The 144,179-nt window shown below is 38.9% G+C and overlaps 1 protein-coding gene and 1 pseudogene across 6 annotated transcripts; one reads left to right on the plus strand and one right to left on the minus strand.

Annotated features, from left to right (window-relative positions):
* The first annotated feature begins 22,434 nt into the window (after positions 1-22,434).
* On the plus strand, positions 22,435-70,415 carry RESF1 (retroelement silencing factor 1). 6 transcript variants are annotated; one of them, XR_007456623.1, is made up of 7 exons: positions 22,435-22,539; positions 23,836-23,931; positions 25,591-25,781; positions 38,406-43,473; positions 59,903-60,063; positions 68,423-68,533; positions 70,185-70,415. XR_007456623.1 is itself a non-coding variant. In XM_049625252.1 (6 exons), exons 4-6 carry the CDS (start codon positions 38,463-38,465, stop codon positions 47,568-47,570), a joined length of 5,262 nt encoding a protein of 1,753 aa, XP_049481209.1. In that variant the 5' UTR covers positions 22,435-22,539; positions 23,836-23,931; positions 25,591-25,781; positions 38,406-38,462; the 3' UTR covers positions 47,571-48,129. The 6 variants fall into 6 exon arrangements, 5 of the variants coding, with proteins under 5 accessions (XP_049481209.1, XP_049481213.1, XP_049481212.1 ...); XM_049625252.1 differs by lacking the exons at positions 59,903-60,063; positions 68,423-68,533; positions 70,185-70,415 and adding exons at positions 44,847-44,930; positions 47,404-48,129; XM_049625254.1 differs by lacking the exons at positions 22,435-22,539; positions 59,903-60,063; positions 68,423-68,533; positions 70,185-70,415 and adding exons at positions 22,809-22,896; positions 44,847-44,930; positions 47,404-48,129.
* Positions 70,416-82,167: 11,752 nt separating this feature from the next.
* Positions 82,168-85,224, minus strand: LOC125918936 (heterogeneous nuclear ribonucleoprotein A1-like; annotated as a pseudogene).
* Between the last annotated feature and the right edge of the window lie 58,955 nt (positions 85,225-144,179).

The following is a 144,179-nucleotide window of genomic DNA, read 5'->3' on the forward strand; positions in this document are numbered from 1 at the left end:
TCGAACTCACGGACCGCGAGATCGTGACCCGAGCTGAAGTCGGCTGCTTAACCGACTGAGCCACCCAGGTGCTCCCAGACATTGTAATTTAAATGATCACGTTGCAATGTATAGGGTAATCAATAACAAAAAACGAAAACAAAAACCACATCCCCAAAACAAATAGAATATATAACTCCCAAACTAGTAGGAAAAATAATAAAATTAATCCAAAAGAAGACAAAAAAAAGAGTAGGAAGTAAATACAGCCTAAACTAGGATGGTAGATTTTTGTGGGTTCGGCTTTTGGCTTTGTTCTTTAAAGTCCATGGCTGCAGAAAGAATTACTCAAGACTCTATGCAAGTCAAGAGAGATGAGAGGGAGGCCAAGGGAAGTCTCCCTGAATTGCTCTCAAGCTCCTGTATTTATTAAGCATATGTTTAGGTAAACAATATGCAATACATCAGTGTGCTACATGTCAGTAGGAACATATGAAAACATGCAGAAAAATACGTTAAGGCTTTCCCAAGAATTCAAAAGAGCAGTTGTAGAAAACAGAGTAAGATATTCCATGTGATAACATGATCTAAGAAATATATGAGCACTGACGGGACCTAACCCCTAGATATACATACATTAACTATATAAGCGAAGAGTGGTGTTCCCCCTATGTATACATTAACTAGGTAAGTGAAGCCTGGTGTGCTGTTTTCAGCACAGCCAGAAAGCAGTGTTCTGCTTTGCAATGGGTTCCCTATGATCTCCTAACCCAGTGAATGGCTGATTGATTTCCCACAGATTTTTACGTAACTAATTTCATAAAGTAAAGGTAGATGATTTGATGCCTTACTTGTTAAAAGAAGATTGGATTTTAAAAATTCATTTATAGACTGCATGGAAGAATTAAGAAAGGTTTAGGGGCACCTGGGTTACTCAGTTGGTTAAGTGTCTGAGACTTGATTTTGGCTCAGGTCATGATCTTATGGTTCCTTTGTTAAATTGAGCCCCACTTTGGGCTCCATGCTGTCAGTGTAGAGCCTGCTTGGGATTCTCTCTCTCCCTCACAGTCTGCCCCTCCCCTGCTCACACTTGTATGAGATCTCTCTCTTTTTCTCTCTCAAAACAAAACAAAACAACAACAAAAAAAGAAAAGAATATGACTATTCTTGGCTTACTCATCCATGTAACTATATAAATTTGACCATCAAAACATGGTCAAATGACCATGAAAGACATCTTTCATATGTCTATTATCACAGCAAAGATTTGTTCATAAATCATGTTTTTTCTTCATCAACTTTCTTCTTCTCCTTTCTGTCCTTCTCCCCATCCTCCCATTTTTCCTCCTTTATCCTTCTCTCCTCCCTACCCTCCCCGCCCCATCCTCTTCCTCTCCCCTTCTCTTTCCCTTTCTCTTTCTTTCTCTGGAGGAAGATGGGATAAAAATAAGACTCCTGAGTTAGAGTAAAATAAAGATTTTCAAGGCTTTAAATTTATTGTGGGGGTGCATGGCTGGCTCAGTCAGTGGAGCATCTGACTCTTGATCTCGAGGTTGTGAGTTTGAGCCCCATATTGGGTGTAGAAATTACTTTAAAAAATGTGTTTATTTCAGTAAACCCTTACCAACATTAATCTTTTGGGAGAAAAAAGTATAATGTTTTATTTAGAATTTCTGTGATTACCTGTAAGTTTGAACTGGGGGATGGCACTTGGGTTTCCTCCTTTATGAATTACTGTCTCATATCATTTGCACATTTAATGGCATTTTTGCATAGTTATACCTCCCTCCATCAAAGGTGGGGATTACTACTTAATATCTGTAGAGAAATTTATGACTTACTTAAATAGGGGAATATTGTACTTATTCAGGCACAGTATCCTTGAAGAAAGCAAATTGTCTTATGAGGTTCATGGGAAGCACTTGTCTAGTGGTTGTCTTGATTATAGAGGCAAGAGTAAGTTTACATCAGCCCCTAGATATGTGGCTTGTCCTAGTTACAAAGAAGAGAGTGGGTTATTCTGGCAAGCCTTTGTGGGGCCCCAGGGCAAACCACCCCAAAATATGGCACAAGGGCATAATGATTATTTTGAATTATTTGAAAAGCAGCCAGTGCAAGAAAGGCATCTTGACCCCTTTTCTCCCTGAATGCAGGAAATAAATCTCCCATGTGAAGGATACTTCCCCAACCCTTTACCTGAAGACTGAAAGAAGTATCCTTATCAGCAGAGATGGGAATTCAGTGTTGAAGAAGCCTATATAGACAAACCTTGTTACTTCTACTAATTTACTATCTCAGCCCAAATTCTGTTTAGAATTCCTTATTAATTGAAGCTCCCAGTTTTTCTCATCTTATCAATTCCTCAAAAACTGCCTGTCTTGGTCATTTCTTTGTGTCTCAATTTTATCGTTGGACCTCTGTGTGCACCTAATTAAACTTTGTGGGTTTTTCTTTTTAATTCTGTTAATGTCTCTCATGACAATTTAATTCTTAGACCAGCCAGATGAATCTTGAATGATAGAGAAAAAATTTTCCTCCCCAACACCTTGCTGACTAGATGGCTTTCAGGAATATTGGGCTGTCTCTGATTGGTTGGTTTTCATGTTCACAAAAGCAAATTGATTTAAGAGGGTTATCCTGTTTTCATGGCTGTAGAACTGTCAATCTTTCTTCGAGGAGCCTAAAAACTTTCTAATACTCAGTTTTCTATGTAGGGATATTTAGTTTTGTCATGTTGTTTAAATTTTTGTTTTTAGTTTGTCTTTTAATTTGGAGATTCTTCAAATGTAAATATCTATAGTTTCAAATTTCCTTGTCTTCTTTATGCTTCCTGTCTTTTCAGTTTAAAAACTTTCAATGCTCATGGCGTGTGATGGGAGCTTCCATTTTTTTTATCATTAATTCTCATTTTCAAAACAATTCTTTGTACTGATTTATAATAGCTTCCTATCTATATGTCTCGCTTCCTCTAAAATTCCAAGCTTCATAAGGTCAAGATTATATCATGTTTTTCCTCCCACAGCCCATATTATGGCATATGTGAGGTATGTGAGTTGGCAGTGAGAAGCCTGGATTGAAACAGGAATAAAGACTGAGATATAATAGGCTATCTATTGAGGTAAGAATTAGTAAACCAAGGACAAGTTGGATATGGGAAAAGATTTAAGAAGAGGTAAATGAGGATCCAAATTTGATTGAACTTAACTTGTTGACAAAATTAATTCTCTTGGGAAACACAAATTTCTGTCATATTTTTTTGAATAATTCTGCTCTTTTTTTCTCTGTCTTAATTCACTGGATTGGAAATAGTGGAGTCCTCTTGTGGGATCTTAGTAAGGTGAGATGGGGAAGCATAAAGATTTGCCTTGTAAAAAGAGCCCTTAACAACTGAACTTAATAAACCCCGGGGGAGGATTAGAAGACTGAGGACTCAGGTGGCAGCTTTATTTAAATGGCTATTTCTAAACTTAGTGGGCAAAAAGTAACCATTATTAGTGTGCTTACCTAGGGTGGTCCCTAAAGGCACCTACATCCCCAAGCCATACCTAGGCCATCCTATGGGTAATGAAGATCAAGTTTTCCTTTTCCCCAAGGAATCTCAAACATTTTTGTATTTGTTGCATTAAACTAAAAGATAGAATACTTTACATCTGGACTTCCATTATGTGAAATAATGAATTTCCTTATGATGATGAAAGCAAAGAGAGGAAAGGAAAAGAGAAGAAAAGAAAAGAAAGGGAAGGAAGGGATTGAGGGAAGGAAGGAGAGAAGAGGAAGAAGGGAAGGAAGAAAACAGAACAAAAAAGGAGAAAGCAAGTGACTAGACTAGAAATGAAAAGTCGTGCTCAGTGACCTGATAAATGTGAAAGAATAAAGCCTAGAGTCTAGGTTTCCTTGAAAAAAGTGCTTTGCTAATTATAGGCTAATTGTACAATGCTATAGTTTGGGGATGCAAAGAGATCTGGAAGCAATCTAGTACAACTCCTTGACTTTTTAAAGAAAAGGGGTGCTTAGGTGACTCAATCAGTTGAGTGTCTGACTTCAGGTCAGGTCATGATCTCACAGTCTATGAGTTTGAGCCCCACATCTGACTCTGTGCTGAAAGCTCAGAGCCTAGAGCCTGCTTCAGATTCTGTGTCTCCCTCTTTCTTTGCACCTCCCTGGCTTGTGCTCTTTCTCTCTCTCTCTCAAAAAAATAAAATAAAATAAAATAAAATAAATAAATAAATAAGTAAATATTAAAGAAAAAAATCAAATGCTTAAAGGTTAACTTACTTGCTAAAGTTAGTTAGCACCAGAGTTGGAACTATAATTCAGATTTTCTGATTCATAAACTAATGGTATGTATTTTACAAGATGCCTCATTACACACCCCAACCTCTGTCTCATAGGTCAATAGCTAAGAGGTGAGAGAGCAATTTAGACAGCTAAACAAAGAGTTTAGCTTTCTTTTAATGATTCTGGATAAGATGATCTCTCTGGATGAATTCCTGAGGATTTAATTAATATTTCCCAGGAGTACTAAAGTCAAGTTTTCAATTCCTTATGCACCTCATATGATTTAGGTTTGTTAGGCCCTATGAAGAAGATAAATCATTTATGGTGGCTCTGATAAATATATTCTTTGCTTCCTACATCTTGCAAAGTAATGACTGGGTGTGTAAAATAAAGTTTTTAAGAAAAGATGGTTTGGGGTGCCTAGGTGGCTCTATTGGTTAAGTGGCCGACTCTTAGACTCAGGTCACGATCTGACAGTTTGTGAGTTCAAGCCCTGCATCAGGCTCTGCACTGATAGTGCAGAGCCTGCTTGAGATTCTCTCTCCCTCCCCTCTCTTTCTCTTCCCTCTCCTGTTCTCTCTCTCCCTCTCAAAATAAACTTTTTTTTTAAGTTAAAAAACAAAAAAGAAAAGATGGCTTTATCTTGATTAAGTGTAACTTCCTGTTAGCACGCAGTCTTCCTTTGCAGTGGTCAAAAACAAAAACCACACAAGTAAGGAGATTGATTTTATTCAGATCAGAGTATCTCAGCAGGGTAATATTGGCTTAGACTTTCATAGGCAAGGGTAAACCAGCTATAGCTGGGGCGTTTTACAGTCGAGGTTGTTTTATAAGCAGGGGCAGTATCAGCCAGTTATTGTAACAAATGCTTTTGTCTCTAGTTAGCTAGTTTCAAAGAGACAAATACTTCTAATCTTAGCTGAAAATAAGGAGACAAGGAAAGAGAAGTTGGCTAGGTAGAAAGCGGGTTCAGGCAAAGGAGAAGAGTTGTGTATCTGGCCTTGTCACAGCCTTTCCCAGTCAACAATTATTGAACCACTTGTTATTTCTTGATTAAACTAGTAGGTCCCTGAAGTCATCAGATCTTCCATTGCCTTGGTCTAGGCTTGGTAGAAAGCTCTCCGTTATAAAAGTAATTTATAGAAAATATAACAGTTTGTTGTGAATGCTTTCAAACTTTTAGTTGAAAGTTTTTGCAATTAAGGTTGTCCACCAGGAGCTCTCAGAATGGCTATACTTCAGTAAGTAGCCAGAAATAAGAAAAAGATAGAAATAAATTGGACGATAGTGGTGATGGTTGTATAACTTTGTGAATGTAGTTAATGCCACTGAATTATATACTTAAAAATGGTTAAAATGGTACATTTTATGTTATATATATATTTGCCACCATTTTTTAAAGTGTGTAGAAGATGGAGCCCCTGGGTGGCTCAGTCAGTTAAGCGTCTGACTTTGGCTCAGATCATGATCTCACGGTTCATGGGTTTGAGTCCCACATCGGGCTCTGTGCTGACAGCTTAGAGCCTGAAGCCTGCTTCATATTCTGTCTCCCTCTCTCTCTGCCCCACCCCTGCTTGCACTTGGTCACTCTCTCAAAAATAAATAAATGGTAAAAAAAAATTTTTAAATAATAAAGTGTGTAGAATAAGTGAAGAAATTAGAAAACAAATGATGCAGAAATCTTTGTAACAGTAAGAGAAACTAGACTATCTAGAAAGAAAAGTATAAGACTGAATAAAAAGGCGTGAAAGAACACCCGGATAAATGGAGAAACGTTCAGTGTTCCTGGATTGGAGGACTCAATGTAAAAAACAAACAAAACACAAGGAAGTTCTCTAATTTATCTATGCATTCTATGCAATACAAAGGAAATCTTCATAGAATATATATACACATATGCTATACACAGACACACATACACATGTGCAAAATTGATTCTATAGTTATCAATGATCTGGGATGGATTATTCAGTAAGTAGTATTATGACAAGTAACTAGCCAATTCAAAGTGATACTTAAACTCCTACAACCTACATTACACCAAAATTAATTGTACGTGGATCAAAAATGTAAACTTAAAGCCATAATGAAAACAAAGAGAAGATAGATCTCTTCTCCCCAAATATGCTAAAGTCTTGAACAAGCATTACATAAAACAGAAATTACAAATGGCAAGTAGATGGGTAAATGTGCTAATCCCGCAATAATCAGTAAAAGCATAATAAGTTGTGTCTATATCCACAATAAGTTATGTCTATATACCCACCAAAATGACTGGGTTTCAAAAAATTAATAAAATAACATATTGGTGAGAAAGTGAGTAATGGGAACCTTTGTGCCCTGCTGTTGGGAGTATAAACTGGTATAACATGTATGAGAAACAGTTTGAAATTAAACATATCCAACAACTCCAAAATTCCACCTCTATCAATTCCAAAGAATATAATTAATTAAAAAAAAAAAAAAGAACATCTTGTGAGCCTGGATGGCTCAGTTGGTTAAGCATCCAACTTAGGCTCAGGTCATGATCTCATAGTTTGTGGGCTCAAGCCCTGCATCAGGCTCTGTGCTGATAGCTCAGAGCCTGGAGCCTGCTTCACATTCTGTGTCTCCCTCTCTCTGCCCCTCCCCTGCTCATGCTCTGTCTCTCTCTCTCTCTCTCTCAAAAATAAACAAACAACAACAACAACAAAATTAAAGAACGTCTTGAAGAACAGATTGACATAAATATTTTGAATAGAAGAATAAACATATGGGACATGCTCTCCTAGATATCAAAATATAAAATTATTTTTTTCAATTCACCAAATTTTATTTTATTTTAATTTTAATTTTTTTCAACATAATACTTAATTTTATTATTTTTTTAATTTACATCCAAATTAGTTATCATATAGTGCAACAATGATTTCAGGAGTAGATTCCTTAGTGCCCCTTACCCATTTAGCCCATCCCCCCCTCCCACACCCCCTCCAGTAACCCTCAGTTTGTTCTCCATATTTATGAGTCTCTTATGCTTTGTCCCCCTCCCTGTTTTTATATTATTTTTGCTTCCCTTCCCTTATGTTAATCTGTTTTGTCTCTTAAAGTCCTCATATGAGTGAAGTCATATGATTTTTGTCTTTCTCTGACTGACTCATTTCACTTAGCATAATACCCTCCAGTTCCATCCACGTAGTTGCAAATGGCAATATTTCATTCTTTTTGATTGCCGAGTAATACTCCATTGTATATATATACATCTTCTTTATCCATTCATCCACCCATGGGCATTGGGCTCTTTCCATACTTTGTCTATTGTTGATAGTGCTGCTATAAACATGGGGGTGCATGTGTCCCTTCAAAACAGCATCCCTGTATCCCTTGGATAAATACCTAGTAGTACAATTGCTGGGTCGTAGGGTAGTTCTATTTTTAGTTTTTTGAGGAACCTCCATACTGTTTTCCAGAGTGGCTGCACCAGCTTGCATTCCCATCAAAATATAAAGTTTTTAAAATATTGTCATATTAAAGCAGTTATAAACAAATTGGTCACTGAACGGGAAAAATGTTCAGAAATACAGTTAAAAATATATATTTATATTGTGTAGTTACCTTAAGGACATATTTCTACTGTGTAGTTACCTAAAGTTTCATCTCAAGTTAGCGGGGAAATATGAACTATTCAATAAGTGGTGTTTTGTCTGTTCTGATGAAAAAAAGATTCATACATCACATCAAAAATAATAAGTATTTTGAGGGGCACCTGGCAGGCTTACTCGGAAGAGCATGTAACTCTTGATCTCGGGGTTGCAAGTTTGAGCCCCACGTTGGATGTAGAGATTACTTAAATAAATAAAAATTTAAAAATAATAATAATAAATATTTGGGGAGGGGGAGACTTAAAAATCTAAAGATAAACAAAGGTATAAGGTTACAAAAAACTTTTTAGGAGAATACCTTTATAATTTTGAAGCGATAAAGGGTATATGTGTGTGTGTATATACCTTAAATATACATTGTATATGTGACAATTAGTTGTTTGTTTGCTTGTTTTAATACACACTAGAGCATTTACTAAGTCCACTTACCCTGGTGTTACCTGAAAATGGGTTTACCTCTTGATGGGTGTCCAGCCAAAAAGACACAACCAAGCCAAAGAATAGGAAAAGGAAGGGTCTTAACTAGCAGTAAGTAAAGGAGAACACGGGGGATATCTCCCATATGAACAAACCTGGGGAGCTTTTAAGCTAAGGTGCATACATATTCGTGAAAGGGTTTGTGCAATGGAGATTTCAGCATGGAATTGGGGCAAAAGTCATCTTAAGGTGACAGAGTTTAGGTCTTAGTTGATAGAAGTTATGAGCGGCAGCAAGGGTCAGAATCGTCAATTCTGTGGCTCCAGTTGGTCTGGTATTTGAGTGCTCAAAGGGGTTTAAATCCTGCAAAGATAACTCAAGAATGTGCATAAGGTCAATCTTTACTTTTGAACCAGCACTGGGAGTTTTACTACTGATTTATTGTCCCTGATATGATTAGGCTATCTCCTGACCTGATAGCGGCTGTTTGTTCTTACATTCTTTTGTTCTCTTAAAATCATTAACTTCTGAGGTCTATTCTGCTATTTCAACATATCCCAGGAAATTCTGCAAGAAATGTGCTGTGGACCAGCAGTTCTGATCAGGCATAGATCACAAGATGGCAGGCTCAAAAATTGCTTTTCTTATGTCAAGAAAGCTATGTCTCGTCTTTCTTTTTCTGGGGACCCCTCTAACTCTGCCTACACTAATGTGACACTCTTGGGAAATGACACTATATATTTGACAACAATCAACATCGATGAGGGTACAGAAAGACAACTGCTCTATAAGATTAGAAGTTAACATGTAAACCTAATAAATTATTAGATGCTTAGCTCCAAATGTGATAAGCCTTTATTGCTCTGAAAAAGTTAACCACTTTTATTGCTAATTAAGCAATCTTATTTGGCATTTCTTTCTCCTCTGAGCATATAAATAAGACTCTATTCTCAAATCTTCCCAAGCCAACTCTTTTTTTACCTCCTGTTTCCTTCATAATTCAATAAAACCTTTGCATGTACTAACAAATTTATCTAAGAATTTTCCCTGTCGATATAATTGTGTATTCACAGTCAAGGCTCTGGAAGGAATGCACAAAGGAAAATTGGACAGTGATTTTATTTCTGGGGATACAAGTGGGAAATTGAATTTTTACATTTCTGTATTACTTTTATATTTTAAACATCCCAATTAAAAAAAAATGTTAGGGGAGACAGCATTTGACTCTTGATTTCAGCTCAGGTTTTGATCTCATGGTTCTTGAGTTTAAGCCCCATGTTGGGCTCTGCCCTGACAGTGCAGAGCCTGCTTGGGATTCTGTTTCTCTTCCTCTCTCTCTGCCCCTCCTTTGCTCACGTGTGCGTGCTCTCACTCTCTCAAAATAAATAAACTTATAAAATAAAATAAAATAAAATAAAATGTTATTGTGTCTGAGTAAAAGCAAAGAAAACAATGTTTCCATGAACTCTGTGTTCACTAGAAAAATGATTTAGTAAACTATACCTTTTCTTAGAAAAATATTCAATCATTAAATTATGTTTGTGAAGATTATATTTCATTTTATTTTAATTTTTTAAAGATTTTATTGGCAAGTAATCTCTACACCCAACATGGGGCTTATACTCACAATCCTAAGAGTAAGAGTCAGATGCTCTACTGACAGCCCGTCAGGCACCCCAAAGATTATATTTTAATTGCTTAATTTTTTATTGTTGTTTTGGTGGTATTTTTTTTTCTTTCAAAATTTTATTTAAATTCTAGTTAGTTAACATACAGTATAATATTGGTTTCAGGAGTGGAATTCAGTGATTCATCACTCACATACAACACCTAATGCTCATTGTAACAAGTGCCCTCCTTAGTACCCATCACCCATCTAGCCCATGTCCCAACCACCTCCCTCCATCAGCCCTCAGTTTGTTCTCTATCAATAAGAGTCTCTCCTGGCTAATTTCCCTCTCTTTTTTTTCACCCTCCCATATGTTCATTTGTTTTGTTTCTTTTTTTTTGTTTATTTATTTATTTTTGAGGGAGACAGAGAGAGAGAGAGCACGCAAGCAAGAGGGAGAGAGAGAGAGAGAGAGAGAGAGAGGGAGAGAGAGAGAATCCCAAGCACACTCTGCACTGTCAGCACAGAGCCCAATCTGGGACTTGAACTCACGAATCATGAAATCATGACCTGAGCCTAAGTCAGGTGCTTAACCAACTGAGCCATCCAGGTGCCTCCATATGTTTTGTTTCTTAAATCCTACATATGACTGAAATCATATGGTATTTATCTTTCTCTTACTGCCTTATTTCACTTAGCATAATACACTCTAGCTCTATCCACGTTGTTGCAAATGGCAAGATTTCATTCTTTTTGATCACTGAGTAATATTCCATGCGTATATAAACCACATCTCCAAAGATTATATTTTAACATATAAAACTATTAAAAAAATCTATGCATAAAAAAGAAATAATAGAAGAAAAGAATCTATATTAATGATAGTTGTCTTTGGGTAACAAGAAAAAATTTTATTTTTCACTATTTTCTTCATTGCCTAATGAGCATATATTATTTTAATAATGAGGAAAATGGTGATACAAACAAAACACAGCATGTTTCAGCATGCCCTGACTCTTGTCTTTGAGGATGTGTGAGGCAATACTTTGGCCTATTGTGACTTTTACAAAGAGTTGTAGTTTGTATTCCTCCCCACAACTTTGAATTTTACCTCACATAATGGATATTTGATAGTTGACTTTTTTTTTTCAAGGAGTGCAAGTTAACACTTTAATCTGTGATTAGGGGCACTTGGGTGGTTTAGTTGGTTAAACATCCACCTTTGGCTCAGGTCATGATCTCTCGGTTGGTGGGTTTGAGCCCTGCATTGGTCTCTGTGCTGACAGCTCAGAGCCTGGAGCCTGCTTTGGATTCTGTGTCTCCCTTTCTTACTCTGCCCCTCCCTGGCTCATGCTCTGTCTCTCTCTCTCTTAAGAATAAATAAACATTTTTTAAAAATCTGTGATTGAATTAAAATCTTGTAAGTTTTGACTAAGAAGACATCATTTCTGTACTGTATTATTAATCAAAGGGACTACTTCAGATGTTTATCTATTTGGAAAATACTTTTTTAATAGACATAAGGAGAAAAAAAAGCTTTACCCTGTTAGGTTTAATACCTAGGAGTATGCAAATTAAATAACAACAGGAGAAAAGGCACTCGTTTTTTATTTTTTATGTGTGTAGGAGTTCACAGAAGAGAAGTGGAACTCAGAGAATCAGAGCTTATATACTCTTTTAACAAAAGAAAGGGAGTTTGGGCTTCAAAGGACAGTGAGTGGTGGGGAAGTAAAACTAATAGAAGATAAGGGCTATTTTAATAAGGTTTTGTTTAGGCAAACTCATCCTAGTGATGGCTCCTTGGCTAGGATAATATGAATCATTTTTGTCTCCCCGGTGGTGGTGGTGGTGGTTAGGGGTAGAGGTGTGATTCTTAAAGTCCTCAGCACAAAATAATCCCTATGTCAAAGTGGCATATTTTGTGTTGGTGTATTCTGATCCCTTGAACAAATGAAGTCGAAATACCTTTAGGGTAAAAATTCACCATTCTATGTAGAGAATTCATTACTGTACAGAATTGATCCTTTTTGAGGAAGCAGGATGCCACAAAGGTTATAAGCAGAAACTCTTTTTTTTTTTAAGTGTATTTATTTATTTATTTATTTATTTAAAAAATCTCTACACCCAACATGGGGCTCAAACTCATGACCCGGAGATCAAGAGTTGCAGGCTCTTCTGACGGAGCCAGCCAGGTACCTAGAAACTCTTGATTGCCTGGCTTCTCATATTCTAGCAGTGTGCCTTTGGACAAATTATTAATCTCTTTAAGCTCAATTTCTTCACCTGTAAAATAATATTGTGGTAAAGATCAAGCAAGATAAGGCACAGTTACCAAAATGTCTGGCACATAGAAAATCATAAATGCTACAAATATAATTTTATGTTTCTCTTAGAGGATGCTCATTTCGTAAGTGCCCTGAGTCCTTGTAGCAGGCAGAGTTAGATTTGAGAAGCAGAAACAATATCAATAATAGAATAAGAGTTTCATTGTAGGCATTAGAACTTAGATGATTATGGTAGCTGGTTGAGAAGTTGATGCAAAGCTGTTGGATAGAGCCTGATGTCATTCAGGCTGGCAATCAGGGAAGTTGGATGTGAGGTATGGAAGAGAAAGAACTGGAGTCCATATGGAGAGACTAGAAACCACAAGGACAAACCATGATTTGGGGTGACCTGTGGTAGAACCTGGTGTCCTTCCTCACGGAACTACCCATACCCCTGGCCCAAGATTAGGAAAAACTGAAGGAAGGGATATGGTGTGTGCTTGAAGAACTATGAGCTGAGTATTACCGTTCACTAGTAGGTGAGCTAGCACATTAGCAACAACATGTGCTCACTACCACAATACCTGGCACCCTATACTGACTTTTGGCATGAAAAACATGACTGCTGCTTCACTTAGGCCTTCTAAAACATGCTCATATTTCTCCTGTGGCCATCTGTAACTCAAAATCATGCAGGGAAAGAAGTTCTGGGGAAGTTGGTTTGAAGTTAGCTAGGTTGATTTACTACAAAGTCATCATACTCCTGTTTTACGTATAATCCTGCCTACTTCAGTCCAAAACAGAACACTTAGAGGAAAAAACACACCATACCATTCAGATATTTTAAACCTAGCTGTTTTATTTTGAAATCAGGGGATTACTAATAACAAAAATTCACCTTCTCTATTCTATTTGGTGAATTTGTAGTTAAGAAAACAAATATCATTTACTTCAGAACATGTAATTTCAAGTGAATCGTGTATCCCACCATACAGAAATTTGTTAAACAAAGGACTGTCAAACTCTTGTGCACATTTGGCCTCTGGGAGAGGGTTGGGTCCAAAGAAATCTGAATGAGTTGTAACAGCGTGTGGGTACCCTACTTGTTTCCTCCTCAAATAGTGCCCATCTACAAAGGGCTTTAAATATGCATTAAGTAAAGGAGTTTCAAAGAAATGAGAGTGAGGTAGGTGTAATTCCCAAATAAGCCCGTAACAGTTATGAGGTTTGCCTTCCTTTGAATGAGATAGAACATTGGTGGGTTCTAGAGTATCCCTGCAATGGATAAATACAGGGTAGAGGTACAGGGAAGAGGAGATGATTTTTTAGAAAGTCAATCCAGAGGCAGAGAAATGCTAGCTATTTTCATTTAAGAATGAAATCTGAGGGGCGCCTGGGTGGCGCAGTCGGTTGAGCGTCCGACTTCAGCCAGGTCACGATCTCGCGGTCCGTGAGTTCGAGCCCCGCGTCAGGCTCTGGGCTGATGGCTCGGAGCCTGGAGCCTGTTTCCGATTCTGTGTCTCCCTCTCTCTCTGCCCCTCCCCCGTTCATGCTCTGTCTCTCTCTGTCCCAAAAATAAATAAAAAATGTTTTAAAAAAAAAAAAAAAAAAAAAAGAATGAAATCTGAGCAGCATCAGGGACTATGAGGTTATGTGCAGGTAATAATAAGCACTTGCTGTCACTGCACCCAAACAAGGTGGGTGGGCATTTGCAATGGGCTCAAATGAGGGGACATAATCAATGGGCCTCTGATGTCCATCATGCTGTTGTTAAGACCCCTAGAGTTTGTCCTGATTTTTTATATACAAATAGAAAGAAAGGGTTGTGATGATTAGGGAACCCAGGGGTGATGGGTCTACTCAAGGCAAAGACTCAGGTGTGAGGGGCAAAGGCAGGCTGCCCTAAAATGGGTCATTTTGGCATGAACATCACTTCAAGTTAAAAAGCAATCAAAACCTGAAGGATTCAGGAAAAGCTCTTTACCTCCCTCTCAACTGCATAAAAAGAATTTAGATAGGCAACCTGCTCCAGGAAGAGAGGTATTATCACTACATTTTGACAGGAACTAATTATGGTAGACAGGGGGGAACCTAGAAAGCCCTGTTTCAGTAAAGTCCTCTATGTCTCATTATTTCTGAGTGACCTAGCAAACATTTGTTTACTAAACATTTACTCTTTTTGATCTTCCTGTGAATTGCATTCTTTCCCTCTGAAGTCCCAGACCTCTACCCCCTTTTCCTTAGTTCAGAATGACATACACCCTTCATTTTTGCCTGACTATCTTTGGAATTTCCATGTCCATGTGGATTCCCTGTATGTACAAAATTAAATTGATGTTTTCCTTTTAATCTGTCTCATGTTGATTTATTTGATTTTTAGTCTGCCTAGAAGGACACTGATGGGGACAGGAAATCCCTGCTCCCTTGTAAGGGTTAAATTGTAGTGTAGGGCTAACCTGTAGCCTTGAGAAATAACAGCTTTGTTTTGACACTGTAGGTTAAGAGATAACAGCCTTGTCCTATCAATCAAGGGAACAAAAGTTCAAGGAAAATCAACTGGATTGGTGATTGATTGGATTGGGGCAAGGGCATGTTGAGAACTTTGAAAAAGTGGCGCCAGAGGCAGGGTCAAGGAGGTCAACTGGTTGGGCTTAATGGCAGAAGGTCTGAATTGTTTCCACCCCCATCTGGGAACTATTTCTTTGTTCTGTTCCCAAGTGATGATAAGACAACGTGGTCGGTAGTGGTCGGCTATAAAAACTCTGTACCCCGGCTGCTCGAGGCCACACTCTGATCAAGAGTGTTGGTCCCAATCGGTCGGCCTAGCCTCTCCTTGCAATAAACTTTGCTGTGACTGTCACTGGTGCCCGTAGCATTCTGTTTCAGGAGTCGTGTGGATGCAACACCCTGACGCGTGTCAACTAAAGATCATATAAAGGGGCAACGAACACAAAAAGTTAGAAATCCAATGTCTACAAGATCCTATGAGTCCAAGAACTCTTCTAAATTATGCTTTGGTGATTAGCAAGGTCAAGTCATGAAGAACTTCTAGTGTGTGATGGGAAGGAAACTTTCCATTTTGTACAATAATGTCATGACCAGGATTACATTTTCCTGCCCTTACAGTATCATCTATTGGAGAATGCCAGGTGTGAGAAGTCTCCAAATGACCAGTCTCACTTGTAAAAGGATGGCATCTTAGCAGAAGGGGTAAATTGAAGTTTGGCTAATTTTGGGAACGGATAATCAAAGGTAGGTCCTTAATAAAGAGAGGAATAATTTTTGTAGATTGGTAATCATTGTTTGGTCAAGAGGAGTGGAGGAGGGTAAAAAAGAGGAGTAGAGGGCATAATAGGTAGGGGCTATGGTCATGTGCAAGGAGGTATGGGGGGAACACCTGTCGGGGGGACAAGGGCAGTAACAGCTTTGGAAAATTCTCAGACCTTCAGTGTCTTTAACAACATTCAATGTCATGTGGGATACCATCACTGAGAATTAACTGGCCTAACAAAACTGGGCTGAAATTCAGTCTTTAAAAACTAGTTTCCTGTGGTGGTAGAATTGATGGCCCCTTGGCCACAAATGTGAACAGAATAGTTATTTTTCAAAAAAGAATGAGTTGATCAGTTAGTAGCATTTTACATTCAGTCTCAAACTCAAAGCTCTTAGCATCTGAATAGCTGGTCTATTTTCTTTTTTGACTACTGAACCCTATGGCCACCTCCAACCCTTTTGCTCTTTGTTTTCCAAATTGACCTTGAATTTTGTTTTCCAGTTTGTAGTTCAACTCTAAATCTTTTTGACTGTTCAAATAAACACAACAAGGAGATCACTTTACATAAATTGAGAAGTTAATAGCCATTGTTAATGATGGGGAAAGGATAAGTTTCTGGGTGTTAATGCAAATTCTTATAGCCTTAAAAGGAAATAATCTGGCAATACCTGTTATATTAAAATCACATTTTAATCCAACAATCCTCCTCCTGGGAATCCTTCCAATACTTGGGATTGTTCACCAGTGGCAAAAATGGGAGTTTCAGTTGGGTAATGATGCATTTTAACTAATTATTAAAAATGACAGGGGCGCCTGGGTGGCGCAGTCGGTTAAGCGTCCGACTTCAGCCAGGTCACGATCTCGCGGTCCGTGAGTTCGAGCCCCGCGTCAGGCTCTGGGCTGATGGCTCGGAGCCTGGAGCCTGTTTCCGAGTCTGTGTCTCCCTCTCTCTCTGCCCCTCCCCCGTTCATGCTCTGTCTCTCTCTGTCCCAAAAATAAATTAAAAAAAAAAAAAAAAAAAGACTTAGAGCTACTTCCATGACCTGGAGGATTGCTATGGCTTGTTGAATAAAGCAAGAATCAGAGAAATGTGTACTGTGCTATGTAATAAAATGATGACCAAAATGTCTCTAGATGTATATTTATTAATACATGGTTGAATGAGCATGAAGAAAAGTATGAAAGTACACATGCATTAGGGGGAATTGATGGTTTATCCCTAAACCAAAACTACATTTATTATTATTTAGTAAGTCTTGAAATCAGGTTGTGAAAGTCCTTCGATTGTTCTTCAGGATTGTTTTTGCCATTCTTGTTCCTTTCTATTTCCAGGCTCAGGTCTCCAATTATCCTTTCTTGTTAAATCCAAAGGATATTTTCCTATTTACTTTTCTGTGATATTTAACAAACTGAACATTTTTTACTCACCTGAACCAGTCTCTTTCTTTGCCTCTGTAACAACATTCTCCTTGTTTTCCATCTTTCTTTCTGGCTATTCCTTTGGGTCTTTAAGGTTTATCCTCCTCTCTTGCCATTAAACATTAGAGTTTTTTGAGGCTTGGTCCTAACCTCTTTTCTCATTTTACATTTCACATAAGGTAATACTCCTTCATATCCAGAGTTTTGATGAACTTTTAAAAGTCAGAAATTTACTTCTTTATTAGTAACGGTCTAGTTGGTCCAGGCTTCTTTACAGATATTTCTTCTTTACAGAGATTTCAGTATCTATTTTCCTTCCACTTTATTCCTTAAACATTGCCTTGGGTAGGGGTTATAACCTGGAGTCCATTACATACTTCTCTATTACTGCCATCATAAGTTACCATAAACGGAGTTGCTTAAACAACACCTACTTACTATCTCACAGACTTCACTTCCAAGCGCATTCATGTTGTTGGCAGAAATTACTTCCTTTTTATGTTTTCCATGCGGCCCCCTCCATTCAAACCAGCAACAGTGAAGTGAGCCTCTCTTATGCTTTCAATCTGATTTCCACTTCTGCCACATCTCTCTGGTCTCCTGCCCCATCTTCCTCTTCTGATTTTTAAGGGCTCATGTCTGGATCCACCCAGATAATCCAGACTCATTTGCTTATTTTAAGGTCAACTGATTAGTAACCTTAGTTATCTGCAAAATCCCTTTTGTATGTAAGTAACATAACCTTGGAGTAGCATCGGGAGGTGAAGATTATAAAGGCCAAAATCCTAACTACTACATTCATGGATAGGATTAAGTAATACCATGAAATTGGATGGTGAAAGGGTTTGGGACAGCTTGCCCCCTATGTGCCCCTTTGGTATGTGGACTATTTTGAACTGAAGGCAATCAAGACCCTGTGGGTTTAGGAGAAACTTTTGCCCCTCCCTTTACTACATCTAATCTAAATAGGAGGGTCTTTCCAGAATAAGGGTTATTAGCAAAGATAAATTTTACCTGAGTAACCCATCTGTATGGCAGGGCAAACATCTAATTACCAAACATCTGCTCTTTTCTTACTGCCCTGTGAATTACATTCCTTTCCTCTGAAGTCCCAGACCCCTACCTGCTTCTCCTTAGTTCAGAATGACATAAATACTCATTTTGCCTGTCTTTGAAATTTCATGTCTGTGTGGAGTCCTTATGTGTATGTTATTAAATTTGGTTTTCTCTAGTTAATCTGTCTCATGTGAATTTGATTCTTTTTTTTTTTTAAGATTTTATTTTTAAGTAATCTCTACACCCAACATGGGGCTCAAACTCAGAACCACAAGATCAAGAACAGTCGGTTCATGCTCTACCAACTGAACCAGGCTGGCACCCTGTCAGTTTGATTCTTAATCCAGCTAGAAGGACCTTTGAAAAGGATAGGAATAGTTGGTCCCCCATAATGGCAAAACAATTAACTCTATTTTCACTAACATTTTACTGAAATGTACCATATCCTTTGTTGATCTATCAAGAAGAGGCTGTAAATCAACCAAAACATTTATTTAGGATCTTAGGGATTGCAATCAGGAAGACACAAGTGTCCACCAACATCCAAAGTATGCTTTGAATTGGGAATTTGTAAATTATGAGTGGGAAGTGCAGGCTTATAAAGGCAAAAACCACAAGGTAACATAATTTGTTTTGAAAGAATTATAATCAGTACTGGCAGAATTTAAACTGACTATCTAACACATGATTGGCTATTTAGCTAACAAGAACTAGATTATCTCTATTTCAGTCCATAGCAGAAGGATATGTTCCAGGAGATGATCCAGTTGCAACTGACAAGCTGCAATTGACAAAAGTCAAAAGTTCATAGTGTTCTAAGAATTGAAACAGGAGATGCGCATAGGCCTTACTTCTTAAACATCCTTCCAACTCTATTTTGAATGACTATCTTAGCAATGGTTATTTCATTTTGAATCTTCTTTCATACCTTCAATTATGAATGTTGGCAAAAAAAAAAAAAATTCCACAGTAACATAACAGTAGTAACAGTAAATTTGTCACCATTTTCAGGGCACCTGGTATTTTCAGGTATTTTCAGGGCACCTGGATGGCTCAGTTGATTAAGCATCTGACTCTTAATTTTGGTCATGATCTTGGGTTAGTGAGATTGAGCCCTGTGTCATTATCTGTGCTGGCAATGTGAAGCCTGCTTGGAATTCTCTCTCCCTCTCTCTGTACCCCCCCATAAATAAATAAACAAAAAGTTTTTTAAAAATCACAGGTATTTTCATATTATTAGAGTTAATGCAGATGATCTTGAAATATTTAAGTCCATTGGTTAAAAACAAAATCACAGTTGTTAGATCTTATCTGTTAACAAAGAAATACATATAACCATGTTACAATTTGTTTTTAAAAATATTTTGAGAACTTTCAAATTGAATTAATTTCCTTCGTAGTCTTATGTATTTTATTTTAAGCATTCCCAAGCATTATTCTAAGTAGGGGTCTATGGGTTCTACCGAGCTGCTAAAGAGATTTATGGCCCCAAAAAAGAAAACAATTCCTGTCCTCAGAAATTAATCTTCTTTTGTATGGTTGAAACTTGGTTACTGCCTTTTCTACATTCCAACCCAAACAAATAAGAAAGATAGAGAACTTTTGGGCAAAAACATTCCCTTAGGCGGAAGTTGTGTACAACATTTCTGCTCATAAGTCTTTGTGAGAGCTGAAATGTGGAAATACTTAGCTGCAAGGGAGGCTTGGGGAATGTAGTCTTCAGTTACATGTCCCTGTACTCAGCTAAAAACTACTAACAGGAAGGGGAAACAGAATATAGGGGACATTCAAGAAAAGAAAAAGAAAACCAATGACCCAATTTACAACTGAAATGAGTAATAGTCATCTTTAGTATGCCACTATAATTTTGTTTTATTATAGACATGCTAATGATGTCATGTACTTTTCTAAAACTTGTTTTATAAGTTTAGGAGTTAACCATCCTTGAGGCTAAGTATTATGCTCTTGGAAGATTGAGATAGTATCTATAGTAGAATTAAGTTTGAATTTTTGCTTTTGAATGTCGGGAAACATAGTGGGAGGATGTGTAATTTATGATAAGGGACATAGCATAGAACAATCTAATCTTTTGGGGGAATCTTTCCTCAGCCTGGCCAGCTGGGTAACAAGGTTCCTCGTTTGGCACTCGGTGTTACAAGTACCTTAAAAAGAAGGCAATGTAAAGTCGAGCACTGGATTAAACATACTTTCAAGTCCTAGAGATTATGTCTTCTCTTTGCAAGTCTCTTTGCTGATGACCCTTCAGGGCTGCTATAATGATGAATGCCAGTTGTACTTTAGGAGTTGTGGAAAGAAATACTTTTGGGAAATCAGACAAGCTTTACTTATCTCAAGGAGAAAGGAGAAAGTCAGCATAAACACAGACAAGGATACATGGCAGAGAGATCAGCAACTTCATCCCAAATACAGTTGTAGTTTCCTGGGCATTAAATCTTGCTGGGCATTAAGGCTCCCTCAGGCTCTATAGGAGTGGGGTCTGTATCAGACTTTCTGGCAATAAAACTCCCTTTTCCTTGGGTTGATTCCTTATTGCTGATCTGTGCAGCTTAGGCTCTGGAAAATCCCTTTTCTGAGCCAAGTGCACCACTCCACGTTCCAGGAGATGTTCTAAGTTATGTATTAATTTATGGAATGACCTCAATAATCCTGTGAAGTAAGTACAGTTATCTCCTGCTTTTCACTTTTTGAAAGTTCTCCTTATGCCACTTTGCTTTTACAAAAGACCTACATTAGTTACCTGTTTTTGCTAACCCCAAAAAAATCTGAAGAGGATTTTTGCTTTCATGAAAAGAAGGTGAAAAGTGACTATAGCATTCAGCATTTGTTTTGCACGTGCACCCTGAGTAGTGAGAGTGGCACCATTGAGTTCCTTCCTTGGGAACTACACTGAGTGTCTCAGCATCAAGCTGCTATATAGCTTTTAACTATGTCTGTGAGCATCTGTGCTTTATCCCCATTTATTTAACAGATATTAGCAATATGTGTCCTAAGGAAAGCCTAAAAGGAGTTGTTTTTGTAATGCCCGAAGTCGTGGAACCCACAAGAGACCACCAGAGTCGTAAGTCAAAGCCAAGCGGCAAGGGTTGTTTATTGCAGGTTCGAACCTGGACCTCCGCGCACTCGTTGCCGGTGACGCTAAGAGGCCCCGATCAGGGTTGGTACAGCGTTTTTATAGACAGAGACAAATAGCACAGGGGAGGTTTCAAATTATGAGGGGCCTGATTAGTTGGTTTTAAAGTAAGGACATTTGTTGTTCTCTGATTGGGCGTCCTTTGTCTGTCCTTTGGCGGGAAGGCTTTGTCCGTTACTCGTGGCGGGAGGAAAAAGGGGGAAGAGGGAAGGGATGTGTTAAGCAAGCAGGTTTACAGAAGCGAGAAATGCCGGTTAGTTCATGTACAGTCACTTATTCTATTACACACCAGACTACATTTAGGAAGTTTCACAACTTACTCTATTACATAGTGAGTTACATTCAGGAAAGGTTTCACAATGCTCGTAGCAAACAGCAAGCAAAACAGACTTCTCAGCAATTGTATTTCTTATCAAAGATCCATAATAAGCAGAAAAGAGAACTTAGCTTTAAACTAAGGCAGGGCTGTTCTTTTCAGTTTTGGGGGTCTGGGAATATTAAAAAATGTTCCCATATAAAGTAATGGTAATTGCTGCATCACTACACTATTTTGGATTAGCAAAGTTTTCATCGAAATTCTCTACTTTTGGATAGCAGGAGAAACCTGCATTCCTGTTATTCTCCTTTTATAGGTGAGAAAACTGAGCAGAGACAGGTTAAGTGATTTTCCCAAGGTTGTAGATCTAGTGAGTGGGAGTGGCAGAGCCAAGATCCAAATCTTAGGTCAAAGGAATTCCCTGCCCACCCTTTGGCAAAAACTAACCACCTCTGCCCTTTCTTATTCTTAACCACTCAGATGGGACTCCCTTATTTACTTCATATTATAAAAATCCTTGTATAGAAAACATTTATTTATTTATTTATTTATTTATTTGGAGAAGCTTCCTCTGCATTAATGGACGTTCTCCCTATTCCATTGGCTGGGGGGAAAAAACATCTCCTTAGCTTCACTTTGTGTGCTTTCTTTCACATGCTTTATGGAAAGTTTGCCAACCCCATTCTCTACATCATTGGTTCTGAGACCAGCTGCAACAGCCTATCCTGGGAACTTGTTAGAAATCTACATTTTCAGTCCACTTTAGCCCTACTGAATTGGTTTTGCAGGTGGTGCTCTTCAATCCTTTGGACGATTCCGACGCAAGTGAAACGTAAAGTACCACTGATGGAGACGTTTTCTCCATAGGACAAGTAAACCTGCCTTTGCAAATCTCGCCGCCAGGGACTGGAGGGCGGGGCTGGCCACAGCCTTTGTATACGTGTGGCACTAGGACCCGGGCGGCGCAGGGCTCACCGCTGCCGCTCACGGCCGGGGGCGGGGCCTAGCTGTTCGGGGAGCCTGGGCCTCGCTGATCGACCCGCCCCTGAAGGCGGACCGAGTTGACTTAAACTCAGGGGCCCGGGAGGCCCAGAGCGTCCTCCCCGCTTACCCGCGCTGGGCTCGGCGCCCGTCGGTAAGTGTGGGGCCGGGGAGCCCGCTGCCCCTCGCTCTCCTCAGGTCCCAGGCGCGGCGCTGGCCGTCAGGAGCCCAGGCGCCCGCGGGCAGGCGCCGCGCGCGAGGCGGCGGGCGCTTTTGTTCTGAGGCGAGGACGGAGTCTCGGGGTCGCGGGAGCTCGGGCGTCTCCGGGCCTCGGCCCCGCGACTCGCGCGCCCCACCGCGTGCCGGCCCCTTCGCTCGTGGCCCTGCCTGCCGCGCGGGGCCGGCCGGGGCCAGCCGCGGACGCCGAGCCCGAGCCGGAGGGCGGCGCCTCATGGGTGTTTTCTTTAAATTGCCTCACTCCTTGCGGTGGAGGTCGGGGTGGAGAGAGCGAGTACGCATTTTGTTGAACTACGAGGTGGTGGGTGTGAGAGTACCTTATGTTTTTAATTATTTCCTGTCGGTGGCGTGGAAAAAAAAAAAATCTTTGTTTTGCATTTACGGTTTCTCGAGCGTTGCCTTCCTCCCCACCTCCATTATGCTGACCCTCCCGAAACAGAATTGCTCGGCTTGTATCTCCAAGTGGCCCGCGAACGCCTCTGTTCCGCAGATGCTTTCTGTTCCTCAGCAGTAGTTAGTTCCTCGAGGCATTTTTAAATGCACAAATGCATACCGATTTTAGGTGTTTTCGAGGGAGGCGAATGCTCTAAGCAAATGTCCTTAGGATCTTGAGTTCAGCAGCAACCTTTTGAGGAGAATCGTTTCAGTGAAAACAATTTATTTGTAATACTTTAAGGAGCCTACCTTCAAAATAAAGAGAACAGCCCATGATACGATTCAGCTTGGGGTGCAATTGAATAGGTGGGTCGCAGAGCTTGTTTGGGGACTTTTCTGCTTAACGGTGCTTGTAAATTGTATGTTTTAGTCATTGTTAGGATTCACGAATGTTAAGGTTTTAGTTACTTTTCCCCCTGTACAGTCGGATTCTCTTACTGTTCCAGTGAGGAAAGCTGCTAAGATAAAGTAGTTCTGTTTTGGAATGGTAGGGCAGTAGTGATCCTGGAGGACCAACTTGAATTCTAACTTAAACAGTGAATGGTATTTTAGGCCACACCTAGTTTCTATTTGTTACTTTCCACACCTAATGAGAATTCTGTAAACTTAGTATGTTTTTGGTGCAACCTTAAAGGAACACAGTTTGGCACAGCAATGTCCTATCTAGCAAACAGAATAGCATGTGCTTTTATCGTAAAGTAAGTTTCCTATGAATAAAAAAAAAATGCAGTTGATATTAAATTATTACTAATTATAAAATGTTTCTTGCTCTTCCTAGGACCAAAGAAGTATAATAAACACTGTGTGAAGGGGGACTGACATGCTTGGAGGGAAATGGGAACATAGTAGTAAAAGACTAACATTGTACTTAAAAGTAAGTATGTTACCTCCATGTAGCCTGCTCTAATTTATTATGGAATTAAATTGTTAATTAAACGAATGGGCGTTGGTTAAATATTAAACAGTAGGGCACAATGGATTTGATGACAGAGCTTGAGGAGAAATATATGGTTGACATAGCATAGAGAATTTAGTTGTTAGTCTTTGCAAGAAAGAGTAGATTATGGGAGGTGACTGGTTCAGGTTACTCAGGCAGAGGTCTACTTAGGATTGCTCTATTTTTTAGAATTTTTGTAAGTTTATTTTATTTTATTTATTTGTTTTTGAGAGAGAGAAAGAGAGGGAGACTGAGATCCCAAGCAGGCTCCTTGCTGTCAGTGCAGAGCCTGACGTGGGGCTTGATCTCACAAACCATGAGATCATGACCTGAGCCAAAATCAAGAGTTGGAAGCTTAACCGGCTGAGCCACCCAGGTGCCCCAAATTATATGAATTTTAGTCACACAACACACGTGGGACAGCCCCTGTCTGTGAGTGATAAGAGCTCAGTAAATTTTAGTTGTTGTCCTGTTAGAGGAAAGATATTTTATGGCCTCAGACAACATTGTATCTAATAGGAAATTCAGTTTGCTCCTTTAAGGTCTAAGTTTATCAGCTCTACGTTAATCAGTTTTGTGTTGATTAAACCCTTTACTATAGATCCTGTTGTAGGTTATGTTTCTGTAGGGAAGTACTAGACACAACTCTGGTTTTTACCTCTAGGCTTAATTTGAAATCAAGAATATCTCCATTAAATTCTCCTTTTTTAAAAAAAATTTTTTTTGAATGTTTTATTTTTGACAGAGACAGAGCATGAGCCGGGGAGGGGCAGAGAGAGAGGGAGACACAGAATCCGAAGTAGGCTCCAGGCTCTGACCTGTCAGCACAGAGCCCAACGCAGGGCTTGAACTCACAGACCGCGAGATCATGACCTGGGCTGAGTCGGCCGCTCAACCGACTGAGCCACCCAGGCGCCCCTCTGTTAAATTCTTAATTCAGGGCATATTTGCCCCAGAGCCTCGTTTTTCCATATTACTGTGTGATATACAGGACTCCCTTACCATTTAGGTTATCGATGTCTTGTATAAATAGGAACCTAAATGTTTAGGGAATTGATCTTGTTGTTTGAAAAGGTATTTATAAAGGTGAATTTCAAGGGTTTTGTGTGTGTGTAAGCAGGCCTTCTCTACCCTCCTGCCCCATCCCTCCCATTGAAACAGACATGGAAAGCATTCAATTTGAGATAAAGAGACAACGTTTACCAACTCTGTCTCTAGAATGCAAGTTAAAATTTACTTTGTAATAAGTCTTGTAAAGAAAGAACTAACTGGGAACTTTGAGAAATTCTAAATGCTTTGTTGGGAGGCAGCATTGTAGTGTGTATATTCTTGAGATCCTAAGTGTACTTGTAAATTGAAGGGCAGTGTTAGAGGCTGGCCTCTTGAGGTAAATGTCGTGAGACATTTGCTCATAGTTCTAATGACTGCAAAGATTTAATGACAGTCACTAAGATTCTCCTGAGATGTATTAAATTATATGACTTCACTGTAAATTAAATCTTTAATTTATGGTTAAGATTGCAAAGTATTATAAGAAATTATATTGTCTACCCTATGTTTTAAGAAACAAATCATAAGCAAATTATTTTTTTTAAGCCCTAAAAGATAATTTACTGGATCACATCATTAAGAAGTTCAAATAGTTCAACCTTCATGTTTGGCTGGATCCAGTATCTGAATATAAAGAAAGAAAAACTTTAAGACCCTCCATCTTTGAGCTCTGTTCTTCAGCATTGACTCCATTCGCAGGCACACCTTTCTTCCTTGAGTGGCTCTAGCATCTCCAGGTATGTATCCAATCAGCTTGAACTTAAACAGACAGGCCTTTTGTATGGTTGCTCTACCAAAAGTCTATAATTTCATTGGCTTTCTTTGGGTCATGTACCCATGTCGGTGCTATTGACAGGGAAATAACTATGTTTAGTTTTTAAACCACAGTTTAGGGATATAATTCATATGCCGTATTTATAAAATTCAGTTTGTCCATTTACAGTGTACAGTGTTTTTTTTTTTTTTAATTGTGGAGAGAGTGTGCCCTTGTGTGTCTGCGTGAGTGGGGCAGAGGGAGAGAGAGAGAGAATCTTTAGCAGGCTCCACTACTTGCTTGGAGCCAGATGTATGGGGCTTGATCCCAAGACCCTGGTAACTTAACCAATCAGGAGTCAAGACACGTAACCAACTGAGCCACTCAGGCACCCACTACAGTGTACAGTGGTTTTAAGTTATGTTCACGTGGTGTGCAACCATCACTGCAGTCAATTAGAACAGTTTCTTTACTCCCAAAACAATCTCCATGCTCATTAATGGTGTTGATCCTGAAGGTGTTGAATCTGCACAGCAACCAAAAAGGTTTATTTAGACCCTTAGGGATTGCAATCTGAGACACACAGAGTTGACAAAATCCAAAGTAAAGTGCTGCGACAAGTGGGGAGTGCAAGCTTACATAAGCAGAAGGCACAAGGTTACATAACTTGTTTTGGATGAATAATGATTGGTTGATGGGTGCTAGCAGAGTTGAAACTAACTGTAATACGTGTTTCGCTATTTGTAGGCTTTGGCTATTTAGCCAAAGTAGGACGATGCATTCCAGGAGGTGGTCCAGTTGTAACTGACAAAAGTCAGAATTTTGTGATGTTTTGAAAATTAAAACTGGGAAAAAAAAATTAAAACTGGAGACAAGCCTCGACCCTACTTTCGATATTCATCTGACTCTATTTAGAGTGACTCTCTTAGCAATGCTTACTCTGTTTCGGAATCTTCTTTCACAGATCACTCCCCCTTTTCCCCAACCCAAACATTCCCAGGCAACTATTAATCTAGTTTCTGTCTCTAGATGTGTGTGTACATTTCGTACAGATGGATTAATAATATGTGATCTTTTATGACGTCTCTCACCTAGCATTTTGTTTTCAAGGTTTATCCGTGTCCTTCACTGCTTTTTATTGTCAAGTAATAGTCCATTGCATGGATATGCCACATTTTGTTTATCCTTTAATCAGTTAGCAGACATTTGGGTTGTTACCACTTTTTAGCTACTATGAATAATGCCCCTGTGAGCGTTCATGTGCAAGTGTTTGTGTAGACATACATTTTTAATTCCTTTGGGTATGTACCTAGGAATAGAATTGCTCCATCATATAACTACTTGGTCTTTTGAGAAACTGCCAGAGTGTTATTCAGAGTATTTATATATATTTAGATTTAGATTTAGATTCTCAACAGCAAGGCATAAGAGTTCCAGTATGTCCACATCCAGGGCAAACACTTGTCTTTTTGTGGTATGCTACTGTAGACTTTTTTTTTTTTTTTGCTTTTTTAAATGTATATTTATTTTTTAAAGATTTTAAAAATACTCATTTTTGAGAGAGAGCATGAGTTGGGGAGGGGCAGAGAGACAGACAGACAGACACAGAATCCAAAGCAGGCTCCTGGCTCCGAGCTGTCAACGCAGGGCTTGAACCCACGAACCCGGAGATCATGACCTGAGCTGAAGTCAAATGCTCCACCCACTGAGCCATACAGATGCCCCTGCCACACCATATTTTTGATTGCATTCTCCTGATGGTTAATGATGTTAAACATCTTTTCATGTGCATATTGACTATATATCTTTGGAAAAACTTTCAATTTGAGTTGTCTTTGTATCGTTGAGTTGCAAGAGTCCTTTTTTGAATTCTAGTTCCTTATGGTAAATGTGAGGGTTTATTTTTGGATTCTCTTCCACTGATCAGTGTCTATCCTGTGTCAGTGCCACATGGTTTTGTTATAGTTTTGTAGTAAGTCTTGAAGTTGGAAAGTGTAAGTCCTCCAACTTTACTCTTTTCAAAATGAATTTCAGGATCAGGTTCTCGATTTCTAGAAAGAAGACATCTGGGATTTTGGTAAGGGTTGTACTGACTCTATAGATGAATTTGGGTGGTGTTTCTACTTTAACAGTATTAAATCCTTTAATCCATCGAATGTGGGATGTTATCCCTTTTTTTTAGGTCTTTAATTTTCTCTTCTCCCCTCCCCTCCCCTTTTCTTTTCTATCTCTGCATTCAGCGTGGGGCTCGCTCTAACTCGAAACCCTGAGGTCAAGAATTGCATGCTCTTCCACCTGAGCCAGCCAGGTGCCCTTGGTCTTTAATTTCTTACAGCAATGTTTTATAAATTTTTCACTTTTGTTAAACTTATTCAAAGTGTTTGGTTCTTTTTAATGTTACTGTATTGAGATTGATTTCCAGAGTAAGTGTTGTTTAGAAATACATTTGGCTTCTGTATACTGAGCTTGTAGTAGGCAACTGAGCTAAACTAGTTAATTAATTATGTTAGTTTTTTAGTGGATTCCTTAAAAGTTTTCTATATACAAGATCACGTCATCTGCAAGTAGAGATAGTTTTACTTCTTCTTTTCCAATCTGGATGTCTTTTATTTCTTTCTTTTCTTTCTTTTTTCTGAACTGCCATGGCTAGAACCTCTAGTACAATATGGATTAGAAGTAGCAAGAACAGGCATCTCTGTTTTTTCCCTGGTTTCTTAGAGGATAAACATTCAGTCTTTAACTATTATGATGTAAGCTGTGGGTTTTTTGCAGATGCCTTTTATCAAATCAAAGAAGTTCCCTTCTTTTTCTAGTTTGAGTGTTTTTACCATGAAAAAGAGTTGGATTTGAAGATGCATTGAATTTCCATCCTGTTAACGGTCCTTCTTCTGAATCTACTGAGATGATCATGTGGTTTTTGTCCTTTATTGTATTGATATTTTATATAACATTGATTTTTTTAAATCAACCTTGCATTTCAGGGATAAGTCCCACTTTGTTGTGGTATATAATTATTTTTATATGCTGCTGTATTTGGTTTGCTAGTTCTTTTTTGAGGATTTTTGCATCCATATTCATAACAGATTGGTCTGTAGTTGTATTGTGATTTCTTTTCTGGTTTTGCTATGGAGTAATCTTGGCCTCTTAGAATTAACTTGGGAAGTATTCCCTCTTTTGTGTTTTAAAAACGTTTGTAGAATTGGTTTATAATATTGGTTTATAATATTATAATACTGTTTTTGATATGATTGTCCAGAGTGCCATTTGGGCCTAACCATTTCTTTTTGGGTAATCTTCTGGTTACTAATTCAATCTCTTCATAGGCCTAGTTAGATTTTCTGTATCTCGAGTCAGTTTCAGTCAGTGTCTTTTGGAGTTTTTTGGGGTTCTTCACTGAATTCCACTGTATGTGTGTGGGGAGGTTCCCCTCACACCAACAACAAGCAGTTCTCTGGGGACACCAGCTGGGTCTCCTACAATTCTGACACTATATACCTGGGGGGTAGCATCAGATTCTACAGGTTGAGGGCTTAGTCCCACAAGACTGCCTTCATCCATACTTGAGACACCAATCACAAACCCAGGTTATTCCCTGTGCTTCTGACGAACAGGTTACGGATTGGAGGTTTTTATAACTCCCCTCCTTGGACTTGAGATATGAGTCGCAAGTCTAGATTGTTTGTTGCCTGTACTTGTGTCTAACTGGCTGTTGATTGGAGGTTTCCCCAACCCCTTCGTTGGAATCTTAATTTGGTAGAAAGGCCAATGAAACTCGGAGAATCATTTTACTTACTAGGTTACTGGTTTATTGCAAAGGAATTTAAAGAATATGAATCAACAGTCTAGAAGAGCTGATAGAATGAGGTATGTGGGAAGTTGTGTGGAACTTCTGTGCTCCCTCTGGGTATGCCAAAGTCCCCAAATCTTCATGTGTTCACAAACCCAGAAGCCCTCTGAATCCTGTCCTTTTGAGTTTTTATAGAGGCTTTATTACACAGTCATGACTGATTAAAAACATTAGCCATTGATTTAACCTCCAACTCTCCATCCCTCCCTGGAGGTGGGGGAGGGCTAAAAGATCCAACCCCCTTTTCACATGGATGGTTCTCCTGCCCGCCCCCACCTTTTGGTGCAGTCTAAAAGTCACCTCATTAACCTAACAAAAGGCACCTTTTTCACTCAACACTTGGGAAAACCTCAGGATTTTAGGAATTCTGTGTGAGAAATAGGGACAAAGATCAAATATATATTTCTTTGTATAAATTACAATATCACAGGGAGCTTGTTCTTTTCTTTCAGATTATCGAATATATTGGCATGTGGTTGTTCATAGTATTCTTTTTTTGTTTTCAATGAAAGGTTGGTAGTAGTGTCTCTATTTCCTTATTTTAGTAATTTGAGACTTTTTTTTGGTCAGTTTAGGTAAAGGTTTATTAGTTTCGTTGATCTTTTCAAGGACCCAAGTTGTGGTTTTGTTCCTTTTCTCTATATTCTCATGGCTAAAGTTTATGACAGCAAAGGATACAATATAGGACTAACAGAAAAGAGATGCATAGGCAAAGTCTGTGGATGTGAGGTACATGCTTCCAGGTTCTTCCATGAGTACTGAATGGGCGTGCCATCTCTAGCTACAGTCAGCAGGGACAGATCAAGTCAGGAAGCATTTATATACATTAGAAATTCTTAAAAAAATTTTTTTTTTAAATTTACTTTTGAGAGAGTATGAGTGGGGGAGGGGCAGAGAGAGAGAGAGGGAAACACAGAATCGGAAACAGGCTCCAGGCTCTGAGCTGTCAGCACAGAGCTCGACGTAGGGCTTGAACATGAACAGCGAGATCATGACCTGAGCCACCCCAGCGCCCCAGAAATCTTTTTTTTTTTAATGTTTATTTTTGAGCACACTAGTGTGAGTCGAGGAGGGGCAGAGAGAGGGAGACAGGATCCCAAGTTGATATCATAGAGCCTGACATTGGTCTCACTAATCAGGAGACCTGAGCGGAAACCTAGAGTCACATGTAACCAGTCACATTTAACCGACTGAGCCACTCAGGCGCCCTGCCTCTCATACGTTAGAAATTCTTTAGGACCCTGAAGAATATTTATGTAGGTTATATCAAATCTTCTTCTGCATTTAGTTTCTTGCCATGTGTTATTTTAGTTGAAGTAGTTGAGGGTGTTTATTGGAGGTCAGAAATTTATCTCAAGTAGGTCACTTTCATTATGGCCATAAAGATTCACTGCCACAACTTCTGTTGGTTTTTACATTTTCCTTCCACATGACCATGCTACTATACAAGGTGTTGTGGGTAAGGTGGCTTAGAGCATGGAAGTGATGAGTTCACAGTTGAGTGATTGCCATTCCTTCTCACCCACCATAACTTGCAGAGGTCCTCTATGCTAGTTGGAGAAGGAAGACCATAGACCCAGGGGATAAGGGTTGGAGGAGTAGGCAGAAACTAGTAATCTAATTTACCTCAGGCTTGTGGCTGCCTACTACTCTTTGTCAGCATACTGCTGGCCAGTGGAAGATCTTAATCTTAAGGATTCTTAGAAACCCTCAGCAGTTGCTAATTTTTGGGGAATGAATGCTCTTGGGAGTGGTGTCCTTTGGGCCAAGACTTGTGTAATTTATGCTGTTAGTCATGATTTCCATTGGTTTCCTGATTGAGGGAAAGCAGAATTCTCTTGTCTGTATCTTCTAGACTACAGTTATGGTTCTGAATTTAACTGGATCTGTCATCCCCTACCTGACCCTGATAATAAGAAAGTAGATTCTATCCTATAGGTCTCTTCTGGTACTTCAGGTCCCCTTGCATCATTAGTCTTAACCTTTAGTTTTATAAAACCTGGATCTTAATGGAATGCCAACAAAATGCCTGTGTTCTTGCAGTCCTCCAAACAAAACCTGGTACAACCAGAGTAAACACTAGAGTATGGTCTATAATGACGAAGGTAACTAACTGGATGTAACAGTTTTCAGATTTCTCTTCAAGGCAGTTGAGCCTGCTTTTATGGCAACTGTTTGGTTCTGTTCAAAGAGTTTATCCATCTCAAGAGGCACAGAATTGGCTCATTCCTATTGTAATATGGTATTTATCCTCCTAATACACTTTATACTCCAACAGCATATTGCATCTTAGGTAGCTTATACTGGCAAACTACTCCTCTGTATTTGAGGCACTTGTCAGGAATTTCTAGATATTTGAGACCACCACCCTTCTAATGAATCTTGTTTGCTTAAGGTGGTGGGTACCTGGAGGGTTCTAAAATGAGTTGCTAGGCAGAACTCCCAGGAGGGATAACTGACTTTTTCATGTGTGCTCTCTGATATTTAATTCCCATTTTAGGGAATAGTACAACTCTAAAGTTAGTTTGAAATTTGTCTCTGACCTCTGCTCTGAAGACATAAGCGTAAACTTTCTAGCCTGAATGATAGACGCATTGCTCTGAACTTCCTACTGGCCAGTCATGATGGGTATGTGTGATTGCCAGCATCCTACGCTCTGCTTAGATTAATCAGTGAGCAAAATTAGAGCAATTTATTTCCCACTCCCTTGTTCTTCCAAAGAGAAAGCCATGTGACTCTTATTGGTGACCCTTGATGATACCTGGGACGTTACATGGCTCCGTATGGGGAGCTTGTGGCCTGACCTCCACAAACGGCCTGATCATTCTGCCAGGGGTCAGGGTCAAGTCACTCTTTTCCAGTGTTGCCTAAGAAGAAGTACAGTTCGTTAGGGTATTTGAGTGTCCTGTGCTTCTGAATAGAATTTGTAGCAGGACACATGTAGGGTGGAGGGTAGAGATGTAGGGGGCAACTTCTCCATTGTACTCTGATGACCTTTGTCTATTCATGGGCCAAATAGGCAAAGCCTAATCTCTGTCTGACTCCTACCTTGGCAGGACACCCAGTAGGCCCTTCTGGAACAAAAGTTGATAAGAACCCTTGTGAGAAATAGCCACAGGGATGTTTTTTTTTTTTCCTGTTGAGCACAGGACTTTACCACCTCCCTTATCCTTGGATTATATAGTCGCCAGCTATAAAATGGCTGCAGTTTAGAGTTGGCTTTTTGGCAACCTGTGTTCTCAAACACCTTGGGATCACCCTCTGGGAATAGGGACACTGATGTTATTTTTTTCTGTGTGGGTAAGTAATAAATTTGTATGTGAAGTTATATTCTTGTCTCCTTTCTGTCTCTGACAATGTGGACAGCTGTGATAGTGGGATTTCTAGCCTTGCTAGCCTTGCACTATTGCCTGGCTTCATTCATTTGTTGTGACAGTTACCTGTGATCATGTATTTAAAGCATTCAGTGCAGTTCTTAACATATGGTAAACTCTCAAATGTTAGCTGTTATTTATAGAATTGTATTATAAATAATGCAAAATTTAGAATATTCTTGAAAGCCTAATTCAAGGATTGATAGCCTAATTTCTTCTATGACTAAGGATACGAACAGCCAGAGCTAGAATAATAGGTTGAGAAAATCATGATACTTTTCGAATTTCTGAAAAGTGCATTTTACATTGAAGTGTTGGTATTGATGGTTTTGTTGATGTTACAGAAGCATCTATAGCTTTTGCTAACGTAAATCAGTTTTTCAGTGGAAAATAGTGGCTTTCCTCATTTTTACCACATCAGCTGACACTCCAAATAAACTTTGGTTTGTGGAACACATTAGATGTCAAACTTAAGCCATAAGGGAAAGTTTCACTTTAAAATACCAGAATGGGGGGGAGGGGCGCCTGAGTGGCTCAGGTCATCATCTCATGGTCCGTGAGTTCAAGCCCTGCATCAGGCTCTGTGCTGACAGCTCGGAGCCTGGAGCCTGCTTCGGATTCTGTGTCTCCCTCTCTCTCTGCCCCTCCCCTGCTTATGCTCTCTCTCTCTCTCTCTCTCAAGAATAAACAACATTAAAAAATTAAAAAAAATAATAAAATAAATTAATAAAATAAAATACCAGAATGGGGGGGTGCATGGGTGGCCCAATTGGTTAGGTGACCGACTTTGGCTCAGGTCACGATCTTGCGGTTTGTGGGTCAAGCTCCATGTCAGGTTCTGTGCTGAACAGTTGCTCAGAGCCTGGAGCCTGCTTCAGATTCTGTGTTTCCTTCTCTCTCTGCCCCGCCCCTGCTTGTGCTCTGTCTCATTCTTATCTCTCAAAAATGAATAAATGTTAAAAAATTAAAAAAAAAATACCAGAAGGGTTTTATGTTTTTTTCAGGTATAAGAAGAGTATTTAATATATTTTTTAAGAAGTTCTATATTTTTGAAGTATTGAAATCATGTGATGTTTATGGCTGACACGAATCTGAAAGGAGAAGTGGGGACTTTTTCCCATCTGGAAGTTTAAATAGGGACTTCTTTTTAACTTGGTGTTCAGTACTTACAGATTATGTTTATTCATTTAACAAACATTTATTGAAGCCTGCTGGACATTGTCTAGGTTTGCATCTTTTGGGCTGCTCTGAGACAGTCTTTTTTTATGCCTATCATCTTGTCTATTAATAGCATTATCTTTCATTTTAATAATGTTCCAGTTTCTTTGACAAATTAACAGTCACCCTTGTATATAAAACAGTTCTTGATGTGGCTCTGTTTGTCCTGTTCTATTTCTTACAATTTCATCTGACCTGTAGTAGGCAGATCATAATGTTACCAGTCCGTTTTCGTAGAGTTCTGTTCATGGGTGTGTGTGATTGTGTTTAAAATAGATACTAATATTACTATTCTTCCACAAGCTGTGATTTTTAGGTTATTTTTTTACTTTGAAATTTCTGTAATAAGGGTAAACTACAAATAAAGTTGCTGGGTTGAAAATTTTTCTTTTTTTAAGTTTATGTTTTGAAAGTGAGCGAGCAGGGGATGGGGGCAGAGAGAGAGAGAGAGGGAGGGAGAGAGAGAATCCCAAGCAGGCTCTGCACTGTCAGCGTAGAGCCCAATGTGGGGCTTGAACTCACTAACAGTGGGATCATGACCTGAGCTGAAGTCAGATGTTTAATTACAGAGCCACCCAGATGCCCTATTTCTCACAGTTTTAGAGGCTGGAAGTCCAAGATCAGGGTTATGGTTTCTCCTGAGGCCTCTCCCTTCTTGGCTTGTGGTCAGCCTCCTCCTATGTGATGTCACATGGTCTCTCTCCCCCCCACCGTGTGCATATGCACTGTGTGCATTGTTGTCCTGTTGGATTGTGGTCCTATCCTTCTCACCTCATTTAGACTTAATTACCTCCCTTAAAGGCCTGTTTTCAAATATAGTCACACTGGGGATTAGGACCTCAACATTTGAAATTGGTAGGGGGAATAATACAATTTAGTTCATAACAGCATCCCACCCCCAAGTACATACAAGAAGTAAGGGGAATTTATTAGGCATCATTAACTCTAGTAGAAAAGCTAGTTTGTATTATGCTTCGGCCTTTATTTATTTTTTTCTTTTTTAAGTAAACTGCTCTTAACATGGGATTTGAACTCACAGCCCTGAGACCAGGAGTTGCATGCTTTAGCAACTGAGCCAGCCAGGTATCCCTAGTCAGTTGTATTATTAAGGAGCTTTCCTGAGAGAAGGCATGTAAGGAATATACAGATCTCTCTCTTTTGGGGATTCGTTTTTAATTCAAAAGCATACATACCTTCTTCAATCTTGTTTTTCTTTTTAGTGAAAACACTATGACCCAAGACTTGATAGATGTAAAAGATCTGTAGATTGTTTTGGATTTAAAAATTTTTTTTAAATATTTATTTTTGAGAGAGAGAGAGAGAGACAGACAGACAGACAGACAGATCCTGAGCAGGGGAGGGGCACAGAGAGGCAGAGAGACAGCATCCTAAACAGGCTTCAGGCTCTGAGCTGTCAGCACAGAGCCTTACACAGGGCTTGAACTCTCGAACCATGAGAGCATGACCTGAGTGAAGTCGGACGTTTAATCAACTGAGCCACCCAGGTGCCCCTGATTTAGATTGTCTACATAAACTCTGTGAACAGTCAGTTTTATGTTTTCCTTCCCAATTCTTATGCTTTCCAGATCTCTAGTACCATGGCGAAAAGAAGGGGTAATAGTGGCGTTTTCATTTTATTGTCAATATAAATGTTTGAAGCTGATATTTATCAAAATTAAGGAAATTTCTATTGTTGGTTTGATATGATTGTTCTTCTAATAAATGGATATTGAATTTTATCAAGAGCTTTTGTATCTGTTGAAAATTTATCATCTGGGGCACCTGAGTGACTCATTTGGTTGAATGTCCTACTCTTGATTTTGGCTCAGGCCATGATCTCATGGTTTGTGAGTTCAAATCCCGTGTTGGGCTCTGCATTGACATTGTGGAGCCTGCTTGGGATTCTCTCTCTCCCTCTCTACCCCTCCCCTGCTTGTGCTTGCTTGCTTTCTCTGTTAGATAAATAAATTATTGTCCTGTGATTTCTTTGGTTAATTTTCAAATGACAAACTTTTTATTTTTGAAGTAAAGCCAGTTTGATCATGATGGGTTATCCTTTCCATAGGTCACCCCATTTGGTTTGCTGACATTTTGTTTAGGATTTTTTCATTTACATTTCTGAAAGAAATTATTAATTTTCCTTCTTTTCAGCATTTGGAGGACAGCCTCAGTGAATGAGCTCTGAAGTGTTCTCTCTTTATCCTTTTAAAGAAGCTGTATGGGGATTGTTTTCTTTCATGAATGATTGTTGGAATACTCCAGCAAAGCCATATAGGCCTGGCATTTTCTTTGTGAAAAGATACTTAATTATCAATGTAAGTTCTTTAAAGAGATAGGGTATTCTTACTGTGTTAGTCCTGGTTATATGTATTTTTCAAAGAATTTGTCTATTACTCCTAAATTTGAAATGTATTGGAATAAATACTTATTTTAGTGTCTATAGGGTCTAGTGGTAGCCTCTATTCCCAATATTGTGCTTTTAAAGTTTCATGATCGGTATTGTCAGAGGCTTAATGATTTTTATTCTTTTGAAAGAATCAACTTGTGACTAGCTGAATTTCTACATTTTTATTCATTTTATTTCAGTCTGTCATCATTTCTTTCCTTGGGTTAACTTATTAGTCTTGTGATAAATACAAAGATTGTTTCTTGGTTATTTATTCATTCATTTATTTATGAATGAATGCATGAGTGAATGAATGTTTTTAAGTAATCTCTATGCCCAGGGTGGGGCTCAAACTCCCTGAGATTAAGAGTCACAAGCTCTACCGACAGAGCCAACTAGGCACCCCTCCCAGTCTCTTTAACATATTTATTTATGCTCTAAATTAGTGTTATGTGTTACGTGAACATGGGGATAGGAACATGTTATGGACTGAATTGTGTGTCTTCTCTTCTCCCATTTGTATGTTGAAGCCCTAACGCCTAATGTAACTGTATTTGGAGGTGAGACCTTTATAGGTAATTAAGGTTAAATAAGGTCATAAGGGTGGGGCTCTAATCCAATAGGACTGATGTCATAAGTAGAGGAAAGAGGCACCAGAGAGCCTGCGCGCGCTCTCTCTCTCTCTGTCTGTAAGTGTAAAGTGTATTCTTTATTTCTCAATTATTTGGCAATTTTCTATTTACTTTGTTTTCTATAATTTCTAGATTGATTCCGCCATAAATTAATCTGAATAATTGAATACTTTGAAAATTGAGATGTGCTTATGGCTCAGCTAGATGGTCATGTTGGTAAAAATTCCATGTGCACTTGGGAAGAATGTATATTCTGCATTTAGGGTGTAGTATTAATATGTTTAAGTGAAGTTGGTTTTATTTTATTTTAATTGGTCTTTCTTCATTTACTATGGTTGTAGAATTGACCATATTTAGATTTGCCAGTAGCTGTGGGTGAGAGTGTAAGTTATTTTAACCTTTTTGGAGGGCAGTTTGTCATTGTTCGTGAAGATAATTTTAATGTTCTTTGACACATTGATTTCACTTCTAGGAATTTCCAGAAACATTTAGCCAAAAATGTAAAGTATAAATATAAGAATCCTTAGGATAGTTTACAAGTGCAAAAACTTTGTCTGCCAATAAAGGACTGGTTAAATGGTAATATATACTCAGAAAGTGTATGTTCTGCAGGCAATGAGGATAATATATTTGTAGTGAAATAATAAGGTATCCTAGGTATAGTAATGAAAATGAGGCAAAAAGATGAGGTTTCCTTTATGTATTTGTTTTTTACCTATAAAATTTTCTGTAAGAGGAGGTAACAATAGATACCTCTGGGGAATTAGACAATGGGGATAGACAATAAGGGCTATTTGCCATGTGTTTGAAGTTTTTTGTTTGTTTTGTTTCAATGAACATGGGTTACTTAGAATAAAGAGCCTGTTAAGATCAAAGTAATTGCCACTTAAATGGAGCAAGCAAAATACTATATTGTGTAGAATTCCTATAAAACACCCCAGAGATTTTATTGATGCTTGCCATATTTATTGTTACATCCTTCTTTGCTCTTTTCTTTGTATCTCTTCCCCAAATTAAAGATGAAGTTTTGACTGGTCAGAGGTTTCTGGAATTCTAATAGACCATAGCATTGGTGTTAAGGTAAACTAATTTTCTTGAAGTTTTATGCAGACAAAACAAATTTTTAATGAAAGATCTTTATTTCCTACAGATTCCTGACATTCAAAACAACTGACTTTTAACACTCTGCTACTACATCAAATCAACAATGAATTGGAATGCAAAACCAGAGAATGTCACCTTACCACCACATTATCCTAAAAAGCCGTCATCTTTTTTGGAGCAGGCTTTAATAAATACATTTAACACAACATCTCAAAGTTCTTTAAGCTATCCTGGAAGTAACCAAGAAGCATGTATGTTTCTTGGAAATTCAAATCCAGTTTCACAGCCACTGCTAAACATGAGAAATTATATAGCTCCTCAGCAAATCCCTATTTCTGATATACATACTGGGACAGTTGTGGCCTCACAAACGTCAGTAGAAAGAATAACATATGCAAATGTTAAAGGATCCAAACAACTAAATCACAATTTGCAGATGTCTTCAGGAGTTACCCAAAATGTATGGTTGAACTCACCAATGAAGAATTCTGTGCATTCTCATACAGGGGCAACTGTATCTCATCAAACTAGTTTTGGAACTAATACACCTAATGTACATGCACTACAGAATCAATTTGTAACTTCAGATACCTGTTCTGTGCAACTACAAATGATCCCCTCCAATTCTCCAAGAGTTCCTGTAACTTATCAGTGGACCCCAAGACTTAACCCATCTGTATCAGAACGACAGATTGACTGGGCGCAACAGTATACATCCAGTGGACTGACTTATCCAGATTACAGACCTCTTCCAAAGCAATATAGTTACACATCACGAAGCTCTTTGCAAGATCCTTCCCTTCAGAAACAAAACCCTATGCCATCTGCATCATTGCAAATTAAAAATAGTCACCCTCCAGATCCTCCACAGACTTTACAGTCAAAGCAGACTGCAACTGTACATTCCTATCGATACGCAGTTCCTCACACTGACAAAAGGCCTCCTCCTCCTTATGACTGTAGATACGCAAGCCAGCCTTTGCAAAGTACTCAGCATGTTATTAAACAGGCTTCTTTGGAAGTTCCTCAGAGTCAAGAAATGCACTTACCTGAAATGAGGAAAGACTTTTCTAGAAGTTTTCAACAGCATTGGCAAAACCTTAATGAAAATGTCAGCACAGTTGGAAATTCCTGTAACTTGAAAGTAAATAGCAGTGTCATTCAGCCTTTTAATGAACCTGTTAGATCTTCTGTGGATGGTGTTCAGACTCTTGCTCAAAATAATCAAGAGAGGAGAACAGACTCTTGTGATCTAACTTCAAATCAAGTATTGGACACAAGTGTCACAAAAGAAAAGTTAGTGAGGGATATTAAAACATTAGTAGAAATAAAAAAGAAGTTTTCGGAACTTGCAAGGAAAATCAAGATTAATAAAAATCTTTTGATGGCAGCAGGTTGTATTAAAACAACTGATACCTCTTATAGTGAATTAGCTCCAAATTCTGGATTGTCTCTGAAACAAACTGCCCAAATCCGGTCTGGACCACAGGTAACCCTAGTGACTCCAGAGAATAAACCACCAACAGTAATGGAATCTGCAAAAGAAACAAATAGAGCATACAGTACAATGAATTCCAACATTCAGGACCCCAATTGTGGAAATTTTAACCAAGTAAATTCTGTTTTACTAAATTCTGTCTGTTCAGAAAAGTTTCCAATGCCAGACCAGTTACAAGATTTGAAAGTTAGGACTTCTTTAAAGGCATCGACTGTTGAGATTACCCAGGCAACCTTAAATAACACCCAGATTTCATCAGGAAATGTCAATGTTGAGCTAAATGTGCCGACAAATTCTGAAACAACTTACGTTCCTCAGTCTGCGTCCTTTGAGGAATATGTTTCAAAATATCCAAATAAAAATACGCTAATTCTCAGTTTACTTACGTGTAGAGATAAACCTCAGGAGAAGTTGTTTAAAAATGCTTGTGAAACTATTCAGGGTTCTAAACCACATAGTTATGAAGTTAATCCAAGTACCCAAATCACTGGTAGCCAGCTAAATTTGAAAACAGTGGAAGCTCCAAGTACTTGTAACACAAATGCCAAGATTTTAGATAACTCTTTTTGCCTTGAGCATAAATCCTCAACAAGTGGAATGCCTTCTAAAAGTGACAGTCACTTTTCCATGGAATTGCTAGCAACATGTCTTTCTCTGTGGAAAAAGCAACCTTCAGAACCTACCGAAGAAAAACAGTGTAATGAGTCAAGAAAAAATAGAACAGCAGTTGGAGTTTCCAAGCCTGTGGAAACCTGTGATAAGAGTCCATTTTCAGTTGTGGGAAATTCTCAGAATAAGGTGTTAAACAGCTCACAAGAAACAACTTTGTCAATGGTAGTACAGAATTCTGAGTCTTCAGGCACAACCAACACAAAAGGAACAGAACTTCAGGTTGCTGTAGTGTCACCACTAATTCTTTCAGATGTCAAAACCTTGTCTGTCAAAGGAATAACACCTGAAGCTTTATCTGAAACAATGTATCCAGTTATTAAAGAAGGCAGTGTTTGTAGCTTACAGAATCAGTTGGCAGAAAATACAAGTATTACTGCTGCTTTGAAAGCTAATGTTGATGAACCAGTAGCAGGTGCTACGACAGACACCAAGATGTTCTTACCAATTCAGAAGGAAGAGCAAAATGTGTCAACTAATGCAGCAGACACACCTCATGGCAATCAAGGAAAGCATATCAAATCAGAACCAGATACCCATTATACTGTGAGTGAACAGCAAGCTTCATACAAGCCAAGGAAAAGTGATATTGCTAGCGGTGATATGTTACATATTGAGAATATTTGTTCTCTTGTTGAAGGTGATATGTCTTATAATTCCCAAATAGCGGAGATATTCAACTTGCCGCCTTTGAAAAGAGTTGAGCCACAGAAATCTTCTCTCCCTAAGCAACAGGTGATTAGTAGTGGACAACAAAAAGAACATACAGACAATGTCACTGAAAATAAAGACTTTGGTTTACAAAGTGATGATTTTTTAAAGTGCACAGATGCTTCACATAAAATAACTGACCAGGCAGAATCACCTCAACCTCCAGAATCATCTTTGAAGCATGTTAAAGCTAATAGTGGAATTTTAGAGGAAAGTGATTTGGAACATATCACTAAAAAAGAAAGCATGGCTAATGATATGTGTTCATCAGCAGCTATCCAACAGGGCAGTTGCCCTCAGGAAGCTGATGCAGTTTGCAATTACACTGCCCAAGATCCTACAAGAAATGAGATTCTATATGATAAGGCATCCATCTTATACCTACATGATCAGCTGTCAGAACTTTTAAAAGAATTTCCCTATGGCATTGAAGCTGTGAACACACATGAAGGTTCTGTGGCCCAACAAATAACAAACCAAATCCCAAAAGGTCAAACTTGTGATAAAACTGGTTGTGACTCCAAAGACTCAACAGACCAAATACAAATTACAATATTAAACTCAGAGCAAATGAAAGAATTATTTCCTGAACATGAAGATCAACTCTGTGAGGTAGACAAGTTGGGAGAACATCAGAAAGAAGAACCTGTAAACAAAGAAGGGGGCCAGTGTGACCCACAAACAGATACAGATGAAAAGAGTCATGATTCTGTAATGGATTCAGAGAAAGATGATGTCCGTTGCTGTGCACTGGGATGGCTATCTATGGTTTATGAAGGAGTACCCCAGTGCCCGTGCAATTCCATCAAGAAGTCAGCTTCAGAGAAAGAAGGGGAAGATAAATGTTCTCCTTTGAAGATCAACAGTTGTAAACAAGGAGATAAAACTGATAGAAATGCCCCTGTTGAGTGTAATAGTCCTCTAAATAACAATCCAGAGATTCCTTTGACTTGTCCAGATACAAAAAATCATCTTCCTGAAATAGAAGAAAGCAAAAGTATAAATAAGCCCAAAACAAAACATCACAAATCACTGAGGACAGAACAAGAATTATCAGGTCAGTTTTTATCTAAAGGTGATAAAAAACTAGATTCCTTGCAAAGTCACAAAAGGAAAGGAAAACTGAAGTTTCATGAGATAACTTTTCATAGCAGTAATAAAATGACAAAATTTTCTCAAGAGAGCCTGCACCAGAAGCTCATGGCACAAAACTTACGTCCACTAAAACCAAAGGTGGGTTTTTTGACAAATAAAAATAAAGATCTGTGTATGAAGAATGGTTCTTTGGTACAGTCAGTATCCCCAGAGAAAATAAAATTGAAAGCAGGTGGCTTGAGACAAAAAGTTTTGGAAAAAAGGAAGTTAGATGATGGGGGCATACTTGATTCAAAGATAAAGAGGAAGAAATATGATAAACGAGAGCATAATAAAAATATGGGAGATGGTACATTTAAGTTGTGTAATTTTTTGTCACTCGCAAATGAAAGAGCCAGAGTTAAAGAAAAGACAGTATCAAATGCTAAGTCCTCAGGCTCCAAGGATGTTTCATCCAAAATGAGTAGAGTTCTGACACCGAAGGAGTATTTACAAAGGCAGAAGCACAAAGAAGCAATGGGTAGCAACACATCAAAGAAAAGCCATGTGAGAAATGTAACGTGTGATTCTCAGTACATGAAGTCCAGTAAACTTTCCATGCAAGCAGGGAGTTGTGGGAAATCAAATGAGAGACACAATAGTGTACAGGCTTCTAAAGAATCATTAAATACTTCTTTAAGCCATGCTAAAAACCTCAAATTTCACCATTCTGAGGAATCTAAAATGTGTATTTCAAGGAATGTTAAAGGGATAGTTGGTGGAAAGCAACTTGATAAAATGTGGATTGATAAAACCAGATTAGACAAAAATTTGAACAGTACAGACAATGAAGTTGAACTCGGCCAAATGTCTCCCCAATCAAAGGATCAAAGGAAACTATATCTGAACAGAGTTGCATTTAAATGCACAGAACGTGAGAGCATTTGTCTCACAAAATTAGACAGTTCGCCCATGAAGCTTATTAAAGAGAGGAGACCAGAAAATAAACCTCAGAGCTTCTTACCTGTGAAAGATGCCACAGAAAGACCAAACATGCTGGAGTTTAAATTATGTCCAGATGGACTGATTAAGAATACAAATTCTGATGACAACCGGAAGGATCTGCAGCCTTGTCCTAGCAAGGAGCAAGCACCTGTGCAAGGTCTGGTATGATTTTTTTGATGATGTCTACAACATTGTAAGGCATGGTTTTAACTTTATCTTCCCCTTACTGTAAATTGTACTCAATTTGTACTTGATGACAGGTGTATGGAATTGTAAGGTTTGCCAAATACAAAGATTTCGTTTTGCACCAAGAAGCCGATATTATGAAAAATGTTTTTGTGCTAAGTTAGAAGAGTGTTAGTTATACATTATTTCAATCTTTTTAAAAATTTTTTTTTAATGTTTATTTATTTTTGAGACAGAGCATGAACAGGGGAGGGTCAGAGAGAGGGAGACAGAGAATCTGAAACAGGCTCCAGGCTCTGAGCTGTCAGCACAGAGCCCGACGTGGGGCTCGAACTCACGGACCGTGAAATCATGACCTGAGCCGAAGTCGGCCGCTTAACCGACTGAGCCACCCAGGCGCCCCTCAGTCTTTTGTTGATTCTCATTTGTACTTGTGATTTCAAAGCTCTGTGAATTTGAAGCTTTGGTCTAAATATGAGGAAATAATCATTACATATTTGTGAAAACTTTTTATACATATGGAAATGGTTTGATTTATTATTATCTTTGAAGTAGTTGTTAACTGTGTTATCACGAAAGTTAAAGCACTGTCCTGTAGTCTGCTCTTGAAATGGGAGGGCAACGGAAGCAGTCTTGTCCAGTGTTAAGTTACCAAGGCCAGAAGGAAGCATGACTGTCATTTGGCTGAATGATAGAATTCTCAGTGTAGTGCCAGGAGGGAAGGAGAAAATAGAGGACTAATTATTTGGTAGTCAGGAAACATTTAAGTGTTGTGAATATTACTTATAAAACATTGTGTTGAGAAATTCAGATTGGAAAAGTAAAGGATTTGAATGGCAATCTTCTTTTCTCCTGTGTTCTTCAGATGGTATCTGGGCACAGAAAGTTACAATGTAAATATAAGGTACATTTTCTTGGAAGGATATAGGGATGTATGGGAAAAATAGACTATAAAATTTATGTTGTAAAGTATTGGTGATTTCACTTGGCCATATAAATGTATCTGAGGCATGGGTGTAACAAGAACATTGGAAGTAGGTGGGGGCAATGGGAGGGGCTTTCTTTGTCTCTTGTACCCTTAAATACCTTGGAATTTGTTGGTGTTCAGCCTAAGTGGGAAAAACAATTCCATAGTGAAGATAAACTTTAAATGCAACCCATTTTTCATTTATAAGATACTCAGACACTTGAAATGGAAGGATTTTTGAGGCTTCTTTTAGACTTGCAGTATATGTGAATATATTTAATGCCTTCTAAGATTTATTTTATGTTTATATGACTTTCCTTCATTAAAGTACTAAAAGATGAATAGCAATTTCTAGAGATCTGAAAATGAATATTTAGTTTCAGGAATAAAAAGTACAAAAGAAGACTGGTTAAGAGGTGTAACTGAGGAGAAAAGGATGCCAGAAGCCAACCAAAAAATAGGTAAAATCCTCATGTATTTAAATTTTTACTCTACGTATTGGGCACTTGGTCACACAGAAGCTGGATTATAGTTATGAAACTATTGTGAAGTTTGATTTTTATCCATATTTTTTGAATGATTCAGTGTATGGTAGGAAGATAATTTCTGATATTTTCTGTCATACTGTGGAGAGGGGAGCAGTGGTCTGTTTCCTGTTAACAAGAAAATATTTCTCCTCTTGATGAGTTAGGTAACTTTTCTGTACAGGATTATGCATTAAATACTAGGTTTTGCAGATCGTAAGGTTTCCTGAATACTCAACTCCGAGACTATAGTGAGAAAATGGCAGTAGAATAATAAATGAATGAGTATAGGCTATACTTGAGTATAGGCTATACTTCAGTTAAACTTTATTTACCACATTGGGCTAGACGGTTAGCCATACCCCGTTTGCTAGCTCCTAGGTGGGGTGATTAGCAAGTTTAATTCATTTAATTCTCAAAACCAGGTAGATGAGCATGTCCCCATTTTATCAGTGGGAGGTAAGGTCATTAGAAATTCCATGACTAATAACCAAATAGGGACTTGAACTTTGTCCCCTCTTTTCAAAGTTAATTCAGTGTGGAATTTGAGTTATTTTGATGATAAGAGACTGAGTCTCCTAGTTAAAATTTATTTCTCTTTGTATGGGAGGGATTTAGGCTGAGTGCCAACCAGAAAAACCAGAGCTTTCAGTATCTTACTTAGTGGAATGAATGCACTTTGTTTTTAGGGTTTTGCATTGAGAACTAGAAGCTAGGGTTCAGGAGTTTTATCTTAGTTTTGGTTAATTGACTATGAAAAGACAAGTGTTTAGAACTCATTGAAAATGGGTAGAAGCAGAATTTCACCATGAAAAATAAAGAAGCACATTTCTTAAAAGAGAGGAAGTGATGAAGTGGAAAAGAGAGTTTAAAACAAATATACGTAAGCAGGCTTGCAGAAATCGAGTCCTGCACAGTAAAGGTACACATAGGAAAAAACTAAATTGATTTAAAGTCTTAAAGAAGAACTGCACTCTTCGTCAGAACAAGAAAACAGCTGAAACAGGGCAAAATGAATTTTAAAAGTCGTAAGAGTGGAAAGCATACTTTTAAAGTTGGAACACAGGAATTCAAAAGTGAGAAAAATGGAAATGGGCATTGAGATTGGATAAGAAAGGTCCTTGGAAATAGGAGAGATGTTACTCCATAGAGAAGGTAAGAGACATAATTGAAATCTGAATCTGAAAATACTCATAGATGCCTGCGCAAATTGACCAGATATAAGCATGAGCTAAATGAGAGACATAAAGACAGCCACAAATAAGATGAGCAATAAACTGAAGTTGAGTAAACATCAGTGCTGAGAATCGTGATTAAAAAAACACAGACTGGGGCACAAGCTCAAGGAGATCTGCAGCAGGGTCAGGAATAGCCAAGATGCGAAGTGTGAGATGAATCACTATGTTGTACCCGAAACTCACGTAATATTGTATGTCAGCTATACTTCAATTAAAAAATAAAAGCAAATAATACTTACAGTCCAAAAAAAAAAAAGGTCTGGAGATGAAGGAAAAGCGTGAAAGAACAAATACCAAGATGAAGAGGTGGAGAACATGAACCAGCGGGAAATGAGACAAAAAACAAATGCTGCAAACTCCCAAACAGATCAAAGAAACAGTTTAGATAATTATACATCTACATTTGGTAGCAAAGGTTTGAGTGTAGATGGAGCAAGTTGTGAAACTATCAAGTCAAGGTAAGGTACAGAGAAGAGGGAGTAACAGAATCCAGTGAAAAATGACTTAGGAACCCATCTCAGATATCAGTGTCATAGAAGAAAGCTAATGAGGATGTACAAGAATTTGAAACTAAGAGGATAGAATGTGTGAGTTCCTAGGCAAAAAAAAAAAAAAAAAAAAAGGTAAAACAAGACTATTATGCAGAAAGGAATGGCTATAGCAGGAATGAAAACCAAGGGAATTCTATTCTAGACTAGGGGAATTGGCTACTGAGAAGTACAGCCACATCTAGAAATGCAGGAGGTAGGAAAAGCTGGACCCATCAAAAAGGCTAATATAACGCTGAAATGGTCTGACAACAGAAAACTATAGACATGTCTTAGAATACAAGAACTTTTCCATTCACTGGTTGAAACTGGCTGGTTTGTGCTCTTTATATTGCTAGTTTAGATAGCTGTTAAAAAGGTCACATTTATAATAGTGTGCAAATGATAGAACAGGATAGCTGTGGGATGTGAAGATGGGATGAGAGTAGAAGAGAGTCCCCAAAAGAGGCAAGATGTCCTGTGTGTGTAATTTATAATTCTGTAGGTAAAAAGCCATAGTTTGTCCAACTCCTTGTCCTAATTTTATCCCAGAGAAGAGTGCAGGGTTACCCTCTCCATTTTAATTGATTGTATATTGGTCACAAACACTGAATAATAAAGTAAACAAAATTTCTGTTTCCTTAGATGATAATGTTTTGGCTAATGCAAGACTCTCCAAGAGAAGCTTCAGTGCAGATGGATTTGAAACACTACAAAATCCAGCAAAAGATTCAAAAACAATGTTTCAAACCTACAAAAAGATGTATATGGAAAAGAGAAGCAGAAGCCTTGGTAGTAGTCCTTTAAAATAATTTCAAGGCTAATTTTTTTGATGGTTCTGTAATGGGCACCAGGAAGTTTCTGCCAGTTTCTTTTTAGAATATTTTGCTGAAAATGCTCAGAATTGTAAAAAATGTCAAGAGAGTTTGGATACTACATAAGTTTTATACATCTATGAAATCAATTAAGTGGCTTGAGAACCTTGCTTGTGGGTACCAGACATAAGAGATAGATGGTATTTGTCAGCAAAACCATAAGGTATTGAATTTTGACATTACTGAACAAAGTTTACCATTGTTTATTTTGAAATGCTAACTATCGATCCTGAGGGAGGACTGTTGTTCTCAGTTAAGGACTTGTTTATTTTAGCTGGGACTGTAAATATATTTTTATTTCTAAAGCTTATTAGCAAAACTTATTTTTCAAAAATGCTCACTGTGAACGTCAAAGTATATTCTTAAGTATTTTATACCTAATTGTAAACTTTGTCAGAAGTCTTGTTTTGTACTTGTTAAGCTGAACATAATTTTTGGATAATGTTTAAACATTACTTTTCATACTTGAAATAAACATTTATTTTTTAAAAATATATATGTGAAGTCATAATGGATTGTGTTTCGTTTTCTACCCTCACAACAGGACACATTTTAGAAGGGTGTTTTTAAAAGGAGAAATGTTAAATTAAGCTGTCAGAAGTAAATATTTTTAGGTTGCATTCAGAAGAAGAGCAAACATTTTACTGGGGTCAGGAAATTGGAAGAAAGAAGGCAAAATAATGTTTCTGGGTTTTACTTTATGACTCCTAGAAATGTGTTGGTTAGTTTCATAAAATCTCAGTGCCATATATATTATATTTATATATATTTATAAATTGTATATATTATATATGTTATATATAATACATATGGCACTGAGATTTTATGAAAATATAATAAATTATATATTATGTATAAATTATATATAATACATAAAATAACAAATTATATATATATATATATATATATATATATATATATGGTTCATACTTAACCACGTTTCTGGGAGTAGGGAGAAATGGGGAGTTTAAGGGGAGTATAGTTTCAGTTTTGCTATTGTGAATATCCTTAACATCACTGAACTGCACACTTAAAAATCCTTAAGAGGGGCACTTGGGTGGCTCAGTTGATTGAGCATCTGACTTCAGCTCAGGTCATGTTCTCACAGCTTGTGAGGTCGAGCCCCACATTGGGCTCTGTGCTGACAGCCTGGAGCCTGCTTCAGATTCTGTGTCTCCCTCTCTCTCTGCCCCTAACTCACTCATACTCTATCTCTGTCTCTCTGAAAAATAAACATTAAAAAAAATCTTTTTTACTAAAAAAAAAGTCCTTAAGATAGTAACTTTTATGTGTATTTTATTACAAGTTTAAAAACTATGTTCCGAAGACTACAGAAGACTGGGCTTTTCATAAACTACTAAGCAGCTGTGCTCATTTTGACTATTTGATGGTTTCATGTCAATGATAAGATTCAGTTAGAAAAGCAGTGGTTGGGAAAACTGCTGACACCATATTTTTTTTAAGTCTTAATGTCTTTGAAAAAGTAGTGAAAATTGCTAATATAATTAAATCTCAACCCTTGAGTACACGTCTTTTAAATATTCTAAGTGGTGAAATAGCAAGTACAGAAACTGCATTTCAGAACAATCTGAAGCAGAGATTATAAGCAATAATGATACATTGGTCATTGAGGAAAAATGTAACATTTTGACTTGGGAACTAACTCAACCTTAGGATGTCATTTTTACTTGAAGGAATCATTGACATTTTTCTGAAAACTGCCCTCCTCACATTTCCATGAAAATAAAGATATTTATTACCAATGATAAAATGAGCTTTCTAAAAAAATTCAGATTTTGGAAAACTTATATCAGACGGAGTTTGATAGCATCTTACTACTAGACCTCTGGTCAGCTCAGTGAAAATGAGTTTGATCATTTAAAAAAAATTTTTACAGTAGGCTCCATGCCCAAAGGGGGGCTTGAACTCAACCCTGAGATCAAGAGTCACATGCTGAACTGACTCATCCAGCCAGGCACCCCTGAATATAATTTTTGATGTATGTCAATATTTGGAAGATCTGCATAACTTAGTGAACCAATGTTTTCTGATGACCGATGCATGTTGATAAGAGATTATTGAAAATGCCAGGTAGACCAAATGGATTTCGATAGAAGAATGCAAAAAGATACCTATCATGTCAAGCTTCCATGTTGCAACTAACCTTTAGGGAACACTGTCAGCTTTTGGTGCAGTGTCCAAGAAGAATATTATGCGATTATCTGAAAAAGCTGGAAGAAAGCTCTTGTGCACATAAGCCATCTATGTGTGTGAGATGGGATTTCCTAATACACTTAAACCATGGCATGGCTCAACAACAAGCTGAATGCACAAGTAGGTAGGAAATTCAAGGGTCTTCTATCAAGTCAGACATTAAAGAGATTGGCAGAAATGTAAAACAAGGCCAGACTTTTCATAATTTTGTTTGGATATATATTTTCCATAAAAATGCTATTTATGTAACCATGTAATAGGTTTACTTTTAAACAAAAACACTTGTTAAATGTTTGAATTTTTCATGGAATAAATATTGACATATCTCAATTCCTCAGTTTTTTAAGATGGTTTAAAAAATCAGTGATTACAGTGGTGATTAAGGAGCAAGCACAGATGGATATGGTTAGTCTTTTTTTTTAATTTTTTATTTTTTTTTGAGAGAGCATGAGTGGGGTAGGGGCAGAGAGAGAGGGAGACAGAATCCCAAGCAGGTTCCATGCTGTCAGCACAGAGCCTGATGTGCTGCTCGAACCCATGAACCTTAGATCATGACCTGAGCCGAAACCAAAAGTAGGACGCTTAACCACTGAGACACCCAGGCACCCTGAATGTATTCAGGCTTGCATCATTCCCAAAAGCCAACACTAACTTTCAAATATTTCAAAAAACTAGTATAGTGTAAAACAGGGTTGTATATAAGGTTGCATGTAACAATGTTGAATGGCTGCTTTTGTTATTCTTTAATACTTTTCATATTAGGAGTGCCTTTTACAATGTTAAGGCTAGAACCTTATTATAGGTACCAATGAACATTCTATGACCATGAATTTTCAAAGGACAGGAGAGAGTAGCCTGCATAAACCACTAAAATTAGTAAAAAGATAAATTCAGTCTTTTAGGTGTTTGAAGCTCTGAGCAGTGTGTCTAAAATATTCTTTATGCATGATACAGCAAAAGACAAACCCTCAATGAAAGAAAGACCAATGAAATTTCTTCAGGAAGAAGGGAACTGAAAATAGAAGTGAGATGCAAGAGTGAAAGGTCAAAGAAATCAGATATTCATCTAAAGAATGACTACAGAAAGAAAGCATTAATAAAACTGATTTTAAAGGAAAAAACAAAAAATCCATCTGACTGGTAACATTGGGCAGCATGTTACATATACCTTAGTTCCTGGAAATGGAAATTTGCAAGTGTTAAATACCTATAATGTATGAAGCTCTGTGGAAAGTATGGTACTACAACAGAAGCTGCAAAGAGGAGTAAAACAAGTTCTTCTAAGGAATTTCCAATCTGGAAGATGAGAAAAAGCAAGTGTCCAAATGTCAGTTGATATTTATGAGGGGCATAAATGTTAACAAAAGATGAAATACAATTACAGAAATTTTCTTACTTTGGAATGCCTTATATTACCTTACCACAGCCAGGTTAGTACCTTCTCTTGCCTTTATCTAGATGGAAGTGGCCAAAACTACTAGTCTTCCCAATTAATTTTTACCTGAGTTTCTTTTCAAGATAAGGGTCCAGAGAAAGGAGCACAAATAATATGTTGTTATTACAGTAGAAGCATAAATAATGTTGGTTTGTTACTATTTCCAGGTTTAAAGGAGTGCATTCAAGGTTCATTTTCTTCCAACTCTAGATGTTTAAAAATAGAACCCAGAAGTATTCAAAACTCTCCTATATCAAGTTTAGACTACAGAGCAGAGATTATGGAGTATGAATCAGGACTGCAGCGAAACTATAGTTAAATGAAGACTATCACATCAAACAGCCATCAGGACTTCTGAAATAGTCAAGAAAGCAAAGCTTGAGACTGAATGTCAGATTATTTTACATCAAGATTGGGAAGGTGCCCTGAAAAGGGTGTGAATACACCTTGAAGAAAGCTTTGCTGAGGAAGGTTAAGTGATACAAGCTGATAGCATTTCGATAGTCCTAGTAAACCTAGTAATCCTAGTAAACCTGCTGTAGATACAGGTAACCAGAAGGTAATCAATGAGCTTAATTGTTGAAAATGGTAGCCATTAGCCATATGTGTCTGTATTGAGCACTAGAATATAAAATGCACTAGACAGTTTGAACCTATGTTCCAAAGGAAGAGCCAGTGGAACTTGATGGTAGATTGGGTAAGGGAGAACAAGAGGGAGTAATGTTTTTTCTAGATTGTGCCACTGAGTAGGTAGAGAGGCCTGCCTTGCCTGTGTAACTAGGGAGTTGAAGTCTTTAGGCTGACCAGGAATTGATTACGTTAAGCCTGTGTCCAGTTTCCATAGAGCTTTTACTTGGAGGCCAGCCTGCAAGGCAACAGTCTTGAATAAATTAACCCACACCTCTTAGTGGTTGAGTCAACTCAGCATAACTTTTAGAAAGGAATGGACTTGTACTCTGAACACCATTTTCACAGACATGATTATTTTCATAGCTGATATTTCAGGATAAATTTCATGAAACAAATTGAGGTTTAATTTGAAATCTTTGTAGTTTCTCCCAACTTTTGCTTTGCCTAAGTAGAATGGATTTGTCTATGAGATAATTGTTGTTTTTAATAGCAAGAAACAGACCATTGACCTGAATTGAAAGAGTTGGAAGGAGCAGGAAAGGAAATTGAGCATTTTCTTTTCTAAGTCCTTTTCAGTCACTTCCTTCCTGTCTTCTATTATCTGATCTCTCTGTAACTACATGTTGATAATGTTTGAGAGTCTAGGCTGTTGTAATTGTGGGGATTTGATGATCAGAACTGTTCTGTCACTTTGGGAACATTTTAGATGTGTTAAATTCCATTGGTCATTGGGAATTTGCCTGCTCTGATTGCTTTGATTGCATATCCAAAATGTGGCTCCTACGTTGTTATTATTTTCTGGACCCCAAACACTTTTAATTATTTTTAAGACCTCATATCAAATGTAAAACGTATACTTACTCATGACTGAATGGGCTGAGCAAAATATTAACTTCCTATGCATGGGGAGAATTAACTCCGTTCCTTTTGGATGCTTCAAAGAATCTTGTAGGAAACAAAATGTGTGGATAGTTAAGTTTTGTGCTCATACTCAAGTATGCCCTTTAGACCTTTACTCACTGCCTGTCATGAATGATTATTTAGTATGCATAGTAAACCAGGAAGTTATATTGTCCTTGTTATACATATAAGAAAACTGAGTTACAGAGAAATAAGGTCAAACAGCTTTAAAGTAATAAAGGAGCACCTAAGAATTAATGTAGTCATCAAAGAACTTCTAATTTGGTCCAAAACACCAAAGTCGGTGATTACAATACATTCCTTACCAAGGAACGTTTCATTACATGATAGTTACGAACATTTGCCCTTTCTCCATTATTAGAAGTGCTGGATTAATTTGCTTGAATATGTCTGCTATGTAATCCCAATATACTACTCCCACAGACGGCCCTTCAGTTTCCACCTCTGTTTGGCTTTGCACTTATAATTACTAGAGGCCTTGTGCTCCCCCCCCCCCCCCGCTTCACCTTGTGTCAGTGTGACCTTAACTTCCCTTACTCTTCCCTTCATTTGTGATTTAGTACTATATACCAACTTCATAGATTTGGAACATACTATCATGTGTTTATCCTTTTGCAGACTGAAACTCATTGTTAGATTCCTCCATCAGGTACTGACACTATGTAAGGCTTAAAACATTATGTCACAGTTCATAAGTTTCAGAGATCTGGGTGTGCTGGGCTGGGTGCCTCCTTCAGGTCTCTCACAGGCTGAATCATGGTTGTTGGTTGGGACTGTAGTTTCATCTGAAGGCTTGACTGAGGAAGGATCCACTTCCAAACTCATGCATGTGATTGTTGTCAGGGTTCAGGTGTTTCAGGCTTTTAGACTGAGTGCTTCTGTTCCTTGCCAGCATTGGCCTGCAGCTTCCTTCAATTCTTTGCCATACTGGTTTCTCGATAAGGCAGCCTACAACATGGCAGCTGACTTCCTCAAAGCAATAGAACATGAGTGTGAGAAAGAGCAGGCAAGAGGAAAGTCACGGTCTTTTTGTTACTTAATTTCAGAAATGACATCCTGTTGTTTTGTTATATTCATTTTTTAGAAGTGAGTCACAAATTTCCAGCCCACATTCAAGGAAAAGGGGTTTAGAGGTCACTAGGGACCATCCTAGAGGCTCCCTACCACAGTCTTTACTACATTAAGCCCTAAATTCTTTTGTTGTATGGGAATGGAAGCATGACCTTTCTGTTAGATTTAGGTAGCTATGTGTTTATTCCAGGGAAGCCTGGAATGGAAGTCTGGCTTCTTGGCCAAAATAAGAATAGACGATGATGCATATAGTTAAATGGTTACCTAACCTGGTTTTAACTCCCTGGTATATAGTATAAAACCCCTCAGTAAACTCATGCCTCAGCATCCCTGAGATTATAATATCTTGCTCCTATCTTGGTAGTTCATACTGCAAGACAAAGTATGTTCTGTGTGATTAACCAAGGGCCCTGGGAGCTGTGCCCTGAAGCCTCCGATCTCTATCTGCCTGTGCTTTCCTTCCTGTACTGTATCCTTTAATTTTACTAAAGCCTTATGTAAGCATATCCCCTGGAGTCACATCATCCCTTTGAGTGATCCAGTCCCATGTGATCATTGCAGTTAGGCTGGTCTGTCCCCACACTGTGCACTTCAGATATAGCCACTGTGTCTGAATCCCAACAGCATCCAGGTGGCTGTGGAAACTCCCAGCATTAGTCAAATAACCCATGGGGCTATGAAGAACCTCCTCAAATGCCTTTCCCTAAGGTCAGTTTTTCTGTGAGGGGAAGACCTCTTTCTATCCTGCTGCCCATGCCACTGTTCCCTATTGTTTCTTTATATAAAACCAGCTTGCTGAATTTTTATGTTGCTGTAGGAATGCTTATCATGTTATATTACAATTAATCTCAATCCCTAGACAGATTAGGAGCTTGAATGCAGGGACTCTGGCTTAATTTTATTTATATTCACATTGCCTATTGTCTAGCACAATGCTGTGCAATAGCAATGAAATATGGGCCACATATGTAATTTTAAGTTTTCTAGTAGTCCAATTAAAAAGTGTAAAAAAACGTCACTGCATTGACAGTATGGAGCCTGCTTGGGATGCTCTCTCCTCCTCTCTCTCTCTCTGCCCCTCCCCTGTTCTCTCTCTTTCTGTCTCAAAATAAGTAAAAATTTTTAAGGGCAAAAAAATTGGTAAAATTAATTTTAATAATGTGTTTCATCTAACCAATATATTTAAACTATATTATCAACATGTAATATGAAAATTACTGAGATATTTCTTTTCTTTTGATATTGAGATTTTGAATTTTAGTGTTTATTTTATATTTATAGTACATCCTAATCAGATTAGCATTTCAGATTCTCAATAGTCATGTGTAGCCTGTCACCACTGAATGGGACAGTCAGGACATGTTAGCACATAAAAGGTGTTCAAGTATCTCTAGGTACATAAGAGGTACTTATTTTTTTAGAATTTACCAATTGCTATGCCAGCTTATTCCTTGACACTTAGCATATATTATCTCAATACACATACAACCTTGAGACACAGGTATCATTATTCTCAGTGTTAAACAGAAAACTGGTTTTTTTCCACCATTGTATACCCAATTCCTGGCTTATTTTTAAGATATTTATTTTATGAATAAATGAATGACTATTGATGAGTGAACATTTGGGCTTAAATGTTCAAAAGTGAGTGACAGTCTCAAACCCAGCTCTCTGACTTCATCCATGGGCTCTTCACTCTCCTGCTATACTTCCTCTATGGACAGGTGAAAGAACTGATACGTTAATTAATAAGGAGCAAATTAATAAGAACCTGGAACTCTACCCAAAATACAAGAATCCAGCATGTATCACTTATGTGAAGCACTTGTTGAATAACTAAATTATCTGTCAGAAACTGTTTAAAAGTGTGGTTATTAGGAAAAATATGTTAAAAGACACTTGTGTTATGTCAATGACTAATAAAAAATGAATTCTTATTGCAGCCAACCTTATTGTGTATATCATGCCACTAGAAACAGATGAGAATAACTCTTATTTTTATCTATTTTTTAGTTGAAGTATAGTTGACACACAATGTTAAATTAGTTTCAGGTGTACAACATAGTGATTTGACAAGTGCATACATTACGTTACAATCAAAAGTGTAGCTCCCATCTTGTGTATGGTTGTAAGTGTATCACCATACAACTCTATTATAAATACCACTGACTATATTCCCTATGCTGTACCTTTTATCCCCATGACTTATTCATCCCATGACTGGAAAGCCTGTACCTCCCACTCCCCTTCACCCATTTCACCCATTCCCCCCAACCACTGCCCCTCTGGCAACCATTAGTTCTCTATATTTATGAGTCTGTTTGTTCCTTTGTTTTGGTTTTTAGATTCCACATATAAGTGAAATAATACAGTATTTGTCTTTATTTTTCTTATTTCATTTTACTTCATTTATTTCACCTTCTAGGTCCATACATGTCACAAATGGCAAGATCTTATTCTTTTTTATGGCTGAGTAATATTGGGCTCTGTGTGTGTGTGTGTGTGTGTGTGTGTGTGTGTGTGTGTGTGTTTGTGTGTGTATGACATCTTTATTCATTTATTGATGGACACTGCTGCTTCCATATTTTGATTATTGTAAATAATGCTGCAATAACCATAGGAACACATATATCTTTTTAACTTTTTCTTTGGGTAAATAATAATGGAAATGGATCATATGGTAATTCTATTTTTATTTATTTATTTATTTATTTTTAAATTTGTTTATTTCTTAGAGTGCACAAGTGGAGGAAAGGGGGCAGAGGGAGAGAGAGAGAGACAAAGAGACAGAGAGAGAATCTTAGGCTCCATGCCCAACACCGAGCCTTCCATGAGGCTTGATCCCACAACCCTGGGAGCATGACCTAAACCAAAATCAAGAGTCAGACACTCAACCAACTGAGCCACCCAGGTGCCCCTATTTTTAATTTTTTAGGAACCTCCATATTGTCTTCCACAGTGGCTATACCAATTTGCATTTCTGACAATAGTACACAAGGGTTCCCTTTTTTCTATGTCCTCACCAACACTAGTTGTTTCTTGTGTTTTTTATTTTAGCCATTCTAACAAATGTGAGGTGGTATCCTCTGAAGGTTTTCATTTACATTTCCGTGATGATGAGTGATGTTAAGCATCTTTTCATGTGTCTCTTGGCCATCTGTGTGACTTCTTTGGAAAAACGTCTATTCAGGTCCTCTGTCCATTTTTTAATCTAATGTGTATGTGTGTGTGTGTGTGTGTGTGTGTTGAGTTGTATAAGTTCTTTATATATTTTGGATATTAATCCCTTATTGGGTATATCATTTACAAGTGTCATCTCCCATTCAATAGGTTGCCCTTTAGTTTTGTTGATGGTTTCCTTTGCTATGCAAAAGCATTGTATTTTGGTGTAGTCCCAATAGTTTATTTTTGCTTTCATTTCACTTGCCTGAGGAGACATATCTAGAAAAATGTTGCTAAGGCCAGTGTCAGATTACTGCCTATGGTTTTCTTCCAGATGTTTTATGGTGTCAGATTTCACATTTGGATCTTTTATCAATTTTGAGTTTATTTATGTGTATGGTATAAGAGAGTGGCCCAGTTTCATTCTTTTGTAGGTAGCTTCCAGTTTCCCTAGCATCATTTATTGAAGAGACTGTCTTTTCCCAGAGAATAACTCTTTAAATAGCCTTTGAATTAGTATACTTCAATATCCCACAGACCTTCCTTTCATGAGCAAATTCTTGGATATGATTAAATGTGAAGCAGATAGAGAGGGACTGTTCATTCACCTGTGTAGCAGCTACAAACTGGCATAGTCCAGACAGGTCCAAACCAATACTAAATGACTAGCAGAATCTGTGTAGGGATTGCCCTATTTGGTTCTATAGGCTTTTAGGAACCTTGTTTATTGGTTAGTCAGGGAAATATCACCAGCTACCCCTACTCTGGCTTTGTATAGCAGCACTGGCCAATAGTTCTGTATCTACATGGTCTAACTGCAGCTGCTGGCCACCTGTGTCTATTGAGGAACTGAATTTTTAATTTTACTTAATTTTAATGAATTTAAAGTTAAATAGCTACATGTGACTATTTGACCACATGTTTCTTCTTGGATAATACAGTGTTACAGGGTGGGTGGAAGATTTCCACAGATGTATCTCTCTGTCACTGGGATCCCCATAGGCTTGTGGGAGTTATCAGTGGCACCCTGGTAGAGCCTGTCTGAGGCCTTATCTGAGTTCCCCTGTGGGCTGATTCAGCACCTAGTTGCCCTCTTGCCTCCTGACGATAATTCTTTCTACCTCTAGGACATGGACATATAACAATGAGTATATCTACGTGTAGCTTAGACATCTGCCTTTGAACAATTTCCTTTCTTTTATAGAGTAAGATTTGTCATCTTGATATCCTGTAGAACTTTGGTCCATTTCTTTGATGATATTATGCTAACGAGATAGACCTGACAAATAGGAAAAAAAGTAAGCATTCTGTAAGACTTAATAAAACACACACATGCCAGAGGATGGGAAATAAATGTAAAAAAATTCAAGGACTGCCACATTAGTGAGATTTTGGGGGTCTGACTATAGTCTGGCGCACAAGTTGTACCACTCACCACAAAGAGGCACAGTGTTTGATGAACCTCTTTGGGGTCGTGGGTAACATACACCATAAATGGATGTGTTGCCCTAAGTAATTTATAAAGTAATTCACACAACTCCACCTTTATATGAGGCCACAAGCAAGAGAAGGCTCTATACCATGCTCAGGCTATGGTGCAAGCCATCTTCCCCTCTGGCCTAATGGCCCAGGGAGTCCAATGGTACAGGGAGTTTTGGTGCTGTATGAATCCTCTCCAAACCCCGCCCCCCCCCCCGCCTTTATTTTAAAGGGGAATTCTAGCAAAAACCCCTAGCATCATGCCCTCTTTTGTTGACAAGTATTCTCCATTTGGAAAAAGAGTTCCTAGATTGCTACCAGGCCCTGTTCTTAGGACATAAATTGACTATGCTGAACTGTCCATCATGAATGGGGTATTCTCTGATTCACAAAACTATATAATTGGGTTGGTGCAGCAGCATTTCATTGTTACAGGAAACAGTATATACATGGCCAGTCCAAGCAGCTCTTTTTTTTTTTTTAATGCTTTTTTACATTTATTTATTTTTGAGAGACAGAGAGAGACAGAGCACAAGTTTGGGAGACGCAGAGAGAGGAGGAGACATAGAATCCGAAGCAGGCTCCAGGCTCTGAGCTGTCAGCACAGAGCCCGATGTGGGGCTCGAACTCACAAACCATGAGATCATGACCTGAGCCGAAGTCGGACACCCAACCGACTGAGCCCCTCAGGCGCTCCAAGCAGCTCTTAAGGCATAATTAGAATATATAAGCAAGTCACCTCAGCGTTCTGTCATACCTCAGTCCACACATATGGCTGCATGAGGAGTGAATGAAAAGAAAGTAGGGTCCTGGTTTATGAACTGGGTTTGTTTAGTATGCTGACTCCAGCCAGAACTATTTTATAGCCCTACTTAGAAATGATACTAAATGACAGTGATAAAGCCAACCTTGTTATAGCCTGCCACCAGGAACAGATGAGAGTAGTTCTTTTAAATGACTTTTGAGTTACTTATACTGAAATACCCCACGGCCTTTATAAGAGCAGATTCTTGGATGTGATTAAAGTGAAGCAGAGATAAAGTACTGGTTCATTCACCTTTATAGCATCTACAAACTGACTAGTCTAAACAGGCAACAAAAACAACAATAAATAACTATCAGAACAGAATTCCCTATCTGGTTTGATAAACCTATTAAGCAAGTATGAGAGTGACTGACGAGCCATTGCATCTGGTTATCAACTTTGGACTTTGGTGGATAGGTATCCTGATGTATGAATTAACATTGATTCATGGACAGGGGCTAATGGGTTGACTTGCTGGTCAGAAACAGTATATCCAGTACTGTGGGTGTCAGTCAACCTCTTTCACCAGCCACCCTGGTGTTTGCTTACTAGGCCTATCTATAAAGTGAGATGGCAGCAGGGAAGTAGGCTCTGCGTGGACCTCCCCTCACTTCTGCCTCTGCTGGGTACCCGTGTGCTGTGAGTCAAAGCCATGCTGAGTTCCAGACAGAGCACGCCATTCTCCAAGGAACTGATGAGCTACTTGGAGGCAGGTGAGTACATTGGACACTTTTCATCATGGAAGGAGCAGCAGTTTGTTCTCCTGGGCATAGAAACATATTTCAGAAATGAATTAATCTTTTCCTGCCCCAAGCGCTCCACCAGCACTAAACAGAAGACCATACTCATTGCCATTTATGTTCCATACATATCACTTCAGACCAAGGAACTTGTTTATATGGAAGGACATAATAGAATGGAATTACACTCAGGATACACCAACATTATCACAAGCTCCAACAACCCAAAAGCATCTGGCTTGACAAAATGGTAGATTGGCCTGCTAAAAATCCAGTTACTACATTAGCGGAAAGAAAATTACCTTACAGGATTGAGATGCTGTTTTACAGGATGAATAATTGACTTAAATCAGTAGACAGCAACTATACCTTTCCCTCGTAGCTAAATATATGAGCCCAGGAACCAAGGGGTGGAGGTCAGGGATGGTCCTATTCAGTCTTTTCCTTGTCTTTTAAAAATTGAGATGTGGGGCACCTGGGTGCCTCAGTTTGTTAAGTATCCAACTTCTGCTCAGGTCATGATCTCACTTTCGAGCCCTGCATTGGGCTCTCTGCTGTCAGCATGGAGCCTGCTTCAGATCCTCTGTTCCCTTCTGTCTCTGTCTCTCACCTACTTGTGCTCTCTCTCTCAAACATAAATAAATATTTAAATGTAAGTAAATAAAAATTGAGGTGTAATGCACATTTACATAGTGTACAATTAATTAATTATATTTTTGAGAGAGAGAGAGAGAGAGAACAAGCAGGGGAAAGGGTCAGAGGGAGAGAGAGAGAGAATCCCAAGCAGGCTTCATGCCCAGTGCAGAGTCCAACATGGGACTCGATCCCACAAGAGTCACTCAACTGACATTCAACTGACTGAGGCACCCAGGTACGACACCATGAAGTGATTTTCTTTAAAATATATTCACAAAGTTGTGCAACCATCACCACTATCTGATTCCAGAACATTGTCATTATCCTTAAAAGAAAGCCTGTACCCTTAGTGGTGTCCCTCCATTTCCCTTCCTCCAAGCCCTAGGTAATCACTCATCTACTTTCTGCCTCTGGGTTTGCCTATCCTGCATATTTCTTATGAATGAAATGATATATAATATGTGGCCTTTGTAGCTAGCTCCTTTCCTTTGGTATGATGTTTTAAAGGTTCATTCATGTAGAATGTATCAGTACTTTATTCCTTTTTATGGCTAAATGATATTCCATTGTATGGCCTTTCACTTTTATCTGTTTTTTGTTTTTTTTTTTAAGTAAGTTCTATGCTCACGGGGCTTAAACTCACAACTCTGAGATCAAAAGTTGCATTCTCCACCAACTAAGCAATTATTTTTCTGAACTATAGCTCATTGATCTCTTGCATTAGTGGATTTTAAAAGGAGAATTCTTTAAAGGAAAAGTGGAAATTGAGGCTATTTGCTTTAATTTTTTGTTCCAGGATAATCTTGCCCAGGAAAATAAAGACTACATAACTTCACTATTTGCTTTAGGATGTGCTTGCCAGTCAGTGTATCTGGGAAGATCATCTGTAGGAACATTTGCTATTAAGATAACAGCTTGCTCACCTGGAAAAAAGCTTGCTTCTCTGACAACAGTTTACTTATCGAAAATTACTTTAAATCCTCACTTTGCTGTCATAAACTTTGCCAGTTCCAACCAGGTCTCTGTCTAGAAGGATCTTCTTTAAACCACTAAAGTCTAGACCTTCAAAGCCTTAATCCTTAACCCTTCCTTAATCCACCCTCCTCCCCTCCTTCCCAGTCACAATTGAGTCAAGGTGGCACTGTCCTCTCCTGCAGTAAATTTAATAAACTCAACTCTCAACTTTGAGTAGTTTTCTCTGGTGGTCTTATGCAAAGTTGACAAAATTTGACAAAAATGACAATGACTGGGCATTTTTTACAATTTGTAGGTAAACAAAATTCTCTTGTCAAACAGACTCTATGATCTAATCTTAGTTTCATATCTTACTTTCATTTTTTTCTTAGTTCACTTACCTATTTTTTTTTAAGTTTATTTATTTATAATCTCTACACTCAACATGGGGCTTGAACTCACAACCCCGAGATCAGGAGTCTCATACTCTACCAAGCCAGCTAGGTACCCCTAACTGCTCACTTATTTAAACCAGATTAAAATGACAATACTTGTTTTGAGCCAACCAAAATAATAAAGATCTGTGGACGTTGTTAAAATCAGATTTTTATTTTCCCACGTAATTATTAGTAGGCTGTCAATACAGCGTAAATATTTTTAATCAATATTAAGACTTGTATCTTCTAAGTACAGAAGCTACACAGTTACCTCTGATTTTGCATCTACAGTATATCTAGTTCCTTTAGCTTAATGTGGTAATTTATGGGAAATAAAATGTGGTTGTGTTTGTTACACTTTGAATCTTCAGAGTGGTGTTTTAAAATATTTTTTTAATGTTTATTTTTGAGAGAGAGAGTATGTGAGTGGGGGAAGGGAAGAGAGAGAGACAGACAGACAGACAGACAGAATCCAAAGCAGGCTTCAGTTTCCAAGCTGTCAGCACGGAGCCCAATGTGGGGCTCGAACTCACAAACTAGAGATCATGATCTGAGCCAAAGTCAGATGTTTAACCAACTGAGCCACCCAGGCACCCCAATATTGATTTATTTTTGAGGGAGAAAGAATAAGTGAACAGGGGAGGGGCAGAGAAAGAGGGGGACAGAGGATCCAAAGTGGGCTCCACGCTGACATCAGATAGGTTGATGTGGGGCTCAAACTAACAAACCTCGAGATCATGACCTGAGCCAAAGTTGGGTGCTTAACCAACGGAGCCACTCAGGTGCCACAGAGTGATATCTTTAGATAAAATATTAGAGTAAAAATATTATCAGCCCTCTGCATAAGGTCTTCATTGACTTGGCATTGCTCCGAAGGTAATTTCAATGTTCTTCATCCAAGTGAAAGGCACTGCATTGGCTCTTGCTGTAGTGTCAATTTTCAGGTCTCAACACTCCCCATCTCTCTCACTGTTTCCCAACACCCAAGGTTCCCTCCTTTCTTTGAACACCCCCAATTCCTCTGACATTCAAGGCCATCACATTTGCAGTTCTATTTCCTGGAACATTCCCCTTGTCTTCAACATTTCTTTCTGCTCCTCTAGGTCTCATCTTTTAGATGTCAACTTAAATAGCACTTCCTGGGATGCATCCCAAGGCATCCCAGTCTAGATGGGATAGTCTTAGTCATAGTCTTCTTTGCACTCCACCTTTTCCTTCCTAGCGCAAACCTCAGCTGTAAGGATATAACCATTTGCATGCTTATTCCATGTTGTGTCTCCCACTGGGCTCTAAGTTCTCTGAGACACTTTGTTTACTGTACAGCACAGTGCCTTTCTCCTAGGAGTCCCTCCATAGATGCTTGTGGAACAGATGAATCAATTTTTATTTTTATGTTTTTTAGAGAGAGAGCGCAAGCAAGAGAGGGGCAGAAAGAAGAGAGGGAGAGAGAATCTTAAGCAGGCTCCACACTGGGCATGGGAGAGAAACAATAAACTCTCAGAGCTTGATCTCATGACCATGAGATCATGACCCAAGCTGAAATCAAGAGTTGAATGCTTGGGTGCCTGGGTGGCTCAGTTGGTTGAGCATCCGACTTCAGCTCAGGTCATGATCTCATGGTTTGTGGGTTCAAGCCCCGCATCGGGTTCTCTGCTGTCAGCGAGGAGCCCACTTCAGATCCTCTCTCCCCCCCTACCCCCTCTGCCCCTCCCCCACTGGTGTCTTCTCTCTCAAAAATAAATACAATATTAAAAAAAAAAAAAGAGTTGAATGCTCAACTAACTGTGCCACCCAGGCGCCCTGGTGAATCAATTTTTAAAACTCACTTTTCTACATAATTATTCTTTCACTATAGGAAAGTATGCTAAGTAAAATAATTTTTTTTTTTGCTAAGTTGTTTTTTTTTTTTGCTAAATTTTAGGCAAATTACAGTTACAACTTAGCTATGACTATATTAGGTAGAATGACTTGAAGGAGTTCCACTTTTGTGGACCTTACATACAAGATCAAAGTCTGGAAGTCCCGCTGGGTGAGAAGATTGAGTGGCTTCCTGTTTTCTTGGGTTATCACTTTTGGTGACTTGCTCCCCTAACCAATGTCCTCTAGTTCCTGGCTGCCTGCTCATGGTAAGAGTCCAGTACTTCACCAGTTAGAACCTTCATGAAGTAAGGGAGGCTTATCAGTTTGAGCATGCTGGTGCCAAGACTCCCAGAAGTAGGAATAAAACAACCAAGATTTAAGTTTCTGCAGCATCTGGAGATATAAGTTCTCTTCCTTCAGTTTCTTCAACTATTAAAAAAAAAAAAAAAACCAAAACGACAGATTTAACTCCATAAGTTTTAAAGTTTTTTTTTTTTTTATTCCCTGATTCTAAAGAGAGTAAGTCTATAGAGGCAAATTGGGAAAATTCAAAAGAAATTTAAAATGACCTCAAATCCCACTATCTATAGGTGACAATGATCAATTCTTGGGTTATTTCAAATAGCTTGTGTGTAGGGCTACTTCCAGAGCTCTAAGATGCAGTTTTGGGCTCAGTGAACATCCTTATAAGTTTACTTCACTCCAGTCTCAGTGGCTTTTTTGTAGCTCCTTGAATGTTAGAAATACTCTACCCCAGGGCCTTTGTACTTACTGTTCTTTCTGCCTGGAAAAATATCTCCTCAGATAGCTACATGGTACATTCCCCGACCCTCTTTGTATAGGCACTCAGATGTCACTGTGATAGTTAAAATTTATGTCAGTTTGATTAGATCATGGGATGCTCAGATATCTGATTAAACTATTTTTGGGTATGTCTGTGAGGGTGTTTCCAGGAGAGATTAGCATTTGAATTGGGGAACTGAGTAAAGTGGTTTGCCCTTCTCAGTGTAGGTGAGTATTATCTAATCTGTGAAGGGCCTTATTAAAACAAAAAGTAGAAGGAAAGTTGAATTAGCTTTCTGCCTGACTTCATGAGCCGGGACATTGATCTCCTGCCTCTGCTGCTCCTTAGTTCTCAGGTCTTCAGACTTGGACTGGAATCTACCATCATGTGTTGGCTGTCAGGCTATAGAGCTGTACCATTAGCTTTTGTGCATCTCCAGATTGTACACATCAGATCTTGGGACTTCTTGGCCTCCACAATCATATGAGCTAATTAATACCGTATAATAAATCTCTCTCTCATTCTCTCTCTCTTCCTATCCATCCATCCATCCATCCATCCATCCATCCTGCTTCTGTTTCTCTGGAAAACCCTGACTATTACAGTCACTTTTCAGGGACACTTTCCTAGGCCACACTATCCAAAGTACACCCTCATCCTTGGGGCTCATTCATTTTTCCTCCTAGTATCTATCACAGTGTTTTGTTATATGATATGTTTATTAGCTTATTGTTTCTCTCCCTGCTAGAATTTAAATCTCTGCAAACAGGGCTTTGCCTTGTTTCTTGGTGCCTATTTTTATTTCTTTAACAAAAACTTATATACCATTTTCTATATGCTAGGAAATGAGTGCTTTAAAATGCACTACCATGAGTGCTTTAAAAATATGAACTCATTTTGTCCTCATAATAATGTTCTGGGGTAGGTACTTCTCACTATTCTCCTTTTATAGATGGAGAAATGGAAGCACAGATTAGTAAAGTACATAGTCCAAGGTCACACGACTAGTAAGTGGCAGAACTGAGATTTGAACTGATTAAGTCTGATTCTAGAGTCTGTACTTTTGACCATGATTGTATGCTATGTAGAACAGTGCCAGGCATTATAGTAGGTATTCAATAAATGCTAGTTGGATGAAAAATGCTTTCCTATGATTTTTCTTTGCACAGGTTCAGGCTAGTATTTTGTTTCAAGGCAAAAACTGCATCTCTGAATTCTGTATTTCAAGGGCCAACATTGTCTCTCTCAGATAGTCACAACCTGACTATCAGCTAGTTGGAAGGTCAGGATGAAATCACTGCTCTCTGATTCTAAATCCTAGTGTATTCTTTGACTCCTACTAAATCTGGGATCACAGACCATTGGTGGGGGCATCATTCTAGCATATGAATCAGATCAAAAGATTTGGAAAAAAAAGTTTAAATTTTCTCTTCTGAAGGTAAATAAATATAAAATGAAAACAAGCAGGAGTGAATGTTGGCACACAATGCAAACCAACACAAAAATTTAAAGTAAAACTGGAACATATAAAACAACGTTTTGCCTGGGGTGCTCCCCGTTAGCAATACTCCTGCCAGTCAAGAGAAGCACATTTACTGTCCTAGAAGTAAGACCCTAAGGAGAAGGTACTTCACTGGGAATTCTGGAAGGTGGAGGACCCACAGGGGACAGCCAGGGAGAAAACAAGAAAGAATAAACCTGAGCCACAAAACCAAGAGTTTGGGCTGTTACAGTTCACAGTGTGAGTCTTACCTTGTTCTGCTTCCCCAGTGGCGGCAATGGAGAGGACATTGTAAACACTCAACCAAACGGTTGGCCCGTTTTGGATGATTTCACACTTACAGAAAATGAAAAATATGTGGCTTTTACATTCCCTGTCCTTTCCCTATTCCCTTCTTTCAGTTTTCTACCAAATCACTGGGAATCTTTTATTAGTGAGCTGTACTCACTTTATAGCTTGATTTTGTTTACCCTGGGGCCAAGGACAATTCCATTTGTTTAAAGAGGCAGAAGATAAGAAAATGTAAGTGACTCCTTGTACTTGAGCCTGGCATGAAGTCTAGACAGTGGAGCAAATTTCAGGGTTAAGGGCCTTCAGGAGGGTGGCATTAATAAATACTTTACTCAAATTACTAAATGCTAAAGCCAACAACATTTTAAAATTTTAGTTAGGTAACTACCTGCTCTCTCTGTCTTGCAAATGTTTTAGACAGGTGTTAAGGAAGAGCCCTACTGGCTCAAACCAAGACTCTTCTTGAGTTAATTGCATGAAATTGAAGAAAATTGAAAGATACTGTCGCACAGTGTGATTTCTTGTTTTTTTCCCCTCATATTTATACCCATATTTTGTGAAACATTCCATTGCGCAGTAAGATTCCCACAGAAAACTTGTCTTATAATCCTTAGTTACAGATGAGGACTCTTGAGATGACGAGGGGGTGTGTAATTTGTCCCGAAAACACACGGATGGCAAATGGAAGCAACAGAACGTGAACACGGGCATCAAGATGAACACTGCCCTACACTGCTGCTTTGTATTTTCGAGTCATGAGTAAAGATAGATGCCTCCTAACTTGATTAACTTTTTACTCTTTACTCCTTTTTTTTACTCTTCTCTTTTTTACTCTTCTACTCTTTTTTACTCTTCTTCTTTTTACTCTTCTACTTCTTCTTCTTCTTCTTTTTTTTAACGTTTATATTTGAGAGAGAAACAGAACGCAAGTGGCAGATGGGCAGGGAGAGGAAGACAGAATCCAAAGCGGGCTCCAGGCTCCCAGCTGTCAGCACAGAGCAGGACATGGGGCTGGAACTCATGAACTACGAGATCATGAACCTGAGCTGAAGTTGGATGCCCCATTCTTCAGCAATTTTATACTGAGGAAGGATTCAAAAGAGAGGCAAGAATGTTCTAATTCCATAAGCTTCATTGTTATGTCTCCTGGAAAAAAGTTCCTTTTCATCCGAATATGGCTTTTGATTTCTTTTCCCCGTCTTTGTGAGTCAGTTTACTCTTGATGTTAAAAAATATTTTATTCATATAATTTTACAAAAGAAAATAAAAGAGTAACTATATTGCCAGAAACATTTCTGAAAAGTCTTATAAACTGATTTTAAAACAAAACAAAATCCTTTAATTTTATTATGGGTTTTCAGAATATATTTCAGCAAGGATTGCATTCATGAGCCAACCAAGAAGTAATTTGGAGCTGTGATAAAAATGATAAAAATACCTGTGCTCAAAAACTGCTTGGGAATTGAAAGGTAATCTCAGAGGACTAGGCTTTCATATGCTAAATAGAACAGGAGGAACAACGCAAATGTTCTTCATCTGGTGAATAGACAAAGCAAAACAAACAACTTGTGGTAAATTTGTACTATGGAATGTTATTCATCAGTAAAAAGTAATGAAGTGCTTATATAACCTGAAAGAACCTTGAAAAGATTATGCTAAATGAAAGAAGCCAGTCACAAAGTACTCCACAAAGTGTGGAGGGATTGGGCAGGGGAGGGGGGGGGGGTCATAGGTAAAGACTACGTGGTTTCTATTTGAGGTGATGAAAATGTTCTAAAATTGATTGTGATGATGGGAGCATAATTGAATACACTAAAACCATTGAATTGCACACTTTACTTTTTAATTTAATTTAATTTTTTTTTAAAGTAGGCTCCACAGCTGACGTGGGTTGTGAACTCACGACCCTGAGATTACAAATCCCATGCTCTACTACTGACTGAACCGGCCCGGCACCCCTGAATTGCACACTTTAAAAGGGTAAATTGGATGATATGTGAATTATACTTCAATAAAGCTGTTTAAAATGTTATTCACAGTTTATTTATCTGTTGTGCTTAATCCTCTTTATCTGTTAGGTTCATCCCTCCACCCACCACTGCTCTGGCAACCACAAGTGTGTTCTCTGTGTTTAAGAGTATATTTTTTTGTTTGTCTCTTTTTTGTCTTTGTTTGTTCATTTGCTTCTTAAATTCCACATATGAATGAAATCATACAGCCTTTGTCTTTCTCTGAATTGTAATGCCCCCGATTTCAAATCCAAGAGACCACCAAGGAGCCGATACTGATGCAAACGCACGAGGGTTTATTTGCAAGCTTGAGCTTGGGCCCAAGTATACCCGACACAGCAGAGCAGGGACTTGGACCCCTACGTTAAAAGGCGTAGCAGTTTTATAGGGGCCAGTGGCCAATGAGATTGTAACACACACAGAAAGTTGCATAGTCATGTTAGTCCACACACAGGTGGCCAATTGAATTACAATTTACCCTATAGTAACTGTTTGAACTAGCCTATCACTCTGGTCAGAATTGGCGCGCAAGTTTAGCGGGCAAAAGGTGGGGTTTACATTCTTTGGTGGTTAGTGGTTCCGTATTCCTATATGAGCCGGTCTCCAGTAAGGGTGTGCTCAGTGGCTTGACTAGGGTGGGGGAGTGTCTTGAGCAACAAGTAGGTCATGTGGGGGTTATATATGAGATGGTGGGTGTAGCACAAAATGGAGTTAGTCTTGCTCTGCTTGTCCAGGGGTAGGGGATTTTTGTTAAATTCCTTGGGTCCCACATGAATTATTTCATTTAGCTCTATACCCTCTAGGTCTATCTGTGAGGGCCACTGGTAGGCAATAGGCTTGAACAAAGGAGAGGTGAGCAAGGCAAAGGGCCCATGGTGACCACCAAGCTGAATACAAACAGGCTTATTAAGCGACCCACCTTGAAATGGCCACAGGCCCTAAATGACCAATGGACTGCTTACAACCAGTCACAGTTCCTAAGATTACCAAAAAAGGGAAGATTCCATATGTCCCCATACTCCCTTACTCAGCTCTTTAACTATGGACCCTCGCCACTGCCTTGTGGCAGACAATCTCTCCTTTGCTGTCCTGCCCGCTACTTTCTTGCAGTGTATTCAATAAACTTGTGTCTCTTTCATTCTGTCTTGGATGAATTCTTTCACTACCCGTGCTGCCAGCCCCCACCCAATCAGAGTGCCCCACATTTGGTGGCCCGTATTGGGACCCTTTGTTAGCCTGGGACTGTCCCCAGATTCTCCAGGAATATCTTGGGACTTTCCCTCAGTGAACCGACTCTAGTACTCTTTGGGGAACTGACAAACTCCAGTGAGGTTACCCCTCAGTAAGGATCCGAAGATCCAGGGGGAACCCACCAGACCATTCTTTCCTAGAAGGGTGAGGGATTTCCCTCTTTGCCCTTCAGAGGGATTCTTCCCTCCCTCTCCTTTCTTTCTTTGGCATTTCCACAGTGTAACCCTAGTATTCCTCAGACTTCTGAAGTTCTGGCTGGGTCATCTCCCTCATGTGGTCCAAAGTCTGAGGCAACAGGTCAGACTGCCCAGGCGTGTGAGGGCAAAGAACTGCTTTCCCCTCCTCTGACACTCCATCTGTAACTTGTCTAGGGTGAGTCTGCACACTCTACGGACCCAGTTGGGACACTTTCATGACACTGGCTGACTCTCAACTGCTGTGTTTCTTTCACCACGCCCCCCACGTTTCCTTCCTTCCTGGAGATCCAGTTGCCATCTTGATCTATAGGCAAAACACATTCTGACGTGTCTGAATGGTAAGTCCTCCCCATCCTTTCTCCAACCCAATTTGGCCACCTGGTGTTCAGCTTTCTGTGTTGCAGGGGATGCCCCAGCAAGGATTAAAATTGCCCTTTGCTCTGACTCTCTCCTTGGGACACCCTAGTAGAGTCAGTTGTCCTGTATAAGGTCTGGTCCTTTTTCAGATCAGTGGGATGCCCTGACTGAAATCGTGACCACAAGTTGGAGCTCTGTTCCCTTTGGTGGGCCACCCCTTTGGAAACCAGCAGCCAGACTTTCCCACTATGAGCACACCCCCTCTATTTCAGATTCTGTATGTGTATTCTTTGGACCTGCCCTTGGGCTGTATTCTTTTTTTTTTTTTTTTTTTTTTTTTAATTTATTTTTGGGACAGAGAGAGACAGAGCATGAACGGGGGAGGGGCAGAGAGAGAGGGAGACACAGAATCGGAAACAGGCTCCAGGCTCCGAGCCATCAGCCCAGAGCCTGACGCGGGGCTTGAACTCACAGACCGCGAGATCCGACCTGGCCGAAGTCGGACGCTTAACCAGCTGCGCCACCCAGGCGCCCCTGGGCTGTATTCTTAAAAATGGGAACACATTTGACCCCCAAGTTTTAAGGAAAAATGTCTCATCTTTTAATATAATGTTTCCTGGCCTCAATACAAACTCCCAGATCAAGAGGTGTGGACATTCATGGAAACCTTTCTTATAATTTACTTTCCAGCTTGACCTCTTTTGCTGGAACTCCTCTAGATGGTCAGAGTTCCCATATATGCAGACCTTTATGGCTTTGTCCCCCAAATCCCAACCTTTACAAAACATGCAGAATGTGTCTTGCTTGGTTTCATGGCTCATCTGACACTGCAGACCTTCTAGATGACCTCTCTTTTACTCCACCATCTTTCCCCTCCCCTGAAGGCACATGGACTCAAACCACCCACATTAGATTTCCCTATAGGTGTCCTAGGTAAAAATTGCCAATGGAGAACAAACTGATGGATTTTAGTGGACACAGATGCAACATAGTTGATATTTAAAGCAAACTACAGTTTGTTGGTTTAACTAAAATAGATCGGTCTTTAGAGTTATCGACATTAAATATAAAACTTCTATTGTACCAGGGTTTACTAAAGGTTAAATGAGCTCATGTTATCTCTGTTGCAATTTGTTAGCAAAAAAAATGGCTTAAAATAATGGTTAATTTTGTCTGTCTCAAAGTTCTCATGGGTAATTGTTAAGATAGCTTTCAAAATCTTTGGTAACCTGAAACTTTGAGGTTTTGCTAAGTTAAATGATAAATTGGGTTGGATTCATTGGAAATCTAAGTCTTTTCCAAGTAAGATAATATACTGAAACATTAATTACTAAACATAAGGTTGATCTACTTTTGACTTCTTATTTCAGAGAAACTAAAGATACTTGGATCTATTGGAAAATGTGCTTTGTGCCTTACTGAAAATTTGTACTATGATAAGTGTATGTTCCTAAAAATTATGAAATGTATTCAAAAATCTACCTAGTGTAATATGCTAGTGTACAATCCTAATGTAATAGACAGTTCACAGTTGGTTACTACTTACTTTTCGGTGGAGACGAAGGTTTCTAAGATTTAAACTCCTGCTAAATGTCATTAAGACTGATGGAGATGATAAGGAAAGCAACTCTGTAGGTGGGAAAGCAGGAGATGTATAAGGAGGATAGAAGGAATGTGAATACATTTGTGTTGAGGGAAGAAGACAATTTTGTCCTAAAATGAGGTGGGTTATTTAGAGAGAAAAGGCTTAGGACAAAATCGGAATGCAAAAGAAAGTTGTAGGTTTGTGAATGGAAATCTTTAGAAAAGAATTTTATGTGTGGTCAGGACAGACTAAGATTGAAATGAGTGGATTTTAAAAATACACTGGTGAGGCACTTGGTTGGCCCAGTCGGTTAAGTGTCCGACTTAGGTCGTGATCAGGTCAAGATCTCATGGCCTGTGTTGGGTTCTGTGCTGACAGCTCAGAGCCTGGAGCCTGCTTCAGATTTCGGTCTCCCTCTCTTTCTCTGCCCCTCCCCCGCTCACACTCTGTGTGTGTGTGTCTCTCTCTCTCTCAAAAATAAATAAACATTAAAATTAATAAATAAAATATTTTAAAAAACATACACTGGTATAAGATTGAAACTCTTTACCCTCTGTTCAAAAGACAATGTTTTCTTGGATTGTTGGTCTGCTCTTGATAAGAAAATGTAAACAAAGGGGTTTATGTATCTGTGCAGAAAACCAAAGCTTCTATGCTTTGTCTTTATCAGGCCTTTGATTACTTAAGACAGTTAAAACCTCTCAATGTTAAAGGAGCTAAGTTTTGGTAAGAATTGTGTGGCTTCCTGGAGAATCTCTTATTGCCACCTTCATTATGTGTAAGTAATCCTATTTAGGCATGTGCTTTTAAAATTTCTAAGGTTTTTGAGGCGCCTGGGTGGCTCAGTTGGTTGAGTGACGTCGGCTCAGGGCATAACTTCTCAGCTCAGGAGTATGAACCCTGCATTGGGCTCACTGCTGTCCCTCTCTCTCTGCCCCTGCCCCACTTGCACTCTCTCTCAAAAATAAACATTATTATTTTTTTTAATTTTCTAAGGTTGTTAACAAACTTCCCTGAGATTTTAATTATAAATGAAGTCCTTTTTTTTTTTTTTTTGACTAATTAGTCTTGTTTATTTGGTATCTTATGTTCTGGTATAAGGTCATTGCTTGATATTCTGATTATTGAGGTGTTATGTGTCACAGAAATAACCAGATTTCCATGTCTGATGCTTTTGCAAATGAGTTTTGTCATCAAGGAAAGTCATGAAAAGGACTTTTTTTTTTTTTTTTTAATTAATACAGGTATTTGATGTCTTTAAGATCATAAAATTGAACTGGTGAGAATTTCCAGAACTAGCAAAAAAGCTGCAACCAAACAATTAGAATTGGTAATGTGGGTCTGAATGAATTGAGAAAGATGATTACAGTTTTTGTGACTCTTGGTTGAAACATTACAGGTTCTATAATGTTCGCTCTTCTAGATTGAGAAAATTTTCTGTTAAAATATCTGTGACTGGTCAGAGAGAAGATGGCGGTGTAAGAGGACGCTGGGCTCACCGCGTCCTGCTGATCACTTAGATTCCACCTACACCTGCCTAAATAACCCAGAAAACTGCCAGAAGACTAGCAGAACGGAGTCTCCAGAGCCAAGCGCAGACAAGAGGCCCATGGAAGAGGGTAGGAAGGGCGGAGAGGCAGTACACGCTCCACGGACTGGCGGGAGGGAGCCGGGGCAGAGGGGCAGCCTGCTGGCCAAGCAGAGACCCCGAGTCTGGCTTGCAAAAGCGAAGGGGCCGGATGGAATGTGTTCAGACAGCAAGTGGGACTTAACATCTGGAAGATTATAAGTTAACAGCTCTGCTCAGAAAGCGGGAAGGCTGGAGGACAAAGGGAGGGAGAGTTGTTGAGCCCCCAGACGACAGAGCTCAGTTTGGTGGGGAACAAAGGCGCTCACCAGCACCATCTCCCTCGCCCATCCCCCAGCCAAAATCTCAAAGGGAACCAGTTCCTCCCAGGGAACTTGCTTGCACCGCGCAAACACCCAGCACTGTGCTTCTGCGGATCCATCCCTCTGGCAGCGGGTCTGACTCTCTCCCGGGGCCACAGGGCCCCTCCCGAAGAGGATCACCCAAGGATAAGTGAGCTGAGTCTGCCCCTCCCACCCCTGTGCACCTTGCCAATCGACTCCAGCTAATACCTCAGATCCCCAGCACCAAAGCCTGGCAGTGTGCTAGTAGCCCAGACAGGCCACGCCACCCCACAGTGAACCCCGCCCCTAGGAGGGGGGAAGAGAAGGCACACACCAGTCTGACTGTGGCCCCAGAGGTGGGCTGGGGGCAGACATCAGGTCTGGCTGGGGGCAGACATCAGGTCTGACTGTGGCCCCCCCCACCAACGCAAGTTATTCAAGACAGCACAGGGGAGGTGCCCTGCAGTTCAGCACCACTCCAGGGACTATCCAAAATGACAAAACGGAAGAATTCCCCTCAAAAGAATCTCCAGGAAATAACAACAGCTAACGAACTGATCAAAAAGGATTTAAATAATATAACAGAAAGTGAATTTAGAATAATAGTCATAAAATTAATCGCTCAGCTTGAAAACAGTATAGAGGACAGCAGAAAATCTATTGCTACAGAGATCAAGGGACTAAGGAACAGTCAGAAGGAGCTAAAAAATGCTATAAACGAGCTGCAAAATCAAATGGAGACAACCATGGCACAGATTGAAGAGGCAGAGGAGAGAATAGGTGATCTAGAAGATAAAATTATGGAAAAAGAGGAAACTGAGAAAAAGATTAAAAATTCCAGGAGTATGAGGGGAAAATTAGAGAACTAAGTGATGCACTAAAGAGAAATAATCTACACATAATTGGTATTCCAGAGGAGGAAGAGAGAGGGAAATGTGCTGAAGCTATACTTGAATAAATCATACCTGAGAACTTCCCTGATCTGGGGAAGGAAAAAGGCATTGAAATCCAAGAGGCACAGAGAACTCCCTTCAGATGTAACTTGAATCGATCTTCTGCATGACATATCATAGTGAAACTGGCAAAATACAAGGATAAGGAGGAAATTCTGAAAGCAGCTAGGGATAAACGTGCTCTAACATGTAAAGGGAGACCTATAAGACTCGTGACCGATTCTCTACTGAAACTTGGCAGTCCAGAAAGGAATGGCAGGAAATCTTCCATGTGATGAACAGAAAAAATATGCAGCCGAGAATCCTTTATCCAGCAAATCTGTCATTTAGAATAGAAGGAGAGATAAAGGTCTTCCCAAACAAACAAAAGCTGAAGGAATTCATCACCACTAAACCAGCCCTACAAGAGATCCTAAAGGGGATCCTGTGAGACAAAGTACCAGAGACATCGCTACAAGCATGAAACCTACAGACATCACAATGACTCTAAACCCATATCTTTCTATAATAACACTGAACGTAAATGGACTAAATGTGCCAACCAAAAGACATAGGGTATCAGAATGGATAAAAAAACAAGACCCCTCTATTTGCTGTCTACAAGAGACTCATTTTAGACTGGAGGACACCTTCAGATTGAAAGTGAGGGGATGGAGAACTATCTATCATGCTACTGGAAGTAAAAAAAAAGCTGGAGTAGCCATACTTAGACAAACTAGACTTTAAATTAAAGGCTGTAACAAGAGATGAAGAAGGGCATTATATAATAATTACAGGGTCTATCCATCAGGAAGAGCTAACAATTATAAATGTCTGTGCACCAAATACGGGAGCCCCTAAATATATAAAACAATTACTCACAAACATAAGCAACCTTATTGATAAGAATGTGGTGATTGCAGGGGACTTTAACACTCCACTTACAGAAATGGATAGATCATCTAGACACACAGTCAATAAAGAAACAAGGGCCCTGAATGATACGTTGGATCAGATGGACTTGACAGATGTATTTAGAACTCTGCATCCCAAAGCAACAAAATATACTTTCTTCTCGAGTGTACATGGAACATTCTCCAAGATAGATCACATACTGGGTCACAAAAAAACCCTTCATAAGTATACAAGAATTGAGATCATACCATGCATACTTTCAGACCACAATGCTATGAAGCTTGAAATCAACCACAGGAAAAAGTCTGGAAAGCCTCCAAAAGCCTGGAGGTTAAAGAACACCCTACTAAAGAATGAATGGGTCAACCAGGCAATTAGAGAAGAAATTAAAAAATATATGGAAACAAACGAAAATGAAAATACAACAATCCAAACGCTTTGGGATACAGCGAAGGCAGTCCTGAGAGGAAAATACATTGCAATCCAGGCCTATCTCAAGAAACAAGAAATAGCCCAAATACAAAATCTAACAGCACACCTAAAGGAAATAGAAGCAGAACAGCAAAGACACCCCAAACCCAGCAGAAGAAGAGCAATAATAAAGATTAGAGCAGAAATAAACAATATAGAATCTAAAAAAACTGTAGAGCAGATCAATGAAACCAAGAGTTGGTTTTTTGAGAAAATAAACAAAATTAACAAACCTCTAGCCAGGCTTCTCAAAAAGAAAAGGGAGATGACCCAGATAGATACAATCATGAATGAAAATGGAATTATTACAACCAATCCCTCAGAGATACAAACAATTATCAGGGAATACTATGAAAAACTATATGCCAACAAACTGGACAACCTGGAAGAAATGAACAAATTCCTAAACACCCACACACTTCCAAAACTCAATCAGGAGGCAATAGAAAGCTTGAACAGACCCATGACAAGCAAAGAAATTGAATCAGTAATCAAAAATCTCCTGACAAATAAGAGTCCAGGACCAGATGGCTTCCCAGGGGAGTTCTACCAGACGTTTAAAGCAGAAATGATACCTATCCTTCTCAAGCTATTCCAAAAAATAGAAAGGGAAGGAAAACTTCCAGACTCATTCTATGAAGCCAGTATTACTTTGATTCCTAAACCAGACAGAGACCCAGTAAAAAAAGAGAACTACAGGCCAATATCCCTGATGAATATGGATGCAAAAATTCTCAATAAGGTACTAGCAAATCGAATTCAACAGCATACAAAAAGAATTATTCACCATGATCAAGTGGGATCCATTCCTGGGAGGAAGGGCTGGTTCAACATTCGCAAATCAATCAACATGATACATCACATTAATAAAAGAAAAGATAAGAACCATAGAATCCTGTCAATCGATGCAGAAAAGGCATTTGACAAAATTCAGCAACTTTTCTTAATAAAAACCCTCGAGAAAGTCGGGATAGAAGGAACATACTTAAACATCATAAAAGCCATTTATGAAAAGCCCACAGCTAACATCATCCTCAATGGGGAAAAACTGAGAGCTTTTTCCCTGAGATCAGGAATATGACAGGGGTGCCCACTCTCACCGCTGTTGTTTAACATAGTGTTGGAAGTTCTAGCATCAGCAATCAGACAACAAAAGGAAATCAAAGGCATCAAAATTGGCAAAGATGAAATCAAGCTTTCGCTTTTTGCAGATGACATGATATTATACATGGAAAATCCGATAGACTCCACCAAAAGTCTGCTAGAACTGATACATGAATTTAGCAAAGTCGCAGGATACAAAATCAATGTACAGAAATCAGTTGCATTCTTATACACTAACAATGAAGCAACAGAAAGACAAATAAAGAAACTGATCCCATTCACAATTGCACCAAGAAGCATAAAATACCTAGGGATAAATCTAACCAAAGATGTAAAAGATCTGTATGCTGAAAACTATAGAAAGCTTATGAAGGACATTGAAGAAGATATTAAGAAATGGAAAAACATTCCGTGCTCATGGGTTGGAAGAATAAATATTGTCAAAATGTCAATACTACCCAAAGCTATCTACACATTCAATGCAATCCCAATCAAAATTGCACCAGCATTCTTCTCGAAGCTAGAACAAGCAATCCTAAAATTCATATGGAACCACAAAAGGCCCCGAATAGCCAAAGTAATTTTGAAGAAGAAGACCAAAGCAGGAGGCATCACAATCCCAGACTTTAGCCTCTACTACAAAGCTGTCATCATGAAGACAGCATGGTATTGGCACAAAAACAGACACATAGACCAATGGAATAGAATGGAAACCCCAGAACTAGACCCACAAACGTATGGCCAACTCATCTTTGACAAAGCAGGACAGAACATCCAATGGAAAAAAGAGAGTGTCTTTAACAAATGGTACTGGGAGAACTGGACAGCAACATGCAGAAGAATGAAACTAGACCACTTTCTCACACCATTCACAAAAATAAACTCAAAATGGATAAAGGACCTGAATGTGAGACAGGAAACCATCAAAACCCTAGAGGAGAAAGCAGGAAAAGACCTCTCTGACCTCAGCCACAGCAATTTCTTACTTGACACATCCCCAAAGGCAAGGGAATTAAAGGCAAAAATGAACTACTGGGACCTTATGAAGATAAAAAGCTTCTGCACAGCAAAGGAAACAACCAACAAAACTAAAAGGCAACCAACAGAATGCGAAAAGATATTTGCAAATGACATATCGGACAAAGGGCTAGTATCCAAAATCTATAAAGAGTTCACCAAACTCCACACCTGAAAAACAAATAACCCAGTGAAGAAATGGGCAGAAAACATGAATAGACACTTCTCTAAAGAAGACATCCAGATGGCAAATAGGCACATGAAAAGATGCTCAATGTCATTCCTCATCAGGGAAATAGAAATCCAAACCACACTGAGATATCACCTCACACCAGTCAGAGTGGCCAAAATGAACAAATCAGGAGGCTATAGATGCTGGAGAGGATGTGGAGAAACAGTCTTGCACTCTTGCACTGTTGGTGGGAATGCAAACTGGTGCAGCCCCTCTGGAAAACAGTGTGGAGGTTCCTCAAAAAATTAAAAGTAGACCTACCCTATGACCCAGCAGTAGCACTGATAAGAATTTACCCAAGGGATACAGGAGTGCTGATGCACAGGGGCACTTGTACCCCAATGTTTATAGCGGCACTCTCAACAATAGCCAAATTATGGAAAGAGCCTAAATGTCCATCGACTGATGAATGGATAAAAAATTGTGGTTTATATACACAATGGAGCACTACATGGCAATGAGAAAGAATGAAATATGGCCCTTTGTAGCAACATGAATGGAAGTGGAGAGTGTTATGCTAAGTGAAATAAGCCATACAGAGAAAGACAGATACCATATGTTTTCACTCTTATTTGGATCCTGAGAAACTTAACAGAAACCCATGGGGGAGGGGTAGGAAAAAAAAAAAGAGGTTAGAGTGGGAGAGAGCCAAAGCATAAGAGACTCTTAAAAACTGAGAACAAACTGAGGGTTGATGGGGGGAGGGAGTGAGGGGAGGGTGGGTGATGGGTATTGAGGAGGGCACCTGTTTGGAAAAGCACTGGGTATTGTATGGAAACCAATTTGACAATAAATTTCATATATTGAAAAAAAATAAAATAAAAATTAAATAAAATATGTATGACTTACAGAAATGTGATTAAATATCCTTTTTGTGAACAAATTGAAACATATTTTACTTTTCTCCCTAGTTGAACCCTCTGATATTCAGAAATTCTTAGTGAGTATTCTTTCTTCCATGACAATTGTAATTATTTGCATAAGTTCAATGAGAATCTGTTCTCCTTGCAACAGGACACCATTGGAAATATTGGCTATATTACCAGGGCTTTGACTGAAATATCATGTTTGAGAGAGACATGCCTAGATTCAGATATGACCAGACAGCTCTAAGGAACTATGGTTGACTTTATGGAGCCAATGAAGCTCCTTGGAAATGTTGGCCTGATACCTTTCTTACAGAGTTCCCAGCAGTGTTACCAGGTGAGTAAAGAATATCACTTTCTGGCAGGTGCAGGAAACTGAAGATATTTTGGGAACCTCGAGAAGAGAAATTCAGCCAAATCTCCAGGTATTGCAGGCATGTCTGATGGCAAGTATTTGGCTTGACTTCTGACCTCGAGAGTCTATTAAAAGTTCAATCTAGAGATTCCTTTTGAAAAGTTCCAGTAAAACAGGTTTTAAAGAATCCATATGGTCAATCACTATTCTTACTAAGCTTATGTAAATAATTAGGCCAAGTTTGTTGAAATTGGACTTGTTTTTCAAATGACTCAGTCTTGATTTGAAATGAGGATGATTTTAGAGAGAACAATTGTGTTTCAATAACACACCTTTGTGGATGTTAAATTCAATTTCTGATTGTCTTTGAATGTTTGTTGTTTGCTTAAGCTAGACAAGGCTTAAGTAGCCTTCAGAGAATTTGCTACAATAGCTCATGTATAGACAATCTTCGTTCTTGATAATAACAGAACCCCATGGACATATGATTATTTGAACAGCTATAAAATGGGACGGACTGCCCAACAGCTGTATAACTCAGATATCACCTTGGCCAATTCTGTGTGGCTGGAATGACAAAATTGTTCCTCAAAAGCTGGAATGTACCCCACTCCATAAGGTTAATTATGGGCTTATGATAGAAATAGTGGATGGCCCCACTTTCCTTATGATTAAATAGAGGATACACTTGGGGATGCCCATATCCCCAGAGAAGTCTTCTCCCACTTGCCAGTGATTCCTCATAATTAGGATATTTGTTAAGGTTAGACATCAGACAAAAAGGGCTTCTTGGTGGTGTCATCCCTTAGCTGTATTTGTCTTAGGAACGGCCTCTGTTGATGCAAAGTTACAAATAGAGTTTTTTGCCAAACCTTTAACCTTTCACCAAGCCCAACACGTAGTCACCTACAAATTCAAAAGGTGGCCCTCTAAAACCAAATGGCCCTTGATATCCTGACTGTAGCTCAAGGAGGAAACTCTAGTAAAGCAGTGTTAGTTATATACTCCAGATTCCCACAAAATTGTGACAGGGATACTAAAAGACATGAATACTCAAATTGGCATTTTAAATTATCTCTCTCCTTTACTTGGTTAAACTTCTGGACTGGAGGAAGATTTTTGTCAACCACCAAAGGTCTTTTATTCGGGCTATTCTTTCTCATAATAGTAATAATATTACTGTCTTTTCTGAAGTCTCTCTGCCTGGTTCCAAGATTCCTTCACTGTCATATATTCAAGCTGACAGATGATCCTTTCTTAATCAGGGAGATTCATGCATGCTGTCTACCTTGGATTTGGCTGCCTCTGTCCTTTGTAATTCTTACATATAAATTCCCAACTGACCAATGTTGACCCAAAGGTAGGGATATCTCTATGCCCCTCATTGAGCAGGAAGAAGCTACTGAAGATGAGACCTCCTCCCACATGCCAAAGATCTGTCATTATTAATCTGTCAGGGGTGGGGCAATGTCAGGGCTGTTTTTAGGCAATAGGCTTGAGCAATGGAAACCTGAGCAAGGCAAAAAGGCCCATAGTGACCACCAAGCTAAATACAAGCAGGCTCATTAAGTGACCCACCTTGAAATGGCCACAGGCCCTAAATGACCAATGAGCTACTTACAACCAGGCACAGTTCCTAAGATTACCAAAAAAGGGAAAATCCCATATGCCCCCATACTCCCTTAGTCCACTCTATAACTGTGACCCCTTACCACTGCCTTGTGGCAGATAGCAGGCACTGCCTTGCTGTCCCTGCTTGGTGCCCCCTTGCAGTATATTCAATAAGCTTTATCTCTTTTGTTTTGCCTTGAGTGAATTCTTTCACTGCCCATGCTGCTGGCCCCCACCTGATCGGAGTGCCCCACACCATCCATGTTGTTCCCAATGGCAAGATCTTATTTTCTATGGCTGAGTAATATTCCATTGTGTGTATGTATGTATACATATATATATGTGTGTGTGTGTGTGTGTGTGTGTGTGTCTCACATCTTCTTTATCCATTCATGTATTGATAGACACTGATGCTTCCATATTTTGGTTATTGTAAATAATGCTGCAATAACCATAGTGTTGCATATATCTTTTTTGAATTAGTGTTTTTGTTTTCTTTGGATAAATAGCCAGTAGTGAAATTACTAGATCATATGGTGTTTCTTGGTGTCAAATTTAGACATTCTTTTTTTTAAGTTTATTTATTTATTTTTGAGAGAGAGAGAGTGCACAAGTTGGGGGAGGGGCAGAGAGAGATGAGAGAGAGAATCCCAAGCAGGCTCCATGCTGTCAGTGAGAGCCCAATGCAGGATTCAATCTCACAAATCGTGAGATCATGACCTGAGCCAAAATCAAGAGTCAGATACTCAACCAACTGAGCCATCCAGGCACCCCCATGTGGTGTTTCTATTTCTAATTTTTTTTGAGGAAACTCCGTACTGTTTTCCACAGTGGCTACACCAATTTGCATTCGCATCAACAGTGCTCAAGGTTTCGTTTTTCTCCAAATCCTCACCAACACGTGTTGTTTCTTATGTTTTTTATTTTAGCCTTTCTGACAGGTGTGAAGTGATATTTCTTGGTGGTTTTGATTTGCATTTCCCTGATGATGAGTAATGTTATGCATCTTCTCATGTGTCTGTTGGCCATCTGTATGATTTTTTGAAGAAATGTCTATTAAAGTCCTCTGCTCATTTTTTAATCAGATTGTTTGTTTTTTTGGTGTTGAACTGTGTAAGTTCTTTATATATTTTGGATATTAATCCCCTGTTAAATATGTCATTTGCAAATATCTTCTCCCATTCAGTATATTGCCTATTTTTTAAAATATTTTTTTAAAGTTTATTTATTTTAAGAGAGAGAGAGAGAGAGATAGAGAGCAAGTGGGGGAGGGGAAGAGAGAGAGGGAGACAGAGGATCCCAAGCAGGCTCCGTGCTGTCAGCACAGAGCCAGATGTGAGGCTCGAACTCACAAACTGTGAGATCATGACCTGAGCTGAAAACAAGAGTTGGGTGGTTAACCAACTGAGCCACCTAGGCCCCCCTATTGCTTATTTGTTTTGTTTGTGGTTTCCTTTGCTGTGCAAAGCTTTTTATTTTGGTGCAGTCCCAACAGTTTATGTTTGCTCTTATTGCCCTTGCCTGAGGAGACACATCTAGAAAAATGTTTCTACAGCTAGTGCTAAAGAAATTACTGCCTATGTTTTCTTCTAAGAGTTTTATGGTTGCAGCTCTCACATTTAGCTCCTAATCCATTTTAAGTTTGTGTGTGTGTGTGTGTGTGTGTGTGTGTGTGTGATATAAGAAAGTGGTTCAGTTTCATTCTTTTCCATGTAGCTTTCCAGTTTTCTAGCACCATTTGTTGAAGAGGCTGTCTTTTTCCCAATGCATATTCTTACCTCCTTTGTCATAGATTTGTTAACCATGTAAGTGTGGGTTTATTTATGAACTCTCTATTCTATTCAATTGACCTATGTGTCTATTTTCATTCTAGTACCACATATTGTCTTGATTACTGTAGTTGTGTAATATATCTTGAAATCTGGGAATGTGATTCTTCTAGCTTTGTTCTTCTTTCTCAAGATAACTTTGGCTCTTCGGGGTCTTTGGTGGTTCCATACAAATTTTAGGATTATTTTTTCTGGTTTTGTGAACAGTGCTGTTGGTATTTTGATAGGGATTGCATTAAATCTGTAGATTGCTTTGGGTAGTATAGACATTTTAACATTGGTTCTCCCAACCCATGAACATGAAATATATTTCCATTTGCTTGTGTCATCTTCAGTTTCTTTCATTAGTATTTTATAGTTTTTGAAGTATAGGTCTTTCACTTCCTTGATTAAGTTTTTTATTTTTTAAGACACATTTATTCAGCATCATGATGAGACTATTACATTTAGCAATCAACAGCATGGGTGCAAAAAAAAAATCTACATTAAAACCCTTTGTTGGCATGCTTTACACTTTCCACGAACAGAAACTAAAATAATATCTTATACAATTAGTCACAAATACAGTCCTCAAGTTTTTTGCCCATACACATGAGTATTGTCTAAAACATGTCTTTGTAGGAGCTAGGCCCTGCCACTACTGTGCGTGGCTGAGTTCACAAATCTGTTGTAACCTGTAGCTTGCCTGTCACTTCTCTGGATCTTCTCTCCTGCTAACCTTTGTTTTCTGGCAGTGATTAAAACCTTCTGCCATTGCCATAGCTACTGCTGCTGCTGCTGAAACCTCCATAGCCACCTTGGTTTCATCTCTACCACCACAGGGGCTAAAGCTTCTGCCTCCAAAATTTCCTCCTTTCATGGGTCCAAAATATGAAGATTGATTGTTGTAATTGCCAAAATCATTATAGCTTTTCCACCACCTCCAAAGTTGTTTCCATCCACCAAATCTGTTATAGCCATCCCCACGGCCACCATATCCACCACCACCTGAACTGCCACCAAAGCCACTTTGCCCACTGAAGTTTCCTCCACGACCAAAGTTGTCATTCCCACCAAAACCACCTCCAATTTCCAGAAAGAACCACTTTGACCTCTTTGGCTGGATGAACAACTGGCCATTTCTTGCTTAGATAGGACTTTCCTTACTTCACAGTTGTGGCCATTCACAGTATGGCATTTTTGAATGACAGTCTTGTCTAGATCATGGTCATCAAATGTTACAAAAGCAAAGCCTCTCTTTTTGCCACTGCCTCGGTCAGTCATGATTTCAATCACTTCAGTTTCCCCATACTTTTCAAAATAATCTCTTAGATGATGTTCTTCAGTGTCTTCTTTAATGCCACCGACATCTTTTTCACAGTTAAGTGGGCACCAGGTCTTTGAGAATCTTCTCTTGAAACAGCCCTCTTGGGCACAACTCTTCCATCCACCTTGTGTGACCCTGCATTCATGGCTGCATCCACCTCCTCCACAGTGGCACATGTGACAAACCCAAAGTCTCTGGAGTGCTTGGTGTTTGGATCCCTTGTTACCACAGTGTGTGAGCATTCCCCATTGCTCAAAATGACTCCTTAGACTCTCATTGGTTGTCTCAAAGCTCAAAACTCTGATGAAGGCTCTTTGGGAGACTCTGACTTAGACATGCTGGTGGTGGGAGGGGAGACTTTAACGATGCTTCCTCGGCACTGTCCATCAGCAGAAAGTCCTTGATTAAGTCTTTACCTAGACGTTTTATTCTTTTTGATGCAGTTGTAAGTGGGACTGTTTCCTTAATTTCTCTTTCTGCTACTTCAGTATTAGAGTATAGATATGCTGCAGATTTCTGCCTATCAATTTTGTATCCTGCTATTTTACTGAATTCATTTAGCAGTTCTGGTAGTTTTTTGGTGGAGTCTTTGGGTTTTCTCTATACAGTATCATGCCATCAGCAAATATAATCATAGTTATTTTAAGTTCCAGTTTGATAATGTCAACATCCCTGCCATGTCTGATTCTGATGCTTGCTCTATCTCTTCAAATTGTGTTTTTTGCCTTTTATTGTGCCTTACAATTTTTCTTGATAGTTTGACAGGATGTACCAGGTTAAAAAAAAAAAACAAAACCTGCTGTAATGTGGTGCCTTTAGTAATGTGGTGAAAAAGTGTGGCAGTAGGGGAAGCGTTCTATAGTCCTGTGATTAGGTCTCAATCTTGGTGAACCTATTTCTCTGGATTTTGAAATTTACAAGTATTTTTGTGTTTTTTTCTCCCAGCTTAGGTGGGACAGGATGGCTAGAGTGGGCTGGAGTTGGATATTTTCCATCTTGCAATTCAGTTAGGCTCTGGTTAACTAGTTAGGCTCTGGTTAACAGTTACCCCTGAAGGCAGACCTTGTTCTTAACACAGTGCTCTGGTATATTTCAAATTGGTTCCTTTTCATCTCCTCCTACCAGAAGCACAAAGAGATTTTTTCCCAATATTTACAGTGAGAACTGTAATATGTAGATCTCAGTGAGAACTGAGATATGTAGAGCTCCTGGAGGTATAACTCACAAAAGTATAGTGGCCTTTGTATGTCTGAGTTCTTCTGGAGTTTTTAACTCTCATATTTGTCCATGTTGAGCCTCTAACAATTTGTCAGTTGCAGATTGGGTTTCCAATCCTGGAAGTTTCTCATGGTGGTTTCCATTTGAGTCTCTGCTCCCTGTATTTACCTGTAGGTCTCTCCAATCTTGGGAACAGCGGGTTGCTGTCCAAGAAGAGTTGGATCCAAGAAGAGTAATTGATTCTTCAGTCTTTTAAGGTTTTTACTTCTTGCTGGGACAGAGCGGAGACTTCCAGTCTCCTAACATGCAGAACCAGAACCTAGAAGTCTTTACTATTTTTTTTTTAAAGTGAGCAGGAATGAGAGAGAGCTCATGAGCAGGAGAGAGGCAGAGGGAGAGGGAGAGAGAGACTCTAAGCAGGCTCCACACCCAGAGAGGAGCCCGATGTGGGGCTCAGTCTCATGGCTGTGAGATCATGACCTGAGCTGAAATTAAGAGTCAGATACTCAATTGACTAAGCCAGCCAGGTGCCCCTAGTAGACATCTTCTATGTACTTATCACTGTTTTAGGAGCACTGTATTAAAGGACAACAGCAAATAAGACAATGACCCTGATCTTAGAGAAGTTAAAATTTGTCAGGAGAGACAGGTGGTGTTTTTTTTTTTTTTTTAATTTTTTTTTTAACGTTTTATTTATTTTTGAGACAGAGAGAGACAGAGCATGAACGGGGGAGGGGCAGAGAGAGAGGGAGACACAGAATCGGAAGCAGGCTCCAGGCTCTGAGCCATCAGCCCAGAGCCCGACGCGGGGCTTGAACTCACGGACCGCGAGATCGTGACCTGAGTTGAAGTCAGCCGCTTAACCGACTGAGCCACCCAGGCGCCCCCGGCAGGTGGTGTTTTTTAAAAAATTTAAATCACATCATTCTCACAAGACACACACACACACACACACACACACACACACAGAAGGTGGCAATGTGAGGTGATAGGTATGTTAATTGGCTTGACTGCAGTAATTATTTCATAATGCATATATATCAAAGCATGACATTGTATACTTTAAATATATACACTTTTTATTTGTCAATTATACCTCAATAAAGCTAGAAAAAATAAATCATATTATATTTTAAAGATATTTTTATGGGAAAATGCAAATCCTCTATGAATTCCATTTTAGTGTTTTAGATTTTAAACTCTTCTGGCTGGCTCAGTCAGAAGAATATGCAACTCTTGATCTCAGGGTTGTGAATTTGAGCCCCACGTTGCATGTAGGGATTACTTAAAAAAATAAACTCTTTTTCTGAAGCCTCTTATTTTTTTTTAATTTTTTTTAACGTTTATTTATTTTTGAGACAGAGAGAGATAGAGCATGAATGGGGGAGGGGCAGGGAGAGAGGGAGACACAGAATCGGAAGCAGGCTCCAGGCTCTGAGCCATCAGCCCAGAGCCCGGCGCGGGGCTCGAACTCACGGACCGCGAGATCGTGACCCGGGCTGAAGTCGGACGCTCAACCGACTGAGCCACCCAGGCGCCCCAACCTCTTATTTTTTTTTAATGCATTCAATACTGAGATCTCAATACAGTTTTCCAGACATTTAAATACAAAAACCCCTGTCATAAGTGAAGGCCAGGGTGAAAAATGGCTTATTTACTAAAATAATGAAGTTTGCTTATAGGTAAAAGCAGTATAGGAAAGTAGACAATTTTTTTGAGAAATTGTCCATGAATCATATCTTTTCTTCCTAATTTGAAAAATACAGAAATTACTGAGAGGACTGAGAAAACTGAAACTTAAAAGCTTAAGTTACAGGAAACTGAAACCTAACCAAGCCTAACCAGCTTGTTCCGCTTCTGTACAATTGCTTGGCGTGCCCGTGTATTCCTGATCAATCATTGTTGCTTGGCGCGCCCGTGTATTCCTGATCAATCATTGAGATTCCCGTACCCCCAGTTGTGGTCTGACCTAAAGGCAGGAACCAATCGAATACTGCTAAGTGTCCAACTTTAAACATCAACCAATCGCAGCTCTGTAACTGTGGAAAATCCCTGATTTTCCCATGACTTGTTTGTACCCGTCTATAAAAGGGCTGTAAAAACCTCTCTCGGGGCCTCTTAGCGTCACCGGCAACGAGTGCGCAGAGGTCCAGGTTCGAACCTGCAATAAATGACCCTTGCTGATTAGCTTTGACTCTGGACTCTGGTGGTTCGTTTTTGGGGTCTCTTGGACTCTGGGCGTTTCCTTACAAAGAATAGTATAACAAACACCTGATGGGGAAATATAATTAAAAACAAAAATCTCCCAACCCAATAAACCTCTCCACAAAGGTAGAAGAGAAAGAGAATAGTTTTTATCATTTGCATAAAAATTAAACTAGAACTTGATATTCATTACAGGTATTCTGCTAACAAATTACACAGAAATAAATCTCACAGTTTTTATATAGCCAGGCAGATACAACCCACTGTATATATGTTCTCAAGATAAACAACAAAACTAGTTCTCAAGTAGGAGAATTTGAGAACATCATTTGTCACATATAGTTCCTCCTAAATTCACTTAGAATTTGGAGTAACCATGTGTGTTAGTTGGCTTTATTTATTTATTTTTAATGTTTATTTATTTTCAAGACAGAGACAGAGACAGAGTGCGAGCAGGGGAGGGGCAGAAAGTGAGGGAGACTCAGAATCTGAAGTAGGTTCCAGGCTCTGAGCTGTCAGCACAGAGCCCGATGTGGGGCTCGAACTCACACAACCTGAACGGAAGTCGACACTTAACCAACGGAGCCACCAGGCACCCCTGGTTGGCTTTACAATGAAGGAAAAACCAATTTTCGTATCTTTATGAGAGCAGGTAGTTTTGCAGTTTGGAGCCAGATGCCCACCAAAATTACTCTCCTAGTCTCCCATGGGAACTGGCAAGTAGGGGTGGGTGCTATCTCCCTTGACATTTACATTTCAAGGAGGTGGCCCCCAGCTCCTTGAGAAAAATATTCCTGGGTTATAAATCTGGCAAAAAAGCCTTAAAAAGGATTTACATCTCAAACATAAAAGTTTTCTAAAGAAAATGCTCTAAGAAAAGGGAGGAGTCTCTTCCTTCATTTTTAACAGAGAGAATTAAGCCTTTAAGTTTTAATTTTTATTTTCCCTTACACACCCAAATGCCCACCACATACAAGTAATAAGTACTAACAGTTAATTATGTTTGCTTCACATTTTTTTTATAAAAAATTTTTTAACGTTTTTTATTATTGAGAGAGACAGAGTGGGAGCAAGGGAAGGGCAGAGAGAGAGGGAGACACAGAATCTGAAGCAGGTTCCAGGTTCCAAGCTGTCGGCACAGAGCCCGATGCAGGGCTCGAACTCACAAACTATGAGATCATGACCTGAGCTGAAGTTGGATGCTTAAGTGACTGAGCCACCCAGGCATTCCACATTTTTTTTAATAAAAGAAAAAATATGGAGGTTAAAATTCCTTCTGTGCCTTCCCCACCCTCCATCTCTCTTGCTCTCTCCTTTGAAGCCGCCACTACTCTATATTTGGTGTGCTTCCTTCCAATTGTGGTAATAGCGCTTTGTTCACTTTTACAATTTGTAATTAGAAAATGCCTCTTTTACGTGCTGCTTCTATCTGTTTGGCTTTTTTAGATTCCACATATAAGTGAGATAATGAAGTATTTTTCCTTCTGTGTCTAGCCTCTTTCACTTAGCATACTGTCACCAGGGTCATCATGTTGTTGCAAATGGCAGTATTTCCTTCATTTTTAAGGCTGAATAATATTCCACTGGATATACACACCACATGTTCTTTATCCTTCCATCCGTCAACAGATACTTAGGTTTTTTACATATCTTGGCTGTTGTGAGTCATGCTGCAATGACTATGGGTGCACTGATTTTATTTTCTTTGGATATATATCCAGAAGATGGATTGTTGGATCATCTGGTAGCTGTAGTTTTAGTTTTATGAGGGGCAGAGAGGTAGGGGGAAAAAGGAGATGTTGATCTATGGATACAATGTTGCAGTATATAGAATGAATAAACCTAGAGATCTAGTGCAGTGAATATAGTTAATATTTATTGAATACTGGAAAACTGCTAAGAGAGTAGATTTCAGGTGCTCTTATTACACACAAAGAAGATAACTATGAGGAGATGGTATTTTAATTAGCTTGACTGTAGTGGTGCTTTTATTATGTATATCAATTCATCTCATATGCCTTAAATATATACAATGTTTATTTGAAAAAGAAAAAGAAAAGAAAGTCTCTCTTTTGTAGTGAAAAATATGGAATATAAACAGAATCGCTTCCTTATTGTCCAGCCTGGATTAAAAAGAACAATAGATGAAGTGCCTGACAAAGAGGAGCGCTCCCTGGATTTAATACGCCTGTGCTTTGCATGTATGCTGTGCCCAAAGTCTTGTTCTGAGCTGATAAAGAAGCTTGGCTCTCCTTCAGTGCTCCAAACAAAGAATGTGGTCAACTGACTGATCAAGGTGCAGCTAAGTGCTAAGTCACGTGAAAATTGGTTATGCTCTGAAGATTGTGTCTAGGTCAGGTCTGTGCCGATTGCTAGCATATCTCCCCTTCCACCTTCCCCCAAGCCTCTGTGCTTTAGAAGCTGGAAAGTCCCTATCCTTGGGCACTGGGTGCATGTACAGCAGCAATAAATAGCAATATGAAGAATATGGGCAACAGGTGCTGGAGACTTGTCAATTAGCGACAGAGTGTTACTTCCATATAAGGATATCATGACATGGTGCCCCAGGTTAGAAAGATGCCTAAGGCCAAGATCAAAAAGACTAGGTGCCTCAACATCTACCTATGTTGTAGCCCACGTTCAGTGGAATGTGTACTGTCTGCTACATGATTTGTATATCCTTTAATGCAACAATTTCTCCAGCGTAGTCCAGAAACCCTGGGGATCCCCAGAATCCTTTCAGGGATTCCACAAGATCAAAACTTTTCAAAAATACTAAGCCATCATTTTTTATTCCACTTTCATTCTCTCACAAATGTAAAATGGAATTTTCTAGAGACTACATGGCACGTGGTATCATAACAGATTGAATCTATAGCAGATATGAGAATCCAGCTGTCTTCTAGTTGGCTACATACCGAAGAGATTTGCAAAAATGTAAAACAATGCCTCTCGGAGAAAATTGTCTTAGATTTTTTAAAATGTGTTATTCATGATTATGACTGCTATTTTAAAAAGTAATTAATACATATTTTTAAGTTCTTAGTTTTAATTTGTAATGCAGTAAATATTGATAAATTAAACTACAGATGATTCTTGAACAACATGGGTCTGAACTGCATGGGTCCATTTGTATGCTGATTTTTTACAGTATAGTACTGTAAATGTATTTTTTCTAATGATTTTCTTAATATGTTATTTTCTCTAGCTTACTTTATTATAACAATGCAGTATATAATGCATATAACATACAAAATATATGTCAATCAACTGTAAATGTCAACAGTAGGCTTTTAGTAACTGAGTTTTTGGGGAGTCAAAAGTTATATGCAGATTTTTGACTGTGGCCAGGGTTGGTGCCTCTAACCTTTACATTGTTCAGTGGCCAACTATGCATAAATAAAAGGTCATTGGAGTTTCAATAATTAAAAAAAATTTTTTTGATGTTTATTTATTTTTGAGAGACAAAGTGTGAGTGGGGGAGGGGCAGAAAGAGCGGGAGACACAGAATCGGAAGTAGGCTCCAGGCTCCAGCTGTCAGCACAGAGACTGATGCGGAGCTGAGAGTCATGAACCGTGAGTTCATGACCCGAGCCAAAGCTGGATGCCTAACTGAGCCACCCAGGCGCCCCAATAATTTTAAAGAGTATAAATGTGTCCTGAGCCCAAAACATTTGAGAACTGCTGCTAAAACATTTGCTTGTTTAACTAATGGTAAAATTCCCCCATCTACCATAAATGAGAGATTTCTGGTTGAGTTTTCTTTCATTTCATGATAAAAAATTAGACTCTTTTATCATATGATTTTACTATTGATTTTGCTCTAAACTTTTGCATTGAAATCTTTTACATCTAGTTTTCTGTTAATTCAAAAGTTTTAAATTATTATGTAGACTGATATAATTTATTACTAAAAATTGTTTGCTAATGAACCAGATGCCTGTTATTCTTTAAATTGTAAATGGCATTACTTTTTTTTCTTTTTCTTTTATTTTTCTAAAACATATTTATCAGTGAAAAACCTATGGGACAGGCTGGTCTACTCTCTGCAGTGGCTAGTTATTATAATAAATGTGGTTGGGTTTATTTCCAATTCTAACACTGTACTCATTTGAGTTCCCACTGAAGCAGACCCTGAGGAAAGAATTTGACAGCAAGTTATTTATTTGAGAGGTCATCCTAGGAAACACTGGTTGGGGATGGAGAACACAAGAATGGAAAGGAAGGTGGTAAGGAAATTGTGAGCAACTGTAGCTTAATCCTGCTGGAGAACTCTGGGAGTCAGTGTAGAAAGCAAGCCTCCCATCATCCTACCAGAGAAGTGAAGAAACTGGGGTATTTATATACCAGCTGTCTTCAGTCATTGGTTATGTACAGCTGGGGGAGTGCTTATATTCAGGCCACTGCAGAAAACCCTCAGGGTTGGAAATCAGCCGAGCATACTACAGAGTCAGGAGCATGGATGGGGCACTGACAGTGGCAGCTACAAACACGATGCAAAGCTTTTCATCATAAACACTTTATTATTTTGTGTGTTTTGGAAGATTTCGATAGTTGGTATCAGTTAATATCATTGGAAAAGGTATGAGTAGAATAGGAAGACTTGAGGTGATCTAGATGGCAGTGTAGACTTGATTGTGTGGAATTAAAGACCACCTGAATGAAAACAAAGGCTATTTGTTCAGAGCATGCTATGGCAAGGGAGACAGCTGCTGTCCTTTATATTTTAATGGAGACTTAAGGCAGGCAGAAGAGTGGGAAAACTTGGTAGTGGGAAAATGGAAGTCTTTGGGTAAGTCTGATTAGAGGTTGTTGGCATGGGGAAGCTGGTAGGCTAACTGGAAATGGAACATCCTGTGTCTTGGTTAGGGGAACATATTTGGCTTTCTCAGTTGGTCCCTAGTTGGAAACCAGGGCAAAATTTAAGGAAGCTTGCAGTTATTAACCAAAGCTTGGACATTGGGGCATATGGTTGGTCTTTTGGTTTATCTGTATTTCCACAGACCAAACTATTTTTACTTTAGGCCCATATTCCTATCTTATATTTTCTTTGTGCCAGCCATATTAAACATCCCACTTTCCCCAGATAAATGCACCAGACTTTGGCATGTAGGAGCTGCCTGCCATTGTTCATATTGTTATGTCTCCTTTCTAGAAGGCAGAGGAGGGATAGTAAAAGTATCCTCCAGACTGAGAATGCACTTTGAGACCGAAAAACAAAGCAAGTCACTCCATACCATTTGCAGAGTTTTTATTCAGGGTATCTTACTGATGGGGGAGGAATTGGATGGGCAATAATTCACTACACAGCTATTCTCTGTGTTTGTCTTTGTTCTCTGAATTAAGTTTGGACCTTAATTCACAGCTTCTATAGAGCAAGGAGATCATTATGTTGCAGTCAAAGGGTAGTTGTCTAAAATGGCACCATCTGTGTGCCAGTCATCTCTACTAATTAGCTAAAGTGGTACCCTCTGGGGCTCCTGGGTGGCTCAGTCGTTAGGCATCTGACTCTTGATTTCAGCTCCAGGCATGATCTCATGGTTTGTGAGTTTGAGCCCCGTGTCAGGCTCTGCACTGACAGTATGGAGGCTGCTTGAGATTCTGTCTCCCCTTCTCTCTCTGCTCCCCCCCCCCCACAGTTGCTCTCTCTCTCTCTTTCTGTCTCTCAAAATAAACTTAAAAAATATAAAGTGGCGTCTTCTGTGTGCCACATTAGGGAAGATCAGAGCAAGCCTTCCTACGTTCCAGTCAGGGCACACATTAACTTCCATGGAGCCTGGAATATGTAGCCCCAAGGGAGGTCATTCTGTGGGCATGAACAAGATGGAGGGCCAAAGATGGAGTCAATGGTGTCACCACTTCTATACTCCTCTATCTAGAAAATCCTTTCACTGGTTCTCCAGTTGATGGAACAGATCCTACTCCTACTTCTAATCCCAGCTCAAAATCACTTCATGCTTTATAAAGCATTTCCTAACCCTTTCAGGGAGAATCAGTTGAGCTCCACTTCTGAGATCTTTTTTATAAAATTTTTTAACGTTTTTTAAATTTATTTTTGAGAGAGACAGAGCAGGGGAGGGGCAGAAAGAAACAGAAACACAGAACATGAAGCAGGTTCCAGGCTCTGAACTGTGAGCACAGAGCCTGATGTGGGGCTCGAACTTGTGAACCTTGAGATCATGACCTGAGCTGAAGTTAGCTGCTTAACGGACTGAGCCACCCAGGCGCCCCTCCACTTCTGAGATCTTATTACACTTTATTCATGCTATTAGCATAACCTTTCAAACCCTGTTATAGCCATAGATTTTCAGGCAGTGTCTGTATCCCCTGAGAAAGTGGGAACTCCTTTAGATTAGGGTGCATCAGTTTCTCTCTTTATCTGGCTCTTCACACTTAGAAAATGCGCAGTAAATGTTTGTGAAATGAAGTTGAATTAAATTTCTACTCCAAACCAAAGGTCAAGGGAAGGGGGTGATTGATTGGTTGCCGTCTAATTAATTTTACTAGCTAACCAATTCCTTTGAACCTCAAAATATGTATTTTATTTAGCTTTTAATCTACCTCATTGAAAACATATTTAAACTCAACAAATCTGTTATTGCCATCTTCCCCTTTCAAGGTCCTTTTTCATTTAAAAAGAACTCATTTGGTTCATATGTTTTCTCCCATCCTGTAGGTTACCTTTTCATTTTGCTGATTATGTCTTTTGCTGTGCAAAACCTTTTGATGTAGTTTGATGTAGTCTCACTTGTTTATTTCTGCTTTTGTTGCCTGAGCTTTTGGTGTCAAATCCAAAAAATCATTGCCAAGACTAATGTCAAGGAGGCCTCCTCTACATCTTCCTCTAGGAGTTTTACAGATTTGGGTCTTATGTTTAGGTCTTTAATATATTTTGAGTTGATTTTCGTATATGGTGGATGTGGATATCCAGTTTTCTCAACAGCATTTTTTGAAGACACTGTCCTTTCCCCATTAGGTATTTTCGGTGCCTTTATTGAAAATTAGTTCACTCTATATATGTGAATTGGTTTATTTCTGGGCTGTCTATTCTGTCCCAGTATTCTGTATGTCTGTTTTTATGCCAGTACCATGCTGCTTTTGATTACTATAGCTTTGTAATACAGTTTGAAGTCAGGAAGTTTGAAGTCTGGGTCTTTTGTGGCTCTGTGAATTTTAGGATTATTTTTTCTATTTTGGTGAAAATTCCATTGGCATTTTGAGAGGGATTGCATTGTATCTGTATATCACTTTGAGTAAAGTAAATATCTGACAGGAGGTTAACTTCCAAAACATATAAGGAATTCATACAAATCAATAGCAAGAAACCAAATCACTAAATTAAAAAGTGAGTAGAAGATATGAATGGACATTTGTCTAAAGAAAACATGCAAGAAGCCAACAGGTACATGAAAAGATGCTCCACATCACTAATCATCAAGAAATGTAGATCAGGGGCACCTGAGTGGCTCAGTCAGTTGAGGGTCTGACTTGATTTTGGCTCAGGTCATGACCCCAGGATCATGGAATTGAGCCCTCCATTGGGGTCTGTGCTGACTGTGGAGCCTGCTTAAGATTCTCTCCCTCCCTCTCTCTCCCTCCCCCACCTCTCTTTTTCTCTGTCCCTCTTTTCCCCTCCCCTGCTCATGCACATTCTCTCTCTCTCTCTCTCTAAAGTAGAAAGAAAGAAAGAAAAAAAGAAAGAAAGAAAGAAAGAAAGAAAGAAAGAAAGAAAAAAGAAATTTAAATCAAAACCATAATGAGCCATCATCTCACACTTGTTAGGAGGGCTATTATCAAAAAGTCAACGGGGGAGCCTGGCTGTCTCAGTCAGTAGAGCCTCTGAATCTTGATCTCAGAGTCATGAGTTCAACCCCCATAGAGCTTACTTAAAAAGAAAAAATGGAAGGCTAAAAAAGAAGTAAACAGGTAACAAGTGCTGGGAAGGCTGTGGATAAAAGGGAACCATTGTACACTGTTGGTGGGATATAAATTGGTATAGCCACCATGGAAAATAGTGTGGCTGTTTATCAAAAAATTAAAAATGGAACTGCTATATGATCCAGCAATTCTACTTCTGGGTATATAGTCAAAGAAAATGAAATCAGTATCTTGAAAAGATATCTGCATTCCCATGTTCACTGCAGCATATTCACAATAGCCAAGATACAGAAACAACCTAAGTGTTAATCAACAGACGAATGGATAAAGAAGATGTGATACACACACACACACACTCTTTAAAAAGAAGGAAATGAGGAAATGCTGGCACACCTGCGTGGCTCAGTCTGTTTAGCATATGACTCTTGATTTCGGCTCAGGTCATGATCTCATGGTTTGTGGGTTTAAGCCCTGCATTGGGTTCTGTGTGGACTGTGGGGAGCATTCTTGGGATTCTGTCTCTTTCCTTCTGTCTCTGCTCCTCCCCACCTTGCATGTGCTCTCTCTCTAAAATAAATAAACATAAAAAAGAAAAGGAGGAAACACTGCCATTTGCAATAACTGGAGGACATTGTGCTAAATAAAATAAGCCAAACATGGAAAGACAACTATTTTTTTTATTAACTTATTTTTTATGTTTTTAAATTTACATCCAAAATAGTTAGCATATAGTGCAACAATGATTTCAGGAGTAGATTCCTTAGTGCTCCTTACCCATTTAGCCCATCCCCCCTCCCACAACCCCTCCCATAACCCTCAGTTTGTTCTCCATATTTATGAGTCTCTTATGCTTTGTCCCCCTCCCTGTTTTTATATTGTTTTTGTTTCCCTTCCCTTATATGTTCATCTGTTTTGTCTCTTAAAGTACTCATATGAGTGAAGTCATATGATTTTTGTCTTTCTCTGACTAATTTCGCTTAGCATAATACCCTTCAGTTCCATCCACATAGTTGCAAATGGCAAGATTTCATTCTTTTTGATTGCCGAGTAATACTCCATAGTATATATATACCACATCTTCTTTATCCATTCATCCATCGATAGACATTTGGGCTCTTTCCATACTTTGGCTGTTGTTGATAATGCTCCTATAAACATGGGGGTGCATGTGTCCCTTTGAAACAGCACACCTGTATCCCGTGGCTAAATGCCTAATAGTGCAATTGCTGGGTCGTAGGGTAGTTTTATTTTTAATTTTTTTTGAGGAACGTCCATACTGTTTTCCAGAGTGGCTGTACCAGCGTGCATTCCCACCAACAATGCAAAAGAGATCCTCTTTCTCCACATCCTCACCAACATCTGTTGTTGCCTGAGTTGTTAATGTTAGCCATTCTGACAGGTGAAAAGTGGTATCTCATTCTGTTTTTGATTTGTATTTCCCTGATGATGAGTGATGTTGAGCATGTTTTCATGTGTCGGTTGGCCATCTGGATGTCTTCTTTGTAGAAGTGTCTATTCATGTCTTTTGCCCATTTCTTCACTGGATTATTTGTTTTTTGGGTGTTGAGTTTGAGAAGTTCTGTATAGATTTTGGATACTACCCCTTTATCTGATATGTTGTTTGCAGATATCTTCTCCCACTCTGTCGGTTGCCTTTTAGTTTTGCTGATTGTTTCCTTTGCTGTCAGAAGTTTTTTATTTTGATGAGGTCCTAGTAGTTCATTTTTGCTTTTGTTTCCCTTGCCTCTGAGACATGTTGAGTAAGAAGTTGCTGCGGCCAAGATCAAAGAAGTTTTTGCCTGCTTTCTCCTAGAGGATTTTGATGGCTTCCTGTCTTACATTGAGGTCTTTCATCCATTTTGAGTTTATTTTTGTGTATGGTGTGAGAAAGTAGTCCAGGTTCATTCTTCTGCATGTCGCTGTCCAGTTTTCCCAGCACCACTTGCTGAAGAGACTGTCTTTATTCCACTGGATATTCTTTCCTGCTTTGTCAAAGATTAGTTGGCCATATGTTTGTGGGTCCATTTCTGGATTCTCTATTCTGTTCCATTGATCTGAGTGTCTGTTCTTGTGCCAGTACCATACTGTCGTGATGATTATAGCTTTGTAGTATAGCTTGAAGTCTGGGATTGTGATGCCTCCTGCTTTGGTTTTCTTTTTCAAGATTGCTTTGGCTATTCAGGGTCTTTTCTGGTTCCATACAAACTTTAGGATTGTTTGTTCTAGCTCTGTGCAGAATGCTGGTGTTATTTTGATAGGGATTATATTGAATATGTACATTGCTTTGGGTAGTATCAACGTTTTAACAATATTTGTTCTTCCTGTCCAGGAGCATGGAATCCTTTTCCTTTTTTGTGTGTCTTCTTCAATTTCTTTCATAAGCTTTCTATAGTTTTCAGTGTATAGATTTTTCACCTCTTTGGTTAGATTTATTCCTAGGTATTTTATGGTTTTTTTGTGCAACTGTAAATGGGATCGATCCCTTGATTTCTCTTTCTGTTGCATCATTGTTGATGTATAGGAATGCAACCGATTTCTGTGCATTGATTTTATATCCTGCATCTTTGCTAAATTCATGAATCAAGTCTAGCAGTTTTTTGGTGGAATCTTTTGGGTTTTCCATATAGAGTATCATATCATCTGTGAAGAGTGAAAGTTTGACTTCCTCCTGGCCGATTTGGATGCCTTTTATGTCTTTGTGTTGTCTGATTGGAGGCTAAGACTTCCAATACTATGTTGAAGAACAGTGGCGAGAGTGGACATCCCTGCCTTGTTCCTGACCTTAGGGGGAAAGCTCTCAGATCTTCCCCCATTGAGGATGATATTAGTGTTGGGTGGTTCATATATGGCTTTTATGAACTTGAGGTATGCTCCTTCTATCCCTACTTTCTTGAGGGTTTTTATCAAGAAAGGATGCTGTATTTTGTCAAATGCTTTCTCTTCATCTTTTGGGAGGATCATATGGTTCTTGTGGAAAGACAAATATTTATGATCTCACTTACATGTGGAATCTGAAAACAAACAAACCAAAAGGTTCACAGTAGTGCACATGGGACATTCTTCAGAATAGATCACATACTGGGTCACAAATCAGCCCTCAACAAGTACAAAAAGACTGAGATCATACCATGCATATTTTCTGACTACAACACTAGAAACTTGAAGTACATCACAAGAAAAAATTTGGAAATTTTTTTAATTTTCCAAATACATGGAGACTAAAGAACATACTACTGAAGAATTTCCTGGGTTAACCAGGAAATTAAAAAAATAAAAATACATGGAAACAAATGAAAATGAAAACATGATGGTCCAAAACCTTTGGGATGCAGTAAAGGTGATCCTAAGAGGGAAGTATATTGCAATACAGGTCTACCTTAAGAATCAAGAAAAGTCTCAATTATACAACATACCTTTACACCTAAAGGAGCTAGAAAGAGAACAGCAAATAAAGCCTAAAGCCAGCAGAAGAAGGGAAATAGTAAAGATTAGAGCAGAAGGGCGCCTGGGTGGCTGAGTCGGTTAAGTGTCCAACTTCTGCTCAGGTCATGATCTCATGGTTCACGAGTTCTAGCCCTGTGTCAGGCTCTGTGCTGACAGCTCAGAGCCTGGAGCCTGCTTCGGATTCTGTGTCTCCCTCACTCTTTGCCCCTCTCTTGCTCATGCTCTGTCTCTCTCTCTTAAAAATAAACATTGAAAAAAATTTTTAAAAAGATTAGAGCAGAAATAAATGATATAGTGTGGGAAACAGAACACCACAATGACCACAGGCGCATATTTGTTCAGGCTCCAAGACCTCTGAGAAAACTCAAGATCATAGGGTTAAAAATAACCTGAAAGGACTTGAGTGAAATGCCCTTGGGAAATGTGGTCTGTTCTTTAGTACCACAGATAGAGATGTTTTGCTTAAAGGAAGCCAGCTGTATATAGCACAGTGCATTCACTCCCTTTGTCTTTGCTTCTATCATAAAGATTCTTATTGGAACATATGCATCTGCTCTCATACACAAGACACATACAATAGCTGAATCAGATGTACATTGTTTACAGGCTTTGCTAAGCTTCTGTTGTTAATCATTGCTTATCTGTTTTTCCTGAAAACGTGTATAAGAAGATGTACAGTAAACCTCAGTACCTTGGGCTGTTGGCTCGGGGTCTCCTGTGCCTCACTCTACTATCATCTCTTTTTCTCAGTTCCTTCACTGCTCCAGGTCCACGGCCCATTGAGGTCGACAATATAGAAACAAACAAAAACCCAGTAGAGCAGATCAACAAAACTAAGAGCTGGTTCTTTAAAAGAATTAATAAAATTGATAAGCCCCTAGTCAGACTTATCAAATAGAAAAGAGAAAGGATGCAAATAAATAAAATTACAAATGAGAAAGGAGAAATAATAATCAACATCACAGGAATACAAACAATTACAAGAGAATATTATGAAAAATTAGATTCCAACAAACTGGGCAATCTGGAAGAAATGGACAAATTCCTAGAAACATACAAACTACCAAAACTGACACAGGAAGAAATAGAAAATGTGAACAGATCCATAATCAGCCAAGAAATTGAATCAATAATCAAAAATCTCTCAACAAAGTCCAGTGCCAGATGGCTTCACAGGGGAATGCTACCAGACATTTAAAGAAGAATTTATATCTATTCTTCTCAGGGTGCCTGGGAGGTTCAATCAGTTAAACATCTGACTCTTGCTTTCAGGTCAGGTCATGATCTCAGTTTGTGAGTTCGAGCCCCACATCGGGCTCTGCACTGACAGTAAACCTGCTTGGGATTCTCTCTCTGCTCCTCCCCTGCTCATTCTCTCTCTCTCTTTCACAATAAATAAATAAACTTAAAAAAATACCAATTCTTCTCAGTATTTTTCAAAAAAAAAAAAGAAAGAAAGAAAGAAAAGAAATGGAAAGAAAACTTCCAAATTGTTCTACGAGGCCAGCATTACTGTGATTCCAAAACCAAAGACCCCACTAAAAAGGAGAATTATAGGTCAATATCCCTGATGAACATGGATGCAAAAATTCTCAGCAAGATACTAGTAAATCGAATCCAACAGTACATTAAAAAAATCATTCACCAGGATCAAGTGGGATTTATTCCTGGGCTTGAGGGGTGGTTCACTATTCACAAATCAATCAATGTGATATACCACATTAATAAAAGAAAGTATAAAAACCATATGATACTCTCAATAGTGGCAGAAAAAGCATTTGACAAAGTACATCATATATTCTTTATAAAAAAACCTCAATGAAGTAGGTATAGATAGATCATTGCTCAACATCATAAAGGCCATATGTGAAAGACCCACAGCTAGTATCATGGTCAGGAACAAGACAGGGATGTCCACTCTCACCATTACTATTTAACATAGTACTGGAAGTCTTAGCTTCAGCAATCAGACAATAAAAAGAAATAAAAGGTATCAAATTGTCAAGGAAGAAGTCAAACTTTCACTGTTTGCAGACGACATGATATTCTATGTAGAAAACCCAAAAGACTTCACCAAAAAATTTCTAGAACTAATACATAAATTCAGCAAAGTCACAGAATATCAAATCAATGTACAGAAATCTGTGTCAGGGTACCTGGGTGGCTCAGTCAGTTAAACATCTGACATTGGCTCAGGTCATGGTCTCACAGTTTGTGGGTTCGAGCCCCACGTTGGGCTCTTTGCTGTCAGCACTGAGTCCTATTTGGATCCTCTGCCCGCCCCCCCGCCCCTTCCCTGCTCACACATGTGCATGCACTCTCTCTCTCTCTCTCTCTCTCTCTCAAAAAATAAAACATTAAAAAAAAAAGAGGGGCACCTGGGTGGCTCAGTTGGTTGAGCGTCCAACTTCAGCTAAGGTCATGATCTCACAGTCTGTGAATTCAAGCCCCACATCAGGCTCTGTGCTGACAGCTCAGAGCCTGGAGCCTGCTTCCAATTTTGTGTCTCCCTCTCTCTCTGCCCCCTGCCCTGCTCACACTCTGTCTCTGTCTCTCAAAAAGTGAACAAACATTAAAAAAATTAAAAAAAAAAGAAATCTATTGCATTTCTATGCACCAATAACGAAGTAGCAGAAAATGAAATCTAGGAATAAGCCTAACCAAAGAGGTAAATGAACTGTACTCTCAAAACTATAGAACACTTAATGAAAGAAATTGAAGAGGACACTAAGAAATGGAAAAACATTCCATGCTCATGGATTGGAAGAACAAATATTGTTAAAATGTCTACACTACCAAAGCAAACTTCACATTAATATAAATCCCCATCAAAATACCACCACCATCTTTCACAGAGCTAGAACAAACAATCCTAAAATTTGTAAGGAACCACAAAAATCCTCAAATAGCCAAGCAATCTTGAAAAAGAAAAGCAAAGCTGGAGGCATCACAATTCCAGACTTCAAGCTGTATTACAAAGCTGTAGTGATCAAGACAGTATGGTACTGGCACAGAAACAGACACATAGATCAGTAGAACAGAATAAAAAACCCAGAAATGAACCATTACTATATGGTCAACTAATCTTCGACAAAGCAGGAAAGAATATCCAACGGAAGGAAGATAGTCTCTTCAACAAAAGATGTTGGATAAAATGGACAGCAACATGCAGAAGAATGAAACTGGATTACTTTCTTACACCATATACAAAAATAGATTCAAAATGGTTGAAAGATCTAAATGTGAGACAGAAAACCATCAAAATCCTAGAGGAGAACAATGTTAGCCACCTCTTGGACCTCTGCCATAGCAACTCCTTACTAGACATGTTGTCAGAGACAACGGAAGCAAAAGCAAAAATGAACTATTGGGGCTTCATCAAGATAAAAACCTTCTGCAAAGTGAAGGAAACAATCAACAAAACTAAAAGGCAGCCTACAGAATGGGAGAAGATTTTTGCAAATGACGTATCTGATAAAGTTAGTATCCAAAATCTATAAAGAACTTATCAACTCAACACCCAAAAAATTAATAATAATAATCCAATTAAGAAATGGGAAGAAGACATGAATAGACATTTTTCCAAAAAGACATACAGACAGCTAATAGGCACACAAAAAGATGCCCAACATCACTCATCAGTAGGAAATACAAATCAAAACCATGATGAGATACCATCTCACACCTTTCAGAATGACTAAAATTAATAATACAGGAAACAATAGATGTTGGTGAGGATGCAGTGAAGGGAGAACTCTTTTTTTTTCTAATGTTTATTTTTTAGAGAGAGAAAGAGTGTGAGCAGGACAGGAGCACAGAGAGAGGGAGATACAGAATCTGAAGCAGGGTCTAGACTCTAAGCTGTCAGCAAGAGCCTGATGTGGAGCTTGAACTCATGAACTACGAGATCATGACCTGAGCTGAAGTCAGACACTTAACTGACTGGGCCATGCAGGCGCCCCAAGGGGGAACTCTCTTGCACTGTTGGTGGAAATGCAAACTGGTGCAGCCACTCTGGAAAACAGTATGGAGGTACCTCAAAGAGCTTAAAATAGAATTATCCTATACTCCAGCAATTTCATGAATAGATATTTACCCAAAGGACACAAAAACACTGATTTGAAGGGATACATACACCCTGATGTTTACAGAAGCATTATCAACAATAGCCAAATTATGAAAAAAGCCCAAATGTCCATGGACTGATCAATGGATAGAGAAGATGTGGTAGGGGTGCCTGGGTGGCTCAGTCAGTTAAGTGTCTGACTCTTGATTTTGGCTCAGGTTATGATCTCACAATTCATGGGTTTGAGCCCCACATTGGGCTCTGTGCTGACTAGCACAGAGCCTGCTTGGGATTCTCTCTCTCTCCCTCTCTCTCTGCCCCTCCCCGCTTACATTCTCTCTCTCTCTCTCAAAAATAAACATTAAAAAAAAAAAGAAGATATGGTATATATACACAATGGAATATTACTCAGCTATCAAAAAAAGAAATCTTGTCATTTGCAATGATGTGGATGGAGCTAGAGAGCATTATGTTAAGTGAAATAAGTCAGTCAAAGAAAGACAAATACATATGGTTTTACTCATATGTGTAATTTAAGAAACAAAACAGATGAACATATGGGAAGGGAAAGAAAAAAGAGTGGAACAAACCATAAAAGGCTCTTAACAATAGAGAACAAACTGAGGGTTGATGGAGAGAGGTGGGTGGGGGTTTGGGCTCAATAGGTTATGGGCGTTAAGGAGGGCACTTATTGTGATGAGCACTGGGTGTTGTATGTAAGTGATAATTCACTAAATTCTACTTATGAGACCAATACTACACTATGTTAACCAACTAGAATTTAAATAAAAATTAAAAAAAAAAAAGACATCTCATAGTAACAGAGAGTAGAATGATCGTTACCAGAGGCCGGAGGGTAGGTGAAAAAGGGAAATGCTGGTCAAAGGATACAACCCTTCAATTATAAGATCAATAAGTTCTGGAGACATAAAGTGCACCATGGTGACTATAGTTAAGAGCAATGTATTCTATACTTGAAATTTGCTAACAGTGTAGAGCTCAGGTTTCTCACCACATACAAAAACAAAAGCGACTATATGATGTAATATATTAATTACTTTGTTAGTACTCATCATTTCACAATGTCTACATATGTCAAAACATTGTGGGGGCACCTGGCTGGCTCAGTCAGTGGAACATGTGACTTTTTTTTTTTTAGAGCAAGATCTTTTTGTTTGTTTGTTTGTTTTGAGTGCAACAGAGAGAGAGAGCGAGCAGGAGAGAATCCTAAGCAGGCTCTGCACGTCAGCACAAAGCCTGACTTGTGACTCAGTCTCACAAACCATGAGATCATGACCTGAGCCAAAATCAAGAGTAGGATGGTTAAATGACTGAATTACCCAGGCACCCCAGAACATGTGACTCTTGATTTCAGGGTCATGAGTTCAAGCCCCACACTGGTCAGAGAGATTACTTTTTTAAAAACATTATGTTGTACACCTTAAATATGTACAGTTTTATTTGTCAATCATACCTCAATAAAGCTGGTGGGCGGGGGGGTGGGGAGAGAATTAAGCGAAGAGTAAAATACATTTTTTTAATGTTTTTTTAAACATTTATTTATTTTTAAGAGACAGAGAGAGGCAAAGTGTGAGCAAGGGAGGGGCAGAGAGAGAGGGAGACACAGAATTTGAAGCAGGCTGTAGGCTCTGAGCTGTCAGCACAGAGCCCAACGTGGGGCCGAACTCACAAACCACAAGATCATGACCTGAGCCGAAGTCGGACACTCAACCGACTCTGCCACCCAGGTGCCCCGAGTAAAATACATTTAAAATCATTGTTGAGACAATCCAATATAATAACATATAAATTCCCTTCTCCTAACACACACAAAGAATACTGAAAATCAGCTGCCTTCCCTTTCATGACTGAGGTATTAAGGAAGAAATTATCAGATATGCCAAAGGGAGAGGTAAATATTTTGAAATTCATTTAGTGTTAATACCAGAGATGGAGGCAGAAACACAACACTGTGGTTATTTAGTCCATCATCAAACCAATATTGTTTAAATATGTATTCAACATTTGTCTAGAAGGAGATGTGTTTCTCGGAGACCCCAAACTCAGCTAAACAGATGGCTTATAGTTACCAAATTTTTGCTCCTTTGAGACTAGTTAGGGTCATTTGAGTATGACCCCTAGGGGACCTTATTACTGGGCTACCTCAAGCAGTTCAGAGAAGACAGCTTCTAACCAAACAGGTTATCCTTAAAAGAACTGATAAATAAATTGTCCTCCAAGTTCTTTTACATAGGGCCCTAGAAATTTGCACCGAACAGCCACGGCTCACCTTGTCCCATTTAAAAAAACATATTTAAGGGCACCTGTGTGGCTCATTCGGTTAAGCACCTGACTTCAGCTCAGGTTGTGATCTCATGGTTGGTGGGTTGAGCCCCACGTTGGGCTCTATGCTGACAGCTGAGAGCCTGGAGGCTGCTTCAGATTCTCTGTCTCCCTCTCTCTCAGCCCCTCCCTACTCACACACTCTCTCTCTCTCTCATTAAAAAAATAACAGTAAAACATTAAAAAAAAACAGTAAAAGGGGCGCCTGGGTGGCTCAGTCGGTTGAACGTCTGACTTTGGCTCAGGTCATGATCTCACAGTCTGTGAGTTCGAGCCCCACATCGGGCTCCGTGCTGACAGCTCAGAGCCTGGAGCCTGTTTCGGATTCTGTGTCTCCCTTTCTCTCTGACCCTCGCCCGTTCATGCTCTGTCTCTGTCTCAAAAAGAAATAAATGTTAATAAAAAAAAATTTTTTTTAAAACAGTAAAAAATAATAAAAAAATATTAAAACATCTTTATGAATAGAGTTATTACAATAAGCAGGGGCTGGGTTTGGTTGACTTGCTCTTTGCACTTGTAACTTCTGCAATGGTCTCATGAAGCAGCATGTGAGGCACATGTGCCACAAGCAGGGATCTCATTTTCAATGGGAAGGACAATGTCTCTCGCTCTTTTCAGGTCTCATCACACCTTCTCTAAGCAATACCTTCCTCTTCAAGAAACGCAGGCAGAGGCAGAGTGCTTACTGTCAAATGAAGTATGTTCCCACACAGGTGGCTAGGGGCAACTAACTCAGGTCTGGTGATGGTGGAAGGATTGGATGCAGCTGGGGCTGACCACTTGCCATATATATGCCATGGCCCATGCTTCCGGGGAAGAACTGCACGAACTTCCAGGCCACCTAATTATGGGTAAGTTGTGTATGAAATAAGTGGAGAAAATAGACCGAGCAGTCCTGCCACACTGTGTCTGGTTACTCTTGCTTTAGTGGTTTTATTATATATTATATAAATAGATATGTGTAAATATATGTGTAATATATACGCATATATAGTGTAAATCTACAACTACTTCTTATACCCTATTTAGTTTCCCCCCATCGTCTCTTTCAGCAAGAATAAGCTTTTAAAAGTTCTTATAGAATGAAAAATTAAATCCAAATTTTGGTTTCTCAATGAAGTTCATGATGAATGTGTAAATTGCACAGAGTAATTATCAACATTTACCACGGCCAGTAATAAGGCTGGCTCTAGTAGTAAGGAGTCTCTAGTGATATCACTGACTAAGTGAAAAGTAGAAGATTCAAATTTGCTGAAGAAAAATCCGCATCTACTTCAAACGTTCGTTAGGAATTTTTTTTTTTAATGTCTATTTTTTTGAGAGCAAGACAGAATGCGAGTTGGGGAGGGGCAGAGACAGAGGGAGACACAGAATCCAAAGCAGTCAGCACAGAACCCAATGCGGGGCTCGAACTCACCAACCGTGAGATCAAGACCTGAACCAAAGTCGGACACCCAACTGACTAAGCCACCCAGGAGCCCCTAGTTAGGAATTTTTTAAAGAAGACTGTGCCTGAAAATGACTGTAACACATGCAGATGCATAGGTGTATTTTCTTAGCTGAGAAGCATGATTCTCACTTAGAGCAAATGATGGCTTTTCTAAAGTACTTTTGTTCACTTTCAAGTCTAAATTTTCTTGTGCACAGGTGAAAAGTAAAATGATATCTGTTAATGTGTTGGCTTTTTAAACTTTGCACCCAGTTCGATAATGTTGGTTTTATATTGGTGTCATCAAATAAATTAATTACAATAATAGTTTGATTTCTTTTCATCCGATTCAAGTTAAGTTTTTAGAAGCTCATTCCGTCAAAGAATCTAACTTCATTTGTGAATACTATTGTAGTTTCAGTTTAAAAAGTTCCACATCAAAGTAAAAGGATTTGGTTTTCTTTGATAATAGAAATGTAAATTTTGAAGGAGTACAGCTTTATGGAAAAACAATGTTCTTATTAAATTAAGAAACCCATAGATCCAAAAATATTCTTGGGATTGATTGAGATGCATGCATAATTCATAATCATTTAAAAAAGTGTAGTAATAATTTACTAATGTAAATAAAAGCTATAATTATAAAAATTTATAATTTTTTAATATACACAGATTAATTAAAGTACCAAATTTTAGTGAAGCTAATTTGAATTTAAATAAGAACTATTATTAATTAAATTCTTTAAGTATCTGAGACTCAAAAAGAAGTAAGTAAACCCAAGTGTCCTATAATAGCAGTGAGCCTTTTGGTCAGGAAGTCCTGTATGAACGCATTGGGTATAAAATGAGATAGAAACCTTTAATCAAAGTATTTAAGAAATGAAGTACCCCGCGAAATCCAGCTACCAAAGGTTTTAGCAACTTGTAATTATTGAATTCAAAATTTGCAAATAGGAAGATACTGAAATTTACTCCTATAAATATGATGGACACTTAGGTTGCATTATCCATTATCTTGGCACAGTGAACCACAGTGACACAGTGAACATAGGGGTGCATATATCTTTCTGAATTAGTGTTTTCATTTTCATTTTCCTCAGATAAAACCTAGAAGTAGAATTACTGTATTACATGGTATTTCTATTTTTAATTTTTTGAGGAACCTCTAAACTGTTTTCCATAGTGGCTGTACCAATTTACATTCCCAACAGTACATGAGGGTTTCTTTTTTTCCATATCCTCACCAATATTTGTCATTTCTTATCTTTTTGATGCTAGCCATTCTCACACATGTGACGTGATATCTCATTTTTTTTTTTTTTTGCTATGCATTTTGCTGTTGATGAGTGATGTTGAGCATCTTCTTATGTGCATGTTGGCCATCTGCATGCCTTCTTTGGAAAAATGTCTATTCAGGTCCCTGCTCATTTTTTTAAAAAAATTTTTTTTAACGTTTATTTATTTTTGAGACAGAGAGAGACAGAGCATGAACGGGGGAGGGTCAGAGAGAGGGAGACACAGAATCTGAAACAGGCTCCAGGCTCTGAGCTGTCAGCACAGAGCCCGATGCGGGGCTCGAACTCACGGACCGCAAGATCATGACCTGAGCCGAAGTCGGCCACTCAACCAACTGAGCCACCCAGGCGCCCCTCTTCTCATTTTTTAATAAGTTGTTTTTTGTTTTTGTTTTTGTGTGTTGAGTTGTATAAGATCTTTATATATATTGGATATTAACTCTTTATCAGATATGCCACTTACAAATATCTTCCTTCATTCAGTAGATTTCCTGTTTGTTTTATTGGTGGTTTCCTTCACTGTGTAAAAGGTTTTTATTTCAGTGTGGTCCCAATTGTTTATTTTTGCTTTTGTTGCCCTTACCTGAGGAAACAGATCCAACAACATCTTGCTAAGACTGACATCTAAGAGATTACTACCTATGTTTTACGAGTTTTATGGTTTAAAGACTTACATTTAGGTCTTTAATTCATTTTGAGTTTATTTTATGTGTGATGTAAGAAAGTAGTCGAATTTTATTATTTTGCAGGTAGCTGTCCAATTTTCCCAGCACCATGTATTACTGCCTTTTCTCCATGATATATTCTTGCTTTCTTTTTGACAGACTTAGTCACCATATAAGCATGGATTTATTTCTCTATTCTGTTCTCTTGATCTATAGATCTGTTTTTGTGCCAGGACCATACTGTTTTAATTACTATAGCTTTGTAGTAAATTTGTTGAAATCTGGGAGTGAAATACCTCCAGCTTGATTCTTCTTTCTCAACATTGTTTTGACTATTTGGGGTCTTTTGTGGTTCCACATAAATTCTAGTATTATTTGTCCCAGTTTTGTGAAAAATGCTGTTGGCATTTTGATAGAGATTGCATTAAATCTATAGATTGCCTTGGGTAGTATGAACATTTGAAATTAATTCTCCTAATCCATGAGCATGAAATATCTTTCCATTTATTTGTGTCTTCAATTTCTTTCATCAATGTATTACAGTTTTCAGAATACAAGTCTTTCACCTCCTTGGTTAAGTTTATTCCTAGGTATTTTATTCCTTTTGATGGAATTGTAAATGAGATTGTTTTCTTAATTTCTCTTTCTGCTGGTTCATTATTAGTGTATAGATATGCAACAGATTTCTGTAATTTACAAGTTTTCTGATTTTTGTATCCTGCAACTTACTGAATTTATTTATTCTAATAGGTTTTTTTTTTTTGTGGAGTCTTTAGGGTTTTCTACATATAGTGTCATCAGCTGCAAATAGTGATAATTTTACTTCATTCTTACCAAACTTGGATATCTTTTATTCTTTTTCTTTTCTGATTGCTGTAGCTCATATACCCAGTATTAAGTTGAATAAAAGTGAGCATCTTTGTTTTGTTCCTGATCTCAGAGAAAGGCTTTCAACTTTTTAGTTGAGTATGGTGTTAGCTGTAGGTTTGTAATATGTGGCCTTTATTATGTTGATGTATGTTCCCTCATACCTGCTTTATTGAGAGTTTTTATCATGAATAGATACTGCATTTGACAAATACTTTTTTTGATCTATTAAGATAATCATGTGATTTTAACCCTTTATTCTGTTCAAGTGGTGTATCACTTTGATTCATTTGCAGATATTGAACCATCCTTGCTTCCCTGGAATAAATTTTATTGTCATAGTGAATGATCCTTTTAAAATAAAGAATTCAGCTTACTAAAATTTTCTTCAAGATTTTTGTATCTATGTTTCTCAGGGATATTGGTGTATAATTTTATTTTTTGTAGTGTCTTTGGTTTTGGTGTCAGTGTAATGAATTAACTCATAGAATAAATTTGGAAGCCTTACTTCCTCTTCAATTTTTGAAATAGTTTGGGAAGGACAGATATTAACTCCTCTTTGAATGTTGCTTAGAATTCACCTGTGAAGCCATATGGTCCTGGACTTTTGTTTGTTGGGAGTTTTTTGATTACTGATTAAGTTTCATTACCAGTAATCTGTCCAGCTTTCTATTTCTTCCTGAATTAGTCTTGGAAGATTGTATGTTTCTAAGAATTTATTAGTTTCTTCTAAGTTGTCCAGTTTGTGGGCATAACATTTTTCATGGTAATCTCATAATCTTTTGTATTTCTGTGGTGTTAGTTGTAACTAACATTTCTGATTTTATTTGAGTCCTCATCTTTTTTTCTTGATAAGTCTGGCTAAAGGTTTATCAATTTTGTTAATCTTTTCAAAGAACAAGCTCCTAGTTTTTTTGATCTCTTCTATTGCTTTTTCACTTTCTATTTCACTTATTTCTGCTCTGATCTTTATTATTTCCTTCCTTTTACTAATTTTGAGCTTTACTTGTTCTCTTTTTTCTTTTTCATTTAGGTATAAAGTTAGACTTTTTTGTTTGAGATTTTTCTTGTTTTGAGATAGGCCTATGTTAGAATGAATTTCCTTTTTAGAACTACTTTTGCTGTGTCCCCCAAATTTTGGGACATTGTGTTTCCATTTCCATTTGTCTCAAGGTATTTTTGTTTTTTTGTTTTTTGGGTTTTTTTGTTAACCTATTGGTTGTTTAGTAGCATGTTGTTTAGACTTTGTGTACTTTGGTTTTTCCTTGTAATTAATTTCTAGTTTCATAGTGTTGTGGTCAGAAAAGATGCTTGATATTATTTCATTCTTCTTAAATCTATTGAGATGTGTTCTGTGGCTTAATATATTCTGGAGAATGTTCCATGTGCATTTGAAAAGAGAGGGTAATCTGTTGTTTTTGGATGGATTGTTCTATATGTATCTGTTAAGTCCATCTGGTCTAATGTGTCATTCAAAGCCAGTGTTTCCTATTGATTTTCTGTCTGGATGATCTATCCACTGATGTAAATGGGGTGTTGAAGTTCTCTATTTTTATTCTATTATTGTCAATTTCTCCTTTTATGTCTATTCATATTTGCTTTATATATTTAGGTGCTTCTTTTTGGGTGCATGAATATGTATACAATTATTATATCCTCTTGTCGGATTGGTCCTTTTATCATTAGGTAATATCCTTCTTTTTCTCTTATTACAGTGTTTGTTTTAAAGTATTTTGTCTGATGTAAATATTGTTACCCCAGCTTTCTTTCTGTTTCTGTTTGTATGGAATATATTTTTCTATCCCTTCACTTGCAGACTGCATGTGTCCTTAAGTCTGAAGTGAGCCTTTTGTAGGGGGCATATAGATGTGTCTTGTTTTATTTCAGTTACCCTATGTCTTTTGAGTTAAGCCTTCAGTCCATTTACATTTAAAAGAATTATTGACAGGTATGTACTTATTGCCGTTTTGTTCATTATTCTTGTTTGTTTTATTGTTCTCTTGTTTTCTTCTCTCACTCTCTTCCCTTGTGATTTGATGACTTTCTTTAGTGTTAAGCTTACATTCCTTTCTCTTTATTTTTTGTGTAGCTATTATAGTTTTTTGGTTTGTGGTTACCACGAGGTTCATATGTAACATTCTATTCATATAGCAGTCTATTTTAAGTTGATGATTGCTTTAGTTTGAACACACTCTGTATTTTTAATCTCTCTCTCCTTAACCCACAATTTATGTATTTGACATCATATTGTAACTACCAGAGGTAATGGAAGTGTTAAATAACCTCATTGTGGTAATCATTTCACAAAGCATATGTACACTTTAAATGTAAATTTTATTTGTCAGCTACACCTCAATACTGGTGGAAAAAAAAAAACTAAGGTATGTGAATATGTACCTAAAATAATTTTTCTATGTTGTTTTTTAATATTGGTATAAAAACATAAAGGTTTTATTTATTTTTATTTTTTTGATAAATAAATCCTAAATTCTTTTTACTACTAGAAGGAAACAAAAATTCCTCAAATAAAATCTTCTACATGGCAAGCCAGACAAAGCACTATCTGGGAGAAAAAAGTTCAATGTCTGCTAGAAGACAGGCTAATAGTATTATTATGAAAGGAGTTCTTATTAGTAAGACAGCTGGACCAATACAAATTTTTAAAAAATGGGAAGGAGTAGAGGCACTTTGCTCAGTTGGTATAACATGTGACTCTTGATCTCGGGGTTGTGAGGTTGAGCCTCAGGTTGAGTTGTAGTCAATACTTAAATAAATAAACTTAAAAAATGGGAATAGTCAATTTAATAAAAAATAAAGAAAGACACATAATCAAAAACATAAGAAAAATCATTCAAGCTCAAAAATACAAATCTCACATTTTGTCTATCAGGATGATAGTACTTTGTATTATAGGCAATGGGAACTGACAAAGATGTGCCTATAACAGGAAAGTCTCTAAACTGTTCTCAACATTATAACATATCTACAGTATACAGAAAATATGCATATACTGAACTACTATATACACATACTTATGTATTTCTGCCTATGTCTCTCTATGCCTAATGTCTAATGATAATTGTTATAACAGCTATGTAGAGGGTGGCCACCTATCACCAGTGCTTGCTCAGGGCTTTCCTGGTTTTATTTTTTATTTTTTTTCAATATATGAAATTTATTGTCAAATTGGTTTCCATACAACACCCAGTGCTCATCCCAAAAGGTGCCCTCCTCAATACCCATCCCCCACCCTCCCCTCCCTCCCACCCCCCATCAACCCTCAGTTTGTTCTCAGTTTTTAACAATCTCTTATGCTTTGGCTCTCTCCCACTCTAACCTCTTTTTTTTTTTTTTCTTTCCCCTCCCCCATGGGTTTCTGTTAAGTTTCTCAGGATCCACATAAGAGTGAAAGCATATGGTATCTGTCTTCCTCTGTATGGCTTATTTCACTTAGCATCACACTCTCCAGTTCCATCCACGTTGCTACAAAAGGCCATATTTTATTCTTATTGCCACGTAGTATTCCATTGTGTATATAAACCACAATTTCTTTATCCATTCATTAGTTGATGGACATTTAGGCTCTTTCCATAATTTGGCTATTGTTGAGAGTGCTGCTATAAACATTGGGGTACAAGTGCCCCTATGCATCAGTACTCCTGTATCCCTTGGGTAAATTCCTAGCAGTGCTATTGCTGGGTCATAGGGTAGGTCTATTTTTAATTTTCTGAGGAACCTCCACACTGCTTTCCAGAGCGGCTGCACCAATTTGCATTCCCACCAACAGTGCAAGAGGGTTCCCGTTTCTCCACATCCTCTCCAGCATCTATAGTCTCCTGATTTGTTCATTTTGGCCACTCTGACTGGCGTGAGGTGATATCTGAGTGTGGTTTTGATTTGTATTTCCCTGATAAGGAACGACGTTGAACATCTTTTCATGTGCGTGTTGGCCATCCGGATGTCTTCTTTAGAGAAGTGTCTATTCATGTTTTCTGCCCATTTCTTCACTGGGTTATTTGTTTTTTGGGTGTGGAGTTTGGTGAGCTCTTTATAGATTTTGGATAGTAGCCCTTTGTCCGATATGTCATTTGCAAACATCTTTTCCCATTCCATTGGTTGCCTTTTAGTTTTGTTGGTTGTTTGCTGTGCAGAAGCTTTTTATCTTCATAAGGTCCCAGTAGTTCATTTTTGCTTTTAATTCCCTTGCCTTTGGGGATGTGTCGAGTAAGAGATTGCTACGGCTGAGGTCAGAGAGGTCTTTTCCTGCTTTCTCCTCTAAGGTTTTGATGGTTTCCTGTCTCACATTCAGGTCCTTTATCCATTTTGAGTTTATTTTTGTGAATGGTGTGAGAAAGTGGTCTAGTTTCAACCTTCTGCATGTTGCTGTCCAGTTCTCCCAGCACCATTTGTTAAAGAGACTGTCTTTTTTCCATTGGATGTTCTTTCCTGCTTTGTCAAAGATGAGTTGGCCATACGTTTGTGGGTCTAGTTCTGGGGTTTCCATTCTATTCCATTGGTCTATGTGTCTGTTTTTGTGCCAATACTATGCTGTCTTGATGATGACAGCTTTGTAGTAGAGGCTAAAGTCTGGGATTGTGATGCCTCCTGCTTTGGTCTTCTTCTTCAAAATTATTTTGGCTATTCGGGGCCTTTTGTGGTTCCATATGAATTTTAGGATTGCTTGTTCTAGTTTCGAGAAGAATGCTGGTGCAATTTTGATTGGGATTGCATTGAATGTGTAGATAGCTTTGGGTAGTATTGACATTTTGACAATATTTATTCTTCCAATCCATGAGCAGGGAATGTCTTTCCATTTCTTTATATCTTCTTCAATGTCCTTCATAAGCTTTCTATAGTTTTCAGCATACAGATCTTTTACATCTTTGGTTAGATTTATCCCTAGGTATTTTATGCTTCTTGGTGCAATTGTGAATGGGATCAGTTTCTTTATTTGTCTTTCTGTTGCTTCATTGTTAGTGTATAAGAATGCAACTGATTTCTGTACATTGATTTTGTATCCTGCGACTTTGCTGAATTCATGTATCAGTTCTAGCAGACTTTTGGTGGAGTCTATCGGATTTTCCATGTATAATATCATGTCATCTGCAAAAAGCGAAAGCTTTACTTCGTCTTTGCCAATTTTGATGCCTTTGATTTCCTTTTGTTGTCTGATAGCTGATGCTAGAACTTCCAACACTATGTTAAACAACAGCGGTGACAGTGGGCATCCCTGTCGTGTTCCTGATCTCAGGGAAAAAGCTCTCAGTTTTTCCCCATTGAGGATGATGTTAGCTGTGCGCTTTTCATAAATGGCTTTTATGATGTGTAAGTATGTTCCTTCTATCCCGACTTTCTCAAGGGTTTTTATTAAGAAAGGGTGCTGGATTTTGTCAAAGGCCTTTTCTGCATCGATTGACAGGATCATATGGTTCTTCTCTCTCTTTTTTTTTTTTTATTAATGTGATGTATCACGTTGATTGATTTGCAAATGTTGAACCAGCCCTGCATCCCAGGAATGAATCCCACTTGATCATGGTGAAGAATTCTTTTTATATGCTGTTGAATTCGATTTGCTAGTATCTTACTGAGAATTTTTGCATCCATATTCATCAGGGATATTGGCCTGTAGTTCTCTTTTTTTACTAGGTCTCTGTCTGGTTTAGGAATCAAAGTAATACTGGCTTCATAGAATGAGTCTGGAAGTTTTCCTTCCCTTTCTATTTCTTGGAATAGCTTGAGAAGATAGGTATTATCTCTGCTTTAAACGTCTGGTAGAACTCCCCTGGGAAGCCATCTAGTCCTGGACTCTTATTTGTCGGTTGATTTTTGATAACCGATTCAATTTCTTCGCCGGATATGGGTCTGTTCAAGCTTTCTATTTCCTCCTGATTGAGTTTTGGAAGAGTGTGGGTGTTTAGGAATTTGTCCATTTCTTTCAGGTTGTCCAATTTGTTGGCATATAATGTTTCATAGTGTTCCCTGATAATTGCTTGTATCTCTGAGGGATTGGTTGTAATAATTCCATTTTCATTCATGATTTTATCTATTTGGGTCATCTCCCCTTTCTTTTTGAGAAGCCTGGCGAGAGGTTTGTCAATTTTGTTTATTTTCTCAAAAAAACAACTCTTGGTTTCGTTGATCTGCTCTACCATTTTTTTAGATTCTATATTGTTTATTTCTGCTCTGCTCTTTATTATTTCTCTTCTTCTGCTGGGTTTAGGCTGCCTTTGCTATTCTGCTTCTATTTCCTTTAGGTGTGCTGTTAGATTTTGTATTTGGGCTTTTTCTTGTTTCTTGAGATAGGCCTGGATTGTGATGTATTTTCCTCTCAGGACTGCCTTCGCTGCATCCCAAAGCGTTTGGATTGTTGTATTTTCATTTTCGTTTGTTTCCATATATTTTTAAATTTCTTCTCTAATTGCCTGATTGACCCATTCATTCTTTAGTAGGGTGTTCTTTAACCTCCATGCTTTTGGAGGTTTTCCAGACTTTCTCCTGTGGTTGATTTCAAGCTTCATAGCATTGTGGTCTGAAAGTATGCATGGTATAATTTCAATTCTTGTATACTTATGAAGGGCTGTTTTGTGACCCAGTATATGATCTATCTTGGAAAATGTTCCATGTACACTCGAGAAGAAAGTATATTCTGTTGCTTTGGGATGCAGAGTTCTAAATATATCTGTCAAGTCCATCTGATCCAATGTATCATTCAGGGCCCTTGTTTCTTTATTGACCGTGTGTCTAGATGATCTATCCATTTCTGTAAGTGGAGTGTTAAAGTCCCCTGCAATTACCACATTCTTATCAATAAGGTTGCTTATGTTTATGAGTAATTGTTTTATATATTTGGGGGCTCCGGTATTCGGCGCATAGACATTTATACTTGTTAGCTCTTCCTGATGGAAAGACCCTGTAATTATTATATAATGCCCTTCTTCATCTCTTGTTATAGCCTTTAATTTAAAGTCTAGTTTGTCTGATATAAGTATGGCTACTCCAGCTTTCTTTGGCTTCCAGTAGCATGATAGATAGTTCTCCATCCCCTCACTCTCAATCTAAAGGTGTCCTCAGATCTAAAATGAGTCTCTTGTAGACAGCAAATAGATGGGTCTTGTTTTTTTATCCATTCTGATACCCTATGTCTTTTGGTTGGCGCATTTAATCCATTTATATTCAGTGTTATTATAGAAAGATACAGGTTTAGAGTCATTGTGATGTCTGTATGTTTTATGCTTGTAGTGATGTCTCTGGTACTTTGTCTCACAGGATCCCCCTTAGGATCTCTTGTAGGGCTGGTTTAGTGGTGACAAATTCCTTCAGTTTTTGTTTGTTTGGGAAGACCTTGATCTGTCCTTCTATTCTAAATGACAGACTTGCTGGATAAAGGATTCTCGGCTGCATATTTTGTCTGTTTAGCACACTGAAGATCTCGTGCCAATCCTTTCTGGCCTGCCAAGTTTCAAAAGAGAGATCAGTCACGAGTCTTATAGGTCTCCCTTTATATGTGAGGGCACGTTTATCCCTTGCTGCTTTCAGAATTTTCTCTTTATCCTTGTATTTTGCCAGTTTCACTATGATATGTCGTGCAGAAGATCGATTCAAGTTACGTCTGAAGGGAGTTCTCTGTGCCTCTTGGATTTCAATGCCTTTTTCCTTCCCCAGTTCAGGGAAGTTCTCAGCTATTATTTCTTCAAGTACCCCTTCAGCACCTTTCCCTCTCTCTTCCTCCTCTGGGATACCAATTATGCGTATACTATTTCTTTTTAGTGTATCACTTAGTTCTCTAATTTTCCCCTCATACTCCTGGATTTTTTTATCTCTCTTTCTCTGTTTCCTCTTTTTCCATAATTTTATCTTCTAGTTCACCTATTCTCTCCTCTGCCTCTTCAATCCGAGCCATGGTCGTTTCCATTTTATTTTGCATCTCTTTTAAAGCGTTTTTCAGCTCCTCGTGACTGTTCCTTAGTCCCTTGATCTCTGTAGCAATAGATTCTCTGCTGTCCTCTATACTGTTTTCAAGCCCAGAGATTAATTTTATGACTATTATTCTAAATTCACTTTCTGTTATATTATTTAAATCCTTTTTGATCAGTTCATTAGCTGTTGTTATTTCCTGGAGATTCTTTTGAGGGGAATTCTTCCGTTTGGTCATTTTGGATAGTCCCTGGAGTGGTGGGGACCTGCAGGGCACTTCCTCTGTGCTGTGGTGTATAACTGGAATTGGTGGGCAGGGCCACAGTCCGACCTGATGTCTGCCCCCAGCCCACCGCTGGGGCCACAGTCAGACTGGTGTGTGCCTTCTCTTCCCCTTTCCTAGGGGCGGGGTTCACTATGGGGTGGCGTGGCCCGTCTGGGCTACTTGCACACTGCCAGGTTTGTGGTGCTGGGGATCTGGCATATTAGCTGGGGTGGGTAGGCAAGGTGCACGGGGGCAGGAGGGGCAGGCTTAGCTCACTTCTCCTTAGGTGATCCACTTCAGGAGGGGCCCAGTGGCAGCGGGAGGGAGTCAGATCCGCTGCCAGAGGTTTGGCTCCGCAGAAGCACAGAGTGGGTGTTTGCGCCGAGCGAGTAAGTTCCCTGGCAGGAACTGGTTCTCTTTGGGATTTTGGCTGGGGCATGGGCGAGGGAGATGGCGCTGGCGAGCGCCTTTGTTCCCCACCAAACTGAGCTCTGTCGTCCGGGAGCTCAACAACTCTCCCTCCCTTTGTCCTCCAGCCTTCACGCTTTCTGAGCAGAGCTGTTAGCTTATGACCTCCCAGATGCTAAGTCGTGCTTGCTGTCGGAACACACTCCATCCAGCCCCTCCGCTTTTGCCAGCCCGACTCGGGGGCTCTGCTTGGCCGGCAGGCTGCCCCTCCACCCCGGCTCCCTCCCACCAGTCCATGGAGCGCGCACCGCCTCGCCGCCCTTCCTACCCTCTTCCGTGGGCCTCTCGTCTTCGCTTGGCTCTGGAGACTCCGTTCTGCTAATCCTCTGGCGGTTTTCTGGGTTATTTAGGCAGGTGTAGGTGGAATCTAAGTGATCAGCAGGATGCGCGGTGAGCCCAGCGTCCTCCTACGCCGCCATCTTCCCAAAACATAAAGGTTTTAAATTTTGCTTTAAGAGATGTAGATAAATCTTATTTTTATTTTCTTAGGACATTATTTTTTAAATAGTTTTGCGGTTAAATTATTTTATAAATCCACCAAAATAACAAAACCAATTTGTTGGTCAATAAACAAATATATCAAAAATTCTAGGATTATGATTACTTTTGGCACCTCCTTTTGATCCAAAATTTCACTATTTGGAAGATAGATTATATGATAATCCTCTCTATTCACAGATTTGTGCTCTGGGGTTTTGCCTAACTGGCTCTTCACTCTTATCTGGCTCAGGATAAAGGACCAAAAATAGCACAAACAAATACATCACGAGTCATTAAAAGAAGATGTCTTACAAAGGAGGAGCAAGGAGGATGAGAAAGGAGGGAAGAAGAATAGGAGCAGACATTATTGTGGTACAATTCTTTTCTTTCTTTGTTCTTTCTTTCTTTCTTTCTTTCTTTCTTTCTTTCTTTCTTTCTTTCATGTTTATTTTTGAGAGAGAAAGAGACAGAGTGTGAGCAGGGAATGGCAGAGCGAGAGGAGAGAGAGGGAGACACAGAATCCGAAGCAGACTCCAGGCTCTGAGTGGTCAGCACAGAGCCCAATGCAGGGCTTGAACCCACGAACTGTGAGATCATAATCTGAGCCGAAGTTGGACGCTTAAGCAACTGAACCACCCAGGTGCCCCTTCTCTGGGTCATTGTTAAGCCACAACCACGTGCCAACCCAAATCGGAGTACACTCTACTTTCTAGTAAATCTGTGAATGTTATGTCTTTCCTCAAATTTATCAAAAATCATTTTTCACTTTTGAAGTTTTACTGTATCTTGTGACTTTTGCAAAGTAATTGTGATTTACAAATATTAGCATAAACCGTGTGCTATCAAGCAGGTGTCTTGTAGGGGTAGTTCAGTGGTGTACCAACAGGGCTAATTAATTAGAAAGATCACAGTCTAGAAGTAGCCACCACAAAGTTCAAGTTATCTTTATTTCTGGAACCCCAGAAGCTTTATCAAAATGAATATTAGAAATGAGTGTTTATGGATGACATTAGTGATAAATCAAGAAATATGGATTGACTGAAAGATTTTTAGCAATGCTTCCATTCTTGCATGAACCTTGTCAAAGAATTCAGAGTTCTGGAGGCCTATAGCCCTAAGGATGGCATCCAGATCTTAATCCCTAAACATCTTGCATCCTGCCATGGGTTCAGAGGATTTGGAGCCTCTAAGGCTGACTCTCATCCTGATTAACTGCCTGAACTTGTTAGGCTAGATGTGTTCCAAGAACCTGAAGGGACAGATAGCAGGTCTTTGTTGAACAGTACAGGGTTTCTGAATTGTTTTGTATCTATTTGCAAATGAATGTCTGTGTGCTTCAGACTTGCCTTCACCATGACCTGGTAGGGAGGGTGCCAATGAGCGGCTAAACCTCACCCACCTCTAACTATGAGAGATGACTATATCGGCCTAAAAGAACTGCATACTTGGGCATGACCTGCCCCCTCAATCTGGCTCCTTTTAATTTTTTCCTGATTTGCAGGATCTAGAGGGGTTCTCAAAGTGCAGTCGCCAAGATAGCAACACCAGCATCCTCTAGGAACTTGTTAGAAATGCAGATTCTCAAAACCCACCTTGAAACTGCCAGATCAGAAGCCCTGGTGTTGTTCTAACATTTTTCACATGATCCTTACGTATGAATGTTTGAGAAGCACTGGACCAGATCACATTTTGCCGTCTCTCTTTTCTTGATGGCCCTCTTTTGCTACTTAAAGCACAATTGACTGAATAAATTATCTGAAACTCTCTACATTGTTTATTTCTTAGTATTATGTTTTGTAAAAGAGTCTCCATAAATCAAGACCCAGGTTTCTGGAGTCCAGCTCCAGCAGTTCCAGGGGTTCCCGAAGGATGAATGGTGTCGGCAAAAAAGTGAAAAAAATAAAATAAAATAAAATAAAAATGGACACAGACAACAGCAGTGTGTTGAACTGGCCGCTTTATTGTGGCAAATGTGGCATTATATTTGTTAGCAATTTCCTTGTAGCATACGTCATCTACGTTTTCTGGCATTATCTAATTCTAAAAATGTTCCTATGTGTAATCACCCTTTAAGGAATAACATGGTTATTTTCTCATAACGTTCCCTCCTGCCCTTTGCTTATTGATTAATTTCTTACATTATTTTCATTATGTATCTACGTTTATCTACAATCTATAGAGCATTTGCTTTGCCGTTTTCATGAAAGTTCATCTATCTCTCAACACCTCAAGTGGAACAGTTACAGGGACATGACCTCTTGGTTGTTTCCCTGAACCACTTGTGGCTTGAGGAACAAAAGTGTTCGCCTCGGTCCGAGGTGCCAGGAGGGGGCCAAGAGGGCCTTAGGAACCCACGCCTTATGCATTCCCAGAGAGACAATGCACCTAGGAACTAATGAACCATTCTGTACCTTAACCGACTAGGTTCAGTCATCATCTGGAATGCCTCCTGGGGGCCAAGTGGGCCTAGGGCTTGGAGTAATTTGTGCCCGTAGATACACTCCTTTGTCGCCGGAGTGGCGCTTTCAAATCCATTTATTCCTTCTTTGCTGGCAAATGTATGAGGCTATCCTTCCTTTAGGTAGAGGAATCTTTATAGGGGGTGGCAAGGGCTAATGTAGGGCTGCACAATTTCCTTGAGGAACCTTATTTTCTTTCCCCAATGGTTCTTTGCCCAGGGGGCCTGTCAAGGGCGATTCCTCAACAGACAATTCCCCAGGTACTTTTATTAAGGCCAAACTACATAAAAGCGGGAGTACAAGAAGCTTCACTGTCGTTGGGCTGCCCTGCAGTCCCGATGCGTCCACCGCCTGGGCCCCGCCATCAGGCTGGTTGGACAGCGCAGCTTCCTGCACCAGGTGTAAGTTTTAATCAGAATTCCTCACTAATCAAGTGTCCAGAAAGGCTCTTTGTATTAAGTTGATTTTATAAACAACATGGTTTCAGAAATTCTTATTCCTCTGTGATGCAGCAGCAACAGTGTAATGATTATCAAATTCTGTTCTTGGAATTCTAGGCATTTCTTTGAGTGCCCTTCTGGGGCACCTGGAAGGTTGGAAAACGAGGAATAAAACTCTCTACACTTGTCTTTTAAAAAAGCCAACATTTGGAGTGCCTGGGTGGCCCAGCTGGCTAAGCGTCTGACTTTAGCTATGCTGACAGGTCAGAGCCTAGAGCCTGCTTCAGATTCTGTGTCTCCCTCTCTCTCTCTCTGCCCCTCTCCTGCTCACGCTCTATCTCTCTCAAAAATAAACACTTAAAAAAAAAGCCAACATTTGTTGAGCATTTACTATGAGCCAAGCATAGTTCTAAGTATTTCACATGCTAAGGCATTCATGTAGATGGTGTTTTATTAACCTTTTTGATCCAAGAAGTTATGCCTTCATCTGTTTTATTTACCAGGGTGCAATATACTTTCCTTTTAGGACAGAGGGTTGAAGCTAACGACAAAGCAAACTATACCCTTTACTCACTAAACTCCAAATATCCAGACCTCTCTTCAGTCCCGGAATACACAGGTTCTTTCCTATCCCAAGATTTTACATGCTCTCTGTCTTCCTGAAGTTTCTCCTTCAGCCAACCATAGCAGGCTTTCTCATTTAGTTTTCTACTTAAATGTCATCTCTTCTAAGAAACTTTTCTTAACCACCCAACCTGTTTTAGGTAGTTCTTTTATTCTCACGCAAAGTACCTTGTTATTATTATTATTTTTTTATAGCTTTTAATGGAATTTGTTAGGACCAATTTTCCTTGTTCAGTTTTTGTGGTTTGTTTTCCCACTGGTCTGTAAGTTTGGCAAGGACTGGGACCTTATCTGTCTTGTTTCTTTTGTCTACCCAGAACCTATTAGTGTCTTATCTTAATTGCTTGTTGTGTAAGAGAAAAACTTATGTTAATATCTCAAGTGAACACCTTTTTATATGAGTTAAAATAAATACAAAATGGAGACCAAACTTGAAAATTTCCTGAATGGACAGAACAAGTTAAACCATGTAAGCAAAACCTAATATAACTTATTCTGCAACATAAGCAAAACAACTTGGATTGTTCCTTGGAAATGCCTCTGAAATTTTTTTCCAAAAATGGCATAAGAAGACCACTTTTAACCAATTCCCTGTTGCTTGGAAAAATCCCAATGCTGTAACCAGTCATTATAAAGATGAAATAGTTCCCATGTGTTTACTATATAAGCTGCCTATAACATGTGTCTAGGCTTCAAGTCACTGTTGGTTTGTAGACTCCCAGTTTGCAAACTGTTCTTCTGTGTACTATAAACTCTTACTAAGTACAAATTATTGACTTTATTTTTAACAGTTTCTGGATTTTGACAGGAGCCACCTGCCAACTTTACATTGGGCTGGCCATAAATATTAGGATCAGAACTCTGTGCAGTCATGCTTTTTTTGACTTGGGTCAAAAAAAGGAATGTTAGAAATTACATGTATAGCTTATTTAAAATTTGTTAAGATTGGGGTGCCTGGATGGATCAGTCACTTGAGCATCTGACTCTTGATTTCAGGTCAGGTCATGATTCCAGGGTTGTGGGATTGAGCCCTGCATTGGGCTTTGCACTGAACATGGAGCCTGCTTAAGATTCCCTGTCTTTCCCTCTGCCCCTCTCCCCCCACTTGTGCTCTCTTTCTCAAAAACCGCTTTTAAAATTAGTTAAGATTTATTTATTATCTTATAACATAATGTATTTATTAATCCAGTCAAAATGGGCAAAGGTTCTGAATAGATATTTTTCCAGAGAAAACACACCAACGACCAACATGTACATGAAAAGGTGCCCAACATACCAATCATCAGGGAAATGCAAATCAAAATTGCAATGATAGCACCTCATGCTTGTTATAATGGCTATTATAAAGAAGACAAGAGAAGACAAGGATGTGGAGAAAAGGGAACACTTGTGCACTCTTGATGGGAATGTCAATTGGTAGAGCCACTATGGGAAACAGTATGGAGCTTCTTCCAAAAATTTGAAATAGAACTACTGTATAATCCAACAATCCCATTTCTGGGTATGTATTCAAAGGAAATTAAAACCGAATACTGAAGAGATATCTGCACTCCCATGTTTATTACCAAACTGTTCACAATAGCCAAAGTATGAAACAACCTAAGTGTCCATCAACAGATGAATGATAAAGAAGATGGTATACCAATTTGACAATAAATTTCATATATTGAAAAAAAAAAGATGGAAAAAAAAAGAAAAAAAAAGATGGTATAGACATACAATGGAATATTATTTGGCCGTGAGAAAGAAGGCAATCCTAACGTTTGTGACAACATGAATGGACTTTGAGGGCATTATGCTAAGTGAAATAAACCAAGAGAGAAAGACATACTGCATGATATCACTTATTTTTTTAGTGTTTGTTTATTTTGGAGAGAGAGAGGGACAGAACATGAGTGGGAGAGGGGCAGAGAGAGAGGGAGACAAAGAATCTGAAGCAGACTCCAGGCTCTGAGCTGTCAGCACAGAGCCCAATGTGGGGCTCAAACTCATGGACTGTGAGATCATGACCTGAGCTGAAATCAGATGTTAAACTGACTAAGCCACCCAGGTGCCCTACATGATATCACTTCTATATGGAATCTTAAAAAAAGGTCAAACTCATGGGAAAAGACAGTAGAAAGGTGGTTGCCAGGGGCTGAGGAGTGGGAGAAATAAAGAGGTTGGTAAAAGGTACAAACTTTCAGCTATAAGGTGAATAAGGTCTGTGAATCTAATGTAAAACATGGTGACTATAGTTGATGACACTGTATTATATAACTGCAATTTGCCAAGGAAGTAGAATTTAAATGTTCTCATTAAAAATGTATATATAAGGATGGATGCATTAATTAACTAGATGGTGGGAATCCTTTCACAATTAAAAAAAAATAATAATGCAATGAATTAGGATTGTATCTATTGAACAAGGAAAAATGGCAGAAATATTCCCAAACTTTCATTAGAGCTTTCACCTTATAGAATTTTGTCTTCGAAGTCAGGGTAAGAAAATTCCTCTTTTGTCAGTTCTGCCTTAATGAGGTATAACTAGAAAATTTTATTTATTTATATATTTAGAAAAATTTTAAGTTTCAAACCATTTGTAGTTTTGTTTTCTCTTTGGGTGTTTTAATAAACTGTAGATAAATAGTCATCAGTAAGCCACAGATACAGAAACTCACTACTCACAAGACTCCTGGTTGTCCCATCCTCCAGTACCTTAAGTAACTGCTGTATGGTTATTGACATTCAACTCAAATTAGCGCATTCAGGGTCCTCCCTCAAGGCATTTTTACTCCAGGTATATGCAGGAAGAATGGAGAAGAATGCCAGCTATCCACACCTGAGTACTCTCCTCTCCATCAGCAGGCATGGAGTTAGCAGGGAGAACCCTGGTTGGGAAATTTGAAGACCGAGGTTCTCACTCTATCGCCATGTTGCTATGTGATCTCAAGTACATCACTTCATGTCAATGGCATTAACTATTTCTCATTTATAAAAATGATGGAGCTTGATTTAAGATGTTTTCAAGAGTCCTCTGAGATTATTTTTGTCTTTATCTGTCTATCTATTTACAGAAATAAGATTGCCCTGACTTTAAAAAAAAAAATTATCTGCCTGGTTTTGTTCTTTACTGGTCTACCAGAAGCACGTGAAAGAAGCTGCTTGCCAGGAGGCTAGAGAAACCAGAGGACAGTGGTAATGCAATGAGCTTTGGGTTTCAAATGCCAAACTTAGGACAGCTGAAAATTCGACTGATTTGGGCTACCAGTAATATAAGTTGGTAGGTGAGTTGAAAGTGTGAGATCAGGGGCGCCTGGGTGGCGCAGTCGGTTAAGCGTCCGACTTCAGCCAGGTCACGATCTCGCGGTCCGTGAGTTCGAGCCCCGCGTCAGGCTCTGGGCTGATGGCTCGGAGCCTGGAGCCTGTTTCCGAGTCTGTGTCTCCCTCTCTCTCTGCCCCTCCCCCATTCATGCTCTGTCTCTCTCTGTCCCAAAAATAAATAAAAAACGTTGAAAAAAAAAAATTAAAAAAAAAAAAAGAAAGTGTGAGATCAGATCTCAAATCCTGGCCTATTGATGTCTACAACATTTAGTATTAACTGGGTTTCCCTTCCCTTCAAGTAACTACTGGGGACTTCCTAGAAGAGTTCTCCAAGGAATGCACCTTATATTATTACCGAGGACATATATACATACATACATATCTACTTACATATATACCTACCTGACTGAACCAATACTTAGCCTTATAACACCTAATGCATTGTTATTTTCTATTCTATTGTATATGTTTTTGTTTTTTAATTCTTAGCTTCCAACAGCAATTTAAAAGTATTGCCTTGGGAAAGAAGGAATATGGCTAGCAGCTGTCTCCTTCTTGGATCTGTGTTGCGGATTTTAGAACAGATGTTTGTTATTCCCTCCCAAGCTTTCTAGGCAATGTGCCAGTGGGCCTGTCCTGCTGTTGGTCTTTGAGTTGATGGCCCATCTGTCCTGGATCTTGATGAGAGTGGGGGCAGAAGTGGGGGGTACAGGGAGAAAGCTCATTAAACATGGTCTTGTTCTAGGATTTAGAATGTGGTGGGTATGCACTGAATCACTATGTCAGTTAGGTGGTGCTTTAAAAGAGATTTGGGTCTATGATTCAAAAATTTCTTAAAAAAATAAATAATTCAGAAATGTAGTCATCTTCTGCTGTCCATCAGTAATCTGGTACTGAAAACCAGGTGTTCTGCATGCAAATGCTAATCTGGAGCCTATTTCTCATTTATTTAGGTAGGAAAACATGTTATGTCAACCCCAAGCCCTCAACCAATTTCTTAAACAGGCAACTAAAGTGTGGTAATATACCTATATATAATGTTTAAAAATCCAAACCATCTTTTTAGGTGTGAAGTGCTTAAGATATTTCTTTTTCACCAAATAATTAATATAATCAGTAACAGCAGATTTTGTACAAAGGCCACTGACCAAGATGGTTTAATGTTTTCTTTAACTTGACTTCATTTAAACAGGCTTCTTTCTGACTCTAGGCGCCTCAACTCCCTTTTCTTAGAATATTTACTTTAGAAAACTTGTAAATTCTTTCTCTACCCCTCTGAGATATAAATCTATTAAAAGCCTCTGATCAGTTTTACAACCCAGGAAAATCTCAGGAACCTGGGAACCATCTCTTTGAAATTTAATTAGCAAAGGATATAACACCCCTATCTCTCAGCTTCCATGGCGGGATAGGAGCCAACTCCAAGGTTTCTTGCTCCAAGTTACAAAACTATTTCTTGTCGTAAAGATAAGAGACATTTATTTTTTCTTTGGATAAAGCCCATTAGCAAATACAGATGGCCTGTGATGTCCCCCTAACATCCTCCAGTACTTTTCCACTAGCTCACCCCAGCCCATAAACAGCCCTGCCCAGTCTGCTGCTGTGGAGTTGAGTTCAGACTTCGTGCTGGCCTCTCTCCTATTGCAGTAGCCTCAGATAAAGTCTCCTGCACCAGTTTAACTTTCTCCAGTGAAATTTTTGCTTTCATACCACCAATGGTCCTGTACTACACTCCTTTTCAAGACACTCAATTCCACCATTTTCAAAAATTTGAACAGGATCTTTGTTAGTTTCCTAGGGCTGCCATGACAAATCACCATAAATTGGAAAGTTTAAAAAAACCTAGAAGTTTATTCTTTTACTAATCTGGAAGCCAGAAGCCCCAAATCAAAGTGGTTAACAGCCAGGCTCTTTGTGAAGGCTCTAAGAAAGAATCAGTTTCATGCCTTTCTCTTGGCTTTTGGTGTTGCCAGTAATCCTTAATGTTCCTTGACTTGCAGATGCATCATTGCAATCACTGCTTACATGTTCACGTTGCATTCTCCCTGTGTGTGTCTGTCCCTGTGTCTTTTCTTCTTAAAAGGAAACCAGTCATATTGGATCATGGGCCCATACCACTTTAGTATGACCTCATTTTAACTTAAAAAAAAATTTTTTTTTGAGAGAGAGAGAGAGAGACAGAGAATCCCAAGGAGGCTCCACACCACCAGCACAGAGCCCAATGTGGGGCCTGAACCCACAAACCATGAGATCATGACCTGAGCTAAAACATAGAGTCAGTTGCTTAACTGACTGAGACACCCAGGTGCCCCTAAACTTACATTTTAATTACATCTGCAAAGACCCTATTTCCAAATAAGGTCACATTCACAAGTACCAGGGGTTAGAATTACAATATACTGGGAGGGGGGAGGGACACATAATGCAACCCACAACTGACTCTGAAGAAACATCAATAGTATTTAGAATGAAAGACATTTTTCTATATTATTTTGTTAAAAATATTGTATTATGGTTAAGACACAAATAGAAGATTTTTCTATGTAAATGTTGGCTGGAAATGTTATATTGAGAGATAAGTATGTTCTATGAAGTTTGGGTATTGATGTAGGCAGACCAGGTCCAAGGGCCCAGAGTGGGTCCTGCAGGACCAGCCAAGAAGGTCCTTGGCTTTGTGCAGGATAGAAATCAAATGCAAGCCAGGAGCAAGTGAGAAGAGAGTTTATTGAATAGTGTTAAGTGATAGACTATAGCAGATGGAAGCTCTGGAAGACTTGGAAAAGGAGAAGTGAATCTCTCCTTTGCTTGAGGTGAAGGATTTATACTGGAAAGAGGTCCAGGGTCTGTATTCCTTCAGGAATCTAAGATGGGGTGCAATCACAGGTGAGTGTCAGGTAAACGATAGATGTTATTCCATAAATCACCAAAGGCACCACTAAAGGTATTGATGCAGTGTCAATCAAGATTTGTTTGAAGCTGATCTCCTGGAACATGTTTGGGATCCAGTTCTTTTGAGATGTTATCAGGTGTTTGGGGGCCTAAGACGAAACTCAGAGAATGATCAACTTTCTTGCTTCCCCTCTAGAATAGGAACATATCTTCTTTGGTTTACTCAGATGCAAAATATAGAACATGAATAAATGGGATTTAGCAGAGAAATGGTGGAAATAGAGCCTTTCTAAAATGGAGTCCCTTCAGTTTCCCTATCTCAGTATTAAATATGAAGAGGTATCTCTTTTGGGAGAAGACTTATCTAAGAGACATTGTACAGGAAAAGTAGTAATTGGCTTAGGTTTGGTGAGGGTGAAGCTTTTTAAGGATGAGTTGGTGGATGTGTCAAAGCAAAACCAGACAAGTAAGGAGATTGCTTTTATTTGGGCTATCAGGGTGCCTCTGGGGGAGGGGTATTGCCTTAGATTTATATAGGGAGGAGTAAGCAGACAATGAGTGGGATGATTTAGAGTTGGGTTGTTATGTAAGCAGAAGTCTCAGTGAGGTAGCTGAATACGAAATATTTTTCTCTGTGGTTAGCTAGTTTCAGGGAGAACAAATAGTTCTAATCTTAGCTCATCAATTACAACAAAGAAGGGGAAGTTGGAAGATCTGTGCCTGCTCTGGTCATCATGTTCTGAAAAGGGAGGAAAAGATCTGCATTTGGCCTGGTTACAGTTAAACAGAGAAATCATCTGTGAGAATTCAGGGGGTCATAAGAAAGGGTGGACAGTGAGGTTTATCTAAGCCAAATGGGTAAGGGTGACTGTTTGAGTAAGCCCTTTCCTAGAACACAAAGGAATGGGGGAGATTTCGGGAAAGCAAAATATTGGGGGAGGTGTTCTTTACCATCACTGCTTTCCAGAAGCACAGGACTTAGGTAAACTTCAGCACTGTCAACAGTCACGAGGAAGGGCCTGTGTAGGGCTGAATGCACATTGTCATTGTTTGCTATTAATTATTTACACTTAATCTTTTAAGAAAAGGTTTATCCTTGCAAAACAGATCCCACAGTTGTGGGACACCGCTGCCACCAAGTGGTGGTACCCACTTAGTGACTGCCAAACCTCAGACTTGCAAAGTAATGACATCCTTTTTTCAGACTCTACGAGGGCTACGTGTACCCTAGGAGAGTGCAAGAAAAACCACTGGGATGCAGGAATTAAAAAACAGAATTTCTGCTTCATTTTATTTTTATCAAAAAAGCAAGCAAGAATTTAAACTTAGTACTAGGATTTAACATACTATTTTACACTGGGTTTCTCACCCTGAATTTATGTCACATGTCACTTTCTTGGGGAAGAATAGAAGCTTCACATAGTGGTAACTTCCTTCTCTGAACCTCTTTAGAGTGTAGTAATATAGTGCAGATTATGAGTGCCTGATTAAAGGGCAGATAATATCTAGTTTCAGTTAAATTTGTCCTTACACATGGACAAGTGACTTTAAAAGACTCCTACTGAGAAATTGTTGGTTTAAAAAATAATGTATGTGCCATCAAATAGGAATCCATGGGAACACTGACAAATACTCTTACAGTGCTAGAAGATCTTTGTCAGCTACTTAAAAAGAAAAAACCCCAAGAATATAGCATATTTTACAAGAAGCTGGTCAAAAATTCAAAATGATCAACCCTATTTGAAATATGGATTTACTTTAACTATTTTTTAATGTTTATTTATTTTGAGAGAGAGAAGGAGAGCATGAGTAGGGGAGGGGCAGAGAGACAGGGAGAGAGACAGAATCTCAAGCAGGCTCAGCTGTCAGAACAACGCCCTATGCTGGGCTCAAACTCACAATCTGTGAGATCATGACCTGAGCCGAAATCAAGAGTCAGATGCTCAACAGACTGAGCCACCCAGGTGCCCCAAGTATTGTTAAAACAAACTTCACCCCAATTGTTGTGTATGAAGAGGTTTCATAAGATATCTGTTTTGGCTATTACAGCTACCTGTCCATCAAGATTTGAAATAAACTGAAGTTAGAGCCAGTTATTTACATCTCTATTTTATAGTGTTAATCAGCCTTTTCAAAACTTGTGGAAAGGCAGCATGTATAACCACTGGCCCTTTCCCTGTTATAGCAGAAAAGACCTGTGACTGTTTGCCCCCTTACGATATATGTTAGAGTATAATGTTCAAAAAGGTAAAGTCACGACTGTCTAGCAAATACAAAATGAGCACATTTCAAAGATTTCATTTAATGCATTAATTAATGAAGGAACCAGCCAAGATATTATGACAAATTTAAAGAAGCAAGGACATTTATAGAATAAGATGTATGAAATATAAAATACTCAATTGGCCATAAATCTTTGGAATTATCAGTTCCACTGACAGAAGTTATTTGCATCTCTTGCAGACAAAAATCTTCAAGTTAACAAGTGTTAAAGAACAGATATTCAACTGAGTAAATTTGAAGAACTAATTGGCTTTACTCAAGGATTCACAGATGGGCAGCATCCCCTCTAGCAAGTAGATGCTCTGAGGAATTGTGCAAAATGGAAAGTTTTTATAGGAAGGAGGGTGGGGCAAGGAAGCTATTAGGGAGGGAAAAGAAAGGATTGTTTCAGGTCTTCTTATCATAAGATGACCTCATTAGTGCTGATCAGAAATTTCCAGACCAATTGGTTTAAAATTCCACTCTTGTGAGAGACTCAAACTGCATTTAGGTTAGGCGGTAAAGCTTGGTGGGATTTAACATAAGTGACTCCATTTTGGTCATGTTTCTTGTTTAACACAAGTAATATCCTAATTCTGGGACCTTTAATCAATAGTAAATAATGAGGTAAACTTTACATTACTATGATCCTCTGGCCAAATTTAGCCCATGTGATTTGTTTTGTTTTGTTTATTTTTGACAGACAGAGACAGAAAATGAGCAGGGGCAGGAGGAGGGGCAGAAAGAGAGGGAGACACCAAATCTGAAGCAGGCTCCAGGTTCTGAGCTGTCAGCTCAGAGCTCAACATGGAGGTTGAACCCATGAACCCTGAGATCATGACCTGAGCCAAAGTCGGACACTTAATCACTGAACCACCCAAGCACCTCTAGCCCATGTGTTTTATAAATAAAGTTTTATTAGAACTCAGCAAGGTCATTCCTTACTGCCTATGACTGCTTTTGTGTTACAGTGGAAGACCTGAGTACTCAAGAGTGCTAACGCCCACAAAGCCTAACATATTTACTATCTAGACCTTAACAATTTGTTGGCAACTTGTCCTTGTCAGTACTTGGGTGGGCTTTATCCCCACATGATGCAGAAAGGATGGGCTACTCACCTTTTCTGCCTTATTTCCAAGTTTTGGATAACTTTCTTGACAGCTACTTGAAAACCCTCAATACATAGTTTATCTCTTTTCGTTATCTTCAGGTAAGTCTTTTGGTGCAAATTTCCTGTTTTATTTTATTTTTCCCTTCAGAATGTTCTAGATATTTATTTTCTTTTATGTTGTTTTATTAATTACAAGTAACTCAGACGGCATTTATTTTTATCCTTGTAAATGAACTACAGCATTTCTTAAAGTATAAAGTGTTGCATTTTTACTGTGAAGTTTAATTGACCACATCATGATATATATTGTTGTAGTTGTGAATGTCATTTTCTTGGAGGACAATGAGACCACCCATCTGCACTGTCTTCATTTCAGTAACATTTTCTTTCATATTTGATATTATCTTTAACATTTCATTTGGTATGCTTTCTCAAATTTACTCTAATCATGTGTCTGTAAGTATTCCATGGTCTACCATTCATTTCTCTCATTTTTCCTTCAGTCACCATGTGGATTTCTTTTGTAATTGTACTTTCCACAAGCCTCTTCCCCAGTTTTTTTTTTTTTTTTTTACAGTGTCACTTTTATTTAGGTAGTCAAAATGTGTTCAGCGATAGCATTAACTTTATTTATTTATTTATTTATTTAACCATTTATTTTTGAGAGACAGAGACAGAACATGAGTTGGAGAGGGGCACAGAGAGGGAGACCCAGAATCTGAAGCAGGCTCCAAGCTCTGAGCTGTCAGCACAGAGCGCGATGCAGGTCTCAAACCCACAGACCGTGAGATCATGACCTGAGCCAAAGCTGGACTAAGCCACCCAGGCGCCCCTTTTATCTTAATTTATATACCTAGCTCCACCAGCTTTTTTTTCTTTCTGTCTTGTGTTCTCTTCACTCATCCTTAAGCAAATATTTGTATTCATGTACTTTTTTAACATTTTTTTATTAAAAAAAAATTTTTAATGTTTGTTTATTTTCAAGAGAGAGAGAGAGAGCACAAGCACAAGCAGAGGAGGGACAGAGAGAGACACACAGAATCCGAAGAAGGCTCCAGGCTCTGAGCTGTCAGCACAGAGCCCGATGGGGGGCTCGGACCCACCAACTGTGAGATCATGACCTGAGCTGAAGTTGGACGCTTAACTGACTGAGCCACCCAGGTGCCTCACCACGTATTCTTTAATGTTTGATCTAGGTCACTAGTAAAATGTAAAAGGGTATATAACTCAGGAATAGCCAGATGGAAGAGATGCACAGGGCAAGGTCTTTGGGAAAGAGTGCAGGACTGTCATGTTCTCTGGGCACACCATTCTCCCCAAATCTCCACGTGTTCACCAACTTGGAAACTCCAAATTCCCTAAGTTTTAATCTAACCAATGTTTATTGAACACACACTATGTGCCAGATACTGCAATGAATAGAACCTGGCTGTGTCACTTTCAGTTTAGTGAGAAACACAGATGTGTAGTGGTAAAGGTGTTCTCTCTAAGAGGTAAAATCTGAGTCCTGTCTGAGAAAGATGTCCTAGGTATGCGAAGCCTGAAAGCAGGGGGGGAAATGAGACACAGTTAATGGTTGCTAAAGGACTTTGGGATCTCCTTGGTTTTTAGAAGGGAACCTGTGATTAAGGGAAAGTAAGATTAAAGTCCTATTTGGGGGAAGCTAAGATAGCAGTGCAATAGGAGGAACCTGGGCTATTCTTGTCCCTCAAACAGGTAGATAACTATCAAATCATTCTGAATACCCAAGAAATTGACCTGAGGACTGACAGAACAAGCTGCACAACTAGAGGGACAGAAGGTAGGAAGGAGGAAGGTAGGAAGTATGTGGAGATGTGGTTTAAGAGAAATGGATCATGGGTGCTGCTGAGGGGAGGGAGCCCTAGTCAGAGAGAAAGGTGAGAGAGAGTGGAGCACGCAGGGATGAGCACAAGGAGAACACTTCCCCAAAGCCATTGGCTTGGGGAAGGGGCTGATTTTTGTGAGTTCTTGCAACCAAAGGGGCTGAGAGACTGGAGTGTTAAAGGTCTGTGGGCTTGGCTGGGACAGAGTTCTGAGGGCACTGCTCTACTCATAGAGAGAAGGCAGGCAAGCAACCCTGGAGCAGAGGGAGTGATCTGAGAATTACCTAAGGTGCATGGGGAGAGACTGCTCTTCTTGGGGTGCATTTGTGAGAGGTGGCATTCACAGAATCACCTCTCTGGAGACAAAAAAGCAGGCAGGCACCATTTCCCTCCTGTGGCCCTCAGCATAGGTGCACAGAAACCTGCTGAGGGCAGCTGACCCAGATACTGGCTGTCTAGCCTGCTTTGTTCCAAACCCCATGCCCCTGCATTCTGCTGTGACTGCCATTCTCAGTCAAATCTGCATTGGTCCCAGCGCAGTGAGACCCTCCCCCCAGAAGACCAGTGCAGGCCCTTGCCACAGCACATCCCTAATGTTTGACGTTTTAAAAGTCAGTAGTCTTGGCTGGAATAGAGCCCAAAGTGCACCGCACTGTTTCAGGCAGGCAAGCAACCCGGAGATGGAGACAATAGCATGAAAACAGAGCTCTGAAAAACACCTGGGATACACAAGGGGAAATTATTTGCTCTTCTGGGAGGGCCTTCCTGAGAGCAGCAAGCATGGACTCCTCTCTGCTAGGACAAAGGAACTGATTGGTGCCATTTTCCTCCCCCCACCCCTTAGCATAAACCAACTTCAGTACATAGCACAAGGCCAACACTGGCTGCCTAACCTCCTTATAGGAAGTCCTACCCCCCTGTGCTCTGCTGGTACTGCTTTTCTCTGACAAGTGTGCCTAAGGAGTAGTGCAGTGGGCCCCTTCCCCAGAAGACCAGCAGAAATCTCTGCACATACCATGTCTACTGACCATGGAGTTCTGCAATTCTTCTGTTCTAGTGGAAGTAGCATCAGGTCTCATTTAACAAGTAGACCAGAGCATGTCTAGTCAAAACTTGCCCCACCCTGGCTAAGGTCCAGACACAGCCCACTATAGGCAAGGAGAACTTCACAGGCAACTGACCTGAGGGATAAAGCAGCCAATACAGCAGCACAATGCATACAGCACACACCAGAGACACTCCCTGAAACACCAGACCCTTGACATCATATGACCTCTTCATAAAGCTATTACTCTCAAGAGCAGGAAATATAATAGACTTTTCTAAGACACAGAAAAAGATAGAGGAATTCATTCCAAAAGAAAGAAGAAAAGGTTATGGTCAGAGATCTAAGTGAAACAGATATAATACACCTGATGGAGAATTTAAAGCAGCAATCATAAGGATACTCTCTGAGCTTGAGAAAAGCATGGAAGAGATTATGGAGTCCCTTACCACAGAGATACAAGAGTAAAAAAATATCCATTCTGAAATTAAAAATGCAATAACTGAGATTCAAAACTATCTGGATGTAATGACCACAAGGAGGGAAGAAGCAGAGGAACAAATAAGTGATATAGAAGATAGAATAATGGAAAATAATGAAGGTGATCAAAACAGAAAAAGCAGAACTATGGACCACAAGAATAGACTTAGGGAGCTCAGTGACTCCATCAAATGTAATAACATTCATATCATAGGAGTCCCCAAAAAAGAAGAGAGAGAAAAGGGGGCAGGAGGTTAATTTGAGGAAATAATAGCTGAAAACCCCACTAAACTTGGGGAAGGAAACAAACATTCAAATCCAGGAGGTTGAGGGATTTCCCATCAAAATCAACAATGGCAGGCCAATACCAAGACATATTGTAGGTAAATTTGCAAAATATAGTGATAAAGAAAAATTCCTAAAAGCAATAAGATGAAAGAAGTCCATAACTTACAAAGGAAGACCTATAAGGCTAGCTGCAGATCTGTCCACAGAAACTTGGCAAGCCAGAAGAGAGTGGTGTAATATATTCAATATGCTAAATGGGAAAAATCTGTAGCCAAGAGTACTCTGCCAAGAAGGCTATCATTCAGAATAGAAAGGAGGGATAAAGAATTTCCCAAACAAAAACTAAAAAAGTTCATGGCCACTAAACCAGCCCTGCAAGAAATATAAAAGGGGACTCTCTGAGTCAGAAGGGAAGACTAAAAGTGGCAAAGATTAAAGAGGAACAGAGAAAATTTCCAGAAACAATGACAAAACAAGTAAAAAATGACACTAAATACATATCTATCAATAATTACTCTGAATATAAATGGACTAAATGCCTCAACCAAAAGACATAGCTTGCCAGATGGGTAAAAGACAAAAACAAAAAATACCCAAGAACCATCTATATGCTGCCTAGAAGAGATGCATTTTAGACCTAAAGGTATCTGCAGATTGAAAGTGAGGGGATGGAGAAACATTTATCATGCAAATGGAAGTCAAAAGACTTTGAGAGTGTTTTAGAGTGCACATAGAATATTATCCAGAATAGATCACATATTAAGTCACAAATCAGGCCTCAACAAGTACAAAAAGATTGAGAGCATGCCATGAATATTTTCTGACGATACGCTATGAAACTTGAGATCAATCAATAGAAAAAATATGGAAAGACCACAAATATATGGAGGTTAAACAGCATGGTACTAAAGAATGAATGGGTAAACCAGGAAATTAAAGAAGAAATATAAAAATACAAGGAAGCAAATAAAAATGAAAACACAATGGTCCAAAACTTTTAGGAATCAACAAAAGTGGTCATAAGAGGGAAGTATATAGCAATGCAGGCCAATTTCAAGAGGCTAGAAAAATCTCAAATAAATAACCTAAGTTTCCACCTAAAGGAGCTAGAGACAGAACAAATGAAACCTAAAGTCAATAAAAGGAAGGAAATAATAAAGATTAGAGCAGAAATAAGTGATATAGAAACTAAAAAAACAGTAGAACAGATCAATGAAACCAGGAGCTAGTTCTTTGAAAAAATCAATAAAATTGATAAACCTTTAGCCAGACTTACCAAAAAAGAAAAGAGAAAGGACCCAAAAATAAAATCACAAACAAGAGAACAGAAATAATAATCAACACTACAGAATACAAACAATTATGAGAATATTATGAAAAATGATGTGCCAACAAATCAGATAATCTGGAAGAAATGGACAAATTCCTAGATAAACTAACAAAACTGAAGCAGGAAGAAACAAAATAAGCAGCAAAAGAAATGGAATCACTAATCAAAAATCTCCCACAAACAAAAGTCCAGGGCGATGAATTCCCAGGGGAATTCTACCAAACATTTAAAGAAGAGTTAGTACCTATTCTTCTCAAACTTTTCCAAAAAAATAGAAATGAAAGTAAAATTTCCAAACTCATTCTATGAAGCCAGCCTTCCTCTGATTCCAAAATCAGACAAAGACTCCACTAAAAAACAGAACTATAGGCCAATATTCCTGATGAACATGGATGCAAAACTTCTCAGCAAAAAACTAGCAAATTGAATCCAACAGTACATTAAAAGAATCATTCACCATGATCAAGTGGGATTTATTCATGGGTTGCAAGGTTGGTTCAATAATCACAAATCAGTGTGATACACCACATTATTAAAAGAAAGGATAAGAATCATGTGATCCTCTCATAGATGCAGATAAAGTATTTGACAAAGCACATCTATTCATGATAAAAACCCTCAACAAAATAGGGAGACAGGGAACATACCTCAACATAATAAAGGCCACCCTTCATTATGTGAAAGGCCACCCTTTATTATTAGTGAAAACCCACCACTAATATCATTCTCAATGGGGAAAAACTGAGAGCTTTTGCTGTATAGTCAGGAACAAGACAGGGATGTCCACTATCACCTTTGTTATTTAATTTTTTTAATGCGTATTTATTTTTGAGAGACAGAGAGAGATAGCACCAGCAGGGGATAGGCAAAAGGGAAGAGGGACCAAGGATCTAAAGTGGGCTCTACACTGACAGCGGAGAGCCTGATATGGGGCTCAGACTCATGAACTGTGAGATCATGACCTGAGCTGAAGTCAAGAGTAAGACGCTTAACTGACTGAGCCATCCAGGTGCCCCTCTCACTTTTGTTATTTAACATAGTACCGGAAGTCCCAGTGTCAACAATCAGACAACAAAAGAAATGAAAGGCATCCAAACCAGCAAGGAAGAAGTAAAACTTTCACTATTTGCAGACAACATGATACTTTATATAGAAAACCTGAAAGACTCCGCCAAAAAATTGCTGGAACTGATACATGAGTTCAATAGCTTCAGGTACAAAATCAAAGTACAGAAATCTGTTGCATTTCTATACACCAATAATAAAGTAGCAGAATGAGAAATTAAGGAATCAATCCCATTTACGATTACATCAAAACCCATAGGATATAGAGGAATAAATCTAACCAAAGAGGTAAAAGATCTGTATTCTGAAAACTATAAAACACTGATGAGAGGCACCTGGGTGGTTCAGTTGGTTGAGCGTCCGACTTCGGCTCAGGTCATGATCTCATACTCCGTGGGTTCGAGCCCCATATCAAGCTCTGTGCTGACACCTCAGAGCCTGGAGCCTGCTTTGGATTCTGTGTCTCCTTCTCTCTCTGTTCCTCCCCTGCTCATGCTCTGTCTGTCTCTCTCTCAAAAATAAAGAAACATTAAAAAATTAAAAAAAAAAAACAGTGATGAAAGAAATCGAAGAGGACACAAAGAAATGGAAAAACATTCCATGCTCGTAGATTGGAAGAGGAAATATTGTTAAAATGTTTATACTACCAAAGCAATCTACACATTTAATGCAACCCCTATAAAATACCACCAGCATTTTTCACAGAGCTCCGAAAAACAATCCTAAAATTTGTATGGAGGCACAAAAGTCCTGAAGTAGCTAAAGCACTCTTGAAAAAGAAAAGCAAAACTGGAGGCATGGCATCACGATTCAGGACTTCAAGTTACACTACAAAGCTGTAGTGATCAAGACAGTATAATAGGGGCACAGGGGCACCTGGGTGGCTGAGACAGTTAAGCGTCCGACTTTGGCTCAGGTCATGATCTCACGGTTCTTGGGTTCGATCCCTGAGTCAGGCTCTGTGCTGTCAGGCTCAGAGCCTGGAGCCTGCTTCATATTCTGTGTGTGTGTCTCTCTCTGCCCCTCCCCTGCTCCCTCTCTGTCTTTCTCTCAAAAATAAATAAACACCAAAAAAATAAAATAAAATAATGGCATAAAAACAGACACATAGATCAATGGAACAGAGTAGAAAACCTAGAAATGGACCCACAGCTATATGGTTAACTAATCTTTCACAAAGCATGAAAGAATATCAAATGGAAAAAGTCTCTTCAACAGTTGCTGTTGGGAAAACTGGACAGCAACATGCAAAAGAATAAAACTGGACCACTTTCTTACACCATACACAAAAACAAATTCAAAATGGATAAAAGACCTTAGAGGAGACAGAAAATCATCAAAAATTCTAGAGGAGAACACAGGCAGTAACCTCTTTGACATGGGCCATAACAACTTCTTACTAGATATGTCTCGAGGCAAGGGAAACAAAGCAAAAATAAACAATTGGGACTTCATCAAAATAAAATCTTCTGCACAGCAAAGGAAACAATCAACAAAACTAAAAGGCAAACTTTGGAATGGGAGAAGATATTTGCAAATGAAATATCTGATAAAGGGTTAGTATCCAAAATCTGTAAAGAATTTCTTTTTTTTTTTTTTTTTTTTTTTTAATTTTATTTTTGGGACAGAGAGAGACATAGCATGAACGGGGGAGGGGCAGAGAGAGAGGGAGACACAGAATCGGAAACAGGCTCCAGGCTCCGAGCCATCAGCCCAGAGCCTGACGCGGGGCTCGAACTCACGGACCGTGAGATCGTGACCTGGCTGAAGTCGGACACTTAACCGACTGCGCCACCCAGGCGCCCCAAGAATTTCTAAAACTCAAGACCCAAAAAACAATCCAGTTTAAAAATGGGTAGAAGACAAGAATAGACATTTTTTCCAAAGAAGATGTACAGATGGCTAAGAGACACGTGAAAAGATGCTCAACATCATTCATCATCAGGGGAATATAAATCAAAACCACAATGAGATACCATATTATACCCATCAGAATGGCTAGAATCAACAACAGGAAACAGGTGTTGGCGAGGCTGCAGAGAATGGGGAACCCTCTTACACTGTTGGTGGGAATGCAAACTGGTGCAGCCACTCTGGAAAACAGTATGGAGGTTCCTCAAAAAGTTTAAAGTGAATCTACCCTATGATCCAGCAATAGCACTACTAGCTTTTTACCCAAAGAACACAAAAATACTAATTCAGAGGGATGTATGCACCCCAATGTTTATAACAGCATTATCTACAACAGCCAAAATATGGAAATGTGGAATATGGAAATAGTGTCCATGGACTGATGGTTGGATAAAGAAGAAGTGGTATATATGTATATACAATGGAATGTTACTCAGCCATAAAAAATGAAATCTTCCCATTTGCAATGAACGTGGATGGAGCTACAGATTATTATGCTGAGTGAAATAAGTCAGAGAAAGACAAATACCATATGATTTCACACATATGTGGAATTTAAGAAACAAAACAGTTTAAGAGAGGGGGAAAAAAGAGAGGCAAACCAGGAAATAGACTCTAGAGAACAAACAGGGTTACTGGAGGGGAAGTGTGTGGGGAGGGATGGAGTAACTAACTGGAGGGGAAGTGTGTGTGGGAGGGGTGAGATAAACAGGTGATGGATATTAAGGAGGGCAGGTGTTGTGATGAGCACTGGGTTGTTTTTTTTTTTTTTAATATGAAATTTATTGTCAAATTGGTTTCCATACAATACCCAGTGCTCATCCCAACAGGTGCCCTCCTCAATACCCATCACCCACCCCCCATCAACCCTTGTTCTCAGTTTTTAAGAGTCTCTTATGTTTTGGCTCTCTCCCACTCTAACCTTTCTTTTTTTTTTTTTTCTTCCCCTCCCCCATGGTCTTCTGGTAAGTTTCTCAGGATCCACTAAGAGTAAAAACATATGGTATCTGTCTTTCTCTGTATGGCTTATTTCACTTAGCATCACACTCTCCAGTTCCATCCACGTGAGCACTGGGTTTTGTATGTAAGTGATGAGTCACTAAATCCTTCACCTGGAACTGATATTACACTGCATGTTAATTAAGTGGGATTTAAGTGAAAACTTGAAGAAAAATAAATAAATAAAGTTCTATTTTGGGATGAAGGTAGGTGCTTTGCTCATTATTATAAAATTTCTTCTCATCTGTCTCCTTTCAGTAATAAATATGGTGTAACATCATTTTTACCATTCACTTGTTTTTATATACAGTTTAAAAAAACAATATGATTTTAATTTTAATGCTCAAGTTGAAATATAAATGATTGATAAAAAATTACTATAAAATTAATATATAGCTAATAAGTAAATGTTTGGTATGATCGTACTAGAAGGCATAATGAATAGTGAGTTGCTTGGGCCTCCATATAGAAAAATGAGAATCTAGTAGGTACAAATGCATATAGAAACAGTTATAATATTGTTGGACAGAAATTTTTTCCTCTATCTTTCAAAGTTTCTTCTGGCTAAGATTTAAATTGACATGAGACAGATTAACAGGAGAAAATCAAGTTTAATTTTGTATGTACAGGAACCCCACATACATGAGAGGTTCAAAAAGCAGTAAAATAGGGGCACCTGGGTGGCTCAGTAGGTTAAGCATCCCACTTCAGCTCAAGTCATGATCTCACAGTTTGTGGGTTCAAGCCCCACATCAGGCTCTGTGCTGACAGCTCAGAGCCTGGAGCCTGTTTCAGATTCTGTGCCTCCCTCGCTCTCTACCCCTCCCCCACTCGCTGTCTCCTTCTGTCTCAAAAATAAATAAACATTAAAAAAAATTTTTTTTTTAAAAGAGCAGTAAAATGAGTTATATGTGCCATTCTGAGCTAAGAAATGGGTTAGAGGACTGGGGCTTCAGAGGGTGGGAGGGCAGTTCACAGGCAAAGAGAAGAGCAGGTGTTTCATAATTAGATGTTTGCCCTGCCATAGAGATTGGTCACTCAGTTAAAATTTATCTCTGGTAATAACTCTCCTTGTGGGAAAGGCTCCTTATGTAGATTCTTCTAGGTAGTTAATGGAGGGCAAATTTTTTCTTAACTTTTTCTTAAGCCTGCAGGGCCTCAGTCATGTTCACCTCAAAATAGTACACAGGCCAAAGTGGCATATTTTGTGGAGGCTTGTTCTGAACCACTTCAATGTATCACCAACTCAAAAACTATAACCCAAGTTGGCTTCAGAGAAATGATTTTCCAAAATGGTGAGTAACTCAGTAAACTCCTGGGCCAAGTAAAGTATAGTCTTTCCTAGATTTGCACAATGGTTGCATTTGTGGGAAATTCAGTGTCTAGTAAAAGCATGAAAAGTGTTTTGTTTATATGTGAAAAAAAATAGGTTTAAGCTCAAATAATTATGAACAGGTTTTTAACCTCTATAAATGTTTGGAGGGACTAGACATTCATACTCGGAAACAATTTTGCATTGTGAGACTATTCTACACATTGTTGTGTGCCTGGTCCCTACTAAACTAAATGAGAGTCCATATGAGTCCTTCCAATCCCAAATTCCAATGACTGAGACAATCAAAAAGACTTTCAGGGGGTGCCTGGGTGACTCAGTTGGTTAAGCACCTGACTTCAGCTCAGGTCATGATCACACTGTTTGTGAGTTCAAGCCCCACATCTGGCTCTGTGTGGACAGCTCAGAGCCTGGACCCTGCTACGGATTCTGTGTCTCCCTCTCTTTCTCTGCCCCTCCCCTGCTCATGTTCTCTGTCTCTCTCTCAAAAATAAATAAACATTTTAAAAAGTTAAAAAAAAAAAAAAAGGCTTCAGAAACTTCCAAATTGACCTCTAGGGGGCAGTCTGATTCCTGTGGAGAATCACAACTTGAAAATCTCTGTTTTCTTCCACTTGCCTGTGAGGTTAGGTAGGGTAGCATTATTCTGTTGCCTGGGGGGCTGGCTTGGGGTGGGGGTGAGTGGTGGAAACAAAGGAACAATTTTTCCCTCTTGCTAGCCATCAGGGAAGACTGCAATACTAGGGCTTTTACATAAATGAATGGGTAGGTAATTTTGACACATTTCTCATGCATTTTAAAATTTCCTTGATCAGTTTTCCTTGTAGAAAGCTGGAGTCAGAAACCCCTCCCTATAAATATGATAGAATAAATGCAGAGATATCCATGTATATCGACATGTATGTATGTAAATGTACAGATATGTATATCGTATGTATACGCACACATATTCATCATGTTGTTTGTACTGTAGAAAAAGTACAGGCAATAAATAAATGTCCACAAAGAGGAGAGTAGATTAAACAAACAAAGAAAAACAAACAAAATCCTGTGGCACCTGCATAAAATGGAATAGCATTGTAGCCATTTTTAAAAAATGAGATAAATCAGGGGCACCTGGGTGTGTCAGTCAGTTAACTGTCCAACTTCAGCTCAGGTCATGATCTCAAAACTCGTGAGTATGAGCCCTCCATCGGGCTCTTTGCTGTCAGCACAGAGCCTGCTTCAGATTGTCTCCCTCTCTCTCTGCCCCTCCCCCGCTGGTGCTCTCAAGTGCTCTCTCTCTCTCAAAAATAAAAAAACATTTTTTAAAAAATGAAGTAGATCAATTCATTGGCCTTGAAGAATGTCCTTAAGAACAACATAACTATAAATTTGATGTGTACAGAAATAGAATTGAAAGAATATAAACTGAAATACTATTAGTGGTTATTCTGGAATCTGAAAATTACAGGGGGTATAGGGACTTTCATAGTAGGGTGACCTCCTAAGTCATGACCACAACCCACAGAAAGCCACGTGTGATATCAGGTTTCAATTAGGTATCTTTTTTTCTTTTTTTCTTCTTCAGTATTGTTTAAACTTATGTGACCATGAAACCCTATTTACCTTTCAGAGAAAGTGATATTTGAAGAAACTGATAGCATGATAAATGTAAGTGTGTGAGTTTTCTTGTGAAATTATACTGGCAGGCACAGAGAGCTCTAATTATGTTCCAGGCATCATTCTAGGGCTTTATAAGGATTCGCTCACTTAATA

Source organism: Panthera uncia, chromosome B4, assembly GCF_023721935.1.
Source record: "Panthera uncia isolate 11264 chromosome B4, Puncia_PCG_1.0, whole genome shotgun sequence".
Classification (NCBI taxonomy): Eukaryota; Metazoa; Chordata; class Mammalia; order Carnivora; family Felidae; genus Panthera; species Panthera uncia.

Bases quoted from the DNA above. Each gene is read 5' to 3' on its own strand.
- RESF1 (XM_049625252.1), top strand. From the start codon at position 38,463: ATGAATTGGAATGCAAAACCAGAGAATGTCACCTTACCACCACATTAT. The intron at 43,474-44,846 runs GTCTGGTATGAT...ATGAATATTTAG, and splicing joins GGAGCAAGCACCTGTGCAAG to TTTCAGGAATAAAAAGTACA. The intron at 44,931-47,403 runs GTAAAATCCTCA...CTGTTTCCTTAG, and splicing joins AGAAGCCAACCAAAAAATAG to ATGATAATGTTTTGGCTAAT.